Source organism: Falco punctatus, assembly GCF_963210335.1.
Source record: "Falco punctatus genome assembly, chromosome: 2".
Lineage (NCBI taxonomy): Eukaryota > Metazoa > Chordata > Aves > Falconiformes > Falconidae > Falco > Falco punctatus.
Window position 1 is genome coordinate 81644797 of NC_137581.1, and position 143499 is coordinate 81788295.

The 143499-nt window shown below is 42.7% G+C and overlaps 2 protein-coding genes across 6 annotated transcripts; both read left to right on the forward strand.

The window, feature by feature from the left end:
• Positions 1-12318: 12318 nt before the first annotated feature.
• On the forward strand, positions 12319-65200 carry NDP (norrin cystine knot growth factor NDP). Of its 2 annotated transcripts, XR_013925811.1 has the most exons (3): positions 12319-42176; positions 49946-56142; positions 57447-65200. XR_013925811.1 is itself a non-coding variant. In XM_080374282.1 (2 exons), exons 1-2 carry the CDS (start codon positions 41958-41960, stop codon positions 50171-50173), a joined length of 447 nt encoding a protein of 148 aa, XP_080230408.1. In that variant the 5' UTR covers positions 12319-41957; the 3' UTR covers positions 50174-65200. The 2 variants fall into 2 exon arrangements, 1 of the variants encoding a protein (XP_080230408.1); XM_080374282.1 differs by having other exon boundaries at positions 49946-65200.
• Positions 65201-79423: 14223 nt separating this feature from the next.
• LOC308058470 (amine oxidase [flavin-containing] B-like) lies at positions 79424-134797 on the forward strand. 4 transcript variants are annotated; one of them, XM_080374278.1, is made up of 16 exons: positions 79478-79693; positions 99593-99687; positions 100629-100766; positions 113063-113167; positions 113909-114000; positions 116783-116924; positions 118226-118375; positions 119023-119182; positions 120606-120702; positions 121479-121532; positions 125780-125837; positions 126807-126904; positions 128006-128117; positions 129736-129798; positions 130210-130370; positions 133294-134797. In XM_080374278.1, exons 1-15 carry the CDS (start codon positions 79648-79650, stop codon positions 130363-130365), a joined length of 1566 nt encoding a protein of 521 aa, XP_080230404.1. In that variant the 5' UTR covers positions 79478-79647; the 3' UTR covers positions 130366-130370; positions 133294-134797. The 4 variants fall into 4 exon arrangements, with proteins under 4 accessions (XP_080230407.1, XP_080230406.1, XP_080230404.1 ...); XM_080374279.1 differs by having other exon boundaries at positions 133333-134797; XM_080374281.1 differs by having other exon boundaries at positions 79424-79693; positions 130210-134797.
• Positions 134798-143499: the final 8702 nt, after the last annotated feature.

The following is a 143499-nucleotide window of genomic DNA, read 5'->3' on the forward strand; positions in this document are numbered from 1 at the left end:
GATGCGCAGTCCCAGAAGGATGTGCTATCAGTAAAATATGACGATTTACACAACTTAAGAAATGTAGCAGACGTGCAGTAAATCATGTTCATTGATGGGAAAGACATTTCTGCCCTGGGTAAGATGCCGTCTTTGGCTCTGCAGATTTACTGCTTGGCCGTGGGGGGCTCACGGAAAGTCCTAAGTATTCTGGTATGAGCTGTGTTGTGGGGGTGAGGAAGGTTTACACCTGCATTGTGCTGGACTGTTGTCAGAGAGCAGTGTAACCCTCTGGCATGATCCCGTTCTGGACTGTAGAGGACAGCTACTCAGAAACTGAATCTGGAAACAGCAAGCTGATGAAAAATCCAGAAGTTAATTAAAAAAAAAAAATCCTTTTCATTTCCAGAGAAGTCTAGGCTCCTGCAGGAGCTCAGTTCCTGTTGTTTATTTGCCTTGCGTTGCTGCCTGCAGGTTCTACTGAAATGCCAGCAGCCCAATCTGGCCAGCACATTATCAGTAGAACCAGTTGCAGTGACCTTGGGGTCAGCAGTCAAGCGGAGAGTACAGAGAACAGATGCAGAGGGTACCACTGACAGGGGGGCAGTTACTATTAGGGTAAGCTCTTGCTGTTTCACAATTGCTTGCTATAGTACAAAATTGCTTTGCTCAACATGCAATTTTGGCATGTCATCTTCCAGTCTTCACCCTGGTTGAGGAAGACTGTGCCTCAAAATATGATGTGTGAAGACTGTTTTTTTTCCATGGGTACCATTGTACAGAGTGAGGGCCTGAGTCTGTCACCGGCACCCTGAGGGTCCACACAGCCCTGATGGGCTTCCTATGGCACTGCAGTGGCTATGATGCAATCTCTGAGGTCTAGAGCCTTTCACCACTCAGGGTGGCTGGAGTCTTGAATCCTCTATCAAAAAACTTCTTTCAGAAGAAGAATAAGGGAAAGAAATATATGGGTGAGGGAAGAATGAAGGACAGTACAAAAGAAGACAAGGTGCAGTGCATGAGTAAGAACAATCACTGGACTTGCTGGTCTGTAGAGTGTGGCATTCAGCCAAACTGCATACCACGCGCTTTTTGTCATGAGCGACAAAGAACCTTCATGGTTGCTTTGCAGTTTTTCAAAAAAGACCCAGGCAGAGAGGCATGTCATGTGAAGCACAGAAAAAATAAGTGGGATTTTTGTTTTCCAAAGGCAAGCAAGCATGATTTTGGCAACTACCAGAGACACATCCTAACCCTGCCACTCCATAGTAAGTGGTATTTGGCAGAGACAAACCCAGCCAGTGATGCTGTGGGGAAGATACCCTGTCCTCACCCTCCAGACTGGCGTCTGAGCATAGGAAAAGAGACCTGAACAACAGCAATAACCCCCACCTCCCACCCCAACCTTTCTCAGCTGATTCACTCATTTCATGGAGCTAAACCATCCATAGACATCATTTGCTCTATAGCCAGAAATGATTTGCTGTTGTTTTTTTTTTTTGTTTTTTTTTTTTTTTTTGCTATAAAGTATGCTTGCTCCATGCCCCTCCAGACACCTTGGGGTGCTGTGTGGCAGGCAGACTGTCAGCTGGGTCCTAAACCATCCATAGACATCATTTGCTCTATAGCCAGAAATGATTTGCTGTTGTTTTTTTTTTTTTTTTTTTTTTTTTTTTTTTGCTATAAAGTATGCTTGCTCCATGCCCCTCCAGACACCTTGGGGTGCTGTGTGGCAGGCAGACTGTCAGCTGGGTCCTGTCCTTCCCACCCTGCATGCCCAAAGCCCATCACAGCACCCTTGGGGCTCAGCATTGCCTAAGAAAGTCATACGTTGCAACGTAAGGCACAGAACTCGGTCTTCTTTGCTCCTTTGACCAGCAATACAGGCTCAGAGCAGGGGTTTCATGGAAGCTGGCAACCCTGGTGGGTTTCAGTCTCAGTCAAGAAGCGGGTGGGACTGTGAAGCCATAGACAGGGAGGGCAGGCGGGTAGTCTGGGAGGTCAGTGGGGCTATCCCCTGCTCTGAAGCAAGCCCAGGTGTGTCTGCATTGCCCCTGGTAGCCTGCTCATTCCCAAGCATTTTGGACCATCTTCCCACTTCCGTGCCTGAAATCTCTTGGGGATCCCCAGCATAGCCCCCCCATGCCAGCAAGTCTGGGAATTTCAGCATTTAATATTGTTCTGAGCATTATTTAAGACAGAACCCTTTTTCTAGCCTAAACAAATTATTCCTTCATCTTTTCGCCATAAATCATGCTTTTCAGTCCCTTGCAGTGCCTCTCGCTCTCTTTCCTGTGCCCTCCCATCTGCCCGCATCCTCTGCAGAGCCTGGTGCCAAGGTCTGGGCACAGGGCTGCTGCTCAGGGCTGCTTAGCGTGGAGCAGAGCAAAGTAATTGTTTACAGCGCTTGCTGGCATGTCCCAGAATGGCATTTGCCTTTTTTCCAACAGTATCACATTGTCGATTCATGCTCACTCCCCGCTTCACTCTGACCCCAGACTGGTTTGTGCAGCAGCCCAGTCCATCTCACCAGCTTGTCCTTCTTCTGGGCACCCAAGTTTTCCTTCCTGAGTTCCGCTTTCCACATCTGTCTCGTGGAGTTTCACCTTGCTGATTTCAGTTGCATTTTATTTTATTTTGTCAGGACTGCTTTGAATTCCAGTTTTGTCTGTGCAAGTGTTGCTCAGGCCTCTCCAGCCTCACACTGTTGAAAATCTTGTTGGAGCCAAGATATATCACATCTACAGCATACCCTTACCCATCAGCGCTGTGACCCTGCCACAGAAGGAAATTCAGTTGGTTTGACATAATTTGCTCTTCACAAATTCTTGTAGTTTTTTCCCTTCCCCTTGTTATCCCCCTGAGAGTTACAGACTGATCATCTAATAATTTGGCTGAGTGTTTTTCAGGGTGTCAGACTCTGGTTGACTGCTCTATCATTCCCCAGGTGGTCTTTCTCTTCCTTTCTAAAGCCAGGCAACATTCTTTGCCCTCAGTTAGTGAATACTGAATCTCAAAAATCATTCACCCCTTGCTTATTGGGAGCACTCTCCCTGGGATAACCAGGAGCACCAGCAGTACGCAAGGAGTACACGGCCAGTCCTGCAGGTAGATGTACATGCACTTACCATCCAGCTTCCCATGAGCCATGTGTTCCCAAAAAGCAATTTGCTGCTTTCCAACACATAGCAAAAATGGTGTCACGGGAAGAAAGGCTGCTGCAACTAAGTCCAGTCAAAATCTGCTGTGTAATTCTGGGAGCTGAATTTGTCTCGTGAGAGGTGGGTCTCTGTGCATGAGCCTGGGGGAGTTGCCTGAGCTGACCAATGGAACTGCTGTCTTTTGTGGTTTTTTTGGATAGTGTCACAGGGAGTTAGCTCCTAAAAAAAACCCCACACCCCAATTAGAAAAAATAGTGCAACATCCTCATGTTCACCTCTTCTAAAAGGTCTTCTGCTGAAGTTCTCCCCGGCTCCCTTGAGATTCACTGCTGAGTTTTCTGAATTTAGGAATGATGTAATTTCCTTGATCTTAGCCTGTTCCCCCAGCCACCTAATCCTCCACTACTTGCACCTACCCACATGACTTAAATCCCTGTGCAATACCTTTTACAGATGCCTTCTTTAAAGATAAACACATGTTATAATAATAGTAAAGTAACGCATTACTCTCACAGGCCTTCACACTTGTTAACACTCATCTGGATCTATGCAACCTCATTTTTATGTCTATAATTTTATTTCCATAAATTTTAAATCCACACCTAAGCTATGGGATTTAATCACAGGTAACTCATGCCTTTCTTTATGAATCTTACTGCTGGTGCACTTAACCGTAGTGCAGAGTACAAAGCACAAGAGAAAATTTCTTTCCTGGGGACCATATGTTAAAAGAATGAAGTGCTTACTTAATGCCGTAGCCTTGCAGAGTAGCACAGTCAACAAACCATTATTAGATCACGGAATGAATATCGACAAGTTCCAGAGTATTGTTTAAGCCTGTTGCTATAGTAATTTGAAATTTTGTTCTATCAGCTACTTAAAAATGGGATGAAGCAACATGTTGGTATTTAATTCTTCCCAAATTTGCCGCATTGGCACCACTTATACCAGAATCATCTTCTTTTAAAAGAAAAGTGGAGAGCAAGCACCTCTAGGCCAAATTACTCTGCATAGGCTTCCACTCTGGACATTATTTTTTCATATTAACCTAGAAGAACGGTGTTTTCACTGCTTACTCAGCCAATGCTAAAGCATAAAGGTTCACAGCTCCAAACCAAATGACACTGCCTATTTTTGGAGCCACCTAAGTTTATAATTTCATGTGACGAATAAGTGTTTTAAAGGGTACTTGCAGAAGGGCACGGGGTCATGTAGCGAGCTTTCCTGAGCAGTGAATGCCGAGGCTCTTAAGCACAGTGCAGTAAGGCATGTATCATCCATAATGTATGGAGTACCCCTGAGCAGACTTTCTGCAGTGTGAAAAGATGATGTGAGTGCATCGGGGAACAGCAGAGATGAAGGTTAGGAGCCTGGGCAAGCCTGAGGGGACTAGGTTACTTGTAGGATGCAATAAGGGATCAAGCATTAAGTCTTATCCAGGTTACTTCTTCATAGCTGTTGCAACTGTGTGAATCTTGTGTTCCTCAGCAGGACCTAACAAACTGACCAGTAATAATTTTTCCTTGTTTCTTACGCATTTTCTTCCATACCCTTAGTAAAGCACAGTGCAATCTTCTGACATTACATCAGCCCCCTCCTGTCTGTACAAATTGCTTTGAAGTGTGTGCAATTGGAGAAAAAGTTTCTTTTGCATTTTCTTGGAAGCAGGCAATATTCTTTTGCCCCTCTGTTTTTTAGTGTTACTTTTATAACCAGCTAGAGATGTCCTGCTAGGTAGCTTCTTAGTATTTTGCAGTTGCTCTTTCTTAATATAAAGCTGTAATTTAACTCTTAGCATTTTGTAATACCAAGGCTGCGGAAAGGAAAGCGAAGTGCTTTTCAGTCTGTGGTACACACATTGTGCTGGTCTGTAAGGCAACAGACGGGTGGTCTGCGGATGGATAAAAGAAATAAGAAAATCAAAGCACACCCATACACATCCAAGAAACAAACATAGTAGGGGGGGGGGGAAACAGTCTTAAAAATTAATGTCTGAAGTTTAGCATCAATTGCATTTGGCTGCAGAGGAAAAGCAAATTGGCAGCACTACACAAGCTGGCTCTTGATTTTTTTTCAAAATGGTCCATAACTTTTAGAATAAGGAATTTTATAAAGCACTGTTGCGCAGTATTGCCCACACTGTTGCATAAGGGTTATGGAGACTGAAACATCACCATGTGAAATCTGGTAAGTGTCTTTGTCTAAATGTCTGGGGATAGCACAACTGCTGTTGTGTCTTTGATTTGGCACCATACTGCAAATTATTAAATAGATGTCTGTCTGCTCTGAAGTTATAGCATAAAGTCCTTTGATGGCAAAGACTGATAGAAGTGAGCTTCATCACCTCGTGCAAGCCAGGCTTTGGCACTCTGGTGAGTTTTGGTACCTGCTTGGGCGCATTCGCTTCCTCGTGACTCTCTGCAAGAGCAACCCTGGAAGAGTTAAATCTTTCCATCGCCAGTGACCCACTCACACCCCTGGGTCCAGCCTTTCTCAAAGGAGCAGCCTTTCCCTCTTCTCAGCGCTCAGAAATCAGGCTGCTGGCGCCCTGCCCATGGCTTGTTTGTTGGAAACTGGGACCTTTTCTTTTCTGAGAGTGTGGCCGAAGAGCGGTGAGCGCGCCTGGCCTGGCCCTGCCTGGCTGGGGCTGCAACATGTTTCTCACGGCTCTGGTGACTCACTGCTGGTGTGGTGACAGCTCTCAAGATCCACTGGATGACATTTTTTTTTTCCTTTTCTTTTCTTTTTTCCCTCCTTGCAGTCCTGGCAGGTACAAATCATCTGTTCAGGGCTCATTAAGCAAGCTTTTTCACAAGGAAAGGTTTTGTCCCCTCCTCTGCGCTGCTCTTGACATGCATCACCCAGAAATGAAGGCATCCTGGTGGAGGGAGTGGAAGGGGAGCAAACACTCTGCACCCACCCTAAGGACTACTCGCCCCCCACAACTGCCATGAACACCTCCGAGGGCTGTTCCCCCGGCTGAATTTCATGCAAGGCAGGAAAAGAGAAATTCAAACGGTCTTATTTGCACCTGCAACTCATTTGGAAAGTGCCACACTGCAAGTGCAACTGAAAGGTTTGGCACCAGTTTTTGAAAAAATCTATCCCAAAACACCATTGCTGGCTGCTAGACCTTATATTTGCAGGACTCCACACATAGCTGTCATCTGGATCCTGACATGCAGAGTTTATAAATATTCAAAAGGTGACAAACCAGTTATTCTCGCATGAGTAAGTTGTCTGCGCAGTAGTGAACTGTAACTGCAACTCCAGCCTGGAAACTGAGGTAGTCTGTGTCTCCTTGCCTCCTTTTTCCATGGGAAACAACAGCAGACAATTTCATTCAGTGTCACCTACAACGTCCTGCCCCTGCCCCAAGTGCTCTCGAACTCCTCCTGTGCAAAAAGCATCTGGGGAGCGTTCTCACAGCTACACACTGTGATGTGCAAATTTCTTTGCCTGTCTGCATGATGCAGCTGCCCTGAGGCTTCTAGTGGCTGCAGAGGAGCTGCCTCTGAACCTTTCTCAGAAATGCCCAAGGTACACAACCTATCCATAGCCATTTTTAAAAGCTGCCTGTGGTTTTTACAATAATGTACACTTTCTGGGCCAAACTCTCTGATGGCACAAACCAAGACATCATTAAGGACCCAGTTAACCAGAACCACTTGTGTGGGTGGAAGGATTATGCTACTGAGGACAGTTATGAGCTTGCTCTCGGCCAGCAAAAGTTGGACAGAGTTTAATTCTACTTTGTCCTACTGTATGCTGCTGTCCCATTCAGTCTTCAAGCTTGTCTTCACTCTTGGCTGTAAGGAGAAGTCTGTTGGGGGTAGTACTACCTGCTCAATGTGTTTTGCTGACAAGACTGAAAAGGAAGAGCCCTGATTTTGGAGCCATGAATGCCCCATGCTTCCTTCACAGCACACCAAAATGGGCTGGCAAGGAAGCCATTTGCAGGTCCCCATCTCTCCCAGTGCAAGAGCTGGTCTCTTCCCTTAAGGCCAACAGGAGTTTTCTTATATGCAGAAGCCCAGGAAATGTGATGGCTGCAAGTTTTGGGGTGGGGGAAGAACAATAACATAGTCCACTAAAAATCAGCACTGTTGGGCTCACTGGAGATTGCAGGTTGAACTCTGGGACAACACCTTTCTGCAGGTGCCACTGGCAGCATCAGTGAGGATTAGTGGAAAATTTGGACCAGTTTGTGAAGCAGTAGCTTGGAAATGAAACAAAAATGGCTCAAAAAAGCAATATTTAAAGAAGCTATACTATTATGACTGAGAAGAAAATATGCCCAAAGAAAATATGAATGAAGTGGCTAAGGGGACAGTTCACCCAAGTCCCACAGAAAAAATATTTGGACACCTTTAGTTCGGTAACACACCCAAGGAAGTCTTGCAGGAGTTATTATTCCTCAGATATGACTTCTTTTTACTAACATTACTTCTTTGCAATGCAAGGATGGTCTCTGAAGTGCCTCTGTAGGGAACTGTAACTCTATATATAGTATCCATGAGCTTAGGGAGGGAATGCAAGCAGGCAGATGTAGCCATCCTCTAAAGAAAAGGCTCTTGAAAAGTGAAGAATGACCCTGTAAAACTGAGATGCTCTTTAATAACTAGAAGCAGTTGCCAGGTCTAAGCATTGGACAGGGCTAGAGGCAGGTGTGCATATGCCAACATGAAAACAGATAGGAAACCAGGTAACATTTATTTCACTTAATCCTGGGTAGAGGCACATTCCTGAAAGCAACTAGAGCACTACATCTCACATGCATTTCAGGAAAGCTGTTTCTGCAGCCAAGGCCGTGCTGAAGGGGCACAGAAGCTCATCCAGGTGGGGCTGCCATGCTCCTGGCGCAGGCTCGGAGCCCAGCTGGCCCACTGAGGGGGCAGAGACCAGGCTGTGCAGGAGGCGTTGACAAGGGAATACGCACAGTGGGGAGAGCAACCACCGCTGTGGGTGCCACAAGGCACAGCCAGTGCAGCCAAGCCCCTGGAGGAGGGCACAGCTTCCCTGTGAGCCAAGGGGCAGGAGCAGCGACTTTGCCCCAGCTCTCTGAGTCACAGTTTGCTTTCCATCCCGAATTTTTTGGCAGGGTGTCTAGCCATTCCTATCTGATCTAAGGGTATTTTCCATTTCTCACTGCGTACAGGCCTGTGGGCGTGAGAAGAGCTGAGCTCCATTGCCTGTGGCCCAACAAAGCAGGTCTGTGGCACACGCACAGCACGTTCCTCCCACAGCAGCCTGCATACCCTCTTGGGGGGTGAAGGGCTCAGGTGTGTGCAAGGCTAGTGCAATAACATGTGTTTCACCAGGCTTACGGACAGACGTGACATCTTTCATTAGACCAGCTGATATCTGGAAAAAACCCGAACAGGGAACCTGGGGGACACACAGCTCTTTGCTCAGGACTCAGAAAGCTGCAGCAGCACCTTCCAGACAAAACACAGGTTTGAGACAATAATTCTTTGTTCAATGCAGTTGTGCTAGCTGACCAGTTAACTTGAGAGAAAAAGGGCTGTTGCAGCCTGTGGGGTCAAGACAGGGTTTTAGCAAGGAGAAAGTGATAACATGTTTGTTCCTGCAGAGCAAAGCAGGGGGAAACAGGCTGGCGGGCAGCCCATGTGGAATGAGCATCATTCAGCTAGACAGAAGGAAGATCAAAGTATGCCTTAGAGACATGGACTTTGTGGAGTCCATAACTTTTTTTTTTACTCTAGTAGACTTAAGCATCTTCCTTTTCAGGGTTGTCTTTTGGAGTCGTATCAGAAGCCATCCTTCAGAACAACCCTCCAAGAGGTCAGAGGGAAGATTTAGTGAAAAATATTCTCTACGTAGTAACTGGATGCTATGGTCCTTTATTAATTGTCCAGCAGAGCTCACTCCAGCACATATGTGTTGTCCAACTGCATTGTTTCCATAAGCCCTGTAGCGCATGGGTGTAGTGTGTGTCATGTTTCACCGTGAGCATGTGAAGGCTGCCTGGACTGCAGTGGGGCTGCTCAGAGGGCAGTCGTGGCAGTGGCTCCAGAGATGGGCTTACAGATTTTTCTTCTGCTTGTTGCTGTTCATTTGTCAAGAGCGGGTTCAGTTTGTTTCGCTTCTAATTGTGAGCTTGTTGAGGGTGGGGGATATTTAAACATTAGGAAATTAGATGCTAGAGGAAATTCCTTTCAAAACATATGGTCTTCTAATGCTGATTGTTGTTGCTTGCTGATTTTCCATGTGGATTCCATTAGGGTTTAGTATGTGAAAACCAAGGGGTAGAGTCGATCTTTTGGTTTGGGTTTCTGAATTGAAGAAGCTTCTGGTTCTTCATTCACTGTAAGGTAAGAAGTTTCTTTGATAAGCAAAACGCAGTCTTACACCAACGAAATAATCATTGCCATCATTGCTCTGCTCCAAGTGACTGGTGGTCCCTGACAGTCTGCTGTATGGCACAGCAACACAGCAACGTAATATGTTTTGAAAGGCTGCAAGCTCAGTGGAGATACATGTGTTGATCTGAAGGCATGCTTGTGCATGGAAGATTTAGTGTGTCACTTCTCTAATGATGGTGCCCACTAAGTTGATAGAGGTGTAAGAATATTTCAGAGACAGCTTGATGGCATTGCTGATTACTGAATATGCGATGGGAACTGAAAACTAAGTACAGGCTTCCAATCCAGATGGTGAACATGTGATTTCTGAATGTTGATTAAAACATAGGCTTGATGATATAGTTATTTAAAAATAAAAATCTGCTGTGAAGTGGGTTATAAAGAAGTTGGTGTGTTTTGGGGTAAACTGGGTGCCTATGGCCTGAATTTATTGAAAAAATATTGGTGGGATCAGGGATGAAGTGAGTGAGTTTGGTAGTGTGATTGGGTTGGGAATCTGTGACTAGTTCTGTTTTGTACGTTCTTAAGAGAGGCTGCAATGCTCTCACTAGGGATGCTATTTGTGCAGAGAGTGCTTGGCCATGGTAGCATGAACGGTGCTAATTTGGGGTTCTTTGTTTTACCCAGCCCATGGAAAAAATCCTCAGTTTTCTGTGCAAGAAAGGGCTAAGGATCTTTTCTCTGCCTTGAGATAATTCTTCAGGAAAGGTGGAAGCAGTTGATCTGCCAAAGTTGGGGGGATTTTTTGTGTGGTGTTGGCTCAGGAGAGCAAAAGCACTGAATTCAGAATTGTTGTCTCAGTGCAACCTTTGTGCGCCGCAGGGCTTCCCAAACTCTGCAGCCAGGCAGCTGACTGGGCTCCGCCAGCAGCCAGGCTCCCAGCTGCCAGTGCTACGTGTGCATGCATGCAAAGAGCTGCCTGCCCTGCCTGCTGCCTGACCTCCCACATCTCCCCCCCTTTTTTGCTCAAATCCTCCCACGGAGGAAGAAGTCGCTGCAAGGCTGATGGGGCGTTGCACAGGCAGGGAGCTAGGGGATATACTGGGATGTTCAGTCATGTTGTCCTGACTTGAGAAGCTGTTCGTCCTCCTTCAGTATTCCAGGCAGCCAGCCTGAAAAGAAGTCCTTATCTTGTGCTACAGGCCAGTTGTGTTCACAAAGGTCTCTTTGTTACGCCCATGTCTGTTGCATAGTTCCTCTTGAACGAAACTGCCCTGGCAAACCCAGACATACTTGGCTTTGAAAGTGCCAAGCTGGTAGTGCAAGGGGCAAATTCCTGCTCGTTGCTCCTGTCCTGCCTCCTGCATCCTCCCGCCCCATAGCTTTCCTCTCTCATGAATGATGCGAGAATGATGGGAAGATATGGTGGTGCATCCTTCATGCAGCCCATGTTTTTCACCGGCTTCAGATTATCAGGTGGGCAAGAGTCCTGCTGTCCAGACAGGTTTGGGTAGGTTTGCCAAGTGTCAGACCTAGCGTCTGGTCTCTGAACAGATGATGGTGAATGGGCTTTCAAAACCAGGACTGGCTGCTCAGCCTGTGGGGTGCTGCAGGGCTAAGCTCTTCCTCACACAGGAGGGTAGTTAATGGCCATGTAGAGGGCTCCTCGCTGGGTGTGCAAACTACACTGCCAGGCACCTGGGAGCTTTTGACAGCTTTTTAGTCTAATGCACCTGTTTCTGGCCCCTGGGGCAGAATACACAGTCAGGGCAATGTACTCTGCAATTCCAGAGCAGCCAAAGGCTTTACCTTGAGATCCTTTGCTGAAGGCTTTACCTGAATTGCCATACAATATTGTTAATGCTTTCTGTTTTTTCTAGTCAGCTTGCCCTGTACTCCCGTATGTAATCACTGCTGTATTTTTCACTACCTTAGAGGAAAATCGGGAGAGTTTTCCAACCAGTATTTCTGTTCAAGTTGACTTGTATTTCATAACAGGAGGCTTAATAGGGAGGTAACAAAGGTAGGGAACAGTAAAGACCTGCTCCTTTCCCTCCTTTCTGGCTCTGCATCTCAGTCCTGAAAGGTCCCTCTAAGGCATCCATCTGCCTCTGGCAAACACCAGTCCAACACCTGTGAGCCAGATGTAAACAGCTGCATGGTAGGTGTCATTTGTGATCCAGCCTTAATACAAACCATGCTTAGGAGTGGTTACAAATGGCTCCATAAAAAAGACCAAATGCATAGCACAGGTAAGTAGCACCTCTTTTCTTATTTCATCTTTCCTTTTATCGTATTTGCTTTCATATCTATGGTATGGAGGACACTTGTGTGTGGCAGGATGAATAGCAGCTGAAGTTCATTAAACTGACCTCAGTGTATTAAATTGCTTAAGAAAATGCTTAAGTAATGTGCTCAGACTAAACTTTTGTTCAACTGCCTACCTGAATAGGGCTATTTTTGTGCTGTTACTTACCTTCACTAACCCTAGTGGCTAGCCTGGCAGGCTGGCTAGTTCTCTCTTTGCTGTTTAACTTGGTGCATGTAAAATTACCTAATCAGAGAGTTTCTGATAGCAAATCCCTTTAAATATTGCAATCGCTAGGCAGCACAGACTATGCAAGGGCATTGCCTTGCAGCAAAGTACCTTCTGAAGCCCCCTCTGGATAAGGGTAACGTGCCTTTTGCCTTTGAGACATCATTGTTACAGGCTGCAGTTGCCTTTGTTCACTTCTCCAGGGCTGGCTTTTGACTATTTGCTTACCATTACTTTTCCATTTTTGAATACTTTGGATTGCTATCAGGACTCACCCCCCACACACACACACACACACCCACCCTGTTTTGTTTTGTTTTGCTTTGTTTTTATTTATTTTATTGTAAACTTACAAATTCTTGCCTTGTCCAAAGGCCGCTGCTATGAACTGTAGGGAATGCAGTGACAATTTTCCAATAGTCTGTGTGCCTTTGCTGAAAACTTCAACAAATATATTGAATTTCAATCTGGATCATGATATTTTATAATCTCACATTTTATAATCTCACATTCCAGGCAGTTACAGTTTGATACTTCTGTCATTGTGAGCTATTCGTATTTTTAGCAGGCTGCTGAATAGTTCATGCTGTGTCAGATCATGCTGGTTTCTCTGTAGTCGTTACATTATAAGCCCCCAAGGAAACATATTCCGTAAAACAGGTTTGGCACAGGCTGTGTGTTAAATCAAGGTTACAAAAAAGCTTGCACTTTCTTGTCTTAATTTTCTTTCTTTCCATTCCTCCCTTTCCTTCTTTTTCCTTCTTTCCTTCTCTTTCTTTTTTTCTTTGTCCCCCCATCCCTGCCTCCCTGCTGTTCCTCCCTCCCTCCATGTCTGGCATGTATCTGTTTTCATTTGCTACACAGGATGGGAATCCTCAGGAAAAAGAAAGCCTTGAGGTTGTTCTCAGCTACCATCAAGCACAGCTGCTGAAATGAACTTGTAGCCACAAGAAGCAGGATCAAAAGGTAAGTGATAAATAAAGGCAATGTCAATATGCTGCTTTTGCAAGCCAGTCTCGGATACATTTCAGAAACCTTTAGAAAGTGAAGTACCTTTAAGTAGACTTCTAGTGTTTTTCCAATCACACCTCAGTAAAGCACTACGGACTTGATACTTGGTCCATTGCTTCATGTTTACTTTATAAAGCAAACAGCAGCCATTAACTGGTATCCTTAATTGTATCCTTACTAAAATGTTAAGGGGCAAATAAAATACAACTCTAGAGATAACAAGCACATGTCTATCAGGTAGGTTTGCACATGCATGCAGATCTGGAGCAACTGCTCAAACCAGAAGGAAATCAGGGCTGGAGATTATGTCAATGCTCCCTTAAATCAGAAGATTAGTTAATAGCAGTGGTCTCCTGTACGGGCACATATTCCCTGCCATCTCAGCGATGCTGTTTCCATGGTATCACTTTGGCGACAAGTCCTGAAGAGGTGGGGAGAGAATGGAGTCAAGTGTCTGCTGGTACTATCGCACATAAACATGATGTACTTAATCTTCAAACGTCAAAAGAAAATGTAGAAATGTCGGGCTTGGCTGGCAATACCAGTTGTAGGTTGGATACCTGAAAGTTAGAGATTCAGTAAATACAAACCTTTTTTTCCCTTGTTTGCTCTTACTATCTCCCTGCCCTTTTCCCACCAATCGCTTTTCTCTCCAACCCTGCAATAAGTTGAATCATTTTTGTTCCCATTCCAGGAAGTTCTAACAACAAATTTCAAACGGTAATGGAAAGCAAGAAATAGGGGAGAAGGAAATACACCAGATTGGAATTTTTTTCTTGAGAGCAAATTTGCAGAACAGTATTTGGATAACTTATCAGGACATAACAGAAAATGGAAGATGATATTTAAACATGTTTAGTGTATGGACAAATTCTTAACATGAAAAAAATCACTTTAGCTTTCTTTGAATTCCTTGCATTAAGGCTGGGGTTCACTACTGAGGGGAGAAAAAAGTGAGAAAAGAGCAATAAATAGGTTGGTTTTCCCCATTAAAAAAGGGACCAAAACATAATCTTCATTTGTAAAACAAACAAGAAAAAAAGTAGACTTTTCAGAGTTGAGTAACCCTTGCTAACAATTACTGTACTTGAATCTAAATGAGAAGTGTACATTGATCTGTGTATACAGCCTCAGCCACTACACTGCAAAGGAAGAAAATAAAAGTTACTCCATCTCTGTATTTGATCTAAAGGCTCTAGCTTGTTTTGGGGGGAGTAACACGGTAGTACAAATGGACTAAGTTAAAAAGAAGTCATGCGATGATTCCTGAAAACTTCCAACCCTGGACCCGCCTTTCAAGACCTATGTATGTAAGTGATCTGCTTTTTCAAAATGGGAAGATCCCACAGCCCTGCAAAGGCAGTCACGTTCTGGTTCCTGGTGTTTGGTGCCCAGCAGGTGGCTGGACAGTGCAGGCATTCCATGGACACACTGGGAGGGGGCATAAGTGTTTTCTCACCTCCCTGCCTGGGCTGTGGGACAAGTGGCCTCCTGAGAAAGCCCACTGCTGTCTAACACAAGTCAGAGCTGCTCCAACCGTCTCCTTGAATTTTCCTTTCTCACACGTGGTTTCAGTTCCCAAATGCCAAAATTGCCCCATCGCTTTGTGGGTGGCAATGCCCCACTGTGTGTCCCTAGGGAGGGCACGGGGCACAAAGGCTGAAGCTGAGAGGTAAGTTTTGGGGGAGCAATACTCTCAGCTGACCCTGCCAGACCCCCACTTCTTCATATGGATGAAGCATGATGCCCGACCATGCTTCAGCCAGTCTTCCCTGCGCAAGGGCTGAAGGGGTTGTTCATTGTCCCACCTTTGCATGAGCTGAAGACAAGAGTGAAAACTTTCAAATGAGATTCACAAGCCCCTGATGTGTATTACCTTTGAGTGTTGCAGCGTGCATGATGCCCAGTAGGGATTTGTTATTTATCAGGGAACTTCACCCCCTAACCCTGGATATAAAACCAAAAAATTTGAAGGTCACAGCAGGGATGACAAGGGAATACCCCAAGTCATTACAATTAATATGTCTTTGATCTCTGCCTCAAAAGCACTGCCCTAAAGAAGTGCTGTGTTTATAAAGGAGTAGAAGTGTGGGATCCTGATGCTCTGGGTGCCATGAGGGGTTGTACCCAGGCCAATACAGTGCAGTGGCTGTGAAGCGGTGCTGGGACTGCGGCCCCAAAACCCAGGCCCATTTCACCAGCTTCCTCTGGCACCAATCACTTTTTTTACTCTGCCCCTTTTTTAAGATGACCCCTGCCCATCTATAAACTGCTAAAGAACAGGAGGATTTTGGTTTGCTTTTGGGACCCACCACCAGCTGGATGCCCATTCTGGAGCATTAGAGATTTGCACATGGTGATAGATGTTAGTGAGCAGTAGAGCTTGTCTCTCCAGGCGATGCTCTTGCCTGTTCCTGTGCATCTGGGAGGGTGGTAAAGTATTGCTGCTGCTGGAGTTCTACCAGCTGAAGATCTGCAAATGAATTAGCTGTTGTCTGATGGATTTAATTCTTATTTTTAGATTTCTGGTCCTTCTGTACACATCAGAATTACCAGATAGGTTTATCAGATCTTCTGGATCTTTGTATTTTTTATTTGGTTGCATTATGTTGACTTGTTGACTACAATCTTTTCATTTAAGACCATATAAATAAAGTCACTGCACAGCTCCTGGGAGGAATTGTTTATTTTGAAGATAAACTATCTTACTTGCTCACTGTCATAAATTAGAGATATATGTACCTACCACAAAAGTTACAATTTTTGTTTGCTTCTTGCTCTCTTCTGTGATGCTCCTGTGTCAGACAAGATGGTAATGTACATAAATTATTTTTTATACAGTCTTTCAAACTTCATAGCAAGTGGTGCTTTGTCTTACTATACCATAGATGGAATACTTTGAGATCAAAGCATGTCTCCCTGCACAGGAGGATGCCAACAAACTGTTTTTCATGGCAGGTGATAAATGATTTCTGTATTTTAGCAAGGTGGCTGCCTTCACCTGGAAAATTAGAATTGGCAATGGTAATTAAACTGTTTATATAGAGACATCAGTGCTTGGGTGTTATGAGCAGTATGAGACTGCTGTGCTGAACAAAGGTGTTCTTCAATTTATTACAAACTGGATAGACAGAGCTGGCCTCTCAGGCTTTATAGACTAGACCATTGAAATAAAAGGATTTGATTTACAACTACAGAGAATCTGAATGGTAATTTTAGTTTTATAAAACTCCAGAAGATATAATTTCTGTTTTCTAACAGCATCATTTTCTCCAGGAAAGTGCAGCATAAATGCAAATTGAGTGTTCTGTGAAGATGTAACAACCTCAGAAAAAACCCACAACCTGAATCCCCAGACAAACCAAATCAATAAATCATCATACTGCTTTTCTTTATCAGAAGGCTCAGATTGAATAATTTTGAGAAGTTCTGTTCTGAAGAAGCAAAACTGTTTTGTTTGCTCTTCATCATTTGGTTCATTTAAATCAGTAAACTATTGTGCCATGCTGTGTCGTGCTATAACATAGCTTACTACATTGATCGCGGAACCCTAAGCATGGCTGTGCTGCACCAGGGGAAGGTCCACCCAGCCAGCTCTGTGTCTCCAATAGGGGCCAGCGGGGGATGCTGGTTGTGAGGACCAGCCAGGCTTGTGGGGAGGACTGTTCCTGGGAGCAGCCTTGTGGTTCAGAGCCCTCCATATCCAGGGCTGGTATCTGTGCTGCCCTGCCATAGTGGCAAAGCCCTCCTGCCCAAGAACTGTGGCGTTACAATGCATTCTGAGTAGATTGTCACCATGACTTTTCAATCCTGTGGGAGATCTGGAAGCTGCAATTCACCCCCAGTGTCATCAAGGGGGAGATCCGGATGAAGAAAGGAGGGTGGGCATTTCTCCTGCCATGTAATCTAATAATGCTGTAAGCAGGTGTAGAAGACATAGTACCAAAAATGTGTCTTGTCTGCACTACAGCTCCTAGTCCTCCAGATAGCTGAATGGGCTTGACCTGCTTCCAGTGTGGCCCTACAGTGTTAGCTCACATCTTGGATACACCAGAAGGGTGAATTTGCATGACCATTTACAGATGACAAAACCATAGACAGGCAGCTCAGGCCCGCACAGGGAGTGCAACCGCGACGCAGAGGTGCGCTTTGTGCACATTCCACAGTGCCTTGATCATGCTAACAGTCTGCTCTGTGGCTGCTGCATCAATATTACATTGTGTTGCACACAGTTCAGCATCACTAAAATGATCAGTCTTGCTGGTTATGAGTGTATCTCTCTTTTTATAACTAATTTTGAAGGCCACCTGTTTTAAGCCAGAACAACAACAAAAGACAAAGTGACAACAATTCCTACAGACTGACCATCCCTTTTTCGTGTTGAACAACAGTACAATAAACTCCAAGTACCATGTCCCCAAACTCTGCAGGCTTTTTTAGAAAGCCTAGAGCACAGCCATGATTCCTTCCCAAACTTACCATGAGAAATCAGCATCCTACAGCACTATGCTTTAAGCATTGAAACAATCCAACTGCGCCATCCCATTCATTGGATTTGTTAGATACATAAGTTTTGAAAATACCAAATTAGATACTATCACTATATAACTGGAAGGGTAAATTTAGTGCTGGTGTAAATTTAGAAGTCTCAGTGATGGAAATAATGCAGGACTTCATATTTTGCAAATGAGAGCTACAGCCTTGCCACTTTACTTTCCAAAGTGGTCTTTTGAAATGGAAGGTGCGAGCTTAGCAGGATGAGGCATTCAAGTTTCAAAGCATCTCTTACAGTCATTGCAAACAGATGTTAAAGGCTGTTAGAAAATTGCAAGCTCAACCTAATCTCACAGACGTTATAGCTACCCAGGGTCTCAGTGTAGTCAAGGTAACTGTGAAGGCACAGTTGAGGAGCAAGTGGATAACTGGAGCTTGTACGAGCTTTAGACCAGTTCTAAACCAGTCAGTGCAGAGCTGTTGGCAGTCACAGGCAAGTCTGTGAAGCTCAGAAACCAGTGAACCTGACAAAGACCTGTGTAATTAATTTGCTCATTCATTCATTTATTCATTCATGCAGTGGCTGAGTTGTAAGTGGTTGGCATAGCCCAGAAAGGAAGCATGCAACTCACAACCATAATTCCAGCTAGATCTTGGAAAAGCATCCCAAACAAGTTTCCTATTTCTTTCCTACCAGGTTAAACAATAAATGTACCAAGGAGGAAGCAACAACACAGAAGTTAATACCATAGAATCATAGAATTGTTCAGGTTGGAAAACACCTTTAAAATCATCAAGTCCGACTGTCAACCCAGCACCGCCAAGTCCACCAATAAACCATGTCCCTAAGCACCACATCTACACTTCTAAATACCTCCAGGGATGGTGACTCAACCACTCCCCTGGGCAGCCTGTTCCAGTGCATGACAACCCTTTCAGTGAAGATATTTTTCCTAATATCCAATCTAAACATCTCCTGGTGCAGCTTGAGGCCATTTCTTCTTGTCCTGTCACTTGTTACTTGGGAGAAGAGACTGACATCCACTTTGTTACAACTTCCTTTCAGGCAGTTGTAGAGCGAGAAGCTGTCCCCCTGAGCCTCCTTTTCTCCAGGCTGAACAACCCCCGTTCCCTCAGATGCTCCTTGTAAGCCTTGTGCTCCAGACCCTTCACCGGCTGCATTGCCCTTCTCTGGACACGCTCCAGCACCTCCATGTCTTTCTTGCAGTGAGGGGCCCAAAACTGAACAATATTCGAGGTGCAGGTACAGGGGGACAATCACTCCCTTAGTCCTGCTGGACACACTATTTCTGGTACAAGCCAGGATGCTGTTGGCCTTCTTGGCCACCTGGGCACACTGCTGGCTCGTGTTCAGCCGCCTGTTGACCAACACCCCCAGGCCCTTTCCCACCAGGCAGCTTTCCAGCCGCTCTGCACCAAGCCTGTAGCGCTGCGTGGGGTTGTTGTGAGCCCAGTGCAGGACCCGGTGCTTCTCCTTGTTGAACCTCATATAACTGGCCTTGGCCCATCGATCCAGCCTGTCCAGATCCCTCTGCAGAGTCTTCCTACCCTCAAGCAGATCAATACTCCCCCAGCATCTTGTTGTGGTCTGCAAACTTACTGTGTGCACTTGATCCCCTTGTCCAGATCATTGATAAAGATATTAAACAGAACTGCCCCCAGTACTGAGCCCTGGAGAGCACCACTTGTGACCACCAACTGGTCTTAACTCCATTCCCTACCACACTTTGGGCTTGGCCAAAGCTTTTCACTCAGTGAACAGTAAGCCTGTCCAAGCCATGAGCAGCCAGTTTCTCCAGGAAAATGCTGTGGAAGACAGTGTCAAAGGCTTTACTAAGGTCTAGGTAGACAACATCCAGAGCCTTTCCCTCATCCGCTAGGCAGGTCATCTTTGTCATGAAAGGAGATCAAGTTCATCAAGCAGGACCTGCCTTTCATAAACCCACACTGGTGGGCCTGATCACCTGGTCATCCTGTACATGTCACATGATGGCATTCAAAGTGGTCTGCTCCATAACCTTCCACAGTACCAAGGTCAGACTGACAGGCCATATAGACAATGTAGTACTAATCAGTGGTGCCTGCTGAGCCTCTGAAGAACCTTTCATTGTTGAGTGAAGATGCTGGCTTTGCCTGAGATGTCTGACCTCAGTGCCATGGTGCTGTTAGGAAGCAGCAAGCCCACTGGCTGTCTTGAGCTCTGGAGCTCAGCCCCAGACTGCTGCAATGGGACAAACTGGGTAGGGGCTTACAAGGATGGCTGGTTGCATTTCCAAACTCATACCTCAGGGTCTGACTTGTCCCTATGAGTCTATGCCTTTGTCAGATATTCTTACATCAGGTACAATGTCTGTGGCAAACAACAAATCTTTCTACTTACTTTCCAAGGGTTTTCAATTAATGTTCCTGAGTCCCAGCCCCAAGGCCACAGGCTCATAGCAACATTGGTAAGTCCCATTTCCTTCTCTGGGGGGTCTGTCTTGGAGGCAGCCAGCTGGGGTGGCCTGCAAGAGAGCCAAGGAGTGGGCTAGAACTGTGTCCTTCAATCTTTAAAGATTTATTTTAGGACTGAAAATGTTCCCTTTAATGCTTGCTATGCAGTGGGGAAACCCGGTCCCTCCATCCTGGCCAACAGTTTGAAATGTGGGGTGAGAGCCTGGGCAGAGCCTTTGGCAGTCACAGTCCATGCTCTATGCGGTGGCATCCAGGTGTCCCTTTTCCTTTGCTCTCCGTGCTGTGGACTGGTGCTTTGTGCATGATGCACAAAATGATGATCTCCAGGCAGGGGACTCACTCATCCTCTGCTTGGAGGTGTCTATGAGAAATTTAGTTTTAAGCTTACCTTCACAGTGGTGCAGGGTCAAGGATCCTTTAAAAGTCTCTTCCTCTTTCACAGTCTTTATTGAAATATATACATGGGCGCTGGCTAGAGCTGCCCCTGAGCCTGGTCAGGTTGCTGGTGCTGCGAGTAGTTTCCCCATACAGGTCACCATCCCAAGGATACTTTGCATCCTTTCCTTGTCTGTTGGGATAGATGTATCAGTAACAATTTCAGCCCTACCAGGATCTGCCTGCACCCGCACTGTGCTATTCCCCCTGCCAGGCACCAGATTCCTCTTGCATGGAATTGGCAGTCATTGTTAGCTTGGCTGCAGCCCGGGGAGGCTGTGCCATTTCCTGAGCGCAGGTCTGTAGATTTCCTTCCCTTTAGACAGCAAGACGATGTATGGAGACCAGGAAGCTTTATGCAGTCAAAAGGTGGCTTTTCTTGAGAGGTTTCTTTTCCTCAGAAACACTCCCAGTTTGCCTCACCAGGCAGTGAGGCAAGGGCATCCCTGAAAGGAGGATGCTGAATGCACTCTGTGTTTCAGTACTGGCTCCTGGCTGAGAGCGCTGCCTGGTGTGTCAGGTGTAGTGTGTGGTCATCAACCATCTCCTAAAAGCATTCCCCTCTGGGAGGAGAGGGAAATGTGCTCTGTTCACATAGTGACTTCATTTTCCTTATTTGTTAAGGAAGCAATATTTCCTCCTGTGGATGGGTGTGGAGTGCCCCCAGGGCTGCGTTTCTCCCTGGACTGCTGATTCCCAGAGCAGTGTGCTGGCAGCCCTCACCCCAGGCGGCGGGTGAAAGGCTCCAGCCACCCGCCCTGGAGCAGAGATGGGGAGGATGAGGAGCTTTCCTGCTCTTCAGCACTTTGCAGAGGCCACCTCTACTCCCCGGAGTCCCTCAGCCTTTTCCACTATTGTTCTGACCCCAGTGCATTCACTCTGGGCGTGAGATCAAGGATGCGACATTTTAAAAATCCCTGACACTGTTATGAGCTCTCTCTTTCATTTGCATATGCCTTTATCTCCTTCAGCGGGGAATAACCCTTATAAGCCCTTTCTTCTCTTACCTTATGCTGCCTGTAGCATTTTTTTTCAGTGCTTGTAACCTTGTCAGACACCTTATCAGCTTGTGCAGCTCTGTCCAGCTGAAAATCGATTATTGCCATTTGCCTACAGGCTGGTTGTCCTCTTATCTTCTGCCACAGCATTTTTGATGGTTCCTGTGAATAAGCCCTTTCCCTGTAATGGTGTTGTCACCATCCTCCTCACCCATGCTGTGCACCCTAGGTTCAGATTGATTCTTTCTCGGACAACCTAATCTGTTGCAATTCTTGCATCTTCTCCCAAATGCTGGGTGTAGCCGCAGCTTGCCGAGGCACGTGCATCATATGTGCTCTTTCAGTGTCTCCCGGCACAGTAGACTCGACTCGTCCTGCCATTTCAGGGCTCTTTCAGAGTTTCTTCTCATCCTCACATCAGCCTCAATCTGTTCCGGTTGTCTTCCTGTGCTTGGCAAATCCCAATTCCTTTCTCCAGGGTTATTTCTGCTTCCTGCAGTAGTCTCCAGGCTCTGCCCCAGGCAGCAATTGCAAGGAAGGCTCTTGCCAGGGTGCACTCCTGAAGCTCCTGAAGATGTAGTGCTGGCCCTGCCACTTGAGGGCAAACTTTCCTTTTTGTACACTCTATTTGAAAACCTATTCAACTTTTTAGCTTTTTTAATACAGAACTTGCATTTCTACAATGGTTTCTTTACCCGGCAGAACTGAAGAGTATTTGGAAACACCAAGGAATGGCTTTTTCTCCTGCCTCTTCTGCCTTTTACTGGCAACTTCTCTTACCCTTGCTGTGCTCACTCTCAGCACACCACAGTTTATACCCTCTTCTGGTGTCCTCTTCAGCTCCAGTGTGTTTCAGCTCTGCCAGGTCTTTCACCACATCTGGTCTTACATAAAGAACGTTTTCTTATTTTTTTTGCTCCCAAGGTTGTGTGCTGCTGTCCTTGCTTCCCAAAAAGTCCCTCAAAGGTACTGCTTATCAAAGCCCAAACTGGGGCTAAGGAGGATGGTAAACCCCTTGGCTTTCTGTGACCTGTCACCCCTCTGTGCCCTGAGCATCCCCTGCATCAGCACAGCCCCAGGAGCCTGACCAGCTGTGGGAAGTGGTTGGCTTTTCTTAGGAGGTCCTTGGTCACACACAGTATCTGGCCTGCGGAGCTCCTCTCCTGGTATAGAGGAATCCAAATCACTCTTTTCTAAAGGTAATGCTGAGGCAGTGGTTTAAAGTGCTTTTCTCAAGTTCAGTGGTGCTTAAATTTATAACTGTATGAGTATTTACTCTCTTTCTGTATCTGAAGTCTGCCTCTGATTTACATCTGCAGTTTGAGGCATATTCTATAGCAGAAAGATGTTCTAGCTTTTATTTGGCTATGGGAAAAAGTCATAAAAAATTGTGTAAGATGCCAAAACTTCACTAACATCAAAATCCATAATAATATCTATTTACTTCTGTATTCTAGGCTTACAGTATGGTGGACTAATTAAGTTCATATGTTCATTTGAACTGAATAAACTGCAGTACTCTGAGGAAGTTCAGTGAACTTCACTTCTGCTGCGGAGACCAGAAGGCAAAGCATCCAGCTGCCAAGGACCAGGCAGTGGTAGCATCAAATTTGCACCTAGTGTGAGGTCACAGGTTACACCAAAAGCCACAGAACATTGCTGCTCTCACTAGGTGAGGATCCCATCCCTCGGCTGCCTCCTGGTGCAGTCTGAATTGCAGCAAGCTGCCTTCTGGGATTTTGGCACCTGCCAGTATATGTTGCATTGAAGCTGGGGTCTGCATGCAACTGTGCACGGACGTGTCCTTGTGGCTTTGCTCCCAACTGCTGGGGCTCCAAGAGTTCATCTGAGTTCAAAGGGACTTGTGTGTGTAAAACTGGAGACTATCACGGATTTCAGTGCAATTAGAAAGCAGCCCACAGGGAGTGCCAAAAAAGGATTTGTTTCTGGCCCTGTTTAGGAGGTGGGAGTTTTGACTGGGGATATTTGTGAAGCTGGGATTTCAGTGAATTGGTCAAAATGATCCTATGTCTGAAGAGCTACCTGCAAAGAGGTATTAAAATGCACAGGTTTTGCAGCTGAGGGTGCAGTCTGAGCATCCGACCATTCCACTGTAATGACTTTTGTCCTAATAATAACTTAAATGGTTTCCTAAACATTAACTTGAACTTGCTCAAGGGAATGGCCTTTCTTTGCTTATAATAATTTCACATGAAGTACAGCATGCACATTGGAGGGGAACTGGAGTTAATGTCAATTATGAATCACCAATTTCCTGCTCTAAATAGCATTTCTTCTCAGCAACTTCACATACGGCAAGCTGCCCTGCAGTTCTAACCCAAATTGTTTAGCTGGGGCTGAATTTCATTTTAAACATGAAGTTTTGCACAGGGAGTGTGCACACAAATCTGGGTGGTAGACAAATTTTTTGCTTTAATTTTTTATAGTAAATAACATAGAAAAATGTCTCCTCCACTTTGCATATTGCATTTTTACTGCAAGAAAATCACATCATGTGGGTATTGGCAGGAGACTGCAACAAAATAAGGTTGCCATTATTAGTATCTGGCTGTATCTTGCCAGGTCATTTTTGCAGCTCTAAGTGAATTTATGGGAATGTTTTTGTCATTATGGATATGTTCAAATCACAAACCTGATACTATACTGACGAAGGCAACGATGACCTTCTCAACTAAGTGGAAATACTCCTGCCACCTTAGTGTTTTCTCTCTCTTGTGCAAACCATCCTGAGGAAGCCCTCAGGATCTGACCCTTGCTGAGGGAAGCTACTTTAAACCACATTTAGAAACATTAACCCACAGTTTGTACTCTGGCAAAACTGCCAGTTGTGCCACTGAACGCTGTTTAGAACTTTCTGACAAACTCTGACCTCTTGAGGAACATGGGGGGCAAGAAACAGAAGAAATATTGTTTGTGGTTTGGGATGCTGGAGTAGAGAGACCCACTGTGGCGCCCAGTGTGCACCATGTATCACCCACAGGGGGAGGTGGAGAAGGAAATGATGGAGAAGCATGGGAGAAATTGCCAGAGACACCACATGTAAGCTGTATCCCAAGGTCCCAAGCTCCACATTGGAAACCTGGGAAGTGTGATCATAACTCCTTCCTATAAGAGACTGGAGTTAATACAGCCTGTTTTTATGATGTAGTTTGGGAGTCCTGTAGGACACATCATAACTGTTCTTTGACACTTGGATAAACGTTTGACCGACTACAAGTCATTACGGAGAGACTCTTTCTGTTTCTATCAGATAGAAGAAACACTGCAAATTGCACACTGCACATCAAGTGTCATTATCCCACGCTCTTTGACACAAAACTTTCCCTGTAGCCTTGACAAAAAGGCGAAATATTTAGCATCAACCTATGTACAGGTATATATATCTATCTGGTATGCCATGTATCTACCACATATTATAATTTGAAACATCCTTGAAGGTGGAATTCTTCTACCCTCACCAAGGCACCAAACAGCTGGATGACTAAACCTAAACTAGTCACTTTCAGCTCCCTTTGTTATTAATAGAGATAAATAGATATTGTCAAAAGGCAATTCCACCTCATCCTATCAACAGCAAGCAAACAGCCTTTTGGGCAGTACCTGTTTGTGGGTTCCACTGACAATAAGAGGAGCCTAGCTTGGGACAGAGATGTCTGACTTCAGGAAGGGTGGGTAAATCCCACAGGTGTCTACAGAACTGTTGATCGGTATTGCTGAGATTCAGAGAAACATGGTAGCTTTCTTCTTTCTCTATTAGATATAAAGTAGTGGCAAAGGACACCAGACAGCAGTCTGGAGGTAGAAAAAAAGACATCTTTACGCTCTTATGATTTTCTCATAGGATCAATTTGCCTTTTTGTCTGCCTGCTCTGACGTTAGTCTCTCCCATTGGCTTTTCAATCAGCTGTCCAATTTCAACCGATGTTAATAGCAAGGCAGAGAAAACTAAGTTTCGAGACAATTTCTTGGACATGTAAGGAGCTGTGGTGCTTAGGCATGGGTGTTGCATCCTGTTACTGTCCTGCAGAAAGAAGCTAAAGCATCCACCGTTTGGCAGCCTGAGGAGGTGAGAAGCCACAGATTGGTGGATGATGAGCATGTCTTTGGCAGCCAGTGAGGGCACACTGCCCCTTGCTCGGCCAGCAGTCTCGTAGGGGTTTAAAAGCAGTTGAAAATTTTGTTGGAGAGAGCAAAGGGCAAGGTGTGGCATTAGACATCATCAAGAGGTGCAGGGGTCAGGGAGCTGAAGGTAACGCAGAGGCAAAACCTGAGTGAGTAACCATGAGGGGCATAGGCTTAAAACTGTGTAGGAATCCAGGCTTCTTCACTTGTCCTACACAAACTGTTCGTCATGGCTCTGTGGTGAGCGCAGAGGAACTCAAGTGTGACAGACAGCAGGCAGCAGCTTTTGTTAGGCAGGCAGAGCAGCAGCTTTGTGCACTTGGATCACTCACACCAGCCTTCCCCCACCTGACTGCCACCCACCTCTCTCCCACAGATGTTCAAGCCACTGTTCATCCAAGATATCTCCTGGGTATATTGCTTTCCTTGTCAGGCCCTTCAGCTTGCTTTTTTTAAGCATTGATAGTCCAACACCATTTGTGCCTTGTAGGCAGCCCGCCGCGGGGGAGCCCTTCCTGACTGACTACTCCTTGCTGAAGGAACCAGGGGGACACCAACTTCTGATCCTGCTGCAAACAAGTTTTCAGGTCAATCTAAAGGCCAAGTATGGTCTACAGGTAATGCGTCTTTCTGACTTCTGTTGCAAAATGAATAAGAAGACAGTTCAGACCCAATTTTCGGTTTTCTCCGAGGCAGCCTTATGCCCTAGATGAAGGGAGCCTTGCTGTAATAATAGTGTATGTGTAAGGCACTGAATAAACATTTCCAGGTACTGTGTCTTAACAACACGTATTCATGGATACACAGAAACATTGAATGAAGAGGCCTGTTTAGGTTACAGAAGAATATATGTGTTTAGGTATTTTAATATCCTTGCGAAATAAATCTGAGATAATGCATAATGGGGAGAAGGAAGAGATGAAAAACACTGAGTGCCTGAACAGACTTCTGCGCCACCTGCTCCTGCATTGATAATTTTATTTAGTGACAATATTATTTTTCTAATACTTACTTTGATTATTAAAATGATAAAAAAATACTTCCTCTAAGAATTTTGGGTACCTCTTGTCTGCACAGAATATATATTAATTCTATAAGTAGTATGTGGCTTGTTACTGTAGACCACCATTACAATACTTTCAGTTGCTCCTACATTCTCACCTATGAAAAGAATACTGATAGCCAAGCCCCAAATATAAGCCACCCTTTATCAGTTCAATAATGGAACAAAGCAGCGTCCTTTTCTGAACCGTATTCCTATGCATCCTACTCCCTCTAACTGCTTGCAGCAATAGTGTGCATGTTTATGTCCATGTGTGAATATACATCTACACTTTAAAATATCCTTGCATGTGTGCTCCATTCATGGTCTTCGGAGACACAGCCAGCACAGATACCAAGTAGTGCCTGTTCTGACAGTACTTTTGACGATATGGAGGTCTGTTATCCACTGTCTCAGAATGTCAAAATTGCCTGGGAAGACTACAAAGTGGCAGCACTGGAAAATCCTTCAGAAGAAAATGAAAGATTGATTTTGCTGCAGAAGCCTGAATGCATTTTACAACACGAGCATGATGGAGAGGTGAAATCCTGCTCTTCTGAGGAAACAATGTGGTGCTTGATGATGCCAATGGGGCAAACAGTTCAGTTCCACTGAATTGCAGGTAATGGTAGTACAATGCTTTTCTGAGGCCAAAGATAAGTCTTGTAGGTCATACAGTGGTGGAATAAGGAAACTTGCAAATTAGGGTTGCAGGTCTGCAATGCATTTCATGGGGATGCAACCAGGGAGGTTGGTAGAACTCCATACAAATGCGGATCTCCATGTCTTCAAAACTACACTTGAGCCACTGAGGGGGGGAATTTATCTCACTGGTTTTATCTATTTAAACTCCCAGACATTTAGTCCAACTGAGTCAGCAGAATATCTTTGATTGTTCACAAAAAGAAAAACTGTTACAGATGCTGACCTGAATCTGTCCTGAACTGAAAATAATTCAGGGTGGAAACTCTCCATTTGCTGCTGGGAGAGCCTAAACTTAGTTTTCAGACAATTACTGTTAAGTGAGATAAACTTCCTCTGAAGGGAACTCAGATCAGAACTGATGGGAGCAGGATACCTTAGATCTTCTGGAAATCTTATCTCATATCTGGGGTCATCTCAAATGTCTAATCATCTTTGAAAACTGAGCTCTGAGCTCCTGTGCTTTCCACTTTTATTTGTTTCTTTCAAATGACTGGTTTTATGGGTGGGATTAAGTCACAGTGGTTGAGAGAGGCTGAAGATTTATGAACAGCTATGAAAAAGTTATGGCTCATAGTGTTCTTGAGGTGGGGGGAGGCTACATTTGATGCTTCTACTTTTGTGCTTGTGATCATGTGCAAGTTCACTCAGAAGGCCACAAATGAGACCATCAGTTTACAAGCCACAAGCCTGTGAGGTTGATTAACTGCCTATTACCTTCCACTTGCAGCCAAACAGAGTCTTGAAGATGAAGATAAAAAATTGAAAGCCACTTTTAGTTTTTAAAAAAATGTTTAGTCCAATATACGCAGAATTTCCTGTATTAGGAATCTGTAGCTGTGGCAGCAAACCGCTGAGCACTGCTCCTCAAAAATACCACTGATTGAGGTATTACTGATAATTGTTGAGTATTTAAAGTATGCTTAGCACCCAACAGACAATCAGTACAGCTACTGTCACCTGTAGATGATGCAAAGATAAGAAACCTAAGCTGCACCAGTAAAAAATGTAAGCATTATTTTCAGTAAGGACTTTAAGTAGGGTATCTACTGTCTCCTGGGGGATTTCATCCAGGAGCTACTTAGCCAGGCCTTTGTCTTGCAATGGCAGGTCCTTAGCGCAAGCAGCTGGAGTATGTAAGCCACTTTCTTGCCCATGGAAAAAGAAAGAAAACTCGGCAGCACAACGACCAAAGGGACAATAGCCTTAATTTTAAAAGAAGGTGTTGGCTAAACTAAAAAAAATATGTTATGTGCAGTATATCAACCAACAATGTAGTGCCAGAGCTTCAGCGATATTTCAGTCCCCAGTTACAGTGAGGCAAAGATGCCGGTGAGCTCTGCCACCCCCCTCATCCACCCTGGGTGACTGTGGTGGCATTTGCGAGGGAGGGAGTGAGCTGGTACATATATGGTCGGTGAGAGAAACCTGGGGTTGACTTAAGAGACAAAACAATGTAAACACTGAATGTGAGGGAAAAAATGTGCAGCAAAACTCACATCCTGAGGATCTCGGTCCTAAGCGGATCATTTGTTTATCCCACCAGCCAAACCTGGCTCTGCAGCAAAGCAAGCCAAAGAATGTCTCCTTTATTGTTTCCATGATGCTTACTCATCTACAAGCCATTCCCCTTTTAGATTATTCTATTTTTAAGGCATAATTTCCATCTGTTCTTTGATCTTATACCACATAAGACATTTAGCTAATAACATCATCCATCAAATACCAACTTTCTTTTAGAGTTCAAACACAATCGACACAGGACCCCGTCCATCTGCTGGCCAGTGCCTCTGAACAGATCCAGCTTGTCAATGGCCAGCTATGTCGCCTATTTTTTAATTAACCAGCTAAGGTCTGTGCTTCCCATAACACCGCAGGATGACTAGGGGGCATTCCAAAGGGAAGCGAGACATGGTCCTCTCTGGAAGCGGAAGGTAGGGTTTGGTGCATCCAGATCTGCGATGTGCATGATGTAAGTGGGATTTTCCAGTGGATGGAGTCTGCCTTCAGCCCCTCAGGGAATTTTTTTTTTTTTTTTTTTTTGCATAAAACCACAGTACTTACATAAAAGGTTTGAAGGATAGCTGTTTTCAAACTTGGCATTCTTCAGAGGAAGGTGGGTAAAGCAGAAAGACAATGTTTGCTTCTGTAAGCAAACTTCTGAGTTCTTTTGAGAGAAACTTCAGAATTTCGGGGCAGGTTATCTGCAGCACTGGAATTGCAAATTTGCAGACAAGTATTTATACAGAAAAGGCTTGTCTGCTTACCCAACTGGAGAGGCAGGGAATGTCAGATGATTTAGGTGACCAATTGTAGTGAAGCAGCACAGCTTGAATTAAGGATATCTAAGATCAATCACAGTTAAAAAAAATTTAAGAAAAACCTGTCAGAAAAAAGGACATTAATGAGTAATCCAGGGAAAAGGTAGGTTTTCTATGGATATTTTCCAAATGCAAACAGATATCAAATTTTTAAATCATTACTTTCAGATTCTTCAGTTAGCTCTGTTACCTTGCTTCTCAGTGGTTTGCTTTATGTTGCACGCAATGCATTTGTTTAGGAAGGAATTTGATTCAGAATTTATATTCCACTGGCTTACATATGCCACAGCGTATGTATCTTCAGATCCGAAACAATAACAACAACAAAAAAAGTGCCTACATTTCCTTCTATTTCCTGGCTTGCCAATAATAAGAAGTCCCTGCTGAGGGAGCTTGGCTGGTGGTGTTTTGTGATTTCTCAGATAACAAGAGCTTCACATTTCTGTGGAATTCCCATTTGCCAGCGAGCTGCTGCTGCCGCTGCCCTGATTGATATATGACTGCAATGGCACTTTTCCATTTGACATTCCCTCTCTCTCTCTCCCTCTCCCTCTTAAACAACAGCCCTAACTTTTGTGTGTTGCAAATATAAAAGGCAAGCCATGTGACAGAGGGACAGAAGAACAAAAGCATTTGGAAGTAACAGGACCTCTTTTTAGCTCTCCGAAGAGTTAGAGGGGAGGAAGGAGCAGTGCATTTTCCAAAGGTAAGCACACAAATAAGAGATTCCTTCAGATTTTGCATACTACATGGACTTAAACTGAGTGCTTGATCTCTCTATCTGACAAACACATGTTGTCCTTGTACCATTTTTAAAAATTAAAATATATTGATATGGAGTTGACACAGCTCTAGTACCTGTGTCTCCTTCTTACCCGTGCATATTTAACAACATGTCCTGCCTGAAGGATGCCTGTATGCAATCAGATAGGCAGCCCAGTGCGCTTCTGAGTGATTTGGTTAAACACCTATTCTTGTGCATGTGCTGGGCTCATGTCTGCAGCTCTGTGCTGGTCCTAGCGGTATGGCTTTGGAGTGAATGGGCATGCTGGACTCTGCCCTGAATTCACCGAGAGCGCGCCGGTATCGGCAGCACCCTCTTTGTCCCATTACAATAGGGCTGTATGAACACAGGCAAGCCTGCTAGTTTAAAGCTGGACTGTTTACTTTTATCACTACTTATGCATGCTGTTCTCTTGCCAGTCATCTGCCAGAGTGCTTAGAATAATTTGAAACAACAAGCAATATTTATTTCTAGCTTTCTGTGTCATGCTTTGCAGGAGCACTCTGAATTTGCACATTATTATTTATCCAAACTTCTGGAAAGCTTTCTTATGGATTGGGCAGCGCTGATTATGGATTAGGACAGATTTAACATACATTCTTGATTGGCTGAAACCTGTGAGGAAAGCCACGGTGTTTGCCTTTGCTGAAACGCCGAGCGGTATATTTAGTAGGTAGCCAACCCCGTCAGCACGACACGTAATGCAGCGTGGCTGTGCAGTCGGTAGCTGACACGGGAGGATGCTGCAGAACCCCAGACTGCCTGCCGAAGGAGAGGGGGAGGCTCTCCTTGTTTGCTGACAGATCATTCCACTGTGTATCAGCGTCAGAGGCACGAGCATAACTATTCTCTGTGTCTTTGGGACAAAAGAAGAGTTTCACTGTTATGAGCCCAGTGATAAAGCGTCGGTGTAGTGTAGCTGCAAGGCGCGGGAACGGACACTGCTCCGAGAGAGCCTGGCTGAGGAAGAAAGCCCCGTCCCCCTGCTAGGATTCAGGTGAGTAAATTAATCCTATAAAAGTTCACAGGAATGGGTCTGCAGCAAAAACCAGAGGAACAAAGGTGATCCATGTGAAGACCAATCTGCTGCTGTAGTGTCAGTAAAGCAGGCTCGCCCAGAGTTTGTGATGGGGGAGGGGGGTAATTTTCTTGTGGCAAATCTGAATTTGCAAGATGCTGTGTGTGGACCGACTTGTGGGACTGACAGGCAGATTTCTTATCCTACCCTTCAAGTTCATTTACATTTCTCCCATAACCTCCCCGTAAGACATCTTACTTGTTTCTGCCTGGGACAGATGGCATGACAAGTAACTTGTTAAGGTTTCTGCAGCTCTTTGAAGATGAAAAATTGTTTCCTATATGTCAAATGTTACTATCAGTTCCTAAAGCTTTGTAACTGTCCCAGTGGCTGAGAGGTGAGAACTCTGCACATTGGAAAAGGACAGGCAAATGACTATTTAAAACCAGCAGTGGGGACAAATTCATTTCAAATCAGTTCCTCATTGCAAAGTTAGTTTCTAATAGAAGCAGCTCAGCTGCCTGGTGGTGTCAATAAATGCGGATGTAATAATCACAGTGCTGTTATTTGTCCCTCAGCAAAAGAACATCTACATTTTAGGACTTCTGTGATTGTTTTTTTTTTCTTTTGAATTACTAATGATGCTCACTTTTGCTCAGGCTGTGCGTCCTTACTCATATCTGTGCACAGTTTTACATATCAATAATTCCCTTGACCTAAATACAACTATTTGGTGAGTAATTACCAACCTGAATCAGGGCGTTCCAATAAGACTCATATATACATCAACATGATTTTGTTGGAATAATGAAATCTTATTTGCAATATGGTATTAGAAGAAGATGCTTTCAGCTTTTCCAGTTAAAAGCAAATGTGGAAGGAATAGATGTTTTAAGCTTACAAAATAAAATGCAATTTGATTTACTGAAGGGGTATAATTAGGGGCTGATGCTGATTACTCTAGTTACATGCTCTGATCTCTACCTGAAAGTGTCCCATGTAGGTTTCCTGGGTTTGTACAGCACCTGGTTTTGATCAGATGTATGTACACTGATGATTCCTCGATGCAGAGCAGGATACTTGTTAAGGATAGTCTTGTGTACGGTTTGCAGTAGCAATACTCCAGGTAGCTACCTATGCATGGCTGATCTCCACAAAAGCCATCTACCCCACTGGAACAGTCACTCACATGTCACTGAGGCTTGTGATAACATCTGTATGCTCTTGCTTGCTTGAGTTGCCAGGATTGAAAACTCTTTTGCCCAGGTGGGAATGAAGCGAAACACCTCCTTGAGGGCTGGCATTGGTGCCCACTGTGACTCATTTGACAGGGAGTCCCCCTGGAGTTGTCTTCATTCCCCACTTCCCCTGGGGCTGATTGTGTCCTCTTTCTAGCTTGTCTGCTCTCAGATGCGCTAGGAAGTGCTCCAGGTTGCTTTTGGACCTTGAAGGGAGCTGACTCTATGAAAAGCTTGCATGAAACCAGGGAGACATTTGTTTTTGCATCAAGTCTGGCAGATTATTTCTTTAACTGAAAGAAGAAGAAAAAAAAAGCTCTCCCCCCCCCCCCCCCCCCTTGCTATCATTGTAATTACAATTATAAATATTAGATAGTCACATTACGAATACTGCAAATTCCTCTGCCTCTAATAACCTGCTGAGTATGAGGAAAGGCTTGTTTCTATGAGTTTTAGAAAAGTTTTGCTACACAAGACTGTGCTCCAGTCCCATGTTATTTGAGCAATCCACCTCTTCAGTGTGGCTGGAAGTGGCCACATCAAAGACAGGCTTACAGACCCCGTGGCAGGCAGCTACAGGGTAACTTGCTGTGGTGAAGGATTTTTCCCTAACCCCATCTACTGAACTCTCAGAGTCCTGAGAGTTTATAACCCTTCCAAAAACTCTTTAAAAATAAAACCCTTGCAACTGTAACCCTCCCATACAGAACAGGTCCTTTTGCTGAGCCCAGCTAAACTTTTGCCCTCTGTGATATCTGGTTCCACCGGATCATTGTCGGTTGTGTAAACATGTGTTTCTTTTCATCAGTGTTAAATCAGTGCAGCCTTTCAGCTCCCCTGCCCTTCTCCATGTCCTGGTATACTGGTATATCGGGATGGGGTGAGTAGCCGTGCCCAGATCACCGTTTTTTTCTGCTGTCTTGCTTTCCACTCAACAGCCCTTTCACTGAAACTTAGCTCAATGGCAGGAGAAAGGTTTAGCTGGGTCAGGTTAGCTGGAGTGCCTGAGTCTTCCTGGCCAAGAGCACCCCACTTTGCCCATGCTTCTGTGCATACATATGAAGAGATGCTGCAGCCTCCACTGCCTATGATCAGCTGTTATTTCCTTTTTATATGTGTCAGTGTGGAACATATTAAAATTTCTCAGTAGTGGTATGCCAGGAATCCCTCTGATGCCCCACCTCTAACTTAGCAGAACAATAAAAGCAAGGTTGTAGTAAGCCTTTGAGCAGCTGGCTGTCTATATATTCCTTCTTTTTTCACATAATCTAATTCAGACTATTATCTGGGTGGCAGTGGCACTACCACTTCCAGACACCATCAGTCCTTGTCCCGTTTGCTGGAATTCCATTGCGTGGCATGGAGATCCTTTCTACCACGGATGAGTGTAGCCTTTCTGCTGGTGTCAGGGTAGCAGGCTGCTGGTGCCATGGAGGCACTGGTCCTAGGAATTCCACCACGTTGCTATTTTTCGATTTCTCTTTTTTTATTTTTCTCTTTGCATCAATCATTGTTATGGCTTACACTTATCACATTTATGTGCTTATTATTACTGAGCTGCAAACTGCATCGGTCCAGCAGTGCAGAGGCAGCACAGGTTATGTTGCCCTTTAAGACATGTGAGTTGAGGATCTGAGTTAATGCCTCAGCTCTGGTTTGGCAAAGGTTAAGCATACCACGGCAGTGACAATCGCATTACTGTCATAGCAGCACTGCTCAGAGAGAGTGGGACCTAGGGGAACGCTGTTCCCCTTGTTAGAAGACAGAAAATTGCTACCATGAGCCAAGTATTTACGTTCTCCAATTATCAAAGGCTGAGGTATATGGATGGTGGTCTGAATTTTGCCCTTAGGGTCAGAAAAGAGGACACATCCCCTTCAATAATGTGCTGTCTCCAGCCTTCTTTGCTGGTCCCTGTGGCAGGGATGTCTTTGCTTAGTATTAAAGACTAAGAAACCCACTCCGACCCCTACATTTATTGATAACTGCCGTCCTTTGGGTTCTCTAGAAAATATATAAAAGACAGAATAAAACCTGCCCACCTGCTTGGAACACACTCCAACAGGTAGAGGACACATGCCCGAATGCCCTAGACCTCTTAGCAACTTGTAATCTGGCCAAGAGTCGTTTTGCCTTATGTTGGGTCATAAGACTACAGTAGAGGTAATTACTGAAGCAAATCCTATAGCTAATGCTTGGCTGGGATTATTTGCACTTTAGCCAGCAGCCACCCTTGCTGGTTTGCCTCCTGAGAGGGGTGGGCAGCCTTACCTAGACAGCTCAGCTCTGAGCCTCGTGCTTCACTGAGGAGTGATCCCATACAGCACCCTCTGGATGAGCAAGTGGAAAACTATATTCCTCTCAGTTCCTCTCCCAGACTCAAAACCATGACTACGCTGATATTCAGGGAGACACAAGAATAAAGAAAGAATCCAAGGCTGGCATCACCTCGCCATTAAATGGCTCTACTAGCTCATTAGAGAGAGATCCCATGCATGCCCCTAATCAATCTATTTAAAGTTTCCTGGAAGCAGGAAAAGGAAAGAATAAAAATACAAGTGCTCTTTTGTCCACCAGTAGTTATTCTTTGCGAGGGTATTAAAACCCTTTTCTCCGTGTTGGCCTGTGCCTGTCTGCTGGCAGGGCTCCAACTTGCAGTACCCACTAGTCTGTTATTTCAAGTGCCTAGCAGGAAGGCGATGCTAGCTCCCCCTCTCCTAGCTACCTGAAGGACTGGAAATATTCTTTGAAACTTCAAAAGGAAAGGGAAGCTCAGCCAGCTCAAGTGCTGTTCAGCTTAATTTGTTCCACCTCATGCACCGGGTCCCTGCCGCATGAACACTTATGGGGGCCTCACTCAAGCTGCCCCAGCAAAGCCGGGGGAGCCAGTCCCATGTGTGCTCATCCCGTGCGTGCCGATGCTCCCAGGGGTGCTTGCAGTGGTGCACTCTTCCCTTACATGTGCTGCAATTACTATGTTGTTTCTTATGCCTCAGATACCGCGGTCTTCCTACTTTTTTCACTCTATTTACAGTCACAGCATCTCCTGAAATATTAAAAGACTTAGTGAAGCCCCACAGCAGAAAATGATGTGCAGGAGTTTCTCTCAACTACCATCAGCATGTTTGACATTTCTGACTGCGCAGAGGTAGCGTCTGTTTTATCTTCTTGGGTTTTATGGGACAAAGCTCTGCAGCTGCTGGCTCGCAGGTGGTAGGACAGTGCAGCCTCATAGGACCAGAAGATGTGCTTCCCTCCTGTGGACACCCAGATGAAGAGGCTTAAGTCCCTTCTTTTGAGCCTGTTTTCCTTTCTACTGCCTTTTTCCTTCCCCTCTTCTCGCGTCCACCAGTTTCCACCAGCTCTGGCTGGGAGCGCAGGTTATTTGTGTACTCCCTTGCAGACACTGCCCTGCAACCTGCTGTGTGATGGGTGGATGGAGCTCCCGTAGGGTGCGTGAGAACATTCCCTTTGGTGTCAAAAGGGATACGCTTCAGCACAGCTGGATGTCAGCAGGGCAAACCCTCATTTGGCACAATGAGGCCTCGGGGAAGCATTTCACTTATTTAGACCTGTAAGGATCTCACTCAAAATATTTAGTTTGGTATTTGCCCTGTCTCGGGAGGGGAAGAAACCTGTTCAAATGCTGCATGGAGGCATTTCACAAACAACTGGTGTTGCCTGTGTTCACCTGCTGCTTCCCGGCTGCCACATGGCCGCTCGGTGACTTTGTCAGGTGTTTTGAAAGGCGGTTGCAGAGCTGAGCGAGGGTTTTGGTAGCATATACAGGAGGCCAGCTATTTCACTGCTGGCCACAGCAGAAATGGCCACAGTGAAAGAACTAGATGAGAAGATGACTACATTTATTTACAGAGCTAAGACATGCACTGGAGCTGATAAAGCCTCTGAGCTGATTCAAGAGAAAGCATGATCAGGCACAGCATCTTAGGTTGTCTCTCCTACTAGATAAACTGTTCTCTCCAAATTGCTAAGACAGTCACCAGTACAATTTTGTTGCATAGCACACAGTGCTTCCAAAGAGGATCCCGGGCATGCCGTGGGTGGTTGCATGGCTGGAAACCATCTGAGTGCTGTGGAGGCTGGAGGAGGTCTGGGAACAGACCACACCACGCCATGTGGCCACAGGGCTGGAGAGCCACTCCAGGGAGGGGTTTAATGTCTCAGCCGAGATGTGGCCTTGGAGCAAGACTTGAGCTGTGGACGTGCAGAACAATGCAGGGCTTTGGGAGAGGGATACCCCTTGACAAGGGTAGCCCTGGCCAAAGGACAGTCCAGCTGCTGCTGTCATCTGGGAGCTGTGGCCAAGCATAGGGCAGCTCTGCACACAGGGGCTCCCCAGCCGACCACCCAGCTGAGGTCTTGGCGACTCACTGCAGGAGCAGAAACAATGGCTCCCCAAGTTCCCTGAAAGCAGATCTGTTTTTCAGAAATCCTGGCAATGAGTTGCCATGGGTCACATCTGGCACGGTGGCCAGGCAGCAGCAGTGGGGATAGTGCTACACCATGCCCGAGGCTGAAGATATCTCCGGCACAGATTGCTCCTCCCTGCCTTCCCATGCCCAGTCCCTTTCATGACCCTTCTCATGGCGGTGGGGAGTTTAACCCTGCAGAACAAACCCTGGGGTAACCTGACAGTGTAGTTTACCCAACACAGGTATTTCCACTACACTCCAGATCCTGGAGCAGAACAACACACACACACACACCCCTACCCCCCAAACTGTCATCTTTCTGGCCTTGATAAAGTCCTTGAGAAATCTATTTTGGTCTCATGAAGACCTCTGTGGCTTTTTTGTTAGAATAGCAGTGGTGAAATACAGACACATACATACATACATACATACATATATATATATATATATATATACACACACACACATATATGGTTAGTAACACTTTTTTTAGGGCTGGAGTTTGGAGAAACTGAGTAGTCTTGCAACTCTTCTGTTTACATAACAAAATCAGAATGAGGGAACCACACGGTAGGATCCAAGTAATTGTGTTTACTAAATATGCACAGCATGCAAGGCCAGGCTTAGTTATATATACACACTGCTGCTCCAACGGGATTTTGGCAGCCTCCAAAACATAAAAGGCATTGAGTGGCTTGAATTGTACCCTCATCATCAAGCAGGAGTCTCGAACATAGAAAATGCATCAGCAAACGAAGGCCAAGCTGAACATACGTGCATGCCTAATTCCGGGGGCTCAGAAGCAGGGAACAGCTAAGTAGAAGTACACCATAAATGAGCTTTTCCATTGCTCCCTTCCTACCTTCCAGGGTAAAAGCGGTGCAGATCCAATAGACCTTTGGAGAATTGCTCAGCTCTTTATTTTTTCCAAGATACATAGCAAAAAGGGAATTTCTGTTTACGTTCTCACAAAGTGACTGGCTAAATAATTCCAGATGATGGAATTTTCTTCTGTCCTTAAAGCAAAACAAAATCTTAACCTTCACCACGCTCTAAATGATATTAAGACTATGATAAGAAATCTTTATTTCAGTATTCAAAAAGCAGTGAATGACAACATAAGGTTGGAAAAATAACCCTAACTCTGCCCCTATGTTCGTGTACAATACAGTCTTGGATTGCATGCTTATATGGCCTTTCTCTGGGACATCTTCTATTTTTTCCTGAAGTTTTTAGGTAACAGCTGTAGCAGTTTTAGATAACAGCTGTAACAGCTTTTAGCATGTTATGTCTCTATGAATTCCTGAAAACTAGTTATATGGAAAGGACACTATAAGTCTATTACTAAAACCATGTACTGACCACATCAGTGAATTCTGAAAAAATGGCCAGTAGTGATATTCATCCACTGTTAGGCCAAATATTTTTGTAGCAAATTTTCAGCCTGAGCATGTGAAGTTACCTTTGCATCTTTTTCTTTATAGGATGCTGTAAAAAGGAAGCATTTTAACTTCCTTTTTGCTAGCTTGGCAGATGAGCTGTTTACTGCAGGTTTTCACATGAAAATAAACTGAGGAAAAAACAGCTTAAATAAAAGAAAAAAAAATATGTCAAATTTTTAATTTTGATTTTAAAAAGTGCATTTTCCAAATGAAACAAAATGGCATCAGAAGTACAGCTATAATGATAAATCATTACAGGTGTACTTGCTTCTGGATATGGACAGAAGGATAGACTGGAAGCTACATATGTCACTCCTGATATCATGTACTTTCTAGGTTTTTATAATTTCAATTGGAATTTCAAAAGGAATACAACCTTAAAAAACAAAACAAAACTATGCGAGTGTAAAGTGAAATGCCATTGCACAATATCAGCTGGAAATAGAAAATGTCATGTCAACATATCTCATCATAGTGATGTACCTGAGATTTAGACTTTTTTTACATGATCAAAAATCTACACAGTAAGTTCTGTATGTTTAAATGTCCCTGTGAGATTTTTTCCACATATCTCAATTACATATGGTATATGTACTTAACTTATATACATAAATGTATATGTATACTCCACACATACGTATGTCAGGAGAAACTGGCATGTGCAACCAGTCCAGTGTTGCCTGCAGTCCTGCTTCCCATACCTACAGACTCGTTTTGCCTATCAACAACTGTACAGTTTTTTCCCAAAAGATGGGCCACATATACATCCATGGTCTCTCTTTTTACTAACAAATACATGATAACAGTACTTTCTTCTTCTTTCAAAGTTTTTTTTACCAAAGCTTGCTACATTTCTTTGCCACAGAAGTTTCAGGGTAGTTTTAAAAGTCTGTGAAAGTGTTAATACTTTTTGTATTGTGCTGTGCTTATCCTGAAGAAGGTACAGAAGTCTTTCTTTTCTCACATTTTTCCCTGCTTCTTTCCAGCTTTCTCAGAGTGTTTTCATGAGGCAGACTCTATGTCATCCAATTATTTCCTGAAGAAAGCTAAAGAGATAAGCCTTTGAAAACCGAGCCAGGACTCCAGATTTCTCTCCCTGTATTAAATCATACTGATCAAAACCATAGGAAGATATAGAAGCACAATATTAACAGTGGGACAGAGAGAGTGGGAAATGGGGATCCCTGGACGTAATATTTCATGAGATGAGACCGTCCAATATCAAATAAATTTATTTGGACAGAGAGGGAATTACTGGGTGTGTAATACTGATTAACTATGTTGGCGAAAGAGCTTGCCAAGCAGCATGTTTTGGTCAGCCTCTTTAAAAAGAATAAGAATGTAGGTAAAAGGTTAAATGTTTTTTAAAAAGTGCATCACTCCTCCTGTTAGCTAATCCTTGGGCATCATCTGTATGAACCAGAGCACTACAGTTCACTTCTGGGAAGGAGTCTGTCCCAGCCCCCATGACTGAGAGATTTCTCTCTCACCCTGATAAAATGTTTGGAGGGATATTTATTAACATGAATGAGACTGTGCCTAAATGTATCTGAGATCTTAAGTGTTTTGTGTTGTTTAAGCTTTTTATACTGCAAAGACATAGTATATTTTAATGCCATATCCACTGAAAAACATTGCTTCAGGCAAATATACCAGGTCATAAGTCAGATTCTGGGAAAAAAAATAAATATATTGTCTATTAAATCCACAGTCACATCATTTTTCCTTTCCTACTTAGACAATAGCTTGAAACCAAAAAAAGGCTTTAAAAAATGTCTAATACACAGAGCATCCCTAATTACATTTCTTCCCAGCGTGAGACTTTGTATGCCACTTCAGACCAACAAGTCCCGACTCCCAACTTGGAAGAACTGTGGAAACGTTTCTCACTGCTATGCACTCCTCTCACAAAAGTGTTTGAGCAAGCTATAAAGCAATGCACAAATCATCAAGCACTCTGGTGGGGAGGCCTCATAATGTCAGGCTGTTTGGGAGATGTGTTTCAGTCGGTTTAGAGGATCACCAGCAAAGCAGAAAACAGTTTTGAAGCGGCTTGTATAAGGCAATAAAGGCACACATCAGCTCTTTAGATAGGCGAAAGGCTGTGGGGGAGCGTTTCTGTGTGGCCGGGAAACTGTTCTATTCAGTTTCTTCAGAAAGTCCTTGCACTTTTAACTTTACTTGTGACTATCCTCTGCTTCATCAAGTTTCGTTTAGATGGCTAATTCACAGCTCTTTCAGGCCATAGCTGTTTGTAGTAAAAGCCAAATTAAATCACCCATTTGGGACTATGGGCTTTACGAGAAGGAACAAGGGGCTGTGATGAAGCAGCTGAGGGAGATGCCCTCCTTTCCCTGCTGGCGCAGAGCTCTGGGCAGCATTTCAGGGGCTGTCCTGTGCCTGTTGTCTGGGGTATCTCCTGATCTCCAACAAGCATCAGAAATCCAGATGCCTGGGTGGAGATCCCCATGACTCCAACTGCACCTATTTTTTTCCCAGTTGATAGCTGGGATGTACTTGGATATTGTGGAATATAACGTATATTTCAGATGCTGCTTTTTAATTAACAGGGAAGAGACAGACAAATGCAGCCTGACAAGTAAGAAAGTAAAGCGTGCCCACCTGTGTGCATGTGAGTTTGGTATTCAGGAGAAGGGCAGGACAGCCAGAGACCTATGCAGTCCTCCATGCAGTGCAGGTTGGTGTTCAGGCAAGCTCCCTGGGGGACCACTCTGCTTATACCTGGGCTTAGAACTTCAGCATCCCTCCGTCCTGGGGGGTACCTCTTGTGCCTGCACCAGAGCAGCTGCAGGAGACCGACATGTAGCCCCTAGAGGCAGGGCTCAACCTGTCCCTAGCCTTTCTGTGTGCTACCTAAGCCAGAAATGGCCATTTGTAATGCAGGAGGCAGCCTAGCTTTGCCTTCCTTTGACACCTCGAGTGGATACACAGTACTTTCAATTTGCAGAAATCTCTGATGTGTTACTAATGACCAGTGTTGAGCTGAACCCATTAGGGACATCACCAAATGAAAAAGATTGGCATTGCACAATTTATGATGTTAAAAGTCAAAAGGTTCTCCCCACCAAAATAATAAAGCAATGCTTAAAGTAACAAGGCCTTGACATCTCTTTCCTAATGCCGTATACTCTATCTACTGTGAGAATGATGCTTATTCAGAGCATATATTTGGCTAGCAAAAATCCTGTGTGCCTTAATATTATTCATGTCTGTATTTCTCCAGAGGTCCCTTAGGTCAGGCTCATGATTTATGTTGTTTTTATTCCAGCTACGCAGGAGATTCTTTGACGGATTACAATCTCAGCAAACTTCAACTTGAGAATGACAGCTAAGACACTTAAACCAGACTTTTCACCATCCTGGAAAGGAACTGGCTGCCAGTATTTGGAATTTTTTTAATGCTCTACCTCCCTCTGCTGTTATCGGCGAGAAGTTCCTTGACAATGGGAAATCATGTACTTGCAGCTTCGATTTCCGTGCTCTCGCTCCTGGCGATGATGGGAGATGCGGATAGTAAAACAGACAGTTCCTTCATGATCGACTCCGACCCCAGCCGCTGTATGAGGCACCACTACGTTGACTCCATCAGCCACCCACTCTACAAGTGTAGCTCAAAGGTAAGGGCTTCCCTCTCCCTCTTGCAGAAGGATGCTGCATTGGCAGAGTTATTAGAATGAGCCATTTTGTATTATTTGCTTTGCACAGATTCCTTACTACAAAATCTAGTTGCAAAGACGAACAGATGTAGAGACATCTGAGTGTGTGCATCAGAACTGGGACTGGAGAGAAAGGATCTTGACTCTCTTTTCACCTTTTCAAAAGGAGAAACACATCACGATGGTATAATTAACATGCAGTAAATGAAAGGAATCAAAGGACCACATTGGGGTCTCAACTGCCAAGGAGATGGGTTAGTCTGGAACTTTAGATCACCTCAGTCACCCCCTCCTTCAAGGCAGTCTTTAATCCAGTACGTAAACTTAAAACTTTTGGGGCGAAGTACTGAGATAAAGAATCAAGCTGTAAAACGGTAATGAAAAAAGCATGTGAAAAACATTGCTAATATCTTTTCTCCCTGTTTAGTTTCAAGGCCTTTGTTTTCATGCAGAATGACAATTTAATGTTTACGATAGGGCTTAGAAGCAGAAGGAAATACAAGATTGCCTTTCATTTGAGATTTCAAGCCTGAAAAATTTTGTGTCAAAATGGTTTAGCAGCCTGCACATGTAGCCTACAGTCATTTATTTCATTGCATGGAGAATAAGAACAGGGATAAACAATGGGGAAATACTTGCTGGTCCCTTTCGTCTTGTCCTAATTTATTCCAGCTGAGTTAACCCAGCGTACATTCAGATGTACAGTCTCTGCCTGGACCATCCCTCTGTCTTGCAGAAAGTGGCTTTGCCTTATGCACCCACATCCCTGGACTAACAAAAGGGAACAAATGCCAGTGTCAATGTTTTTGCCAGCCCGGCATTGGGTAGAAGAGTGTTGGGAGGCTGGTACATGCTGGGGTTTAGGACAAGAGGGCTGCCTGTGATGTTGCCTAATGGCAGACCCCAGCAGTGGTGATCCTGGGAGCATTTCCAAGGTGAGAGGATCCACACGGTTCAGATGGATGCAGCACTGGCTGTGGAGACCACCAGATGCCTTTGTGTGCAGGACGAGTTATTGGTTTCCCATGATCAGCACAGGGGTGGGGGTCATACCACAGGTAGAAGCAGGCCATAAAATTTAAAATAAAGCACAGAGAGAACCATCAACAGAAAATAAGACCCATTCGGTGCTCTGTGCATCCCCTGTGCACCAGGACATCTGATGTCCTGGCTGTATGCCTGTTGCAGGGCTTGCCCTGAGCCTGCTCACCAGAGCGGGGCTGGCGGCCTTGGAACTGGGCACAGGGGAAAGCCCCACTCTGGGCTGCCCTACATCAGTCTCACAGCAGTGCCATCTGCCCAGCTTGGCATGACCATGCCTGATCCACAGGAGTGGGGCATCAGAGACTTTTGCCCTACTGCTTCTGAGTTCAAACAGTAAATCATGCATTACTTATGATTCAGGAGAGATCTTTTAGTTTGCTTTTAGCCTAGACTAGACCCTTCTACCATCTGGGAAACATCTAGCATTAACATACCGAACTGCAGAGATGCATCTGTTTGTGCAAAATTGATTTTATTGCAGTTGACTCCAGTGAGAGGCAAAAGTGAAAAGTGTAGGGGTGTGTGTGGGTTTTACTTACTGGTATGGGGTGCTAGCAGCCCTCCCCTCTCAGGGTACTTCAGATCACCTACTAAACCTGAGAAGCATAGCTACCGTGAGGGTTTGGTCCAGGAGGGCAATGCTCCACCCAGCTGGCTCTCGCTCTCAGCTCGCTGCTTTGCCAGAGAGCAGGAGGAGCTACGGTACGTAGCATAGGCAAGATGGTAGGTAGCCTCCAGAAGCCCTTTGGTCTCCAGCTTTGGGTAGGATCCTCCTCTGGCCTTCTACACCCAGAAGAGCAAATGAGTAACAAGTGGCAACCTCACTAGGGCATTGAGAAATGCAGAGTATGACTGACCTGGGCACACTGCCTCAGACATAAGAGATTAAACACAACAGGTCCCATCTCAGCCCCTCAGGTCCTGTCCTGGAGCATGAAGGACAGGGATTCTCCATCCTAGGGCAGAGGACTGCCATATCCAGGGCTCTCCTCTCCCCAGGCCATCACCCACCTGCCCCTATTCCCCAGAGGTAGCAGGTACCCACAGAAGGATGTCTTTGCTTCTGCTTGGGCCCGCATTACCACCAGCTCGCCAGCAGCCACTGCCACGGCAAAGCTCTCCTGTCCCTGGGCCAGCTGGGCACTCGCTCTGAGGCTGCTGCCCCAGCGGGCATCCCCGTCCCGTAGCTCCGCACATTCCTGCCTGCAGTCAGTCTGTGCCTCACCTCTGGCCCTGATTTTCTTACATGCTTACGGCACTGCTTCCTATACAGCCCAAGGGATTTTGGTCCTCAGCTGGTTCTCCTGGTGGAGACTTTTAGGATAATTGTATTAGATGTGGGCTGCTCCCTGGTCCATGTGACCCGGAGCTGCAATTGCGCCTGCCCAGGGCTCTGTTGGTTTGTTGCCCAATGGCTGGGATGTGCTGCTGGGTCTGGCACACTTCTGCACACCCCAGCAAAGCCCTTTCACTGTGTGGATGTCTCTCTTGCTCCACCATCACCATCACCATCCTCTGGATTTTTCTTAAAACTCACCGCCACAGACATTGGATAGGGGGTTACTTTTCTGAAGAAAAGAGGAAGGAAGGGAGGAAGGGAGGGAGGGAGGGAGGGAGGGAGGGAGGAAGGAAGGAAGGAAGGAAGGAAGGAAGGAAGGAAGGAAGGAAGGAAGGAAGGAAACCCAGCAACAGCACAATTTCTTGACACCCCTAATGGCACAGAAAGGCAATCAGGCCTTTAGGAGAGTGGAACGGATTGAAATGAGAACACAGAATGCATTGTAATGAAAACCATATTATTTCAAAACTGAGCTTTGAGAAAAAAAGCTGTTGACATAAACATTTGTAACTGACTGCAAAAATGTCAGTGACTTTTTTTAAATCAAGCCTTTAATGGAAATCATGTTTGAAATTATTATCACGTCTCTTGGCTTTCCAAATTCCACAATGGTTTCAAGAACAGTTTTTTAACAATACCGCGAGTTGTATGGACTTCCTCATGAACTGGAAAATGAAAACAGTTTCCATACAAACCAAAGCAATTTTGACATTTCCTAGAAAACTTCTCTCTGATGGTTAAATCAAGCTCTTTTTTTTTTTAGGTCTCAGAGTTCTGAATCATCCTGGTAGACATATGGCTTCTGTTCTGGATCTAGCATATAAACACAGAACAATATTAGACTTGCTAATGAAAATTAGATGCAATGTCTGTTCCTATATATATTGTGTTAAAATATAAACAAGTCAAAAAAAAGAAGGTTCTGCGGGAGTAGCTGTGGGAATTGTGGTACCTCTTGTTTCCACTGAGTTTCCATTGTGAAGCTTGGACTGACAATTGATGTCAAGCAGAAACTCTGCCCTTTTTTGGCGTGATATATTGGTTCCACTGAGCCATCCTTTTTCACGCTGTATGTTTTCTCTTTTAGTGCAGCATAGAATTACAGAAGTTAAAAATGGCTTCAGAAATCGCAAGACATATTATGTTTGCTGTCAGTCTTGGTTAAAAAAGGATTATGTCCACCATGCTTCTCTGTGGAGGCTGCCAATTGTACCCACATGGGAAGTAGTTTTGTTACGTTTGGAAACATCCACCCAGTGTAATTTAATCATTAAAATCCCTCTTGCTTGTGACCTCACACAGATGTTGAAAACAGGTTTCCAAAACCTTTGGAAATGTAGTCTGTTATAGTAAAAGAATGTATGAAAGAGACACAAAAGAGGGATGGAAGGAGGTCATTTTTTCCTGGAAAATAGTGTTTGACTTCAAGGAAATGTCTGTATCAGCTCATGAGGTATTGCCTTTCCTGACCATATTGGATTCTGCCTGACCTGGTCCTCATCGATGTGCTGGATTGCCTCGCTGCTGCAACCAGTGTCTCCTAAATACCGGCTGTCACAAGTGTTTCCTCTAGATGTGCCAGAAATGTGCTACCACTGACAGCCTCACACTAAAGAATCCATCCCAGAGAGACAGTGACCAGGTAAAGAAAGATTTAGCAAATGTTTGAAGATATTTACTCATGAAGTTGCTCAGGAGATCTTCAGTAATGCCTGTTTGCAGCCAGGCCATGGATACTGTGTGAAAGTCTGTTCTCATGCATCTCAGCCCATCTGCTTTTGGGCCTCAGATTGTTGCTGAAGTGCAGAAAAAGAGGACTACAAACACCATTGCTAACAAACCAGTTTACAACTTCTGAATTTCCAGAATATAGCTTGAATGATCAGAGTCAAATACTGCCTCATACTCAGGTTACCCTCTTTCATGCCCTTCCAGATACCTATGAGACAGTGGACTCTAAGTAAGAAAACCTGTTCTTCCCCAGCTGCTCCCACACTCAAGCCCCCTGTGGTTCCCACGTTGTAGCACTCCGTGCTTCTGACCCCAGCATCGCAAGGTGACACACACAAGCTCACATGTGCAGGGGGCGAGGGGAGCCAAGAGGCACACGTATCAGATTATAAAATACCCACACGTTTTTACTATATATACACACCCTGTATTACTGTGCTATGCCATCATAGCATTACTAATTATTTAGGCGATAATCTCTATTGTGCTATAGTATACGATGCAATAAGCAGCTGGTGCTATTGATTAAATGGCAAAGCAAAGCTTTTAAAGTACAAGCTATTTCCAGCTCATTTGCACACCTGCCAGAATCCACTGGTGCTGTTCCAGCTTTATGAGGAGGAGGAGGTTAAATTTTGCTGAGGACTACAGGTTAGCCCAGAAGTTTAGAGAGCTATCAAAATGGGAAGTCTGAAAATTTTTTATCCTGCAAATGTAACTTGATACCCATGGTGCTGTGCCATTTGTAAAAGTTTACACTGTCATCCAAAAACAGGGCATAAAATCAACACTGTGTAGTTTTACTTGATATGAATACTGACCATACTCTTATGAAAGCCTATATAGCCTGCAAAATTTGAAATTAAAAGGATTCTCCACGGACTAAAACATGTTTTTAAAGACAAGGTTTGCTAAGCAATTATAAATGCAGTTGCACACTGAAGAAATACTGACTGGTTTTGCATTAGAAAGCTTGCTATTCATAAGAAATGTATTGAGACACAGATATTGGCACATCAGATAATTCTACCCTATAATTACACTGCCGCAACTCTTGTGTAGTCCTTAATCCTGTTCCTTGGATGTTTGGGGTTTTTTTTCCTGGCATTTCTGAAAGTACCTGCAAATACAGGAGCAGATGTGTGCCATAAAACGTGCTTAGGGTAACAGTACCAGAACTGTTCCAGCTCCAGAAGGAACAGAAATTATTAGAAATCATATGCAATCATGAATCACTAGAAATCACCTCCACCATACAGTAGTGTGTGCTGTCATATTTGGGCTGAAATCACAGAATCAATGAAATGGTGGTTGAAGAGACTCTGGAGGTCTCTGAACCTCCCAAAAAGCAACTTGTGGTTGTTGGACAGCCCCCTTTTGCTACCCCTGAGGAGAGTTTAGCTCCGTTGTCTTTGCAACCTTCAAGCAGTTGCCACTTGCTGTTGGATTGCTCTTCACCCTCCCCTTCAGCTTGGGAATAGCCTGTGACAAAGTTTGGTGAACTGGTCAACGTGGGGGACCTAACAAGAGCTGTTGAGATGCTGGGAAGGAAACTAACTGTTTTAAATGTCCCAGTCTGCTGTCTTTCCTTTGCAATACATGCAGGATATGATACCTGTGTAGCCCTTCACCAGCTGCCTGCCTGTCACTGTGGGAAGTGTTTTTCCAAGGGGAAAAAAATGGATCTTTATTTGTCAGTGATGGAGTGCTAACTCTGTAACGACTGTTCCTTTCCCTGTGCTCGTATACACTAAAGACACTGGTATTAAGGAGCTTGATGTAGCTGATATGTCTAAAGCCAGGGTGTGGCTCAACAGTACACAGAAATTTCCTTCCCACCATATTAGTACTAACAGCTGATGTGAATTTGCTTATGAATCTGCTGCATCACAGGAAGGGGACCATAAATTTATGCTACAGATCATGAAGGATGGCAGATTTGTCGGAAAGTAACATAAACCAAGAAACAAGATGGTACCAACCCCAGATCATCAGCTCATGAAGACATCTTCCTTGTGATCTTGATCTGTCTGTGTTGAATGGAAGTGTAGTTGTTAATGTATTAATACAATATATTAATGCATTTGCAAGCAAACTATTTAGCATGCAAGTACTCCTGGAAGAGTGATTTTTAAGCACTGTACAATGCATGATCCATGCCTTTCCCATGGGCAAAGGCAGTGCTGGTATTTCCTACTTGATACCAGGAATACTCTCTCTCTTTCTCGTCTTTCCTCATGACTGACTAGAGAAAATTAAACATTTGACATGTCTGCTTGCAAGACATGGAGATTTGCAGCTGGTTGAACATTTGTAGCCAAAGAAGCTCAAAAAGGTTTAATGTAAAATATTTGCTGTCACATCTGTAGTTATCCTTTGAGATTGTCTGGAAAAAAACATAAGATATGTGCAGCATGGTTAAAAGGTACTTTTCTTCCTTGGTTATAGGATAGTCTTAGGACTGTTTTACTGCCTTCTTTCTCACCTCTGCCACATTTTGCACTTGTTTGGATGATACAATAAGTTGGGTTTGAAATTTGTGTTGGCTCAGCAGAATTAGCTGATACGGACTTAATATTTCATTCTCCATGGAGGTATAAGAGTTTGTCCAAACTTGTCCAACACTCACCTGTTATCAAGGTGGTAACAGCTATTTCTAACCACATAATTTCCTGAGCTTTAAAAGATCCTTTCCATGCTTTATATAGAGCTTAGGAGATTCTGCCCAGCTCCTTTGCTCAAAAAGGGGTTGTTGGGGAGGGGATTAGGTGACTTCCCATGGGCTTTCCTTTCATAGTGCCTCCTGTTGTGCAAGTTACCTTGTTTTTGTCACAGCTTAAACAGTGAACTCAGGAGGAGAACAACCATGGAGCCTGCATTGCTTTTGGAAAATCTTACTAGTGAACCCTCATGTTTAGCAATGAGTTCATCTTCTTCACATTTTCACTGCCTTATGCTATGCAGTGCATTTTATACAGATATAACTGATGCAATTATATATATACACACGCATGTATATAAATGTAAATACAAATTCAAGGCGATCTTTGTAAAAGGAGGGAGCTAAGGACTTAGTTCTTTAGAAACAATAAACTAAGCATCATCTTTATATTTCTGCTTTATATGTTTATGTATCTAAACATTTGAGACATTCAGGACCAGTTCTGCTGATCACTAGTATATACAGTCAAAACACTGGAAAATATCCAACCGAAATATCAGTGTAGCTGATGATTTAAGGGTCCAGCTGCCACAAATCTGGGGTCAGCAAATCAGAGTTGTATTCACCATGCCTGGAAAGCAGGGCTTGCTGGGATCATTTGGAGCCCCGAGGTCAGCATTCAGAATACCAGGCCCTGTAGTCCCTGCTGGTGTTGGTGCTTGGGACTCCAGGAGAAGCCTTGCTTTTCCTCCTGCCCATATCACCTTCTCTGCTCTCTCATACACAGCTCAGGGGCAATGCACTGTGTGGGGCTGGGTGCCCTTGCCAAGGTGGGGAGATGTAGCAAGTGAAGAAAGACCAGCCAGACTGGAAGGAGGTACCCATCTGCTGGTGTTAGCTGCGTGCCGGCAGCCATGGGAGCGTGTTTCCTAATCCATCTCTTTTCCCTCGCAGATGGTGCTGCTGGCTCGCTGTGAAGGGCGCTGCAGCCAGACGTCGCGCTCAGAGCCAATGGTCTCTTTCAGCACCGTCCTGAAGCAGCCTTTCCGCTCCACCTGCCACTGCTGCCGGCCCCAGACCTCCAAGCTGAAGGCCATGCGGTTGCGATGCTCGGGGGGCATGCGGCTCACTGCCACCTACCGCTACATCCTCTCCTGCCACTGTGAGGAGTGCAACTCCTAGGGATGTACCTACCACAGCTGAGAGGGGACTGGGGTGCTGGTGTTGGGGAAGGCTCCCAAGAAGTAATCCAAGGTGAGGCCGATTCTCCCAGCGTACGATTGCAGCGAGGACAGGACTAAGCAGGCTGGATTGGATCTGAGAGCTAGTGTAAAGTATCCCAGGGCCCTGGATGGTGCCAGTACCAAAGTGTGGGCTGCGACAAAGGCAAAAGCACGAGGACTTGTTTTTAAGAAGCCTTTCTTTTTTTCTGAAAGGGTATTTTTGTCAGTTTCTTCTTTTTCAGGCTCAGCTCCGACTACAGAGAGGTGCTTTTACTTTAGGCCACAGGCAGCAGGGGAAACGAGAGGAAGGCCAGAGGGACGACAGCACTGTGCTCTGGAAGCTGACGTTCGGACAGAGGATGGGCATCAGTTCCCACATACAACCTCTTAACCTATCAACTTATACTCAGTCTCCTAGTTATATTGGCCTTCAAAACAAACTGTGTTGTTGGCAAGGGTTATCTGTTACTGATCTAGCAGCCAAGTGCTGGATAACTTTAACTGTGGTTTAGCAGAAATTACAAATAAATCATTAAAAAGTGAACTGGATATAAAATGTCATGCTGGGATTACCCAGCCCTAGCCAGCTGAAATTATTATTTGCAGCGTGCGGCATCAGAGTTCAGTGGCTGAGCAACTCTTGAGAAGTGAAAGGTCATGAAACTCATTATTCCCCTCTAAAGGCCTGGAAATGGGACACATCACATCTGTCACAAAAGTCATTATTCAAATGATAAAGACTAATCAAAGATTAAAGTGACACGTACTAAATGGAGTCTTTTCTTAACTTGAGTAGACCTGTTGATGTACAGAGCCAGAGCCACCAAAATAACGACCAAGCCTAGGACTTATTTTCATCTACACCTCTTAGGCCATGGAGTGAGTACCACTTTGGCTTTTAAAGACAGGCAATCCCAAAACCAGGGGAATCACGCTGAGGTGCCCATAGGAAGTTTAAGGCAGAGCCTTAGTCCCAGCATCACTCAGTCAATCACAAAGACTGTATCTTGATTTACCTAGTGACCTGCTACCTGGAGTCCTGGTGGACTCGCCATCCAGTTTGGCAGCTGCTCAGGAAATGGCACAGCTCTTGGCTGGTCCATACACCCATGCATCCTTTGTGCATACACAAGGATGTCGGAGGCTGTGGTGGGGTTAGTGCAAGCCCAGACCACCTGTAGGTGAAGGTGTCCCACAGTCAGGGCATGTGTCCCACAGTCAGGGCATCAGAGCTATGGAGTCCTGCAGAAGAGAGTAGCCAGCACTTCTCTGTAAGAAGCAAGCAAGGCCATGAACTGCTTTCATGTGTAGGATCATTGCAGAAATAAATGCCTTGAGGAGCTGAATGAATTATAGTTATTGATAGGGTGAAAGGATCTCAAAATAATAAAGGATCCCAAGTTTTGGAATGATATTTGGTATTTGCAGAGAAAATCTGTCCCTCCTCCATTAACATGAGGTTTTAGGAAAGTTCAGTCATAGTCTCTTTTGACTGCAAGAAAACAACCTGACAGTTTTTATATTACAGTTCTTGTCTCTTTAAATGGCAGTATACCCAGTCAGTCAGAAATATGTCTGTGATGTTCATAAGCCATTTTTTTGATAGAAGTCATCTTCATGGCTTCATATGCTCAGCAGCACCCACATGCATAGCCCCATGGTTATTCTCTGGGACAGGCTGGAGATGCTCCCCTGCACACCGATGTCTGCTAGGGCTCCATAGCAAAGAGGGGAAGTTCTATCCAAGCGCAGTGTTCGGTCCATCTGTTCAGCACCATCCAGTCTGTCTGCAGCAAATGCCATGCACAGCAGCTCGAGGCAGGGGATCCTCAGGGTCTGCCAGGGACAGCAGTCGTGCTGTGGTCTGTGCAGTGGCTACTGTGGCTGCTTGGGCCAAGCCAAATTCCTTTGCCACTGCCTCCTCATGACGAGTACGTATGGGATGTGAAGGTGGGCAGGTGACAGACACTGGCCTTGCAAGCCAAGTTCTGGAGCAGGACGGCAGTCAGTAGTAGAAAGCAATGGGGGACAGGTATACCCACAGACACCAGTTAGAGAGGTTTGTGATACACGGGAAGGACTGTCTGTCTTTCGGAGACGACTTGGAGGTGGCCAGTTTTTAACAACACAGAGCAGTGGGCAAACAAAAGGGTAAATTAAACTGTTAGAAACTGAGGGATTTAGACTAAAATGTCAAAACTGGGAGTAATGAGCCCCAGTGAGCTCATTAGATACCACACACTGTTTCAGCACTGTCAGTCATTCTTCTCACATTTGATGCATGGTCTGAACATCAAAAGGTAAGTGAAGGGAGGGTGAGCCAGGCATTATCACCAGACTACTTTATAAGAAAGTTCATATGTGCATCTCTTTTCCACTCTCTTTCAACCTCCAGCATCTAAAAACCCCAGTATCCAAAAAAGCACCACTCCCTACTGTTAATTATATATGGAAAATTCCAGTCCTTACCCAAAACACCAACAATACCTATGATAACCAAATAACTATACTGCGAAATATGCGTGACCTGTAAGTGTGAGTATAGAGACTGCTGCGCACAAACAATGCTATGCAGTTATCTAAGGAATGGGGAATGTTTGAAGGGTAATTGCTATATCCAGTATCACATCCCCCCCCAGTCGTGCTACTATCCTCCTTTGCTGGTGAAAAATGGGATGATGGGGGCTGTGATGTGAAATTCAGGTGACGATTGGTGGCACTTCTGTATGGCTGCAAGCGGCTCTGCTGGCTGGACAGAATGTGGCAGAGCAGCATGGCCCCAGTCACAGTCCTCTGGTAAGGAGAGAGGAGGGGTTTAAGCAGAGACCATGCCTGAGCTGAATTAGCAAAAAAGAAAATATTTATAGCAAGACAAGAGCTTGGCTGGTATTTATTCCCACATCCCCTTGCTATCACGGTGCCAGAGCTATAATTGCTCAAATCAGTCTCACAGGAGATATTTGTGTTTCAACAAAACCTTTTTTTCCCCTCTCACACCCCACATTCCTTCCACATTTGCTTGGTTCCTCTAATGAAATCATCGCCTTGTGACCGCAAAGGCTGTTGCCAGGCATAAATGTTGAGGTGAATTCAACATTAATTTAACTGTTGAGTTGAATAAATGCATGGAAGGAATATAACAGAAATTATGAATGACAAGACAAAACATACTTGTAAACAGCTAGAACTGGATATTAAGCAATGAATCACTTTAAAATTCTCATTTTGGCTTTGTTAGGCAATCTTCATATTAACATTTAAGAAAAGGAGGAGCTATTCTTCAAAACCAAATGCCCCGACTTGGTTATAAATCCATATTTTGAAACTTTTTTATCAGTATATTAGGCAACTAAGTGCTGAATGAAGAACAACACAAGTGCCACCCTTGTTAAAATTCAGGCAGTGTATTGAAGCAAAAGAAAATGAGGCTTCAGGTGAAAACTACATGGTATGCCTCATGCTGAGAGAGTCTAAATGGTGTTCAGAGATGAAATGCTTCCTGATTTCTTAGCTTGACACCACTCTGGATACTTAAGCTCTGTTTTTCAAGTCAGACTACTGTGTAAGGCTTTCTTGAACTAAACAACAGTGAAGGCAATGTCTAGTTGTCCAGATAATGTTGTGGGGCTTATTTTTTTCCTAAAGTATTCTCTCGCTGGGACTTGAATAAGAAAGCTTTGTCCTTTTCTCCTGTCAGCGCATCTCACCCTTGATGCACCATCTTCCCTCGCAGAAAGGTTGGTTCAGCTGTGATCATCCTGTGGTTTGCTGAGACTTTCGGCTGTCACTACCCTATGCCCTCTTTTCTTTTGATTAACTATCTGAGTCCAGCTTGGCTTACTTCTGAAAGCCAGCCGTCCCTGCAGTGGTGGTGTTCTGTGTCAGGTGGATTGACTGTACTCAGAGACCAGAGGGAAACACTAAACCTTTGCTGGTACCTTTTGATTGTAAGAAAAGCCTTATAATGCTACTGCATTTTGTGCCTATCAGAAATAATCAGTGTTTTTCCGGAATAAAAGAGCCCATGACCTAGCAAATTTTAGTTATTCTGCTCCCAGCTTCAGTGGGTCTGTTAAGCACTTAAAGCTGTAGAGATACAAAACCAGTTTGCTGGTTCAAGCTTTATATGAATCTTAAACTGAAGAACTCGCTGCTTTCTTGGGTATGTCCCCACTGACCTCCCCTATACTTCATCTTGCCATCTGAGCTTGGAGGACTTCTACCATACCAGAGATCCCAAGCCTGGCTGTCTCTCAGTGGCCTTTGTCAGGGCTTTTGTAAGCTGCTGACAAAATGCTTATGGCAATGATGGAGAAGTGAAGCTTGCTGATGTCCACGGTACACGACAGCCTGTGCTGGGCCTTCACATGAGCCTTAGCTGAGACCTGTTCATCAAGTCCTTGCAGACCTACCATGAAGCCCTGAAACTCAGGCAGGACTGCATAGCTTTCAAACAGAGTATCTTTGTGAAAGAGAAGAGAAATAAAAGGGGAGAGGTTACTGTCTCATAGGAACAGTCTGATGCTCTGCTGCTCTGTGTGTCCAGCCTCGGTTCTTAGCACCTCATGTGAGAAAAGAGATGCCTCTGAGCTCCCTTCTGTGGGTGAGTGGTTTTCCAGTGCATAGTCCTACATGTCTAAAGACAGTGGTTTCTTACCAAATTTGTCTGAAACAGGATTAAACCCTCTAGGAAACACAGTTCTGTTTAGCAAGGAATTTTTCCTCTAACTTGGGCCATAAGTATTTTTTAAAAATCCAAATGCCATTAAAAAGATCATCATAAGGGGTTGGAGATTGAGAGTGTGTGTATTATTTTCTTTGACTCTGTAGTTTCAAATATAAGGGCTTTAGAAAAAATAAAAAAGGTTATATCCAGGGTAAAAGTGGCTGACAGCCTTCTGAGATAGATTGCATTATTGCTAACAGGTATTGAGACAGATACTCTTACAAAAGTGCAGCAGTGTTGGAAAGTAGCAACCCAGTTAAGTTTGCTGTGTTGCAGGTATACAAAGAAGCTAGTTGGGAATCCAGATAGTGAGTCTATCCCTTTTAATTTGCAAGCAAGGGGTCACCATCTTTATTTATGGTTCAAAAGAGAGAGGACACGTAATCCCTAGTCTGCAAACTATGTCTGTAAGCAGGCTAATGCACAGAAAATGGTTCTTGGTGGTTCTATGATACGAAGAAGATGCTTTATGTACATCAAGATACAAAATATCAGAGTTCACTAATGAGATTAAGTAATCTTGTTTGGCCTGCACCAAGAATGCATATTTCAAAATTGTTTGTTTTGCCTTTTTAATTTTTTTTTTAATATACCATTTGGGAGCAGTCTAGGAATCAAAAATATGTATGAAAAGACAAAATAACATCATTTATCTCAGTCAGAATTAATACTTCCTCTAGATGCTAACCAATGGTACATCCCATGAAAATGAAATAATAAAATCAGGTAATCACATTCCCAAGTAACCTACATATATTAATCTGATCTTCTTTCTAGGAAGAATTAAAGAGCAAATCCTGAGTTAGAGCTGTTTTCATTTGGATGCACAACTGCTATTCCAAGCTCTACAAGAATCACAAGACCTCATAATTTTCTGTTCCTTTGCGTCTTTCCAGGCACAAAAACTAATGAAAGTTAGCACTGATGTTGTGTAGTGCAGACAATCACCATGTAAAAAAGAGGATTAATCTGGGCAGCAGCAGGGAGTGATGTGCCAGGATTCATCTTTCCCAGCTCCCTACCCTAAGCACTAGAGACTCTGCTTTGTTGGGTCTGGTTCTGCCTCCAGAATGATTGATACTCTGCAAGAGAGGTGGAAGGTCCTCTCCCCTGAAAGCATCAGTCCCCAGTTCTGTAACCGGTGGGGATCAAACCGCCTGTTCCAGTGAAAAAAGGCCTGGAATCAGTCTCCACTGTCTTGGGTGAGCATGTTTTCTTGTGGGAGCTGTGCAAAAATGGGATGGTAAAAACACCAAAGCAGTTGTCCGTAAATGCAGTGGAGTTTGATTGAGCTGAGCATGTTCTCAGCATTGGCAGAAAAATGAAGCTCCTCTTTGGACTTGAGTTTTCTGTATGCCAAATGGTTTTATGAAGACACAAGTTTCCAGGTAGCCCCTGTAGGAAAGGCAGAGTCTCTGCTGGTCAGAGACTTCTGTTTGAAATTCTGAGGCCAAAAATGTTCCAGGTAGGTATCTGAGTGTATTGGAAATTAGATTTGCAGAATTCACACAAACAGTATTGAAAATGCACTGAAACTATTTCAAGTATTGAAATGATGTACTTGAAAATGACATAAACATGCTTTTGCAGAAGTCAAACATTCACAACAGCAATCAGCCACATAGCTTTAGTAAGAAGCAGTTTGGTACTATTAGAAATAACTTTTCATCTTTTTGTTATACTCCTGTGTACATGTATATGTACATATGTGCACAAAACAAGGCTCTGTTTCACAGGCATGTCTCTTCAGTTTCCCAGCCTTCTACCACTCCCTGAGAGCCTGGTAGCTGCAGAGGAGCAAAGACCTCTCCTAGACCCTCTCTGCTGCTCTTGGAAAGCAGCTGTCTTTCACCACTGTTTGCAAGAGGGACAAAATTTATCAAGTAGGTGGCCTGCATCACTCATCATTCTCCTGATCACAGCAGGCACCCAAATCCACCTAAGTCCCTCAGCTGACTGCTCAGATACAGCTCTCTGTAGTCACACCAGCGGTCACTTGTTGGAGCCAAATAAATATTCCAGACATAAAGTTCTGTTGCTCCTTGTATAAAAGGGATCAGGGTGACTCCATATGAAGCTGCATGTCTACATTTACTCCTTTCATCTGTGCTTGTTATGGCTCTCATTTTTTAAATAGCAGGCCTTCCCAACCCTTGTTTTGATACTTTTAGAGTACTGATAAAGAGATTATTGGCACTTTCACAAAATTCTTGTATGGTGTTTAGAAATTGTGCCATTCTTAATCTCTGGAACTATATTTGAAAATGTAGTTCTTTTCTACAGGCTGTAACTGTAGGAAAAATACATCAGAAGATGAACTACAGCAGACAATGCTTGGGGGAACTAAGACACCATATTCTAAACTTTGCTGAAATAACAGTAAGGGATCTTCTTCTTCTAAAGAGATCCCATAATTAATACTTAATTGAATAAACACTAAATTAATTCTGAGTGGGATTTTTCAAAGGTGCTCGGTATTGGCTTAACTCCACTTTCATTCACACAGAACTCAATCTAACTTCAGTAAGAACAAACCCCGGCCAGCGCCACAAAGCCTCCTGCCTGAGAGTGATGGAGGAGGGAAGAGAAGGGGAAGAATCCAGTTCTGCGGTACACCTGGTCAGGATATTGGCAGTCCTCAGCATCAGATCACAAGTCTGCTGCCCTTAACTGAGGAAAATTCAGAATTACACTCATTTAAGTTTTCTTCATGCCTTTCACCTGCCCTAGTCCTCTTCACCTACTCCACGCCTCTAACTTGTGCTGCTGGGATGCCACTGCTAATGTCAGATATATCTCCACATTGTCACATACAGAGCTTGTCCAAACGTTCACTGTAACTGGGAATGGGATGCTGGAAGAAGAAACCTGTGACCTGCTGCAGCAAGACTGTGCAGACTTAAAAGCAATTCTAATTTTATATGAGCTAGATATGTTCAAATATTACCACTTCAGGGACTAGAGTTACTACTGCCTCACATATCTCATTCCCTTTGAAGTACAAGAGAGTCCCTGCACTCATCCCCGTGCTTCCTAATTTCTCCCATGTTGTTTCTTTGTTTGTATTTGCTGTTGCCTTTAAGGCCTTGGTTAATGAGGAGCCAGTAGTCCCCCTCCCTTCCTCTGTACTCTACAATTTGGAAACAGCATCGGGGGGGAAATATATGCATCCTCCTCCTCTATAACTGAAGACTTCTCTCCTCTCTTGCATCTTGTTTCAAAGACTGAATGATGTGCTAATTGTGGCTTTTCATCTGCAGGCACCATAAACTCCAGAACACTGGGACTATTTTGTGACCTGGTGCTGGAAACTCACTACTGACTACTTTGTGATTTTTTCCCCTTAAACTGTAATAGTAGATACAGGTGTATGTTTATGTGCACATAGACATACACACAGAGACGGAGAGATAAAGAGGGTGAGACTGTGCTTATTACAGGATGGGAAAAGCTATGGTTTCTAGACTTGGATAATCACAGCTTTGTGGGACATTATATTATAGTCTTTCAATGAGATATAAAGAAGAAACAGAGAGAGACACACATAAATCTACTTTTTTATATTCACAAATATATTTTTATGCATTTGAACCCAAACAGTGACATTGCTGTCAGACAAAATAGCTGCATGAATGACCTTGAACACAATAAAATAAAAGGTGGTAAATGATGCTAGGTCAGCAGCACACCTGGCTGCAATGGAGGCAAAGGGCATTAATGGCTGCTTCTACATTTGTCCCTGGAGCTTGAGCACAGCGTGAGGATCATATATGATGAAATACCTGCAGGTCCCTCTTCCCTTCCTGGGAGAGAGCTGGGGCTGAACCTTTAGGTGACACTTACTACTGCTCCTGGGAAGAGCAGCACTGCAGCTTCTGCTGACCTGGCTCAGCCCTGCAAGGAGAAAACCAGGAAAGCAGAGCCACTCTCTTGATTTTTCATAGCTCAGGTTAATAGACAGGTTCCTCACAAGCTGAAAAATGATGTATTTCAAAAGCTGTTTGAAGGTGACTTTTGTCCTGCGGAGACAGTGTTGACTAGTGCATACAGGACATAAAGCTGTTGGTGGATCCACCTTGTCTAGGCTATGTTACTGAGGCTGGAGGTTATGTGTGCACCTGGCTACCACCATTGCAGGATGAGTATGGTCTCAAAGACTCTTTGTGTAGATCCACACAGCCAGGGAAGCTCCCTTCAGGTCTACCTTGCATCCCAATCTAAAAGGATCCCATTGACCTTCAGCTCCAGAACGGGACATAGTATCACCCAGGAGCAAAGGGCAGTGGACGCATCTGGCACATTTTGCTGCATGGCCGCAGAAGGCTGTGTTGGGTTGTGGGAAAGTAGTGCAGAGGCTGTGTGACTGGGAGGAGGGCTGTTGCAGAAGCAGTGGGAAACACGAAGAAGCAGGCTTCTGTGCAAGTTTTGTGCTCAGCAAGGGCAATTTGGAAGGCCTGCATCAACAGCAAAGTGTGTGGTTCCCAGTCCTTGCCATACCTTCTGTGAGATCTGGCAGGCTGGAGAACAGGCAGAAAAAAGTGGAAGAAAGCTTTGTGCTAGCAGCAAACCCCAAACCAATTAAGTCACATGTGAGGGCTTACAATTTTGTCTAACAAAGCCAGACTTGTAACGTAGAGGAATTATAGAGGGATGAAGCTGGGTTAATTAACATTGATAATATACAGCTGTGGGCTGGCTTCAGGGGCAATGGGTTGGCTGACTTGGATAAGGTGCAGCTGTGGCTGGTTCTGTTAAGTAGTTAAATAGCATTAAGGGGTATGAGAAGGATGGACTGTATGAAGAGGGACCTGGAAGAAGCAGAGGGAGGAGAGAGAGTGTACCCCAGATACAGGAGAGGCCCCAGGAGAAAAAGGGGGTCCAGATGTGGAGAGGCTGGCTGGAAAAGGAGCCTGAAGAGGGAAGATTTCAGATGCAGTGGAGGCAAGAAGCAGGGTGGACTGGCCTGAAGAGGATGAAGAAACAGCACAGATGGTAAATGGGTTTTTTGAAACCTTGTGGGGGATTGGTGGCTGTGCAGGGGCAAGGTGTGTGAACTATTTATTGATGTTAACCTGGTATGTGATGGTAAAGACCTTGTTGAAGCCAGCTAGTTTTGATAGTGCTATGACATTGTAAAAGCTGTGTTCGTTTCACACTGTGAAATTGATACCAGGCATCACAAGCAGGGCCTGTGTCAGTTCAGGAGGATGAAGAATGAAAACAGCACTGGAGGATAGCTCTAAACAGCAGAAGGGGACGGGAATGGTCCTTAAACCTGCATACATGAAGCTGCCAACAATATCACACCACAATTGCAAAAGAGCCTGACATAACCCTAAACATTTCCCATCATGTTTTTACATTCCCAAGCCTCCTGGGATGAACAAATGTTTGGGATGGCAAACTTTTACAAAAGCAACTTTACACTGAGGGTGCCAGCTGTGGGGTGGTGAGAGTCTTGCATGGATATCAAAGATAGATCAGGAGGTATCAAATGCCCCATTGAAGCCCTGGCAGTGAATAGAAGAGTTAGATTAATAACAACTGCCCCTAATTTGCTGTTGAACTAAAAAGCTTGGTGGTTAGAGAAAGCCTGGGCTGTGGGGTTAATGTGCAGGTGGCCTCTCCCAACCCTGCTGCTAGAGTGGTGACATGTTAACAACAGAATTGCTCTAATGCTCTTGTCATTTCATGACATATCATGAAATACCATGACTATCCTTCCCCACCCCACCCCCCCCCAGGATAAAGCCAGATTACTATAAATGCAAGCAACATTAGTAATTTAAGATGATCTCATAGGTTAGGGCTAGGAAGACTCACTTTCTCTTTCACATGACAGACCTACTACCCAGTAGTAGTTACTGAGATCAGCAATAACAAATTCCAGCGTCACAGCATTACACCTGTTTGCATGGTAAATACTACCCTTCTTGTTTTCTTCTGCAATGTAAAAATGTGTACCAAAACCATGACTAGAATATACTAAATACATATCATCCTGTGTGTTATACAGAACTTAACAGGCAGGATTTGGCTCGTAGATCAAGGCACCCAGAATCAGGCCTATGTCCAACATCCTGCTGCAGTCAGTAGAGATTCAGTTGACACAACTGAGTCTAGATTCAGTTCACCTGACTAGGCATTAGTGTATATGTCTAGGTGAGCTGAGTAGCCTTCTAGACTGAACTGTCTGTCCAGACTAGATGCCTGTGGCTTATAACAGGAGGTTAAACACCTGTTGCACAGGTAGACATATCCTCAATCTCGATTTGTCACAGGTAGACATAGTCTCAATCTGCAAGCTGAATCAACTTGCTACTTCTTTCCTCCAAAAAAAAAAAAAAAAGAGCAATTCCTTTACTAAACTTATTACATTTACTGTCATTCTTACTGCAGCAAGTCACAGATACAGATCAATATAATGTACACACAAAAAAAGAAGGACAATTTTAACTTTAAGAACCACACAGCAGCTGTGGAGATCAATAGGAGTCACAGGAATATTCTTAACTTAGTCTCCCTAGTGATATCCTCACAAATAAAATGAGGAAACATGGTCTGGATAGAAATTCTGAAAGGTGAGTATGCAACTACTCTCAGAGAGTAGCTACTACTAAATGCTATCAAAATGGGGGGTTACATCATTTGGGGGCCTTCAAATTTTCCCTGATGACCAAAGTGATGGAATAGAGAGGATGCTTACTAATTAGCATGTGGCATTAAGCAGGAGGGATTGCAATTATAAATTAGTATTCAAATCAATCGTGACAAATTGAAGCTACTACTTAAACAGAGGTGAAACCTGAAAAAACACAGTGGACAAGAAAGAATAATCAGCTGTACAAATATAAACCTTCACTAGAAGAAGATGGGGGGGTATGGTGGGTCACAGCGGTGCATAAGCCAATAACATCATGTTGTTATGAGAAAAATAGATGCAATACTGGCTGGCATCATAAGGTATCTGAAGCAATCCTTCCACTTTATTCAGTATTAGTGAAGCCTCAGCTGGAACAGTGTGATTAGTTTTGAGCTCAAGAAAGAAGTTCACTAACCAAAGAAAGTATAGAGGAGAGAAATTCAAATAATCAAAGGGCATGAAAACACAGCCTGTTAAGAAAGAATTGAAGGAAGTGGGTTTTATAACCTTGAGAAGAGAAGGCTGAGGGAAAATCTGCTGAAAATACTAAAATATGCAAAAAAAAAAAAACCCCAGCTGCAGGGATTAAATTTCTAGTATCCGTAATGGAAAAAAAACCCAAAAAACCATTCTTACACAGAAGACTATGAAGGACTGGAAATAATTTAAATAGGTGGCTGTTAAGACGTATCCTTAGGTGCCTTTAAGAGCAGTTCAGATAAATGTTTAGGTATAGCCAATCCTACCTCTGGATGGTGCAAGGAATTAGATGGTTTCCTCAGGTCTCCTTCCATGCCCCTGTGTGTAACAGCGTGTCACAACCGTTTAGGTATAGTATCTTTCACTTGGGTAAGTTAATGATGCTTGACCCCTGAGGAAAGAGGTAAAAAATTTGTGCCACTAAACTAACCAGAGGAGGTCAAGGCATGCATCCTCATTGCAGGGTCTGCTGCAGAAAAATTATATCAAAGTGATTCTCTGATTGGGAAGCAGAAAAGGAAAGTCACTTGCAAGCTGCCATTGAAACTGAGCTAAAAAGGCAGCAGAGCTGCAACACTTGGAGAAAGTAAATACACCATGAATTTGTTTCACATAACAGGGCAGCCTGCACAGGCCTCTCAACATTTGGCTCGTTAATGTGTAGGTTAAAGTAGCCTAGTTGTTCCAACTGTTCTTTGGCAAGAGGAGATCTAGCTTTAGCTTGCAGCTGTGCCCATGAGCTCTCACTACAGATGCCTGTAGAGCTGAGGCAGATTTAACCCAGTCTTGAACATACCTCTCTCTGCATCTGCTTTTACCCTTTTTTTCCCCCCCACTTTCTCTCTCCAAAAGTGACTTCATCCTTTTCTTCTTGTTTTACATTTTGTACTCCTGTGCTGGTTTATACTCAGTACTTTCCAAAGACCTTAAAATGCTTGTCATGTAGCCAGGAGGCTTAGAAATCTCTTGAGGCTTGAAGTCAGGTCCTTGACACAGCTGGTATCAATGTTAATCCTTCCTTACTATAAAGCTCCAGCAATAAACAGATATGCTGCTGGTCTAAAGCATAGTGTCAAGACTAAGAAATAAAATACCTTGGTTTTGAATAAAGGAACAGGAAGGCTTAGGCTTCATAATCATGAAGGCATATGGGAAAGGGGATGGCCAAAAGGCAGGGAAAAAGATGTTTCGAAGCCTCAGAATGCAGCTCAAGAGAAAATATTTTGAGGAGAAGGTAGTAGTAGTGAGGCACAGAGATATGACTTGTAACTACAGTGAAAAAAAAAATAAATAATGCTGGTACCATAGAGAATAGGCACATGGAGTTACACTGTAAGGGCAGTCATCTCCTGGGAGACTGCTGTTGGCCAGGAGCAAAGGTTAAGTGAGGATGTGTGAGGAACCTCAGCCTTTCCCTGAGTGACTTTTGCTGTGTGTATGCCTCTGCTAAAGAACTATAGCTCTGAGATCCCAGTTCAGGAGGTTCCTGGGCAGTTTCACTGACTCCTTGTAACGCAGTATCACCTTCTACCAACCCTGTTTTTCACTAGAACTGATCAAAGCAAATACTTCCACTTTGAAAAAGAGCTGATTATTCTTTCCTCTCCACCTCTTTTTGTTGTCCACCTCCCCATGCCCACAGTCCCAGCTGAAGAGGGAGTTCTGTTTGTCTTCCCTGTTTTTCTACCTACTTTTCTGTGCTCCTGGAACAACTGACTTTCAAGAAAAGCAGCATTAAAATGCCCTCTCCTGAACTCAAGGTAGTAGGGGAAAAAAAAACAGCACAAAAACCACCAGGAAGGAGTGAGGCCCGATTCTTCATCCTCTGGATTCAGCAGAGTACTTCATCATACAATATAAAGGTGTGTCACACTGTGCTTTGTCTGGTTTTAAGGTTTGTGATGTTTCTTTCCCCTGTCTGCACTGACAGACAGCAGCAAGAGCCTGCTGGGCACTGGCTCCTCTGCTACCTTTTGACATCTGAGGCAATGAGCATCTTCATGTTGCCTGGTGTTTAGTACCACCCAGCTGTATTATACAAGTTGGTTGGAGCGTGAGAGGCAGCAAGGCAACAGGATGATTGTGGGGAGTTCTCTTTTTTTGTATCAAGTGTAAATCCTTTGGTCACAAAGAGACCTCAGTTACATACTCTGCTGGGGAACACAAATGCCCCTTACAGCTTATGAATATGTATGAGCTATGGACAGACTATTTTGGACAATAACTATGATCTGGAACATGACCAATGTTGAAAGGTGACATTATCATGGTTTATTTGAAGGTTACATCATCTGTAATTTGTCTTGAAATCAGTAAGGTTATGAACCTTTTGGAGAAGTACACACCAGCCAGCAGAATGTTTTGCTTCTATCTCATTTAATTGCCATGGCCTTTTCAAATGCCACCTCTGAAAATTTTTCTGTACGAAGATCTAAGTACAGGACATGTGTTCAGGCTCTGAGGCTTCATAGGGCTACAGTAATAACCAGAACATAATTTTTAATTGTATTCTGAGATGGTGTTCTGATTTTGCTGGATTATGAATCATTGTTGAGTATCGGACAAATTGACCAAAGCTAGACTCGTAGAGGAAAAAATAACTTCATTGCTGATAAAACTTGAGATTTTCCATTTTGCTGCTTCATACATTTAAACCAGGTTATTCTATCACTTTCATTATAAATAAAACCAGCTTCTCTGTCTCCTGGCGGGCAACATCTGTACTTCTCCCCTCCTGCCTTCTCCCTTAGGGACTGATACTTTGATGGGAGCATGATTAGATATTGGAAAAAGAAAAGGAATCTTGCTAGAACAGAAGCAATGCCAAAAGAATGCAATAAAAGACCACACTGTTCACGTGAAAAACAGGTACTTCATAACACAGCTGAGACATATCACCTTTTTGCTTGCCTGTTCAAAAGCAAGTAGTGACAATACAGTTTGTTTTACACTGAACACAGGTAAGAATGCTAACAAGATTAAATAACTATCAAATGATGAGGTCTGTGATACAAACTGTTAATCTTATGATATTTCTTTTCAGTATTTATTTGTTACCAGTATTTACCAAGAATTCCTCTTGCAGAGCACCAATAATGTTGAAATTAAACTAAAGTTGCTACAGTCTGTGACTAATACTAGTGAATATATGCAGTGACAGCTCTTTTGAAACGAACTATATGATGCTGTGTGCGACATATAAAATTTTAAGCTCTATCTTGCATATAGAAGTGCTGGAAGTATTTCTTCACAGTAAGACACTCAAGTTCTATGCTATTTCTGTTGGATAAAACTGAGATATGACCTTCACATCAGCCAAAGACAGACATACATTTATGAACAGAAAAGCCTTCTTTTTTTAAACATTTCTAATCATAATCAGAACAATTCTCCTCAAAGAATGTTGTTCCTTACTTAGGAATTAATGACATAATCTAAATCTTATGCTGTATCATTAAGCTGTCCCCAGACATTAATATTCATTTATATTTTGTCTTCACCCCTCCATAACACTCAGAGGTTATAGTGTCTGGCTTGGTGATTTCCCCATTTTATATCCCTCAGGCCCATGTCACCACTTAGAACTTTTGTAGGCAACCATGCATCTTCAGCTCTGTTTTAATTGGAAATACTATGAAGGTGATGTTAGCTCCACGATCATCTGTACATCACTTGCCACAGTCTCACAGAACACTAGGCTTTGAAGACAAACAGTTCCTCCAGTTTCACTTACAAGATATGAAGAATAATTGCCTTTAAAATTCAGGATTACATTATTTGGTGGCTCATATGCAACACCACTATCTCTGGAACAGGTCCTTGTAAAATGCACCCTGAACAGTTGGTGGAATGAAGACCAGCAGGCTATGAATGTAGGAAAATGCTTTAAAGGAATTATGCAGTTACTGCCCATCACATCATATTTAAGCTTGGTAATTTGGGAAAAGATTATTCTGAATGCACAGTGTCATCTTAAGATCTAAATCTCAGAGCCACGTTCTGAAATCTCCAAGTTTAAAAAGGTCCTCAAATCCAACAGTGAGTAACCCGGCCACATAAGGCTTACTGTATGCCTATAAGATTAGCCACAGAGGAACTGTGCTCTGGGTCTGCAGAATCCCTGTGCTTACTTTTATTAGAGCATGTCTTATTCACAGGTGCCATACTTGCTTCTGTGGTCATTGGTCAACATGCATCTGGAACTCAGGACACCTTGCACAGGCTGTTATCATGAATACTCTTCAGAGGATAGTGAAAACAAATTACAGCTATTCCCAGTGAAGAAATCAATCAACATCAGACAGCTGTCATGACAATATTTCATGTCTGGTTCAGCTAAATGTCATTACATGCACTCCTCTAGAGTACCTGTGCCAATATTTGTGCTATCTTCACCTCTTATCATGGTAATGTCATTCATCTAAGCTTTACCTGTACTTTCCCATGTACTGTTCATTGCCAAAGTCTTGTATATCTGCAACCCCTTTTCCAAGCATAGCAAACCACTGTGAAAGTAGGTATAGCAACACTGCCATATCGCAAGATGAGAAGTAGACACAAAATTTCACAACTCAGTTTAAAAAGCTTGAACACTGTTTACTTTACAAAGGCTTATGCAAAGGAAAACATGACATGGAAAATTCTAGGTATGATCTTGGGAGAGATAAATCAAACTTTTAGAAAGAGCAGAGTTCTCTGGAAGGAGTCTATTGCGGTTTAAGGCATGACTGCCGCCTCCCTTCCCATTCAGAGTGGCCAGAAAGACAGTTCAAGTGAACAAAGCACTGATTATTTTGCTGAGTTCCTCTACACCTTCTTAGGCCAATGTCTCACTATTTCCTCACATGGATTACCAATGTGTTCAGTATCAGCACTGCATGAAACAGTGCGTATGCAGCTGCCATCCTGGCTTCAGGAGACCTCCCCAGCCCTCCCTCAATGCAGGGCTCAGGTGAAACCTGCAAGCCTACCTCTCACCTTTTGATCAACCAGGGTAAACATAGGCACTACTGGCCAGACAAGCTCTGCAACACAGTTTGCAATAGCACTGAACCTAGAAGACAATTTTATCTCCTAGGGGCATGAAAATGGTGCTGGCTTTCCTGAAGAGGCAGATCAAGGGCAGAACAGAGGGTTTTAAGAGTTTGAATCCCAGGTATATAATTCAGTGGCTGCTGGCTAGCTTCTGCAAGATCTTTTGCCACTCACCATAGGACTGAGCCTACGGAGCCCAGACCCCAGCAGTTGTGCAACAGAGTGCTAATGCATGCTGTGCAACACCTTCTTCAGAGGAAAACATATACCTGGTTCTCAAGGGAATGCTATTTTATAATGCAGTAAAAGCCAGTGTTCAAGGAGATACGACTACTGTGTGCCAGTTTAAGAGATACAGGTACGTGAAAGAATCTCACTTCAGAATACATTCCTTCATTAAACGAGCCTCATGGTTATATGGTGTTTCCAACCCCAGAGTCTCCTATGAAAATGTCAGGATTTTTTCCAGAAATACCACACAGATTTGCTAATTAATCATAGTGTGTTTACTTTGCTTCTCTCTACTATTTTTATTCATCAATCAGTGCCAGACAAAATGCTGACTATTCTAATGAACTCGGGGTATTTGAAATCACTAACTAATATTCAAAAGGCCATTTCTTTCTGGTATTGTCAATACATATTCTCCAAGTATGAAAGTATGTTAATATACTTGGTTTATTAAATTTTTACATCAGTACTAAGGCATTTATGACTGTGAATTCATAAGATCTGACTGACAGAATTGCTTCACTTGCTTCACTTGACTGACATGACTTAAAAGTCACGTTTGTTTGCCAGAAGAATTACAAGATGAGATATTTATTGTACCTTTGTCCAAGTATCTCTGGACAAGTATCAGTTCCAGAAACCTGTGTGGCTTAGACAACAGTCTGTCTAACTTCAGTGAACTGCTTGCACATGCTGATGTTCTTTCCATCTAAAATCATGCATGAAAAGCAAACCACTTTTTTCAAACCCAGGAATTCTAGAACAGCAATAAAAAACATAACACAGGCTCTCAAAAATCAGTCCCTGACACCAGTATGAATCTCTCCACTGACTCCAATAGTCAGCAGAACACGATCACAAAATACCTTGGTGATTAGCAATAGGCCAAGCAAAAAAAAAGTAGCAGAAGTTGCAGATGGCTCTAAACAAGCCCCTCACATCACAGTCTGCAATATTAAAAAAATCCAAACAATGAAACTTACTTTGTGACCTGTCTCCAAACTGGTGGAGAGACATAGAGGATGAACAAGCCCACAACTGAACTAGCCACATGCACAACATAAGCAAGAGCAATAAGCAACACTACTGTATTCAGAAAGACATCATAGCAGTTTCCTTGACCACTATGCTTATATTGCAGACACATCCAGGTAATGCCAATGAAGACGATCAGGCCCACTCAGCAATGGTAGAGAATGCCAACAATGGTGAATCAGAAGAAAATAATGCAAAAAAAAGATAGACTGAAAGGATGTTAGGGAAGCAGGCAAGACTTCAAAGAGCACAGACTCAAATCCCTGTGTGGATGATTCCAGGGCATCATTTGAACTTCTAATAGAACATTTAAAACAAAAGGATGTCGGTCTGAACAAGCAAAGCAGATGAAAATAGCCTTGCACAGTACTCTACTGCAAGTGCTTGCGTATAATGAGTTACAAAGGTCTACACATCACCATAAGGTATCAATCGTTCCCCAGAAGGACATGAGAGAAAGCAATGGCCACTGAATACAGAAAGGAAGCAGTCAGTCAAATTCATGTGATGGTTCAGAACCCAGATTTTAATCCCAAAAGAGCAGAAGGCTCACCTTGCTTTTTCTGCCATCTGCTGTGCGATGATAATTGCCAGAAGATGATCACTGCTGTTCTTCTCCCAAGCATGCAGACAGTAGGGCCAGGTATTTGAACATGGTGGGTTTCTGTTTTCACACCGCAACCTGGAAGGTTGTTGATAGCCTAGATTCTGAATGATATTCTGATTCAAGGGTCTAGTTCATGAAGATGGAACCAGAAGCAGGCGAGGTCTTTGGGTAAAATAGTTAAAGTTGCTCTCAGCCCTGACAATTCCATTCAATGCAGTCACCAGCAACAAGAAACGAGATCTCCTTGAGCTGAAAAATGGGAGATGAGATCTCTTGGTGCTTTCCAGCTGGTTGCTCATCACTGTAAAGTTACAGCATTTTAAAAAACCCTGTCTAGTACTGACCTCTTCTAAAATCTACCCTTTGTGAAATACACCCACTGTAACACCAACTACATGCTGGCTACCTCATGAAACTATAATACTGATCATGAGAAATGTGAGAGGAGATCAAATAATATTTTTATCTGAAAACTATTGTTCAGCATCTGTATGTGACAATAGTTAAAATTCTGATGTACCTAAACTCAAAATATTTTAATTTCATTGAAACTGTAACATTAGTTTCTGTAGGAGATCTATAAACATAAAGTGAATGCAGCAGGCTCATTTTGCAGAAAACAAAGAGACTTATGACTGATCCTAGCGGCACTGTAGAGAAGTGCTAATATAAACAACACACCTTTGCAAGTCAGGCTTATTAAAATAGCCCAGCATTTCAAAAGGAGCAGGGTATAAAATGAAAGACCATAGGTAAAGACAGACCTAAATACTTAGACAGAAAACAGCATGAAGACAGTATGAAAACATCCAGATCTGAAAGAAAAAAGATACAGATTCTACTGAATTTAAACTATTGTGCATGTAGTCAGTGCATATATATGTATTTTTTTAATTCTCTGGAAGAGGTTTGTCTTTTATGGAAATGAGTTAAAGGAAGCATACAAAGAAAAGTTGATGAGGAGCTGGCCTTGGGAATTTATAGGATAATTAAAGATTTCAGAGAAAGTTTAGGTCTGAAAAGAATGGAAATTGTGTATACAATAGAAAGGAAAAATAACGTAAGTACGGAAAATCTACCTCAAGCCTCAAAGAACAGGATCAAGTCCTGACCCCAGAGGATTTAGCACAGAAAGATTTGGATTAAACTCAGCGATTTGCAATGCTGGGATTTTGAATGTTTAGAAAACCAAAGGTGCAAGGGGCAATTATACGATAAAACCTTGATTCTGGTCCAGCCTACAGCTAATGCTGTCTGTGGGTGCTTAAAATCTGTGCTATGACATTAATAATTAGCAAGGCTTCAGTCTTCCCATGTAAAGGGATTCTCCATGCCCATTCAGGAAGCTGTATCAGCTTTGCTTTAGGGCACTGGGGGGCACTAATGAAAGGCATGGAGAATGAGCAGGACAACACACGCCGTTGCAGAGGTAGTTCTAGCCTTCATGGAAGAGCAAGGAGACAATTCATCTTGAAGTCACAACCTTCTGCTGCTTTTTAGATACAAAGACAAGATCCTATGGTATATAAAATAACCTGAGTGGTTAAGTTTCCAGGGAAGATTTGTATTGATTTCTCCTTTTCATCTAGGTTAGAAGTATTAGTTAGCACTTCTGTCATCTTCACTGAGAACTCTTTGGGTAGCTCTTTGCTTACTAAGTACATACCTGGAATGGGACTTAGTACACTAGTTCTAATAATCTGAAAGTTTATCTAGTCTAAGTAGATTGGCTAATTGTCCTCCTCTTTAAATTTAGTTTTTTTCACTTGCAAGCATATTTCCCAATCTGCTAACTACTTTCAGGGCTCCTCACTGGAGCCACTTCAGTTTCTGCAGAGCCATCTTGGACTGTGGAAGTATGCACAGAAGTATAAACAACATCTCTCTAGTAGTCACAGCAGCATTACCATATACATGCATAACACATGCATAATGACCTCCATATCAATAAATGATAGCCTGTTCATTATTTCAATTCTTTCCCAAGTTTGAATTGTAGGAACTTCCAGAGTATCTTCCTGTATGCTTTTTCCTGCAGAACATGAGTTTTGCTACTGATGCTGGTTTATTTCACCACAGCCAATAATTAGTGAATGAGGCATTAGAAAAAATACAGTAGAAAAGACGTAATTAGAGAATGAAAAACCAGAGGAATGCAAACCTAGGAACTCCTTTTGACTCCTGTTCAGATTAAATAGGTTAGCAGCGAATTAATGAAGACTGGCAGTGGCCAGGCTGAAAGGGAGCTGTCTTTTAAGTGACAGGTAGAAACAGTGTGCTATGACTTCAATAGATGTGAAGCAGCAGGACCAGCACGATTAAGAAAAAATAAAAGGTCACCTGCCATTATTCACCGAGAAAACATTTGACATAAGTGAGAGGCATAACCTGTCTCTTCAGGAATTCTTCAGATTAGGTTACCAGCAAAGGACATGGCAGTCATTTTTGTTAAAAGGACCAAAGTGTTTTACTTCCTTATGTATTCTGAGGTATGCTAATGCATATTGCATAGGGCACTGCCTGTTTAGAGGTATAAGAAGGAATTTCGCTGCTGTCACCAATAGGCAACATAACTGCAAACCTGATAGTGGATTTCTTTTGGAGAACAATTTTGCAAATGAGAAAAGCAATAGGAAATTGGACCAGCCTGAACTGTAGGTAATGGTCAGGAAGAGATTAGCACAGTGGAAGGATGAGCTTGACATTGGGAAAATAATTTATGGTAGTTTAAGGGGTTTTTCCTGCCTGTTCTTTGTTATCTGTATTAGTAAGTATCCACATACTTTTATAATTACCATAACTGTTATTAATTCTTGCATCAGAACGGTGCTTACATCAGTCACAGATTTTTAAAAGCAGGCTCATTAGGACAAGGAATGGGAAAGGAAACTAGAGACTATGAAGTAGGACTGTCTGGAATGGTTTGAGACATCACATCAACTTTCCTCCACTCCTTCTTGGAGACAAGAAGTCTTGAAGAATGGGTTCTCCATGAGATCTAACGAAGGGACATGTGATGAACTCCTCCTTGTGTTAGACCCTATATGGCCTCTCTCCACTGAAGGGGAGGCTGCCTTTATACCCATTATGGGTGCTTTTGAGTAGGAGGATCCTTAAGTCTAAATAGACAAGGCTAATACGAAACAAGCCAAAATTATTTAGAGTTTTAATGCTGTGGCTTAGAAACCTGTGCACCTGTATTTAATGATAATGGTATCAGTAGGGACCTAATTTTGCTGGTCCTTCTGTCTAACCCGAAAATATGCAATGCAGTTTTCACTCAGCTTCAAGGCCCTGCGGGCACCACCAGCCCTGACTGGCTCTTGGCAGCCGCCCAGGGCCCCCCACCTGCCCGCAGCCCAGGGCATCATGTCACCCCCCTGGAGGCATTGCCCCCTGCCCCAGAGATGCCACAGCTGGGCCGGTCTGCAGCTCCCCACAGCCCTCCCTGCCCGGCCATGGGCCCCACTGAGCCAGGCCCACCCATGGGCCTATGGCCTCTCCCAGCCTCAGCCCATCTCCATCCCCAGGGATGTGCCTGATGCCCATGGCTGGGGCTGCCCCAGTGCCCCCCGCTGCTCTGGGTTGCGGGTGGGATGGGCCTGGGCTGCCAGGGCCTGCCCCTGGTGCCCTCCCACGGGGAGCCTCCATGATCCTGGCCCCCAGCCCTGGGCAGCTGCCAGTCTGGCTGCGCCATGGAACTCAGACCCTTGTTCTGTTCTTCTGCTATGGCTCTGCTTGCTCAGGAGTAAAGTGTTCACATTCACTCATCACTTTTACTAATGGGCTTACTCTTGTAGGTTTTACATTTTATGATCAGTCCTACTTTGAATGGCATCTGACTGATAAAATACTAAAATTTTGCTTATCAGCTCTAGATTAATGTCAGACTGTTGCATATTGAATTAAAAATCTTTGCAATTAGCATTTAGCCTTTCCAGTTAACATTCACTGCTAATCAAGATACATTTTGGTCATAGCTGATGCCGCTGTAGGGCAAAGGGTCAGACTAGAAAACCTCTTGAGACTCCTTGCAGCAGTTTTCCTTTATTGGAAAGTGTGGCATGGAGCTTACGCTTATGCAATTGTACAGTATTTCAAAAGCACTGACATGTGTTTTCACAATTTCTGCACCGATTGCTTTAGAAACATCTGAAATTATGTAAAATATATGTGTAAAAATATATTTAAGCCTCTCTGTCTTTGGTAACATCAGTATCCAGCCTACACAAAGGTACTCACCAGAAGAATAGCATGACCTGATTACAGATTAGAGAGGTAGCAAGCCGCGTTCGAGATTCTGCACCATAAACTAGTAATGACGTACAAGCAGCAAATTCACTAGGTGCCTGAAACACCAAGTCCCAGTGTATGCTCACTGCTGATGAAAGACGCAATCCTGCTCTTCACAACCAATCCCTTTATTACCTTTCTCTTTGCAGTATCTCTGTATGTGATGGCAATGCCCTAAGGTTGTGCCTAGACTTACCTGTGCTCCTGAGCCTGAACATTAAACAGTCCAAAACCTGTCAGGTCCTTGTGTCCTGACCCCAGTTACGAAGGTCTGGGACTTCCTGTGGTGTGCCATGGACTCCACCTTGCCTGTGTCCCGGGCTTCCTCCCTGTGCTGTATATAGGGCACAGTGGCCGTGGTGGGGAAGGGTGGGATGAATGCCCTGGGCTCACTGACATGGATCTGGTGCACTGGGAGTTTGCATCCAGGAATTCAGAAGAAATCTTGGCTCTGTTCATATCGCTGTTGCTGAAGCACCCTTGTGATGCAGGTGCTAATATAGTTGCAGGTAATGGAGGAATCCATTCTGACGCCTAGATTGAAGGTTGTATCAACATGTATTACCTGCCCACAGGAAATTTCAACAGTGAAATTCCTGAAGTAGAGACTTTTCTGCTGTGTATGACGAGGACAGACTGAAATACATAACAAACAATGAAAAGCTAGCTTATTAAATGCACTGCTGTTTAAGGAGCAGAAGCTGAGAGAATGTGTAACCTAAAATGCCGCACTGTGTTTTTACCAGCTGCAGTCATGAATCATGTGCCTAAATTCTACCTCTAAGTCATGGTAAATGTGGAGATCTTTGGCTTTGACCCCTACTCCATCAGTTTTCTACTAGTTTATCAAAATTTAGTCCAGGGCTGTCAGTACATTTTCTGTCAGACAATATAGCTATTTACGCCATCTCATTGCCACAGCATCTAAGTGCCTAACAAAATTTATGTAAACAATATAATTTGTCTCAGATGAGGTGTCTTCCAAGGTGAGAAAATGTGGAGGCTCTCAGTTGCTCTGTTTTCTCAGAAAGTTTGCTTTGCTTTTAACATTATGCATTCAAAGAATAATGCACCAAAATCCAGGCAGAAAACTATCTGTTTAATTAATTAGAACCACATGGGATGACAAAAATAATAAAACCCAGAAACAGAATCCCAATATGACTATAAAAGATGGTTCCAGACAAAACAAATCTTTATCATAGAATGGTTTGGGTTGGAAGGGACCTTAAAGATCATCTAGTTCCAACCCCACCTGCCATAGGCAGGGACACTTTCCACTTGATCAGGTTGCTGAAAGCCCCATCCAACCTGACCTTGAACACTTCCAGTGATGGGGCCTCCACAACTTCTCTGGGCAACCTGTTCCAGTGTTTCACCATCCTCATCATAAAAAAATTCTTCCAAATTTCTAATCTAAATCTATCCTCTTTCATCTTAAAACCATTTGCCCTATCACTACATGCCCTTGTAAAAAGTCCCTCTCCAGCTTTCCTGTAGGTCCCTTTCTGCCATTAAAGAGGCTTTATTAGGATTATGTATAGCATTCTGGTCATATATGTTGAAGATAGATACTTCTGGACTGAGACAGGTGTATAAAAGAGCTATTAGGATCAGCAAATGAGGGTACTAAAGTGCCTGATAAGCATCAACACTGTAAACAGAACAGCAGAAAGGGGAATATGTTATCTGTTTAAATGCATCATGGTGTAAACATTTTGGAAGGAGAAGCTACTGAGATTAAAAAATGAACCTTTGAAACAGACTTACTGTGGGAGAGAGGAAGGAAAAAGTACCAACCTGGCTTTGGGAGAGTTTTAGCCTGCTCTAGAGAGCGCTAGATTTATTCATTAGAAGGATTACATAATGTGCCCATGATGACAGAAAACCAGACTTAATGACACAGATGCTTGCTCTGTTGTATTGCAGCAGCAGCCCTTTGAGGGCTTTGTGCCTTCAAACACTCCCATGGACCTTCATGTGACTCTAGGGCATGCACCACATAACCTTAATTGCAGGCAATACAGCCCTCTGTTTCACTCACATTAAAAAAAAATAAAATATATATTTCTTAGAGGCACAGAAGGACAACAGGAACCAGAAGAATCCCAGGAATAAGTATTACATATTGTGGACATCAGGAATCTGCAGCACTTGGCATTTAAGTACACAGACGTAGCCATAGCTACCCTTGACAAAAGCCCAAATAAAATTACAGACTTCTGCTTTCAGAATAGCCTCCCCTACCTTTCAGTGTTTCATATAGGGTTTGAAATAATCTCTACAACTATTATTTCTGACAGCCACTTGATAACTGCATGTCTCACAGTAGGAAGAGATCTTGGAGTTTGATTTAACCATCCTTGAATCAGAGATTCTTTTAATCAGAGTAAGAATATGTATTTCTGAGCAGAAACTAAAAAATGTCATCTTCTATTAATTCAGCCTCATCAGCCTCCCAATAAATTTTTATTCAGATTATTTGGAAAGACTTCTTTCTCTCTTCTCCATTAACCACTTATCTCAAATATACGGAATTTCTCCCTGTAAATGATCAATCATGTACCATTGCTTCAAGCAGGGCAAGAACCACTCAGAAAACCTGTTCTAAGAGGGAAATATTTATGACTCTTTTAATGAGGCAAAGGTTTTTTGTCTTCACATATCTTCGAGGTACAAATGCAATAATCAAAGTAAAAATGTAGATGGTCTCATTAGACTGCTTTCTTTTCTAAGAAGCTGATAAATATATGACCTTAACAATGAAGACATCACATCTATAAGTACACAAAAAGGGTAAGCAGGCAGCTAGGCAAGGACCTTGAACAGACCTCAGATAAGGAAAAAGAGAAATAGAGAAAAATAAGGTATGGGGCAATAAATTTTTTTCCACAAATTTTCATAATTTTTAAAGCAAAATATTAGTTTTATCAAAACAGATTTCACCAGCACAAAATAGAACTGAATGCCTAAAACTATCTGGAACTGCAGTCATGATATTCATAACTACAGTGATGAAATGAGACTGAAATCTTGTCTACAATAGAGTATCCTAGACTTTAAACACATTACGTATGGCAGTGCAGCTTATTGCTTACCTCATCAAAAGGATTATGTGTACTAGCTAACTACTTCTTAGGACCAGCATCGTCGGAAAGAAATTCAGTTCAAGTTCTGAAGTATATTGGTTGATTTGTCACATTCAGAAAATTGAAAGTGAATGAAAAAAATGTGCACAAAGAGGCAAATTAATCAGGGCCACTGCCCTCTCCCCTTCCTCTTTTACTCCTTTTTCTTCTCTCCTTATCTACCCTGATCTCTCCTTTTACCAGCAACCAGCCTGAACCTCAGAAATATTAATGTAGCATTCTGCTAAGCATATAAAAATCAGCAGTGCCCTTCATTTGTAATGGATTTCCTTGTATATTCCAAGAAGTGACCTGGTTTCCTCCCGACCCCCAGATGATGGCTCAGTCCCTAGCACTCTGACATCCCTTGCCCCTCTGGCATGCCTTCTTCCAGCCAAAACAGAAAATACTCATGATCATGGAGGAATCGCATCCCCGTAAAAGGTAAGTGCTGCACATGTTTTCTGGGTATCACTGCTGCAATTATTAATCTAATAGTCACAAAGTAATAAAGATATCAGGTAAATCAAATGCAAATTTCATACTTCAGATATTGAAACAGTGATAAACTATTTTCAGCTAAATATTGCTCTTCCTCTAGGACTTTTTTTTAAATTAATCCTTATTTTAACCTTCCCCTTACGGTGAAATCATGGGGTTTAGTTCACTAGTTCTTCAGATTTTGAGGGGCTTTCATCCTAAAGGCTGGACTTCATCTGTCTATTAGCACACACCCTGGAGAAAGAGTGGGTAAGATACGAGGAGAGGAGATATTCAGGTGAAGAGGGCTGGAAAAGGGATTAAACACAGGGCAGGAGAAGTATGGAGAACACATCTTTAGGGAATAAGAGATGAAGAAGAAATAGGGAGGAAAGTGCAGTGGAAGCATATGGAAATTATTTTTTTGGGAAGAATTTTTTTATGGTGAGGGTGCTGAAACACTGGAACAGGTTGCCCAGCGAAGTTGTTCATTGAAAATGTTCACGGTCAGGTTGGATGGGGCTTTGAGCAACCTGATCTAGTGAAAGATGTCCCTGCCTATGGCAGGTGGGGTTGGACTAGATGATTTTTAAAAGTCTCTTCCATCCCAAACCATTCCAGAATTCTGTGGAAAATATAATGTAACCAATAGACAGTATAGTTTTAAGGTAATGGGTATTTCATCCTGGGGTGTCAAGAAGATGCTAAAGCATTAGCACTGGACATCAAATTTAGTGCCCACAAAGTATCATCCACTGTGCATGAGACTGAGGATGGAGGTGTCCTAGCAAACTAAGCATGTCCAGGACACAAGCTCAGGTAGTGCCCTTTGATCATAGAATTGTTTGGGTTGGAAAAGACCTTTAAGATCATTGAGTCCAACTGTAAACACAGCACTGCCAAGTCCACCACCAAACCATGTCCCTAAATGACACACCTACACGTTTTTAAAAAAACTCCAGGAATGCTGACTCTACCACTTCCCTGGGCAGCCTGTTCTAGTGCATGACAACCCTTTCAGTGAAGAATTTTTTCCTAATATCCAATCTAAACCTCTCCTGGTGCAGCTTGAGGCCGTTTCTTCTTGTCCTGTCACTTGTTACTTGGGAAAAGAGACCAACACACACCTCGCTACAACCTCCTTAAAGGTAATTTTAGGGAGTAAGAAGGTCTCCCCTCAGTCTCCTTTTCATCAGGCTAAACCTCTGTTCCCTCAGTTGCTCCTCACAAGCCTTGTTCTCTAAACTATCAGCTCCATTGCCCTTCTCTGGACAAGCTCCAGCACCTCAATGTCTTTCATGTAGTGAGGGGCCCAAAACTGAACACAGTATTTGAGGTGTGGTCTCACCAGTGCCGAGTAGAGGGGCACAATTCTGTTTGCTAGCACACCTCCTGGCACTGTTTGGTCCATGTCCGCCAGCACAGTGCCACACAATGCCTAGGCAGGACACAAGGAACCGCACAGAGAAAGAACTGTTCACAGAAGTAAAAGGATGGGTTCATGAATGATCATTAGCTTTCCAAACAGTTGATCTAGACCTATTTTTATTCTGCTTCCTGACCCCTACATTTTCTTCCCTCCCATTCTCCCCCAAAAGGCAGGACTGCACCTACTGTCATCAATATTTGTGACTACCATCACAGCTGCCCCTGTGTCTGTACACCATAAACTACCACTTTAGGTATTATGGAAGAGCGACAGGGAATCCCGTCCAGACTCTCATGGCCTGCTTCTTTCAATGTGTGGCTCCAGGAACTGGAGAATGACACAGACTGAACAAGTGTCTTTGGCTCGGAGGAGTCTTGGAGCTGGGTGCCTTCTGCCTTGAGCCTGCTGAGTGTGGAAGTTCAGGTGTGATTGACATGACTCCTGGTGTGATCTGTACAGATAGGCCTGACAGAACGTTTGCATGCTTTGACCATCCCCAAAGCCAGTTATCCTGGAGACAACCCCATGGTAAAGCAGAAACCGAAGCAACAGAAAACACCGGCTAGGTGTGTAGGGGACCAGCCTAAAGGCTCCGGGTGAATTTGATGACACTGTTGCTTCTGGATGAGCCAGTCCTTTTCCCTATGTGTGTGTCTCTTGGCGCTCACAGCAGACCACTCTGTGCGGAGGCCGACCTGGAGGAGCACTGATGCATGCCACCATGGAGCATCATGAACTGTGTTGGCACAAGGCGCAGCTCATTTTGAGCGACATGCAAGAAAAGCACTAACTGGTCTTCCAAAGTCCGTACCACCAGTCCTGGCAGCAAAAGGTCCCCTCTGGGTGGCTGCAGAGGGTGCAGAAACAGACTCCAACATTCCCATGGCTTTTGGGGAGCGGAGGATGGTGAGCCCGTGGCTGCAGCACCTCGGGGACTGCGCTCCTCAGCCAGGGCCATGCTGCCCCTCCAGACCCTCCGGGAGGCAGGAGTGAAAACAGCAACGCCTGTGGCTCTCGCCTGGGTGAGTGAGGCCGGTGCGAGGGGTCACCCATGGCCGGAGTGTCAGCGGTCCCTCAGCAGGAGCCCTTCGCTCCACGCCCCGGGCGCCCCCCCCCACCCCGGCGGGTCCCCCCACCCCGGCGGGTCCCCCCACCCCGGCGGGCCCGGCGCAGCCCCCGGTGCGCGGCGGGACGCGACGCCGCCAGCCCTCGGCCTCGCATGACGCGGCGGGAAGTGGCGTCCATCGGCGAGGCGGGGCGGGGCGAGGTGGGGTCCGCCTGGGCGACGCCGGAGCCAGCCCAGAGCCGCCGCGGGAGGCAGCGAGTGGCCGGTGCGGGGGCAGAGCCATGACCGAGAGCTACGATGTGGTCGTGGTCGGGGGTGGCATCTCAGGTGGGTCCGGCGGCCCGGGGCGGGGGGGTCCTGTCAGCCCCTGAGGCGCCGAGCCTGGGGCGACCCATCGCCGGGCGGGTGGCGGCACCCGGGGCGCAGCCTGCTTGGGCGCCGTCGCCGCGGGTGCCCCGCAGAGCGGCCGGTCGGGCCGGCCGGGGGAGGGCGGCGGTCCCGGCGTGGCGGACGGAGCATCGCGGCGGCGGCGGGGCCGGTGCTCGCCTCCTCCCCGGCCGGGGCGGCCGTTCTCCGGGAAGCCCGAGGTGCGAGCGCGTCCCGACCCGCTCGGCGGAGCTGGCCGAGTCCGGTCCCCATAATTCAGGCTGAATGCCGCATGGTGCAGGCAGCATTTTCTTAATCTTTATTTTATTAATTTTATTTTTTTCATTTCGATAATTTTTATTTTATTCATTTATTATTTTTTTAGTTTTCTGGTTCTTCCACTGTCCAGCCCCAGCATCCCCTGAGCCTGTGTAATCCTTACTGGAGACCCTGGAAGTTTTGGGCAGGTGAAGCTGTACATGCTGTGGCTGCGCTGACCCACAGCTGTTGTGCAGAGGCCCTTGGTCACAGTCACATACGACTAATTTAAATCTTGGGGTGTCGTCTGTTTAGAGCAGGTAGACACTTAAAGGAAAAATGCCTGAAATGAGTTGTGTTGTTCAGTAAGTTTCTAGATCCTCACTCAGACAGGTGCGGATTTGAGAGCATGATCAGTCCAGCAGGAATGGACAGCAGCCTGTAAGCCATCCTGCATGGAGTGGCCATCTGGTCTTTTAACCTAATCCTGGCTAGAAGACCTCTGTGCCTGCCCAGAGTGAATCTCTCTCTCTCTCATGCATTTTTTTCAGACACACATGCCAAATAAATTGTGTATGGCCAGTAGATAATTTTTTTCCTGTGTCTTTGACATTGACATATCAAAACAGTTGCTTTTTAGCCTGTTAGCATTGGGAGTTATGCAGTGTGATAGCTCCTGTGCTGTATGTTAATCTCCTCAGTGCGTAATAAGTATGCATACATCCACAGATCCAAGTAATATCTTTGGCCAAGCTGCAAACAAATTACTCGAGATGTGTTACAAAACATGAATTTATTCATCCTTTTTTTACATGGCTTTTAATTTCAACTATTTTTTATATATAATTCTAGATGTCTGCTTAACCATTATATTAAGGTGTGCAATTTGAATGATATACAAAATGCAGTGAACAAAATCATTGGCATTATTTCCTAAGGATGATTCTCTGATAAACTGCCGAATAATTGAATGTTTCAAGTATGTTTATGAGATTAGCAAAAATTAACCATTGCTTTTCTATACTGCACAGTTGATTCTGAACCCAGTGGTATGGCTAGTTTTTGACTTAGACCATGTCTCACAGTGGAAGTCAATTACAGAAGGTTAACCAGTGGTAACTATTCATGCCTTCTAAACCGAAACATTTCCAGTGTGGTATTTTTGTATGGCCATAGTGCTATATTTCCTCTGTTGAATGAGTTAGTGTAACAGCTTTTAATATACCCTTGTTTTTCATGGTTGCCATGGGAATATTTTCATGGCAGGCCTGCACAGCCCACACAGGTTTTTTTGAAAGAGCAGTCGGAACAGAGAAGCAGTGCTGTACCATATGGTATGCTTCACTCTTTGCTACCTGCAGACAGCAGCAAGTGGCAGGGGGTGTGAGGAACCATTTTTCTATTTACTTCTTTTTACACCAGATCTTCACTAAAGCACTTTGGTTTCATGCTGTAGCAACTTTTCTCCTGCCCTCACACAGAGGCTGGAAAAATACACGTGCACAAAAATTATTAATGAGTAAGCACATTTCTTCAGTCACTTCTGTTTAGCTACTAGTTACCACTCCAGATCCACCTCTGTCTTCTGCCTGCACACTTCTCTGTAAATCATTGACCTTGCAGTCAGGTGGTGAAACTATGGTTTTCTATCTCCCTGCTCTGATTGAAAACTGCTTAAATGCCAAACTGCTACAGAGACGTCTTCTGTCCACTGGAGAATGAACCATGTGATTTTTAAAATGGGTCGCTCCTTGGAGGTTTGTTATTGCTCCAGATTTGATGTGCGTTCCTTCAGAAAGTCACTGTTTTTGAGCCACCTGAGACTGTACTGTTACTGCCTTTAGGTGAGGAAGGCATCAGCTGGTGCACAGCTGTGCGCCAGTGGAAATCTCTGGTAATGTTCAGGTGTGCTCAAGTTAGCTGCTACAGTGTAAGCAAAGCAGAAAAAAAAAAGTTGTTGGGCTGATGTGAGAATGTGAACAAACAGGTTGCAGAGATGCCACTCAGCTTTCTCTTTTCTATTTATTTAGGTTAACGCAAGCTGTCCCTTTGCAGTATTCTGAGCCTCTTTGGCAGCAGTTCTGCCTGTCATTTTATACAGATTTGATTAGTAGGGTCTAAAATTTAAAGAGTAAAAAAACCTGATAATGGAATAGCAGTGCAGAGTCCTTCACAACCCTGGAAGTCACTGTTCTCCTCTGAAGGGGCTGTTGTTTTATCTAAAGTTAATTACTTTGCTGAATCATTTTCAGTGTCCTTTATTGCAGGTTTGCTGAAAAGCAAAGAATAAACCTAAAGAACTGGCTAATTTAAGTGTTATGTAATGAAAATCTACTCAAATTTAGTCTTCATTAATTTATTTCAAGTCTACAAGAAAAGTCTGTGGCTTCTCTGAAGATTTCAGATCATCTCAATACAGTTGATGCTAATTGAAGACCTTTGAGGAACAGGAGGATTTACTAAGGAGTAGATTCTGTTTTATGGGTGAAACTTCTGCTGAAGTCACAGAATCACGGAAAGGCCAGAGTTGGAAGGGACCTCTGGATAACCCCCTGCTGAAGCGGGTTCTCCTAGAACAGGTTCACAGAATCATGTCCAGAAGGGTTTGGAATGTCCCCAGAGAAGGAGACTCTACAACCTCTCAGGGCAGTCTGTTCCAGTGCTCTGCCACCCTCAAGGTAAAGAAGTTTTTCCACATATTCAGATGGAACTTCTTGTGTTTCAGTTTGTGCCCATTGTCCCTTGTGCTGTCACTGGGTACTGCTGAAAGAGCCTGACTCCATCCTCTTGACACTTGGCCTTAAAATATTTGTAGACATTGATAAGATCCCCTCTCAGTCCTCGCTTCTGCAGGCTAAACAGGTCCAGCTCTCTCAGCCTTTCCTTGTAAGGGAGATGCTCCATTTCCCTAATCATCTTTGTAGCCCTCCACCGGACCCTCTCCAGTAGTTCCCTGTCTCTCCTGAACTGGAGAGGACAGAACTGGACACAGCACTCCAGATGTGGCCTCACCAGGGCAGAGTAGAGGGTGGGGATAACCTCCCTCGACCTGCTGGCCTTCAAATTTTTGTGAATGGTATAGATTAAAAAGGAATATTTTAGAAGAAAATTTCCCAACTTAAAAATGTGTATATGAAAACACGTAGCCACACACAGTGTGTAGTATGCCTGGTATGAAAGAATATTTAGATCAGAAACATAACAGGTCCTCATAGAGCTGGAACTTGCATCATGACAGGTTCTTCTGTTTGCTCAGAGCTGTCTCTTTCTCTTTGAAGGGCTCCTTAATCATGAGGACGGAAAAGACTATGAGAAAACTATGAGGTTGTGTCATCAAGCTTGCTTATCTTCTTGATAGAGACACCAATGATGAAATTTTCTTAAAATCAAATCTTGGAATCTGTTTGGAGGTTTAGTTTTAAAACTCTCCATGTGTTTTCAAAAGTGCCTTCCTGTCCCTGCTTTTGCCATGAGGACCTCTTCCCTTTTTTTGTTTTCAAAGAAGTTATCAGATTTTATCTTAATGTTATGCCAGTCCTACTTAAGAAAATGTTTCTCTTAAATTTCTGTTGCACAGATTTTAAAATCAAATTCAGATATTTTTTTTTTCCCTGAAAGGTGAAGCTTTTTCTTAATTAGGGTGAATGTTATTTAAGTTTACTTAGTGGCCTACTGTAAGATAAAATATTTCTATTCAGACATTAGGTTCTTAAAATATTTAGATACCTATTCTTCTGTTATTGAGATGCCACTGTGCTCTGTACTTTTTTTCTTAAGCCTTGCTTTGTATTTGTATGAAATGATCTAATATGCTGTATAATTACAGTAGTGCTCACTGCATCTGTGAGCCAGTTTCAAATTACTTTAAAACCAAAATAAAACAGAACAAACAAAACCAAGTTAGGTATTTTGGGGGCTATTATCTGCAGATGTTCAATCTGTTTTAAAATAGACTGAAGCAGAGGGCAAAATTATTTTTCAAAACAAAACTGGGATATGATGTAAGAAAAGTATACATGAGGTGCGTAATCTTCACGAGTAACTTGTTTGGTTTTGCTCTGTGGTAGTAATATACAATGTCATAATAGTCCTCCTTTGAAAAGATAGTTTACCAAATGAGACGCTATTTTTGGAGAACGTTACTAGCCTAGGATTCCTATACTAGATGCCCATTTGGAGAGGTAAAAACCCAGATCAAAACAAAATGAGGGCATGGATTAAATAGTTGTGAATGTGTGAAATGGAGTGGATGTGTCTGTGGAAGGACTGTGACCCTTTCCGAGGGATACCACCCTCTCTGAGATGCACTGCAGCAAAGGTAATCCAGGGCACTTCCCTGTCAGTTGACATGATGAAGCTCCTAGCTCACATTTTCAGTCATATGTCTCTGTATCTGCCATCAGGAGGTTCTTCCTTTTGTGTTCAACTATTCTCATGGCTACTGTGAAGGAGTATGAGGCAGTTAGGTGGAGCCTCCCATTTGATTTCTAGATATTTTTTTCAGAAAAAAAAAAAAAGGCAATATACAGTAAACACGACAGAAAGCAACTGCATAATGTTGTGAAATAGTTTGGTAGCCTAGGCAGCAGGGACAGCACTTTTAATTTACTGACTGATGCCTCCTGATTGGTCTGAAAGTTGATTTGATAAGAAGCTTTCCAGTCTACCTGCAGGAGCTATCTCATCTGCCAAGGTTCAGAGCTTTTCCATTAGCTTAATTGATCATTATGAAAGGGTGCTATTAGGGAAAGTTCATTCAGTCTGTTCAGAAAAATGTGAAAACCACCCTGGAAAGAGCAAAAAGGGTCAGTTAGGATAGCAAAAATTTGGGCAAGGGATTCCTGGGTAGCTATTATGGAAATAACTGGTGGAGACCCCAAGTTTTTGTGTAGCAGTTTATGTAAGTCCACAGGATCTTCTTATTTTTACTGCTGAATTGCATCTTCTTTTGACAGCAACAGTAGAGACAGGAGAGGCTGAAAGTACTATGTAAGAAAGTTCAGTGCATTGTTTACTTGGACAATGAGCCTCAGTGGTGCTTTTAGTTGGGTAGATTTGTCAGTCTAGTCTAGCACTTGACTAGAACCTAATCACACTGCTGGTGGTGGTACGTATTCATCTGCATTAATGTATTGGTCAGATCAAGTGTGTACCTTGAGCAAATCTGATTGATGCTACTTACTGCTTTATAGTGTGCACCACAGAGCAGGCTTAGAGCATGCTCGTTGGATTCCTTTTTGCATAAAACCAAATGGGAAGACATGCTCTATGAGCTCACCTTTTGAGCTTCAATCCCTAATGGGGATTCAGCCTGTAGGGTCATACAAGAGCTACTCTGAAATAAAGCCCCTTTAATGTATATAGTATGGATACTGGGTATTCAGAATACAACTGTTTTACTCTGAAGATTTGCTATTCTGCACTATTTATTAACATAGACACTGCAAACTTCCTGTCTTGGGATATTTTTGGCTTTGCAGTTCAAAGGTAGTAACATGGAAGGAGTAAGCGTTTCAATTTTGTGCTCTTCTTCCATGATGACACAGTTAAAAATAGTTTACTTGGTCATCCTCACAGCGGATGTACACCTGCATCCTCTGTCTTGTGTACTTTTTTCTTTCTTTAATTTTCTTGTAGCATCAAGAGATTACCAAAAGATCACATTCTGTGTACTTTTGAATTTTGATTTCCTCATTTTACTCCTTGGTGCCGTTAAGGACAGGAGTAATTTTGAAGACACATAATTCAGCATGCTTCCTCCCCTGTAGCGAGTAACCTCAGGGTCAGTCTCCAGCAAACAGTAAGATGTCAAATGACACTGTGATGCGAGTCCAGGTCAAATAGCAGTGCCTGCAGTTGCAGGGGCTGTGAGGAGCAGCCTGCTGCCCTGGCTCCATCCTGGGAGTGCTTGGGCTGTCTAACATGATCTCAGGAGGATGTAAGGATTTAAGCACAGCTGGTGAGTGGGGGTGGTATTATCAAAAGGTGGAGAACTGTGGCAAAAAGTGAAGTAGGCATGTTTGTACTGCCTAAGCAGGCAGCCTGAGCAATGTGAGCTGATAGTCCCACAGGTAAACTTCCAGTGCTGCTTGTAGTATCATAAACCAAGTTTGCTCTGTACTTACATGTCTTACACCACAGTTAATGACAATGAATTAGGCCTTATTCATAATTTAGTCAGTTGAGAAGGCTTTTATTCTTCAGAAGTTACTATTCTGTATGTAAACAATCTGGATAATTTTGGCACGTTTCCCACTGGCGCAGTTTCCTTCTCTGTAGCAGAACTGACAACTGTAGTTAAGTAGTTCTGTCACTTAAAGATAAAATGCCATATTGTCTCACTGCCCCTTCCCAGAACAGGACTCGCTTGCCTTTGTGTTTTGTGTCAGTTCTATAGCAGCTACTTCGCAGAGTGCACTGATACAATGGTGAAGTTTACCATAGTTACAAAAGTTTGCTGAGCAATGCCATAGCGGATTGAGGACCTTCTTTTGGTTTTCCTTTACAGAGACTGTCTTGATGCACTTACAAAGCTCTCAGTTACGTTTCTGAAATCAGTCATCATTCATAGAGTCATAGAATGGTTTTGGTTGGAAGAGACCCTTAAAGGTCATCAAGTCCAACCTTCCTGCAATAAGCAGGGACATCTTCACCTAGATCAGGTCGCTCAGAGCCCCATCCAACCTGGCCTGGAGTGTTTCCAGGCATGGGGCGTCTACCACCTCTTTGGGCAGCCTGCTCCAGTGTTTCAGCACCTTCATCATAAAAAATTTCTTCCTTATAGCTAATCTGAATCTGCCCTCCTTTAGTTTAAAACCATTACCCCTTGTCCTGTTGTGACAGGCCCTGCTTAAAAGTTTGTCTTCATCTTTCTTACAGGCCCTCTTTAAGTATTGAAAGGCTGCAGTAAGATCTCCCCAGAGTCTTCTATTCTTCAGGCTGAACAACCACAGCCCTCTCAGCTTCTCCTCACAGGAGAGGTGCTCCAGCCCTCTGGTCATATTTGTGGCCTCCTCTGGAGTTGCTCTAACAGTTCTATGTCTTTCCTGTACTGAGGACTCCAGAGCTTCAGCCAGCGCCTTCAATTTCTTGAGGAAATTCCACTCCTCTCATTACAGTTTCAATAATTTAATTTTTACACAGCCATTTTTGAACTTAACGTGATTTTCTTTCTGGGCTGATAACCTCTTTCATCCTTGTAAACTTATGTCAGGTATTAAGGTTCTTGCTGCCTTGTGAGATGGTTTGTCAAAATGTGATCGTTCATGTAATTCACTAGCTTTATTTCCTTATGGACTGATTCGTATCTAAGATTTATATTTTGTTACATTGTATGATCCTTGTTTAAAGGTTGGTTTTGCTGATTTCACTGGTCAGTGTTGGTATTTTAACCATGAATGTCTGGCATTCTTTTAAATAACCCACCTATGCACTTGTATTTTTGCACAGCCTTTTCTGTCTTGTTAGTCTTCTGTTCAAACAACTTGCTTAAAAGTAATGTCACTGTGAAGTCCCTTAGAAACTTCATTTATTCCACAAACCATTATTATGACCAATATTTGGGGCTGGAGTTCTGTAAGGGAATAGAAAGAGGAATGGTCTTCATCGTTGTGGAGACCCTGAGTTCTGGATAAGTCAGCAAAAAAGAAGATGCTGGAAAGTGCCTGTCAAGCCACAGAGGAATTTCATTGACGTAAGAAATGGTGATAATATTATTTATGGGAAGACCAGGCTTCCAAAGAGAGAGTGAAATATTTTCAGGGACAAAGCTGCCCAAGGGAATTCAACACTTTTTTTTCTTGTCCCGCATCTCTTCTCTCCAATGTCCTTCTTCATGCTGCCCCTATTGCCAGACTGATGTTCCCACCTCACTAGCAAGCATGTGGGGCTGCTGTCCCCATGCCATTCACAGCCCCATGGGACTCGGCTGGATGGACTCAGTTAAAGGTGGAATGGGTTCTTGATGGCATCAGGAGCAGTAGCAACTATGGATGGAGAGCAAGGAGCTGCTCAAGGAAATGACGGGCATCAGGATTTTCATAGGGGGTCTATGTGTGCTTGTGAAGAAGAAAGGAGAGCAGGGGACAGGACGGGGGAACACAAAGCGCAGACCATTCCCAGAAGAAAGGGTTGTCCGTCTAGAAAGTGTGAGACCTCCTGCACTACTTCTGGTAACTGGTGTGTATGGCAAAATATATCATAGATGCGCTAATTCTTAACACTGGCTTAACACTGAAGAGCCTGGCTGTGGTTCATTACGGCCTCTGGCATCTTGCAGTTACAAGAATTAGGTTATGGTGGCAACCAGTGTTCAGCATGTTTCAGGTGGTTGAAGAGTTCCATGAAGTTTTAATTCATTTGAAACTTGTTCATCTTACTTTGTACTATTCAGCTTCATGGTTTTCAGTTTCCGCGATATAACTCAGCTGGGAGTGAAGGGGGTGGGGCAGAGAGATGCCTGTATAGCCTCCTGCCTCCCAGCCAGCTGGTCTTTATCTTGATGATATAATTCATATATAAAACATTGAATGCTGTCTGGCTGACTGCACACAGCAACAGCCGACTGAACAACCGGTTCATACTATGCGTCATGATTCCTGGGTAGCTTGCATATAAACTTGCACCCTGTTTGCTTAAGTGATAGATCTGTGTTTGAATGCATTAAATATTGGAGCAAGACACCTCTTTTTTTCCAATATAAGTTAATTTTTTTTGAGGCTAGCTTGGCCAGCGGTTGAATCAGTGAGTTAAGCTAAATAGTGAGCACAAATGAGGAAAGGAAAGAGTGTAGATTCTTTTATTTTACATCTTAGGTACTTCTCTCTTCCTTTATGCTTCCTTTGCCTTTTTTTCCCCCACACATATCAGAACAGTATAAATCTAATGGTAGAATTTTTTTCTTTCATAATGCTGATGTTTTTATGAGCTGTTTGGCTCAAGCTTTCTCCTGCCTGCACTTAGAGATGGAGGGAAGATAGTCACTTGTAGTCACTTGAAAATCTTATTCAGTAGCTCCCTTTTGGCCTTCTCTGAATCACATCTATGTTCTCAGCCTTTGGTATCTCAGCCAGGGAATGGCTTATTCTGAGCTGGCCATCAAGAAATGAAGTGGTCTCTTTGGGCTATCAGCAAAGAGCTGGCTGGCATGTAAAGTGATTATACAGGATGCTGGGAAATGCTGGGTTTCATCTTTGTTTTTCAGTTACTCAAATAGATAAAATGTTCACAAATCCCTGTACACTTTTCAAGCTAGTGGTGTCTAGCCTGTGTGTGCATGTGTGTGCTTACCTACTTGTGTATGTGTGCCATGATGATGATAGGAATTTCCAGAGGGTCACTGGTGCATGGCTTGGTGGATATTTGAGTGACACTGAGATATGTCCAATATAAATCCATAATTATTAGGTGCAGCTGGGTTAGCTGTTAAAAATTGTTAGCTGAAGATCAAGGAAAACATGAAACAAAATGGATAGCCATGGAATGAAGGCATGGTGGCTCTGCTGAGGGCTTTGCTAGCTGCCATGAGAAATTACCTTCTCTAGGTGAACTCTAGTAGATACTGAGAAATCTGGAAAATCATGTTACTTTTTAACATCAAGCTATGAGAATTATAGTGTGTTTATTTTTTGAGTTCACATCTTCTATCTAATTATGTATTTTGAGCATTTACTTTTCTTGGGCAACTGAAAAATGAATTCCTTGCTGGAGAACATGCAAGACAGCAAAACAAATAAGCAATTCTCTTCTGAGGCAACTGTTGCATAATTTTGCAAAATTTTCCAGACCTAGCTTTGTCTTTTTTCCCCCACATTGCTGTATATGGAAGGCAAAACTTTTTCAGAATGAATCTGACTGGTATTTTATTTGCTTGTATATGTCTTCATAATAGTAATGCCTAAAAGGATGCTTTTAGTAAATTACCCATACAGTGCCTCAGCCAGTTCATTGTGCTAAGCTTTGTTCAGTGCTATGGTATGTTTGTTGTACCGCTGCCTCCTCAGTCCTCTTTATCTCCTTAGTTTCTTCCCTCTGTCTGTTGTGGTTTTAGGCAGCTGGGTTACGAACTAGCAGAAAGGGATGACCTAAGCCAAGGGAGGCCCCGCGATTGAAATTGTGAGATAATACTGCAGTACAGATGATAACAAAAGGATATGCAGAATGCGGGGTGGTGGTGGTGGTGTTTGATTGGGGGATTTTTGTTTATTTTGTTTGGGTTTTTTTACCTGATTGAAGCCTAGAAACAGGCTCCTGACTCTTGCTTTCGAAGTGTGAGGTGGGCACTGAATGGGTGTACTGCTCCATGTGTAAGACCTGACAAGTCCATAAAATGAACAGAATGCTGAGTAAATTATTGATATTAGAAATTCTCATCCTTTGAAATGCTGGAGTGCCCAGTTTTGTCAATCTCAAGTTTCACTGGGAATGTCAAATGTAAAAATGCAATGGAAACTAAAGGGAAGCCCTGGGCAAGGACAGAGCAACTGTGGCTTCAGCACTTGAGCCTGGGCACCACTGCACTGAAGGTGCTGGGTTTCCACTCAAACACAAAAAGCTGTCTTCATGCCATGCTTGGCAGGGCTTGAGCTTAAGGCACCACCACTTTGCTTGTTTTGCTTATAGCTGGCCAGGCTCTGTATCACTTAACCAGGTACAATGCCTGGGGCAAATGTAGACTGAATGTTTTTAATGTTGGTTTTAAGAACTCTGCTTAATAAATACTGCTCCCTGCACCATGGATGAATCATCTAAGAGCACTGCCAGGGTGAAGAGATCACAGAAAGTTGGGACTAGAGTTTATGCTTACATAAAGTCACATTAACTCATGGGGACGCTCATACTGACCTCAGTGACAAGGTTACGGAACCAGTGCTCAGACAGCAAAACTCATTGCCTTGGCTAGACAATGAAAGGCTAACCGAAATAAATTATATTTGATCATAGAGCACTGTATCCTAGGCAGAAATGTTATGTCCTTTGTACAAATATTTTACGTAAATGTACGTTTTAAGCAGATAGGCAGATTGATAATGTCTTTTTTTTGTTCCTGGGGGTTTGTGAAATGGTAATTGTATTGTTTTATTATTTTTTAAGTTCTTGAATGTTGTAGGTGAGTGATATTAATTTTAATCACACTCATTGCTGCACAGTGAAACAGCTTAAGAACGGAGAGTATTTCCCCCCATGGTCAAAATACTTGTATCAAAAAAGAGTTGCTTTGATACCTTGCACTGTACTATTCAGCACGTGAAGGTAAGACATTGAGAATATCCAAGAGTGACAATGTACAGACACCCAGCTCTACCATGTTTTTAGATTCTGAATGATATTTTTTGTACTTTCTTCCATGAAATTGAGTCAGATATCTAAAGTACCTGTGTAAAGGTGGCCCAAATTAGAGAAGTTAAAAGGTTACCTTCACCCTGAAAGCATATGGATGTAGGTGTGGGGCCAAGTTAACAAGAGGTACTGTCAGGTTGCGGTATCTCAGGTTTGTAGCCCTGTGCTTCTCAGAAGTATTGTCACCTAGACAACTCTTGGAGCAGTCTGCATGCTGTGTACCTTGTCTTGCAGAGGACTAAGGAATCAGTGAAGCAGGAAAACTGACCACTGTTCATGCTCACCGTTTTTGATAGCAATGTGCCAGCCTGATGTGAACTGAGTTTCAGGCAGTGTGCTTTTAGCTGTCTCTGTTGTGGTGCTCCCATTACAATTCTGTATCATGCTCGCGAATTTATAAAGGGATAGTATTCTTCACAAGAGCAAAATCCCTTGACCTTTCTATAACATGATGAAAATTACAAAAAATATCTGTATCACCTTAAGTCACCCAGACCCTGGGCCAGTGTTGGTTTTGCTTTTTCATTTGTTGCTTTGTTTTTTTTATTTTGCTTACAATCCTTATCTGTAATGCCTTACAAGCATTATTGTCTCAAGCCATTATTTCAATTAAAACATTTTAGCTGGCTAATGATGAGTGACAGAAGTAAAGGTAACCAGCGCCAGATTCAATCTCTCAGTGGCAAAGCAGTAATTGGATTGTGTTCATTAGAGCAGCCAACACAAACAAAAGCAATGCTATTAAACTGCAGTTTCTAACACAGTAATGCAATAGAGAAACTTTAGAAGACTTGAAGGAGAAAACCCACTGGTGCAAAATGGCTGCCTAGCTGCAGATAAGAACATGCCTCTTCTCTGTTCTGCCCTCCATCCCTTCAGTGTCGCAGTGGCATACAAACAGTATTACACCAGTGGCACCGAACATGGTGGTTTTGGGACATCTCTTAAAAGGAAGTCAGAGAACCCCGAGTATAAACAAAGAGGGGTTTTATTTGAATTTTAGCGTAATTAGGTCTAAGCAACAGCAAACAGGATTCTTCCACTGGATCTTAACTGATCCGATTTTTAGATGCTAGGAACTTACCCAGAAAGTATTCCTGGTCAAAGGAGTGTTTTTTTTGCTTCCCCCACAATTTCTCTTAACTGCTTGGGGCATATTCCTCTATTTCTTCCTGTTGCCCTAGGTCAAATGCTGCAGCTGTGTTGATCAGTAACAAAGGGGTTGATGGATTTTGTTTCACTGGGTACAGTGCATCAGTTTTGGCCAAACTTAATTTATTTGCTGTATGCATTTTGTATGTATTTCTGAGCATCAGAGATGGTAGGTAAGGCTGCCATATAAAGAAATCTAATAGTGAGGGAAATTGTATTTCCCATGTGATCCCACAGGAATACAAGCTTCTGTAACTTTTTATAGTTTTTTTTACAGGTTTGCTGGTTTTTTTTAACATTTCAGCTAGTTCAGGTTTTGTGATTTTTGTGAGACGCACCACTTTCATTAAGAAAAGAAATTAAATTCCTGGCCCCTCTGGTCAAAATGAGACTTAGTCTCCCGATCAAGAATAATAATAATATAAATCCTGACATTTCTAAAATAACAGCTTCAAAATATTAAATGTCCATGGACAAAGGTGGTCTGACTAATATTTTTTAATAATTATGTTAAGAAATACTTGAGTTCATTTACTTTAGTGACCCTGAACTCAGCTCTTATTTGTTTTATATGGTATGTTTCCTTTTCTTGCTATCAGTCTTGTGAAACATTTTTACATGCCACAGTTTGTCCATTGACCTCAAGGCTGTGCTTGTTCTGCGGCAAAGTATGATGCCATTTCCAAGGTACATTTTGTCACAGATCCCTCCTGTTGAGCCTCATGCTGTGTTTGTTTACTGCCCTGGATCCCATCAGGGTGCTCAGGCTCAGGTGCTGCGGGCTGCTCTGCCCACTGGCTCTGGGTGAAGAAGCAGCTGTTACTTGACATCTCGGCAGACAGTTATTTAGATGTAGCTGAACAGTTGAAAGCCAGGAAAAAGTCCTCAAGAAACTCGTCAGTTTTGCCTTTATTTACAAGGTATGTTATGGCAGCCCTTTCTCATGCAGACTTGCTTGAGCCTTCAGCTGACTGACTGCCTGGAGGATGACTTGTAGTGCAGCTGTTGTACCTGCAAATACACTGGGAAAACCAGGTGTTAGCCACTGCTCAAACACATGATGTCAAGGGGGATGCTGTCAGCAGTTAACCGAGCCAGTGTAGAGCTTGTTCACACATGTAGATCCAAATTGTGGAAGCACAACAAAGGTATAAAGGTATATAAGCTTCTTGCCTATTTAAGTGTTGGATGTTTCTAATCTACACATACAGCCCATACTTGTGTGCAGAGCCCAAGTGTCTGACATCTGTTATAAATGTTAAAACTCCCCTGGGCAGTACTTTGTAAACATACATTTGGTGTCAAAATAAAAAAATACAAAGGAGGAGAGAGAAAAATCAGCAAATTTTACAGATCTGAGAAAATACAGGTATGATACATGGAAGTTCTACAGTAAGACCTGCAAGCTAGTACAATACGATGGCAGCCTTTATTTCTGCTCAACTTACAATTTTAGTTTCAGAGAGAAATTTTTAAGGTGATAAAGTAAACAATTTTTTTGACAGCCCTGTTAGACACTAGTAAATGAATGGCAGTGGCTTAGAGGCTCTTTCTTTGCTCCCTACATGAATTAGAGTTTAGAATTTGTAGATTATTTTTATAATTACATATGTAGAGAAGAGATATTTTTTTTCTGAGGAAGGAGATAATAAATATAGGGGGAACATGATATAGTAGTGAATATTGCAGAGAAAGTACTTCAAGAACTGCAGGAACGCCTTCAGAAATAAACTTTATTTACAGCTTTATAACCTAAACCCCTCCAAGCTACCTGCCCTGTCCCTCATATGCTGTAAGGGAATTGGGTGTAGCCCAAGGAAGAAATAAAAATCTTGTTGGTGGCCTTGCTGTTGTGTATTGGCTGCCTAGCTGTCCAGAGAATGACAGAAGTGTTCTACGGAAAAAAAAAAAACAAAACCCAACACCCAAAACCTAAATGGAAAAAGACACAAGTGTCATTTGGACATGTATCAGAGGTACAACTTCCAATCATATCCTTTCTGGTGAAAATTTTGCGGAAATGCTAAGGTAAAAGGGGTATTTCAGTAAATTTGATGATTCCAGGCAAAATCAAGAGTGGTGTTACAAAATTTAAATCAGATTTTAAAAAAATTACTTTAAAATGTTTTTTTAGATAGTCAGATGTGTTTGATTGTAGGGCTTCATTGTAGTCCATAATATGTGGGGGTCAGATGAAAAACATGACTTGTCACATTTCTCAGTCCAAATGCGTGTTTGGATTCTGCCCTTACATTCCAAATGTGTGCTTAGATTCTGCCCTCGCACAGAAATTTAAGATTTTACCGTTTTAAAAAATATATATTCTTAATTAGCTGTTCTCTTAATATAAGAAAGCTGTTAATGTTAGGAAGTGAGGTTATAATGAAGCTGTTTAATCAGATGGTGCGATTTAAGATGTTTAGCAGGTACAGAGGAAAGAAGCTGGAACTGAAGATGAAATAATAAACTGAAGGTGAAGTGTAATAATTAGTGTGATTATTACATTTGAGTAATATCTGTGTGAATGCAGTGCTGCACGATGGAGAAATGTTTTTTGTGGTTTGAAGTTGCATTGTGAAATTCTGGGGGAGGCAATCTCTCACCAGTATCTCCGAGTGGCAGTGCTTGGGTACCAGGTTGCTATGGTGACGGATGAAGTCTTGCCGGCTTTCCTCTAAGCACAATGGTATTTTCAGTCAGGGGATTCAAATAAGACCTATCATCTTTGCTTCTTTGTTTGCATTAATTATCTGCCTATCAATTCTCTGAGCAGAACTGCAGTTGAGGCTGCTTAACCATATGTTTTCTGCCATATATATTTGGCGCTCTGTTGCTCCTTGAAGAAAGCTGACCTGCAGTGGAAACTGGACCCAATTACTGTCCTCTGTGAAGTGGTGGCAAAAGTGGTTGAGCCCTTATATTGCAATTCAGATCTAATTCTGTTGAAATGCTTCTTGGGAGGAGGGGAAGGTGCCACTGGGTGGCAAAATATCGTGCACAAAGTGGGAGCACTAACAGCATCAGTCACATTTTTGGATGAACTTTGTATTTGAATGTGCCCGTTTGCCTCTCTTGTGAGGAATGGGGGCAATATTAAAGATCTGCCTTTTGTTAGTCACGTGCAAGGGATCAAAGAGGTAAACCGTAGGCAGTGCTGAAATGTGAAACTTGTGAAGGGTTACACTTCTCAAGAAGAGATCTTATATCATGTATGATAGATTTTTCCAGGTTTTGCTTCACAGGTTTTGTGCCTGCTCTGCTTGCAGCAATTGGAGTATTAAGCACAGAGAGGCTGCTGTGACTCTTGCCTAGAAAAGCAGCTGTGGTTTGTAGAAGTTTCCTGCAACAATTTTTGGTTTTTGAAAAGCAAACCTCGACCTTGTGCCCCAATATTCATGTGCTAGTATTCATTCCCTTTTCAATATGTTTTTGTTGCTGTTCCTGGCACCTTATCTGTCTTTGTATCACTTTGGCTCAGAGCTCTCCTTGTGCAGCATCGAGTCCTCTTGCTGTTATTATAGTAACAGTTCAAGAGCCCATTTGGGGTCTTGAGTCCAGCTCCAGGGAACAGTTATGGGGTGATGTGGCAGTACTGTGATGCCAGATTTGTGAGATACCAAAAATAGCATCATTCTCACCTGTCAATACTGCACTGTAATGTGGTATCTGTGACAGCAGTCTTGCCTTATCCTGTACTGTGTGTGCTGTAAGACTTAATCTGGTTCTTCACTGTGCCATCTGACCCTCCTGAGACTCTGCCTTTGCTTCTTCCACCTTTTTCACCAGTTACACATTTGTGGTGAGGAAGGGGAGGAGCTAGAGGTTGACTGTGTTTCCTGCCTTTGTCAGCAATTATCTGCATAATTTCTCCAACAAACTTTGGACCAGAACAGAGCTGTCATGTAGGTGAAAGAAGGGGGTGGACCACTAGCTCTTGAAAAGAAGTGGTCAATAAGTGCTTAGCTTGGGAGCCCTGTGGACTGCACAGTTTCCACTATAGAGTCAAACCCCAAGGACACATCCCTCCCTCTGCAGAGATCTGAGCTGCTGGAGGATGGCAGCGAGATAGTAATGAGCCTGATCCTCCCCTCAACACTGTTTGGATTTTTTTTATTTGCATCAGGAAATGGTAAACTGTTACCCGTCTTTAACAGGTACATCTTGAATGTTTGGGTGAAAAAATAGTGGCACCTGCTCCAAAACAAACAGTAGGGAGTAAATAGTACGTAGGTGCAATAGGGTGGATGAAAGGTGCATAAGGAAACAAGGAGGTGGTATCTGGGCTGATCGCTGTGAATCAGCTGCATTTCATCTGAGTCTAGAGAGCTATCCTTTCACAAGCTTCTCTGTCTGTTCAGCTCTTGGGAATTAAACTGCCTTTGTTCCCAGCTGTACTGAAATGTTTATTCATTAGATTTTAATAAAGCAAGTCAAATTTCATATTCCTTAATCAGTGTTGGTAACTGAGTATTATTAATTGATTAGTCAGTACCTGTTAGCATAAGACAACAGAAGCCTGCAGTGACAACATCCTTCAGATTATGCATTCATTCTCTAAATTATTAATAACTACTGTTGATCCAATCCCAAGTACTGAAACATTTATCTTTTTTGAAGAGCAACTTTTTTTAAAAAGAAACAAACTGGTAAGCTATATTTATTTAGGAGTTTTGTGGACTCTTTTTCCTTCAGGACCCAACCTCTTTTGGCAAGTTTTTTGAAGGACTGGTTTGTGTTTGCATACCATAACTGTTTTCTGTATTTTGTTCTTCCTTGGTATCTTCAAATATTTGTGAGTGTAGTTGAGGCCACTGATCCAGCCAGATGTTTTTGCAATATAATTTCCTCAATAAGGAAGTATGGAAAGACATTTATCAGTGTCATTACTGGTTTTCTCACTAACACTCATGTGAAAACCCAAGATAAATAAGCCCATGAAACTAGAAATAAAAGCAGGACAGTATGATCTTTTAATGGAAACATCTTCTGCTTTTCTTCAGACAATGTCAGATCCTTTAGACAGATAGGTCTATATCGTTGTTTCTTTTTTTTTACAGATGAGGAAACAAAAAGCTTAAGTGATTTAACCAGCATAGTGCAGCAGGTCCACTGCACTGCTGGGAACAGGACCTGGTTCTCCTACTCCCAAGCCACTAGTTGATGACCAGGATGTTCTGTAGCACCTTTAGTAGCTCTCATTAATATTCTTTCCCTATCCGGGGTGCTGTATTTTCTTCATTATCATTATATTCAGTCCTGCCATGCTAGCTCTGGCCATCTGTTTTTCCTGCCAGCACTTTTGCCATTTCTTCCATGGCTGCCTTATGCTTGGAACAGTCTGCTTGGACAAATCCTTCTCAAAAACTGCATGTACTAGGGCACCGAGAAGAAACTGATTACTTTCTGATGGCAACAAGGCAGAGAGGCAGAAAGGATAGCTGAACTATGATGTGTATATGGCTTTGTAATGGCCCTGGCTGAGCCCCACAGCAGCCCTCACGGTGCTGTGCTTGTGTTGGTAGCCAGGAGGGTGGTGATAACACACCAGTGGTTTGGCTGCTGCTGAGCGGTGCCAGCACAGCGTCAGGGCTGGCTCTCCAGCATTCCCCGTGACTCACCAGTAGGCCGGGGGTGGGCAAGTTCTTGGGAGGCAACATAGCCAGGACAGCTGACCCAAACGGACCAACAGGATATTCCCATGCCATATGACATCTGCTCAGATATAAAAGCTAAGAGAAAGGAGGAAGGGGGAGGGGGGCATTTGTTATTTATGACATTTGTCTTCTGGAGCAACCGCTATGTGTGCTGAAGCCCTGTGTCCTGGGAAGCGGCTGAAAGTCACCTGCTGATGGGAAGTAGAGAATAACTTCTTTTGTTTTCTTTTGCTACTGTGTGCACCATTTTTGCTGCTGCTGCTTTCATTAAAGTGTCTTTATCTTGTCCCACAAGCTTTGGGTTTTTTGGGTTTTTTTTCTTCATCTTATTTTCTCCCTCGCCGTTCTGCTGAGGAGAGGAGTGATAGAGTGGATTGGTGGGCACCTGGTGTCCAGCCAAGGTCATCCCACCACAGGCTTCTTGCTTGGCCTGTGCTGAACTTTATCCAACACATCCTAGCAGTTCAAGAAGATGACACAACCCTCTAGAATATTTGTCCCACTAGAAATTCACTCACACGTGGCCAAAGTAAGAACCCCAGTTTATACAAATCTCAGTTCGTGTGCTGAAGTAAAAGGTAGAGGTGATCTTAAGTTGAGAGGTTGTGGGCTGTATTCCCTTTGTGTTGTGCACCCTTTCTTGTTCTCTTCATTCCTATAGCAGCTTGACACACTTGCTGCAGGGCCTGATGTTAATATTTTTCCCTGCAATCAAGGATTTAGGGCATCGGAACTAAAATGGTATGTTCCCTTCTGTATTCTCATTGTTCCCTCTCTTGGTGTCTCATCTTAAAAGAATTGCAAGATGGAAATAAAAGTATTATGAATAAAATAGCTGAGGGATGAAACAATTTTTTGGGGTAGACTTAGCCATATTTTTCTCTTCTTGTTGCCACACACAAGCACACATTTGTCTCTTCTGAGTCAGACCATATGTTCTTCAGAAGAAACCTGTGACCTGGCTTTGTGGGAACTTTGCTAATGTGCTTCAAAATATTCAAACTGGAAAGCAGACACATACAACAAGCTACAGGAAAACTTTTGAAATTTAGGACAGTCCTAATAAAACTTCACTTCTCTTTTTTTTTTTTTTTTTTTTTGGGGGGGGGGGTTTACAAAAGAAGACACGCTGATGCTAGAAAACAGAAAGCCCAAGTTCTCTGCCTTACTCAATGACTATCATTACAAGTGCTGGCTTATGCATCAGAGGAGCTGAGCATGGAGTGCAAAAGATGCTCAGTACATATAAAATTTGACCACAAACTGTTTTAATATGTGGCTTCAGTTCCATTTCATGATTACTGTGTTTTTTGTAATTCTGCCTTACCCCCCTGGCAAAGTATTTCAATGAAAAATTCAGGATTTGGATGGATACCTACGTAAGTGTTTACACGTCAAGTCACAAAAGCCATGCAGCGCATATACAGAAATATTCCTTGTTTTTCTTGTTATCTTTTAGGTCTCTCTGCAGCCAAACTGCTGACTGAGTCAGGCTTGAATGTGGTGTTGCTGGAAGCCAATGACAGGGTTGGTGGAAGAACTTTCACTGTAAGGGTAATTATCTCCAAACCCATTTATACTACCTATACGTACATACAGTATATACTATACATATGTATAATTATACACGTGTATGGTGTATAGTATACACATACTATATGATGTATATATGTATGTTTATTTATCTTTCCTGCTAGAGGACCCACTTCTGGGAAAATTTCTAGAGCGCTAGCAGGTGGGAAGTTTCCTGATATTGTAACCAGCAAGAGTAGGGAAAGACTGGCATGATGGTGGGGAGAGAATATTTCTGTGTTATCTGCAGGCTCTGGACTCATCAGTCCTTTCCTCTGGGAAGGAGAACATGATTAGTTAAGTTTCCAAATAATTTCCTTGGGAGAGACACAGGAGAAATGTCTATGACAAAACAGCCATAAGGCCAACCATAGCCTTGAGCTGAACCGTAACAAGCCCTGTGAGGAGTGACACAGGCTAGAGGAATGGCAGGGAGGGCTGGGAACTAGAACCAGCATGTCTCCTTTCAATCTGTTACCTTCTGCCCTGCCTGGACCTGGGAGACCCCCTCCCAGTTTGTCCATCAGAAAACCTTACCTGTGCTACTTTCTAGTACAGTCTGTTTTGAACTAGTCATTGGTGAGATGCTCGACTGAGCAAGAACTGCACGGATGTCTCTGGCCTTCTCTCTGTGCCTGTCAGGCTCTCTCCTTTTGTGTTACAGGCTGTAATGTAACAACAGGCCAGCTAAGATAGTTATGAATTCCTTATCTGAGATTTTCAGTAACTGCCGAGAACTTTGCCAAAGAACTGAAATTTTCCATGGGGGAAGGAATCTTGGCCAAAATGTTCTGGTAGTGTTTCATTTAAAGAATTAATCTGAATTGCTCTTTTAACTTGTGTGCTATTTACATAAGGCTTATATTTTTTTAATCCTTCTCCCCACCCCCCCACCCCCTTGTGTGTTGTTTGTGATAAACTAGAATAATCAAGTTAAGTATGTGGATCTTGGAGGAGCGTATGTGGGGCCAACACAAAATCGTCTCCTGCGGTTATCTAAAGAGTTAGGAATAGAGACGTATAAAGTGAATGAAGACGAGCACCTGATACATCATGTCAAGGTAAGATGCTCTCAAGTGTGCTGCTATAGACAGGCAAGTTGTAGTGATCTACTTTCTCATTGTTTTCCATTCATGCTACAGTGGAGTGTGCCTGTTTAAATATGCATCATTTGAGTTTCTGGGAGGAAAATATGTATGTTGGTAATGAAGAACTCCTACAGATTACTGTATGCATGCACATCTACATGTGTACCCTGTAGGTGCCTTCTGTTAGCTGATGCCTTGGTTCAGGTCTGAGCTCTTATTTAAAAGCTCTCAAAAAGCTTCATTGTTTACAAACAATGTAAACGCTTTGGTACAGGTCAGCTCTCATATACACTGCCCAAAGTGTCTAAAACTCCCTTTCAGAAGTCCTAGAAGTATCTTCTATCAGGCTGAAATTTTTTTCGTGAAGGACTTCCTAACCAGTGACAATTATTATCCTAACTGGAAGAACATGAGAGTTAAGTCTGGTTTTGCTGATGAGAAAGCTAACATGCAGAGTAGCAAAAGGCATTGTAATAGTCGTTGTGAAAGGCTCTGGGAGTCATTCTGGTGGAGGCAGATCTAAACTATCTGTTCGCAATCTGAAACAGGACAGCTATGGCAAAGCTGTTAAAAAGCTCGCATATTCTTAGTATTCGTAATATGTTTTCTGCAAAAGAGCATCCTTTCTCCTTTTCTGATATAGAGCAGTGTTGCACTCCCACAGAAGGGAAAATTTTTATATTAGTCCTGAGGAAAATAACATTGAGTTTCATTATATGCTTACGAAAAGCCATTGTGCAATGACTGGCAAAATACTAGTGAGACAGTAGTTTGTGCTTGATCAAAGGTTAAAGAAAACATTGACAGATTTAAAAACAGCAATAGAGAAAAGGTGTTCTGTCATATATTTTCCATTATTTTTTCCACTCATTTTTAGAACACAATTGTTCTAAGAAAGTATGTTCTCAAAGGGATTTGCTGTGGTGACTGTCCACAGTTACTTCTGCTGTGGCAGAACTGGTGGGTACATCCACACTGTTCTCTTTCATGTGCCTCTGTCGTCGTCCTCAAAGCAAAATGTTCTGCTTGTTCACACTATTTAGCCTTCAGAGTCTCCTCAACAGCAATAGGAGGTCATGCCATGAGGGGAAACCTTAATGTTAGAAGACAAGTGATGTGTCCATTCAGGATGACCAGCTCTCAGGACAACCTTGCTGGCCTAGCATGGTGGCATTCCAGAATGCTGCCAGAAGTCACTGAAACCAAAGCTGAAGCTGACATGTTGGCCTGATCTATTGTTAGCTTATTAACCACAAATAAGTGGCTGCTTATTTGGTGAGCTAGACCCTATTTTCTTTTAGGATCTCTAGGAATCAAGCTTGTGAGGAGATATTGGTAAGACTATGCAGGTTGAAATAGCCTATTGTTTTACAATAGGCTTTTAGAGCGAGGAAAACAAATGGCACAAAAGTAAAAGTTTGGGCTTTTGTCAAGGACAGTCTGTCTTTCTCTTGACCACAAGTGTCTTACTGCATGAAGTGTCAGAGGTTGCACATAGTTTTTTGCCATCATCTGTGGATACTTTTTGGCCCAGGATGGGGAGTGCTGGTATTAGTCAAGGTTCTAAGCTTTCCTTCCTACCCAGGGAGGAAACTTGCTGGCATTCAGGGCTGTAACCCAGGCTGCTGGAGAGGGGCATGCCTTGGCTTTGTCTGTATGTTGGGTGTAGAAAGGGCCTTGAATTGGGACACTAAGGCGTTAGGACACAAGTCCCGGGAATCTATACAGTAGTGTGACTTGTATCCAGAAATCCAGAGGTGGGTGAAGCCACTCTGCTCCTGGAGTCATTCAAGCCATCCAAGCCTGGAGATACAGGGTGCTTGCTACTTTGGTTAACGCCAGCATCTGTGCAAACAGATCCTGGGGGAGCTGTGAGGGAGGCTGAGGGCCTGGGATTGCTCCAGCACTCATGTGCCTGTGCTAAGACCTACAGAGATGCTCACAGATGACAGGTTATGCACTTACATACGCTGGGGGATGAAGCATCCGTGGCAATTTGATGCGAGCAGGTGTCTTGGTCTGAGTGCTGACAGGCATGTGTGAGATTGGCTCTGTGTAAGGCATAGTGCCATGGCAAAAGTGGCTCTGGCAGGGACCCTTGGAGGCTCCTACTCTGCTGTGGGCTTGGAGAAGAGTTTACCTCATAGTTAGGTCAGGTTGCTTGGGACCCTTCCCAGTCAATGGGATGTCTCCAAGCAGAGAGATTCCACCTGCTGGCTGAGTTGCTCCCAAGGCAGGCTAGGAGCCTGCAGGTTGGATTTAGACAGTTTGTGGTCTCAGGCTCCCAATGTGACTGCCTGTAGGAGAGCTCCTGAGGAGATGAGGGAGAGAAGTGTGTGCCAGGACTCCCTGGTAGCCAAGCAGGAGGTAAAGAGACGAGATGTTCCACAGTCAGTGGCACCTCCTTTGAATCTCCTAGTTTCATTTGTTTTAAATCTTTCATTTCTTTTTTGGTTTTGTGTTTATACAACTGTGAAAAAGTATTAACATTGTTGAAGAATTACTCACAGTTAAATAATTGCAGCATGGGCACTATGTAGTAGACATATGCAATGTTGTGTGGCCAAACCAGCGTAATAATCTTCAGCCTTCTACATTTCATCTATCTGTAATACATTCCTTACAGGTCTCAAACTTTCAGCCATGTGGCTTGCCCATGCTTTCCCTGCAAATGGACAATGCTCTCGTGTGCTCCCTACAATCTAAGTGGTGCTCTCAAGTCATAGTGTGCAAACTAGATTCCAAAATATACAAAAGTCTGTCACCCCTGTGTGAATTTGAATTCACATGCTGACTGAAGCTTTGTGACTGTGGCCAAATGCAATTAAATTCTGGACCACACAATTATCTGAACCCAGAGAGGCAATGAAACCTAAAGGTTTTAATTCTGCTCTCACTACACAAGTAGGCATCACAGTGCATCTTGTAAAATCAGCTGCTGTTTTTACATATTTCCAAAGGCAAAATCAAGCCTTTCATAGTTAATTAAATTCATTTTAGAGGCTTTTTAATACAAATAATATATGCAGCTTCTTTGTACTACAAAATGAAAAGAATGCATTTTGTTGATCTCTGGGTGGGTCTCTGCTAATTAGGCTTTACCAGCGTGATTGGGTTGTGTGTTTTTTTCCCTTTTAATCTTTTTTAATGTCAGGTTCTATTGTGAGATTATTCTTGGTCTCACTTATATTGTGTGTGATATTTTCACAGAGAGTCAAAATTATATTTCTTGCCCTACATCTTGCCCTACATTTTTTTTTCTTTCCTTCCACTTGTTAAGCACCCTTTTTCATGGTCTTTGAAAGGACATCAATATGTTCTTTTCACTTGTGTAAATACTTGTTCATCAGCTTTAGCTGAAAAATTAGTCTAGCTATGCAAGTAGTATTTGGTAGGCAAACTGCTGCTTCAAACACCACTGCTTTTCAATAGCATAACTGAAGTTAGGTTCATAAATCCAAATTTAAGAAGCAAAAGCAGAACTATCTGAGAAGTCATCATCTAACAGTCTTCCCATTGGACTGGTAGGCAGATGTAAAACACTTTTAAAATAAGACTTTTCCTTAGCTGCCCAAGAGAGGATTCAGGACCTTGCCTTAGATAGGTAAATTTGCAGTATGTTTATTTTCCTCACCAAAATGACAGCTTTTGTTTTAGAAAAGAAACCAAAGTACATAAAGTCCAGGTAATGTTTACCTTTGCCATCTAACAGTCCCTGGAAACAAGTCTTGAAATATGAAAACATGTCAGTTATTGTGAAGGTTTAATTATCAACATATTTTCTTCATTAATTCAGTTTGCGCTTCACTTTTGTGCAGTCCCAATAGCTGTGCAAACTTCCTGCATTGTAAAACACAAATCTACCAATGTTATCAAGTGTAACACAGGCTCCTTTGCCAAGTAAGATAACTGTGGAATTGGTTTACTCTGCTACCCTAAACCTGTGTGAAGAAACATTTCTTTGTATGACTGGTTTGCCAAATTAATATTTTCAGAACTTGATTCCTTCATATACAGTAAGGATGATCTACTCTTTGTCCTGCTGTGGTACCATCTGAACATCCTCTGATCCCATTTTTGTTGATGCAGAGCTTGCATGAAAACCTGGCAACACAGAATGGCAACAAGACTCCTTACTGGCTACGTTAGACCAACAAAGCTTGTTTGTCAAAATAGCATCATTAGTCTTTGGTAGATGTCCCCCCACTGCCATTATTGCTCCTTGTAATTTTTTCTGGATGTTTTTTCCACCACAACTTGCTATGGGATAATACTGTGATCCTTCCTGGAGTTCCCCAGATTATAGCATAGTTGCTAGAAAGTGGTAGTAACACTTACTGCTCTTAATCTCTGTGTTGTCTCTGTAGCCAGCGGATAACGCTAACAGCTGGCTTAAGTAGCTGGCTATTTTGACAGTGTGTTACACCTGAAACAATCCTCATGTGGCTATAATTGAATTAAGTCCTGCTAGTTGTTTCCTTAGTACCAAAAGGAACATTTGGCATTGCACATACCTGGAGGGGTCTGTCTTTTGCGCGCATCCAGAGGATAAAATGCTGGGTGACACATGAAGCAACCCCTCCCAAGTTGCTGGACAGGTTCTTGACAGCAACTTGCCAATATCTCTTTGCCTCAATTAAGTTCCCTGTAAGAGAGTGGAGTTTCCTCATACTCATCTGCCAGCAGCTCTTGCTAGAGGTGTCTGAATGCGTGTCCTGCCCTCTTCAAGTTTAGCATCACTTTCATATAAGTATGTACATTTGACATCTTTGGGAAGAACACCAATGTGAACCCTGTCTGCAACAGGGTGAATATTTAGTGTTATATATGCAGTACTTTTGACTAGGACCATAAACCTGTGCTAATGTCACCAGGTTACATACTGATCTACAACAGATCTGCAGAAAAAAAAAATTCTTCAGCCCTCTTGGGTGTCATTAATTTTCAGCACTATTGTGCTTATTAAAATGCGGTTAGATGTGGTCTTGTTCATGAATAAAAAATGTGATGGTCATGTTGTATTGGGATTTAATTAGCAGCTGGATAAGTGACTGCTGTATCTAAAGTTATAGAACTGAGTGGTGTTTCTTCTGTAATATCAGTGATATGTGTGCTGAAGCTAAACAATGTGCCTTATTTAAGCTTTTGTCCTGTTCTCTGGAAATCCAAGGACAGTATCTCCTGTCATAGTCTGCAGTATAGAGCCTATGAGCTTTAAAGGGATCTTTGGAAAACTAGGTAAAAATGCTTTCATTTTTCATTGTGTATCTTAATTAGAGTGCAGTCAGAGAATGAAAAGTCTGTGAGACTCTCAGTTGCCATCAGTTTAAGCAAGGCAAAATGACATCACATCTTTTGTTTTTTCCCCTTTTTGCTGACAATTTGTAAGCAAGACCTTGGGGAACTGAGAATACTTCTGAATCTTTTAGAAGCTGGGCATCTGGTGTCTTGAAAAGGAAGCCAAGTAAATTCAAAGATGTTAAGTTACTACAGGGCCTTGGTAGGTGTTATTACTGGAATGCACATCTGTGTTATTTTAACTCTTTACTAGATTTGAGGATGTGGGCATTCCTGTCACAAGATGCTGCATCATTAATCACATTTGCTGGTAGCCTCAAAAGCGAGTCTGAGGATTGGATAGGCTGAGGCTGGTGATGGCACCTTCCAGACTCCCACAAAGGATGTCCTCGCTGTGAATGAAGAGCAGTCATTGGCAGGAGTGTAGGAAAGGCTGGTCATGATTCAGTCTCATTGAACCTGCCCTGTAAATAAATGGGCATCTTTCCTTTTTTGTGCTAGCTGCCTGGCAGTAATTGCAAGAAGGAAGTTCATAATTAGGCCTTTTTAATTAAAAAAAAAGATAGATAATATTTATATTACAGCAGCCTAAAAGAAGCAAGATTATATACAGCAAATCTGCAAAGTGATCTCTGTCAAAGGAGACTGTAAAGCAAGATCTTCCAAGGTATGTTTATGGATCAAGCAGATTGACTGGAAGACTGGCAGCTGTGACCTAATGGTAGCACGAGGATGAAAGTGGTAAGAGAAATGAACTGGAAATAAAGTATGCATTTCTTAATTAAATCCGAATGGAAAGAAACTTCCTCAGTCTTAACTCTCCCAGACTCCAGGTCTGTTCCCTTGGAGATAAGGAAAAGGAGCTATGCTCCCACCTAGCTTCTTTAATTCAGGCTGCTGGGAGACAAGCAATTGTATCTGATTGTAAGAACCAGTTTTGGTTTCCCTTGAGAAGTTGATTGAGGTCTACAGAAAAACAATTAAAGAAATGTGTATTTCATACAGGAACATCTGGCTGAGCATACTGGGTTTCACACGTCTGTAAAATTTTATGTGAGGTTTCACTGGTTTTAGGTAAGAAATTTAATAACCTGGAGTATCTCAGAAACAAAACTAGTGAGGCCAGTGTTACTCTTGCTTTAAAGGCAGTAGTTTAGTTGTGAGAGAGCATGTGTGCTGAGCATATGTTCAGAAATGTTAGGAGCACATGCTCATTTAATGTCTTTCTCCCAAATGAAACTCCTCTTTTCTCCTGTTCCCATTAATTTTTGCCCATTTACCTGCTTTTAGGAGTGGAAGGAAGGTTTTTTTAAGACTAATTCTAGAAGTACTGATAAGTTTTCTCTTGATTTTATCTGCTTTGTTGGTAGGTTTAATTTAGGTGTTGAATGCCACATGCAGGCCTGGTTTCAAAGAGTGTTTAGAAACAAAATCCCTATAAATCTGTGTTTCACAAGACACCAAAATGCCTTTTGGAAAGATGGGTTTAGTGTCCAAACCAAAAAAAAATCCCATTCTAGTAGGAAGGAGACTCAGTTAACTTTTCTCAGCTGATTGGAACAAATAGTTATATTCACTTTTAAATTCAGAACAGATCCTCAATTTCCCTTTCTAAATCGCTTCAGTGTTGGCTTTTTTCTTCTCATTCTGCCTTTTTTTTTTTCAGGAAAGACAAGTATTCAAGGGATTGCATGGCTGATATGGCAGAGTGAAGATGGACATCATTCCTATAATATTGTTCCCAATTAGCTTCTTTCCTTTTCAGGATGCATGTTTCAAGCCAATATGTCTAGATGTGCTACACTTAAAAGGGAATTACTTTTGCTGACCAAATTTCACAAAACACTCTGGCATCCGTGGCTGATAATCTCAAATTAGATATTGAAAGGTATTTGGAGGATATTTTGGTGTGACTTAATATTGTAGCTTTGCACCATTAATTATCCAGGGTTTCTTGTGCTGCATTTATATATTCTAAGCTGTATATCTTTTTACCTGTAGGATATCTGGCAGTATTGTAAACAGCTGAGCATGTGAGCTCCTGAACAGTTCTCAAAGAAGGGAACTTTAATGAAGTTCAACACTGTTAACAGTTTTCCAAGTAGTCCTGTATACCTCTCATCTTGGTCCAGCTAGTTGCTGTGTTTTATTAAGAACTATGATTACACAAGAGGCTTAGCCCCAAAGACACATATTGTTAGATGCTATGGGTTAAAACAAAACCAAAAACCACTCCCACAAACCAAACTGAAAGGATAGTTTCCTACAGGGCAGCAGATGAAAAACTGAGTGTCAGAGACAGGTACAGAGTTACAGCCTGAAGTGATGCTTTTCTGTTTCTTATTTTCATTCTCACATCTTTGTATCTTAACATTTCTGTGCTTTACATGAATGACACTAGGTTTTTAAGTTGAGAGACCAAGGCATGCGTGAGGTACCAGTGCTGTGATTCAGCAGAGGGCACTATGTGCCTATAAACCTATGTAACTGTGAATTAACATGCAGAGTGACATCTTGGTGAAGTTAGCATCAGTTACTCCAAGGTTTAGACGATTTCGCTGAGGGAGTATCTGTGCTTATGCAGTGATGCAGAGAATGCACCATACCATCTTGTTTCTTCCAATGAAAGCTGACTGTATTTATAAGATGTTTATACTGTGCTATAAAAAATGCATGGATCATTGGCACCAGGGGCTTCAATTCACAGTATTGCATCCCACTCAGGCACTGCCTTGGTACGTAGTGTTTAGGGGAGCATGAAGTTGCCTTGTGCCTGCAAAAGCAGACTTTCTCCTGAGATCCTACTCTGCATTGAGGTACTGGTGGTATTTCCTGGCAAAGTGTGTCCTTTCTCAGCTAATCATCTACTCACTCTGACAGGAGAAAGTGTGTGGGATCCAGTCCCTATGCCCTCCCGGATGCTGGGGCTGATGTTCAAGGGGCTACTGATACTCAGTTGCCATGCTATGAGGTTTTTTCTCCCTGTAATAACCCACTTCTAATGTCAACTATTTGACCTGAAACAGAGCTGATGTATGCAGAAAGTTTATTTCTGTACTACTTATATTACATGGGTCCAGTATAACTGAGCCAAACATTGGTTGACGTGAAACAGATGGATGAGAAAATCTACTGGGAATTGTAATATTTGTGAGAAACACTGGATTTCTCATTTCCCTGTTTGTTTATTCCTGAGACAGCTGGCTTGCATGAATTTCCTCCTTATAGTTTCAGCTTCTTCAGTATGCTGTAGCCCATACTGTGGCAACAGCCTTTGTAAGCAGCAAGTGACCCATACAATAGCAGGTAGACCTCTAACTGCTGATGCTGGTGTTCTGTCTTTGGAAGCATTGCAAGTGGCATCATGAAATGGTTTCTAAAAAATGTATGTATCTGTATTAAGTACAGTTAAGCCCTTAAAAAGAAAAAAAGGTAAGAAATACTTCTGAGCCTTATATACTAGTGTTGAAAATATGTCACATGATCAGCAGAGATGGTTATTATTGCTGCTTTTATACTACTCTGATTTTGGTATTAAAATATTTGAAAAGGAAATATTTTGAGCATCTTGGGGCATATTTTTCATCTGTGTTGTGTTCTTCTTTAGAGATTTTAAAGAACCAGGAAGTAATGGAGAATGCTATTCCCAACAGTATGATGGAAATAGGCAAATTTTGCCTAAACATCAAAAAGGTGGTTGTATTTGCAAAAGTGCAAATTCATCAGAAGTAGAGCTGAAACGTTTAATTTTGTTGGAAACTGCTCAGAGCTATGTGTAGTCTTTCTGTAGCACTGCTATTTTTGTTTCTGTGTAAAGCCTAGTCTTGCAGTCTCTTCTCAAACAAAACGCTGACAGTTCCTGGAGTTTTGTCTATGTAGGAAGTAAGGATCAGGCCTTAGGTAAAGTCTTAGGAGCTCTTGAAAGTAACTTTCAGAGGAGACTCCTAACTTTTGATGATTGTTTTGATTTTTCCAGGTTGAAGTTTGTTCTTATGCTTTATGGGACTTGTCATCCCAGATTTCTGCACAAGAGACATACCTAAGAGTTCCCTTTCAGCTGTTCAAATGCAGTGAAATAGAAGAATACTGAAACAAAGACATGTTTTCTGTGTCTCTTAGCTGTGCACTCATGAGGAAGCACTACAGGGAATTCATAAGACTTGAGTTAACTCAGAGGGGATAACTCAGGACTGCCTCTGGCAGAGCAGGAAGCTCAGAACAAAATCAATTATTGGAATAACCAAGTCTGATACTGTCCTGTTTTTTTGAGCACAGCAGTATATGTGTTTTTGTAAACCTAAATCTGGGAAATGCGAGGTAATTAAACCCAAACTGATATGCTTGGTCATTGGAATACCGACATGGTGTTCAGAGTATTGAAGGGTGGCTCCAGTGTTCAGAAGGCGGCACAGTAGAACTGACTTCTTGCTGTCATTGGAGTTCATTACAAAATTTTAATGTGCCCAAAAAGGCTAAGAGGTAATTACCAACATGGTTCGGATGTTACTAGCTGGGGTAGGAAGGTACTGAGTCTGAGAGCATTTGCTTTTCATTCATAGCCCTTTGGCAGCAGAGTATGAAGGTATGCCCCAGTTCAAATTAATTTCATATTGAGAGACTCCCTGATAGTACCCAAACGTCTGTGTCAGGACCAATGTTTCTAATGGAGCTTGCTGAGTTAATCTCCATCTACAGGGGTATGTGTTTTCCTGATTCCAGTTTAATGTATTTAGTATGGTTGAGCACAAGAGCTGTAGAAATGCACTTTTGTTCCATGCTGAATGAAAACAAAACAAAACCAAACAGACAAAAACCCAAAACCAAAACCAATCCTCTATTTTCTGGAGTATTTGTGAACGTGTGCTGTGATGTCCGTTCTTAAACTGAAGACGCTAGGTTTTCAGCCTTGGTGCCTCTGGTTCATGGAGTGACTGGAGATCTACTCTGGCTCTGACAAAACTGCTGTTTGAAAACTTCTTAAAATTTGATGTTTGGCATTTTACAAACCATAATCTATCCTCAAAAGCACTGCAAAATGAAATTGTTGTTTTGCAGCTACTTCTTCATATGTCCATGTACCAAAGAATGAAATCCTTTCCTCCCACACTTTACTTTCTAACTTTCATTACCTTGTTGTTTCTGACAAGGTTTCTATTAGAGTTCTGCATTTGTACAAATACTAGCTGAAAAAGCAGTTGTTTCTTCACTTTCTCTAACCTGCTGGGATTTTTTTTGTAAACTAATTTTCTCTTATTCTTTTCCTTATGTTTGATTTTTGGTCTTACTGCTTTTGAAGTATTTCTCTCTCTGAATTAGAATTCCTCAAAGTTGTTAGCCAGCATTTTCCTAGGTTATATCTCATTATGTTTTTTCTGGACCGAGTTTTTACTCTTTCAGGACCCCTTTGTGCCCTTTTACTGTCTCTTCTGGTGCTTGTAAACAGCTGTGTATTTGAATAATACAATCTCTGTCCCTTCCTTCACATTATTAATAAAGGGGCTAAATCAGATCAAGCCTGCCACTCCTTTCTGTAAGTGGTATTTGCATACTTCTCCTCAGCAAGACACAATGTTGTTGTTATATCTGGTTCAATAATTAAATCTTGATGCAGTATTTCTTTTTAAGCTAGTGTAAATATTTTTTTAGTGATGAATCGGTGTGGCGTTGAGTCAAATATCTATTAGAATTTAGTACTTCCACCAACTGACAGTCATGCTGATGCACTGCCTGCTTAAATACGTAATTTAATGTAAGTTTTGAAAAATCAGATGTGGCACACAATATGGCCTGTATTGTTTATCTATTTTATGGAGTCCAGAATACACTGTGAAAAAATGAGTAACCACATAATGCTAATGAGCATTTTTCCCTGAATTTTAAAAACTATTATGCTGCCATCCATATAGTCAGCCAGAAAGATCCCATGTGAATAAAATAGCTCTAAAATTACCTGTTGGCTTGTACTCATAATTAAGCTAGACTTTCTGAATATCTAGTAGTGGAGATAGAGATATGTAACATTTAAGTATTAAGTATGTAACAATGTAATTATAACATTTGTATTGGTCACACTATTGGTTTCTGGAATTTATGGCTAAGGTGTTGGATAGGAAGAATGAGTCATTAATAGTAAATGCTACATTTTCTGTAGGGCTGGGGATTTTTATGTTATTAGAAACCTTTTTTTTTTTTTTCCAGGAAGGTCTCTGAGCTATGATTTTAGTGTGTAGTAAAGCTCATCACAGCTGCTTTTGTCTGATTTTGAAAGAAAAAAAAGCCCACTAAATAAAATTAACAGTTCAGTCTTTTCATGAACATTTAGGAGAAAAAAATGTAACATATGGGGTGGTTTTTTTTCAGTAACAAATAGCAAGTTTTTCATCTCAGTTGTGCGGTGCTGTTCCATCTCACTTTTTTGGTCTGATCTTAGTGACTCTACTGCAGAAGTGCCCAGTATAAAGCTTTGAAGATACAAAGCAGTATCAGTTCTGCACACAACTGACTTAAATCAACTGTGCATCACGCTTCAGTTGCACATACGGAATAACAGGATTACAGAATGGTTGAGGCTGGATGGGACCTCTGGAGGTCATCATGTTCAAACACCGTGCTCAAGCAGGGTCACCTAGAGCTGGTTGCCCAGGACCGTGTCCAGGCAGCTTTTGAGTATCTCCAAGGGTGGAGACTCTACAAACTCCCTGAGCAACCTGTGCCAGTGCTTGGTCACCCTCATAGTGAAAAAGTATATCTTGATGTTCAGAAAGAACCTCCCATGTTTCAGTTTGTGCCCACTGCCTCTCATTCTGCGTGTGCACACAGACACAATCTGTCAGAGGCTGTTAACATGTATTGATTAAATTTGTACTTCCTTCCAGTGAACGCTTAACTATTTGGTGCAGCTTCCCATGCATAGAAGCCATGATTTATGGGTGAGTTTAGTTTTGATTATGTTTTTGTTTCTCATCTTGTAGGGTAAGTCTTATCCCTTTAAAGGTCCATTTCCTCCTATGTGGAATCCGTTGGCCTACCTGGACTACAACAACTTATGGAGGACCATGGATGAAATGGGAAAGGAGGTATGGCATGAGCAATTGTAGCTGACTGTCTCAGCTCAGCTTTACCTCCATGAGGGGCAGAGTGAAGATGGGGCTAAAATGCAGACAAAGCTACTGTAGTTTGAACAAACCTGGTACTGGCAAGAGCAGCATCGTGCCATGCATTTTGGTGTGCGCTGGTGGTCAGAGTGTGTGTATAAGTGGCATCCTTGCAGGCTCTACTGAAGGCCATGCTGCTGAGGCTGCCTGCAGTCATACCTTTGCTTTTCTGAATATATGAACATTAGGATCTATGCATGTGATTTTTAGCACTTTGCCTGACGATTGGGTAAGTAATAGTTTAAAAGGCTTGTAGACCTCAAATGTATGCCCATTTCTGCCCTCATCTTCAACTTGCCCATTTTACTTTGTTACCAGTAGTGTATGTTTTCATTGACTGAGCTACCGGGCTTTGGGAAGAGGTTGCCGTTACTTGCATAGACGAATGGGAGAGACATTCCCCAGTGCTGTAGTTTGCCTTTCTAGGCAAAGTTCGTAACTCTAAAATTATTCTCTAAATCTCCTAACAAAAAATAAATAAATAAATCTTAAAACAAGCAAACAAACAACAAAAACCCCTAAAAGCATCCTCTGTTAAGTTCACTATATTACCTGCCAGGAATTTGCAGGCTGAATTACCATGTAAAGATGAGATTGTGTTTGTTGTCTCTTTCTTATGCTACTCATTCATTTGATGATGAATACTCTTTTATGTCTCCTTAGATTCCCAGTGAAGCTCCATGGAAGGCTCCGCATGCAGAAGAATGGGACAAAATGACTATGCAAGATTTCATAGATAAAACTTGCTGGACAAAGTAAGAAACTCTTTGATAGAAAATATAATAGCTTATATTTCATATACCTTAGAGCTCCAAGTAAGTGTTACTGCTGTGTAAACAGATATAACTACCACTAGAATACAGCCTTTTTAAAGAAATGGGGTGATAAAATCTTGTAATAATGGACCACAACACATGTCAGCACACACAGTAGATTCTGTTTTATTTCCCTAAATTTTTAGACTAGAATAAAGGTAAAAGGAAAATGTATTTGGGGAGGGATATGGGTAGTACCTTCATCTGTAACATGCACTTTTTTTCTCTTTACTGTGTGGCTAACCTTTAAGAGAGGAATGCTCTGGCTACAGCAGGTTTTTGAATCGAACTTGATGGAACAACACACATTTATTCTGTGCTGGACCAGCTGATTTTACCAAACTGCTATAAAAATAACGTTTGTCTTGAAATAGCACTAAATCACTTTAACACCTATCATTCTATTGTTTAACTGCTGTACCATACCAACTAGGGAAACTGAAAATGCTTCCTGTTTTTATGTATATATCAAAGAAGTTTTTCTTTACTTGCCATTCAACGGCGGTTTGATTGGTTTTCTTCGCACTGAAGAAAAAAATCATTAATTCTGCCTCGCTGTAAATCAATTCAATTTCTACAGCAACCTCTTCAGAATTGCTAAGCACCTGACACACGGCTGCCGTGAGCCTGCACGAGCTTGGTGCAGAAGCCTGCTAGCACCCACTCAAGCTGACACTGTCCTCAACAGAGGCATTTTTACAGCTTCAGCCAGCCTCTAGAGAGAAACATCATCATTGTTAATGGACAGTAGGCTCTTGTCCAAAAACTTTTAATCTTCTGGTTGTTTTGCTTTAACAAGAGTGACAATTGCATAAAAGCATATAGAAAGCCTTTGTCATTTGTATCACTGTCCATATTTAGTAAAACCACATAGAAATGTATGCTTTTAGTTTTGCTGGCCATCTGAACCTCTGATTTGGTAAGGAACTATACAAGTTAGCAAAACGCCACACATCAGTAGTCATTCAGGGTCTGATAGCTCATGGACTACAGCGATTTTTTCAAACTCTGATGGAATAAGACTTGACATTTTACCTGAATATTGGCGTAACTGTCAGCCTCCCTTAATTCCAAGATGCTTTTCAGATTTTGTATGTGCATCTCAGCTTCATTTGCTCAGTTTGTTCAAGATGTAGGTAACATGCCATAGAAACTTCCCAGCCTGGAAGGTAATGATCCAGAAGGGTAATCTTCTACTATTTCCTGCCATCTAACAGACTGTACCAATTTGCTTTTGGCTAGAGTTGCAGGCTGGAAATACCCCAAGTGCTCTTGGTTGAAATCATACTGCCATTTCTAGGTAAAATCCCAGGAAAAACTGGGGAACAGAAATGCTGAAAAGCAATGAGAGGTGGCAGAAACTAGGAGAATTTAACCACCATCTAATAGCTTCTGCTTATGAAATATTAATAAATGCATGCAGTAATTCTCCCATTAGACAAAATATCTTTCAGAGCTGATCATGTTTTACAGTATGTGTTTATACAGACAAAAAATGATACATATTTTCTGTATTATTTTTGTCTGTCAAGAATGAAGCCAGAATGCACCCATATTTCAGAAAATGGGTCAGCTTTTTACTTCAGTGGGACTTTGCATTTTTAGAAATGACAGAAGATGCCTTTTTTCTATATAGAACTACAGCTGTTTGAAATCGTATTTCTGAGGGGGTGGGGTGGGTGTTTTGGGTTTTTTGGGGGGGTATTGTTTTTTGGAAAGTTCAAAGGCTGCAGAAGGAAAGAAGCAACTAAGTCAATTCTGCACTGGCTTTGGAAGTTATTGATTGCCTGATGCCTTGCATATGAAATGCCTATAGAATCTCAGACCCTGTCAATCACAATGCAGTTAAGCAGAGCATCTCCTGGTCCTGTCTATGTCCCTTTAAATTCCTCCTCAGAGTGAGGGCAGAGGAAGTATTTACTTCTAACAGGAGGAATGTTTCCCTGAGCCTTAATTAACTCTGTCCTAGTGCACCCCAGAATCTTGTATAGGTTTATACAGTGATTTTCAGTAGAACTGTTGTGAAAGCACCGACCAGAGTTCATAAAGCAATGATCCTTTTTCAGACACAGGCCACTTTTCCAGTTCTGTGTTCATCACCATTGGCTGCCAGAACACTATTTAAAATACTGAGTTGAGGAACCAAAAGTATCCTTTCCCCTTTCTTGCCAGACTTTTGCATGAATGTGTATATGCTGTTTCTTTGCTTCTGGCTTCCTACTTAGATTTCTTTCCTTTTTGTGTTCCATCTGCAGCACCCTCCCTGAGCAAAGCAGAGGAACAGGCAGTGAGAGAATGCTGACTAACCCAGAGAGCTTAGATAATTAGCTTAGAAAAGTTCACTAACTTTTTTTATGACAACTGTTGAATAGTCTTTGTGCTGTGTGCTTGAGGGACAGGCATTTAGCAGGTGCTCTGAATCTAGGGTGACAAGCAAATTGTATTAGTAACATAGAATGACAAAAGCCTTCATGGGCTCTTGTGTCTCCTGAAGCCCTAATTCAGTTGGAATACAGTAGTGCTTGATTAGCAGTTTTTTGTAGGGTTACTTCAAAAATGTTGCATAAAAGGAATTGATAGTTTCCTACTTCAACTGAAATTAAGAAATCCTTTGTCCACAGTGAAAGAAGAGGTTGCCAAAGACAGTCTCTCCCCTACTCAAAACAATCTTGTCACCCTTCTTCAGTTTTTAAATTAACTCACTTTCTTGTCTTTGTTGCAGTGCTGCCAAGAGTTTTGCAACTCTGTTTGTGAATGTGGATGTCACTTCTGAACCCCACGAGGTCTCTGCCCTTTGGTTTTTGTGGTATGTGAAGCAGTGTGGTGGGACAGCAAGGATATTCTCAACGACCAATGGAGGACAGGTACTGTCAGCCATCACCTTCTGCGGCTCGTGACAGGCCTTGTCTTGATTTCATTCTTTTGCTTGTTTATTTTAGTTCAGAGGGCAAACTGAGCCGTCCATGATTTTGAGCCAGTAGCACATTGATAACTAGTTCTATTCATTTACACATTAATCTGGATGTTGCAAAATAGTGTTGAAGGCTGTTCCTGTGCTGAAGGCATTGGCCCTGGGATCAGCAGATTTGTATCCTGACTCTGGCTTCCTTTTGGGCTCTGTTTAGAACATGTACTTTGCCTATCCATGCTGACAAAATAAGGTTTTACTTATGCTTATTTCTGTCATGAGGCTGAAGCAAGCCTTACCACTTTGGAAGCACTTAATGGAGATGTCAATATTAGCTGCACAAATCTGTAGAGTGCTCCACATTAATACTGAAAATATAGCCCAGAGCTGGGTTCCTAAAGATGCAAGCTTCCAAGGATTACAATTCTTAAGATTTTAAAATAATTCTGAAGAAATTGAACACCCCTGCTTAAATAGGATACTCCTTTGAAAAGTTTGAAATGTGGTGCATTAGTGCTGCTTTTGCATTTCAAGGAAGTAAAGACACTGCTAATGATCTTCTACTTGAGAAATGCAAAATTTACTAATTGTATGAGAAACAATTGTATTTTTGGAAATGCAAATTATTTAATAATAAATAATTACAATTACAAATTCATTAAAACATGTTAAAATGCATAAATATTCATATATAATCAACAATGATAGATAATGTAACTGCAAATATGTTTAATAAAATATTGTTTGAGTTCTGTATTACGTTAGAGGTAATTTGAGTTTAAGTTAAGTCAGATTATATACTGCAGGAGACATTTTTGGAGTGAGCTACGTCATTATACCTTGTTATTTATTGTGAGGATCACGGGTCCTACCTCTGATACACAGACCTCCACAGGGGTAAGAGTGAACTCAGAGAAGGGCTGAAAAGTTTAAGCACTTTTCAGAAGTCTTGCTGATTCACACAGGCCTGTCAAATCCATTTGGAGACCATGTGAGAAGGGATTTTCTCATGGAGTTGCTGATACTTCTAGTTTTGGCTGGTGGTCAAAAATGGGAAGTACCTGAGGAGCTCACCGAAAGAGAAAATTACATGGAAGTGTTTTCCTGGTGAGATTGCCAAACTTCCCAAAAATGTTTTGATAACAATGGGAAGAATGGGGTTTGTTTTCAATGCCAAGCAAAATGTTTTTCATGATGCACCCTTCACAAGCGCCAGTCTGCTGAATCTGCTTTGCTGAGCTGTTTTCTGTGTTTCAGGAGAGGAAGTTTGTTGGGGGCTCTGGCCAGATAAGTGAGAAAATAATGGAGCGCCTGGGAAGCCGAGTGAAGCTGAGGAAGCCAGTTGTCCACATCGACCAGCTGGGTGAAAGTGTCATAGTGGAAACATTAGATCATGAATTATATGAGGTACTGAAACCTTTAACATTTAAGCAACTGTTAGTGCTGGGATAGCTAGAAAAACTTTAGCTTTTCCTTTTCAACATCTCCAAAATCCTGTACAAAAATGCAGCAGATTTAACTGACTGAGAGGAAGTCACACTTCCTGATTGTGTCAAAGAAATAGCAATGATAGAGCTTTAAAGTGATGCCTGAAAAGCAAAGTGTAAATTCAAACTCTTCCTTTGCTAGTGTCTCATCTTTGTGTTCAGTTACCTTCCAAATTAGAGGGTAACTGTAAGGTAAACAAAAAATGCAGCTTAGTAATAGAAATAGAAATAGAAAAACATTGCAGGCTTTGCTTCCAAGTTGTAACAAAGGAGTCCAGATGGAAGGGAGACCAATGGACTCTTAAAACATAGTGCTTTTTTTTTAACCATTGGAGAAAGAGCAGCTGCCCATCATTCAAACAGATGGCTGTTTATATAATGTTTGTTTGTTGTTTAACAAGCAAGATTTTGTGAGGGTTCAGTTTTGCAATTCTTATGCTAAATGCCAAAATTGCTTCAGAAGATACGCCTTGCAGCCTGCCCAGGTGTCTGCCAAGATCATTAGAGCAGTATGTTTAGAATGAAGTAGTGGATAATATATTGGCTTATGTATAATTTCTTTTCCAGGGCAAATATGTGATCAGTGCCATTCCCCCAGCTCTTGGTTTGAAGATTCATTTCAACCCACCTTTGCCCCCAATGAGAAACCAGCTCATCAACCGAATTCCCATGGGTTCGGTCATCAAGTGCATTGTGTACTATAAGGAAACTTTCTGGAGGAAGAAGGGTATTACATTTTTTTTTAAAGAAATAGTAGTGACAGAGAGAGGAAAGAGGGTACATGGTAACGGAGCAGACTTTGAGTTTAGAGTATGGAGTATGGAGGACCTTAGAAGGACCTTCATACACTTCTATGCCATTTTTGCCATCCCTTGTTTGAGAAACTTGAGAGATCGATCGGGAAGAGAGGGTGGATGGAGGAATAAAAAGAAGGAGGTTGGCATGAAGGGATAACTCATTCCTGTTGCTTATTGCCTTGGTTGTTCTTTGTTATCCTTTCCTTTTCTTTTAGTGGCACCTGGGTATGAGATGAGTCTCTCCCACTTGTACAGTAATGTAAAGGTACAAGTGATGTGTGATGGAAAGAGGTTTTATACCATCAGTTATCAGCCTGTAGAAATTCTGCCTTCTGCATGCACTGGGCAGGATTAATTTAAGGTGTCCTCACATAGAGATCCCCATCTGAGCTAGTCATCCTGAACTCTCTTTACATGCTGAATACTTCCATCATGATTCCTCAGCTCTCTTTTAGAACGTACCAAATCTAAGACAAAATGCAGTGTAATAGCACCCATTTCTCATCACTGGTTTATGAGTCCACATCTGCATTTGTGTACAAATGTCATCCATCCTTCATCTTTGTGAACGATTTTAAGACTTTTGTATCTTGACATATTCTGGCTATTTGGTTTGTGATGGGTTGGCAAGAGGTGACTCCCATTTCCTGATAGAACCACTAGTATGCATACTGTGCTTTGCTAACACCATTGTTCTTCTTTTAAGAACAATTTATTTTCTCCAAACCCTTCTTGTAAGAATAACTGTGTTTTCAAAACAATGTATGAACATAAATGTCATATATGGAAACAACTGTGGTAGTGGCGCTTGAACATCTTCAGAATCTGAGAGCAAACTGTTTCAGTGCGATTAATAATTACCTTGCTAACTGGGTTACAGAATAATTTATTTTTCTATCATGAATTCAACAATAGGAGATTCCTTTACTGACTTTCTGTTTTAAAGATGCTTGAAAAGTATTGTTGATTTTCAGCACATCTCAGATCTAAACTTTCCCTTCTAGAGATCATCTAGCACTTCTTTGACTCAAGGCAACACCACACTACACCGCCTTGCAGATCAGCAAGGGAGCTGTGTGCTAATCTTTGTTACTTGATGTGGGTCACTTGGTTATTTTGTTTTCCTTTGTTTTCATTTCTCCCTGTATTAGAATCAGAATCAGAGAATGACAGAGATTGGGAGGGACCTCCGGACATCATCTAGTCCCATGCCTTGCTCAAAGCAAGGCGAATTTAGGTCGGGTTGTTTAGGGCTTTTCCATTCAAGTTCTGAGTATTTCACAACTCCTTGGAAGCTTGTTCCGGCGTTTGGTTACCTGGATCCTAACTTCTTTTACACTTTGTGCTTAACAGGGTATTGTGGTACCATGATCATTGAAGATGAGGATGCTGCAATTGGTTTAACACTTGATGATACTAAGCCTGATGGCAGCTTTCCTGCCATAATAGGGTAAGAGACAAAGAAAGTGTCTAGTTAATGCCTTTTTATTTTGTTTTAGAGGCAACAATTGAACCTGCTACTTTTGAAGGGAGACACTTTAAAATAGTAATTTTTTAATACTTTAAAAGGGTTGAGTTTCTCAGTGTGTGGTGAATATATTCTATGATTTTTTCTTTCAAAAAAGTTATCTCTATGATTTAATCACTAGTTAAAAAATTAAATTCTGTTTTTCTTCTTTTTCTAACTGTCACCTTTGGCCTTTTTCTGTGGCAAAGTACAAAACTGGAGAAGAGGAAAGGAAGGAGAAGAAAAAAAGGGGTTGTTGCAGAATGTAAAATTTTCTCCAAATATTTTACCTCCCCCAAATCTTTCAGTTCTTTAAGTGAAAAATTGTTTTCTAGTATTATAGTTTGTTTGGTTCTGTTTCTTTAAACAGCCAGAAAGCATGATCAGTCTTAGAAAGTTTATTAAATGATAATTTCCAGTTCAATCCCAGGCTTCACCTCTTGTTGCTATATGCCTGCACCCACTGCTGTGTAAAATTAAGGTCATTGGGAAACAGCTCATACAAATATTCTAACCTGAATCTTAGAGTAATTCCTTCCACAGTGAGTCCTTCAAGCAGCCGGCAAAGCACATAACATTGTACAGCGAGGTGAAATGGGTATTTTGGATGGAGACCCAAAAGCTAATTATTATGAATTGCAGCATCCCATCATAGGGTACTGGCATTTTAAATAATGTAGTAACATAATGGAAGTAAATTGTTTGTGGTCTTCCTACAGCTTCATTCTTGCTCGGAAATGTAGAAGGCTGACAGGTCTCACAAAAGAAGAAAGGTAAGCACAAACACTGGAGATCTGCATGGAATCTGCATCAAAATCTTGTTACAAATGACCAGAGCAGGAAAAAAATGCCCCGATTTGAAGGAATGTGTCTGTAACCTTGTGACAGTTTGCAGACATGTCACTTTAAGGAAGAAGGTATTGCTTGGTTTTGGATGAAGGCCCCACAGGGTTCCCACAAACCAGCAGCAGATGTGGCAGGTAGCCCCTGCCCTTGGGAAACTCTGTGGTCCTGGTTCTCATTTTCCAGCAGGGCTGCTCTGCTTATATGGCTCTAGCAAAAGAACTGCTTTAAGCTGCTGAATACGAAAATAGTGTAGATATTCTGCTGCCCTCAGTGGGAAGGGTCCAGTGCTAGCCTCACCCCTGACACCACCACCACTGCCCTGCCCTGCTATTTCTCTGGCTTCCTGCAACTGCACTGAGCTCTTTGAAAGCTTGTTGGAAAAGACAAGTTTGGCCACTGTGCTTGATTTTTTTTTTCTTTTTCTAATCACCCTGGAGGATCCTTTCAGTATTTGTAACTTAGCGGAACCTTGAGGCTGCTGTAGCTGCCATGAACAAGACCCCAGCATCATGAAGGGGTCAAAAAGCTGCCTGCAGCTCTCCACCTTTAGTTATGGGGGGGAAAAAATGTCCTTCAGGCACAGATGAAAGTCTTTTTTACTGTCTTCTTGAAACAAATCTCTGCATACAGTACAGTTCTTTGGTTTATTACTAAAATAGAATTTACAAAGTAATGAGTTTTTTCCATCACACTGATTCACAGTATCTGATCAAATTAAAGCTACAAGTAAAGAGTGTGGGTATGAGAGCCTAATTTTGACATGGAGAAAATGCATTTGTTTTTAAAACATGCCACAAGAAATACGGTGTCCAAGTAAACATTTTTCCAGTACTAGCTAGTCTAACTAGAGAAGATGTAGCCATCTCGGATTAGGTTTGCAGGTAGTCTAGCAGTCTGTGGATAATGGGTGTAAGTGGGGCTGTCAATGTCCCAGTCTTTTGAAATGACAGCCTGGTACTGCAGAATACTTTTAATTTTGGCAGGAATGGACAAGGCAGCCTTCTCCTCAGCACTCAGGCTTTGAGATAGACCCCAAGCAGGTGACTGACAATAGTGGTAGTGTAGGTATTCTGAAATCCAGTGTGCCCAGTATTTTAAACCATCGATTTAATATCATTAAACACCAGATGATGTCTTACACTGTGTGTCAATACACTGGATACAACTAAGCGTTTGCAGTTTTGAGAACAGTTGCTGCTTCTGTGAAATGAAGGGCTGTCCTGGCTGCTTGCAAAGTACCATGAAGGAAAGGTTGCTTTCCTGTGTGCTTCAGAAGCATTAGCACAATTATCTAACCTTGCTGCTGCTTACAGCCAAGTTTTAAACAAAAGGATTTTGAACTCTTGTCTTTCAGGGAACAAACCTTAGACTAGGAGGACTTTGCTTTAGTAAAGAATGGTTATGAAATATACTTACATGGGTACCTAGCAGAGGTACCCTGTTGCAGGGGTAGCTTTCTGGCTTCTGTAGTCCTGGCTACAGACAGCTGAGGCAGGAACCCACTGGGCTGCGCTGCAACTCATCTGCTGTACGTGAGCACAAGTCTCCTTCCAGTAGAAATTGGAGTTCAGAAGGCAGAGTGCAAACCTGGACCTTCTCCCGGTGTACCCTCAGGGTGCAACCAGTTTGTGTTGTTTAGATGGGGACTATGCAGGGAGGGATCTCTTCTGCGGACAGGCTTCTTGTGGCACCCTACAGAGAGTGCATCTCGCTGAGGTGCTGTGCTTGCCTGTCAACACAAGCTGGACTCTCCCTTTATTGCGTTGATGACAGGGTAAGGTTTTCGGTAATCCTTGCGTATGAAGAACAGGATGTAGAGTCCATGGCAGCTGTCCTAAATCATGGCTGGGAACAGCAGTTGTGGGAGGGGATGGAAACCATTTTACAGCCTAAGCCAGACTGAAGAGAATAAAACTCACTGCTGCCGTCCAGCTCATTGTCACTGCTGCCATCCACGTCGTCAAGGTGCCAATGAGTAATTCCAGTGGTTAGATTGTGCCCTACCTTTCACAGCTGTGCAATGAAGGTGATGGCATCACACAGTGCCATGGAATAAGAAACCAGGGAAAAGGGTTGAGTGTCTGCATGTGCACTTCTTCCACTCAGGGCACAGTGCAACTCTTAACAGGACCTTACCTAGGTAGCTCCAGACATCACATTCCTTTTATCTAGTGCTGGTGGCAATTTCACAGCTGACTCCAAAGACAAGAAATAAGGATTTTACTTGCTGTGTGCTTCATATGTTCAATGCTAGCGTTAACCATCAATCCATAAATATGTATGTATTTAAACTATTCAAGGACAAAAAGTGCAGATGTTGCAGAGAGACCAGCACATCTGCAAGGGTTGCTCTTACTGTGGGAATATCCTCAGTGATAAATTACTGTTGGTACAATTCAATCCTTTAGAAACTGCTTTTCTGTGATTTTTTTTCCTGACAAATAATACCTTATTATTGATAAACAATTCCTTCCAAGGTTGAAATTTCTGAAGAGTCTGAAGATGCCCTTGACTTGAAGCTTAATATTTTCTTCTGCATGGTTATATTAAACTAACTTTTATCTGTTTGCAATGTAGTTAGCAAACAGCAGTGAACTTGCACCTCCTTGGAGCCCTGCAGTTGGCCGTACATGAGAATTCCTACCAGCCTCTGGTATGCCATTTCCAGGCTCCCTGGAGGGTCTGCAAGTCACATGTGAAGAAAAGGCAGGGCACAGGCACCTCTAGAGGGGTCCTTCTCATCCCTGTCGTGGTGCTGGGAGGAGCAAAAGCAGATAGGTCCCAAGGTGATAACCCACTTCCCTGTGGAGCTCTGTGGTGCTGACCTGCCCTGAAATCAGGAGCCGGTGGGCATTTGTGAGAGGTGGTGGGCAGACCTCAGCAGAGGCTTTGCTGGATCATGCTTTGAAAATTGCTTTATTCTGTTCAGATACTGGGTAGGTGCTGGTGGTCTGCGGGGCACAGTGGTCACCTCACTTAGGGAGAGACAGAGAGAGAGAAATGGAAGGAATGTTCCCTTTTGTTATGGCTGTGGCTGGATTCTGACTGCAGAGAGGATGTTCGTAGATAGATCCTGCAGTCCTCCTCTGAGTCACTGTGTCACCATGCATTTCTGCTTCTCAAGCAGGCTGACCCTTGTCCTCTGCCCCAGGGCACAAGGAAGGGGCTGCTTCTGTCCTCTCTGCTGCTTCTGGGCTCGGTATGTGCCAGCAGCAAAATCACCCCATGGCTCTTCCTGAACTGTAGCAGCCTTCACTTTCTTGCTCAAGCCTCAACCTGCACAGGAGGGCACCTTCTTCAAGGCCCTTCAGGTCTTCCTTATTATTATTTTTTTTTTTTGTCCCCATCCCCTTTCCGTAGCATTCTTTGAGTCCAGCTGCTCATGGGTATAGCTGGGCTCCTGTATAGTTGGGTTGCTTCATACAGCAGCACGGGTACGGTTTCCTTGTGTACTTACATAGCTGCAAGTGTAGCCCATACAGTTACAGAGCTGGGACTGTTTTATTTCTGTGCCCAGCATGGCTTTCTGTGAAGCACAGGATTTGCTTCTGGAAGTAAACACCTTTCCAGTGTTGTGTTTGGATGTTTGTTTTTCACAATTGTTAATTATTATTTCATTTTGATCTTGTGTTTGGGAATTGGTGTGCAGCTAACAGTAAACAGTAAGACTCGTAGGAAGAAACTTACTTGCACTTGGGGTTTGCTACAGAATGAGGTATATTCATGGATTTATAGACTCATAAACTGAAACAGGAGGAAATTTTATAGATACAGAAATAAAGTACCGATTCCCTGAGAGCCTCAGTCTATCAACACCTGCATCTTTGTAGGAACAAACCGTAAGTTAGTCTATGTGACAAGACAAAAAATTGCTATGACTTACTACTTTTCTTTCCTGACAGTCTGGAGAACCTTCAGATAATGTATGGATTTGGGCTGCTAGAGGTATCTTCAGGGAACAACTTGCATAAATGCTGGTAAAACCAGCACTTACACAGCACAGGAGTTTATTTCTAGTGACCCAGAGGCTGACTAATTAAGATAGATCTCAAAAAGCTGGAACCTGAAGTTCAAGCAGATACTGCTCCTTGTTCTCTTGGAACTAGGACATACTAGAGGTGGCTTGTTTTCTCCTTTCCTCACACAGAAATCTTCTGTTGCTCTTCTCTTGCAGGAAGACGAGGCTGTGTGAGCTCTACGCAAAGGTTCTGGGATCAGAGGAAGCTTTACATGTAAGCACAAAATCAAAACCATTGCATCTCTTGTCAGACTTGCTGAGCTTGGGAAGGGCAGAATGAAACTGGAATTCAGCAGTGCTGTGCCACAGCACTGTGTAGTGTTTTTGGAAAAGGTACCTCTATGGGAGCACTTGCTGCCCTTTCTAGAGGAGTGGAGAGAATTATGGTAAGTCTTGGGCTGTGCTTGACAGTGAGGATAAGAATGAGCTTCCGAAACATTTAAAAGGCAGGCATGTTCTTGTACAGCTTCATGGGTAGCATTCACAGTGCTTACCACCATAAACCTCAGCTGTTTTCAAATGTGACAGGCTTGCCTTTCCCCCTCAGGCTATGTTGATCATGATGTTTCTTCTCTCTTACTAGTTGCTAAGATCCATTGCTGAATGTGTTGGGGTGTTTTTGCATTTTCCTTGCCGCCTTTTCCCTGTAATGGTAAATACCTGATAGGATTTGTGTGATCTCACACTTAGTGTATGTGATCAATGCCATTTACCCTTTAACGGCAATTTTACATGGTTTAAATGTTGTAGACACCAGTCTTGAGATTGCATCATTTTAAACATGATATTGTAGACAGAACCATGCAAGTGCCATGCTTTGCATTTTGAACAGTATATATTTGTATCCAATGTATATATTACAAGCATTATACATGTGTATACCAGAGGTTAACATTGCTTTACATGGCTCAGAGCATAAATTTACATTGATAGATTAAGAGGATTATGTTCTACAGTGGCCAGATTAGCTAGGTCTTTTTGAGAATAGCTAGCAGCATCTAAAACTAAAGGCTTATTGTGCCAGATCCATGTTGCATTAAGAGACTTGTTAAATGTGCTCATTTTGTCAGGTGTTGACATGCAACAAATCATAAGCTGTTCTTCTCTGCTGTCTCCTTAGTTCTTTTATTAGCTTCTTCAGGACTTTGTCCTTTCCTTGAGTGGATTAATATCTGTTTTACAGCCAGTGCATTATGAAGAGAAGAACTGGTGTGAAGAGCAGTATTCTGGGGGCTGCTACACAGCCTACTTCCCACCAGGCATAATGACTCAGTATGGAAGGTACAATGTCTATTTATAGTGGGCTTCGAAGTGGTAAGATAAGACCAAGTTAATAAATATTCTCAGAAAGGTTCATAAATCCTCTGTCACTGTTTTCTTTATACCTTTAAGATCACTGGGGAACATTTTAAGCCAGTATCATAACCTTCCACTTGTCTCGGTTGGGTTTTTTGATGGATGAGTACAGTATCATTAGGGGGTTTTATTCACGTTTGTTATTTGGTGAATACAGCTGAGCAGGTTCTCGGAAGGGAGCTGGGGAAGCTTTCACAATCTGTTTACAAAACTAGCTTTGGGTATTTGAGATTGGCGTTACCGTTTCCAGCACATCTTTAGTTGGTATTTTATGAATACTGGCAGTGAATTAATTCTTGCCAACATTGACAGTGATGAGTGATTTCTTTGGACTGTTCCTTTCTGTTTAGCAGTCAAGGCTTAATATAGTAATCAGTGTGCCATTGTACACAGTCGTCTCTGACATAATTATTTTTGCATGAAAACAAGATTTACCAAAGAGAAAAAGGCTTACTGGTCCAACTGGTGATTGGATTCAGATACATAGTTCTTAATGTGGTGGCATAGCCTTACTTTTAAAGTATAAGTTTTCACAATTTAAAAAGAACTTAGAGCAATAAAGCAGTTGTACTGAAGAGCATATGGAAGCCTTAGTATTTAAAGTAATTTTAATGGTAATTATTGCAAATTCTGGCAAAAATAGAGTAAAACAACTTTTTTTTTTTTATTATTTGCTTGTTACTTTAGATATCGTGGGGATGTACTTCAGAATGCTACACTGTGCCAGTAATGTCTAGCATGGGTATTTATGGCACTAACTGAAATCATGAGACAGAATAAATCTCATCTCAAATGAATTGTCTTTTACACCTGTGAGCAGTGTAAATGTTTAGTAAATATGAACACTGTTGTGTTTACTGTAAGAAATGAAATGCAATGCAGACTACCTTTCCAGCTGAACTTACCAGGAATTACTATCTTTATGTGCTCACTGTTATTTAAAATTTTTTATTCTACTATTAACCCAAGGATTTCAGTTCTCTTTGCTGATATGGCTGATGTGACTTAGTGCTTGTCCCCCTCCAGGATCATTCGGCAGCCCATTGGCAGAATCTATTTTGCTGGCACAGAGACAGCCACAGAGTGGAGTGGATACATGGAGGGGGCTGTACAGGCTGGAGAAAGAGCAGCCAGAGAGGTATGGATTCAAGCCCAAAACAGGTGGCACTGTCAAATATCCTATGGAAAATGAAAGATGTTCTGGTTGGAGGTGAAATGGGAACTGAGTGTTGATAGCTTCAGGCATTCTGAAATCTGGATGCAAATCCCTGCAAAGGGAACAGACTTCAAAAAGGATGATGGTTTTGCACTTAGATTTGGAATGCTTAGTAAGGGCTCTCTATTTCGTCGAACTCTTCTCTGTTTCCAGGATCTAAATCCTTTCTTCTTTAACAGAAATCCCACATTCTCACCTAGTATTTTTTTTCCCCCCAAATGGGTGCTTTGTTAGTCATCATACTGAGAGATCACGGCCATTAGCCTCACTAGGAACAGCTCAGTTCTGCAGCTCTACACACCAAGCTAGTCTCTTCCTCAACTCTTTCCAACAATACCATTGACACAGTGATATGCCATTGAGACAGCCTTATGTAAAGTCATTAAACAATGACTTAAAATATTTTCCTTCTGAAAAAATGCCAGTTCCTCAGGTATTTCCAGGAATATTGCAGTTTATGAAGCAGCAAAAGAAATTCCATCTGTTTTATGAGCTGGAGGGAACCTAGTGGCTAAAATCTACAGTAATTGAACAGAAATTGGCCTGGAAGGGATCTGGAGAGTTTGTGTAGCCCATACACCTGCCCCAAAAGACAGAGATCAACTGTCCCATTTTTGGAGGTTATACGTAACCTGTTCCAGAAAACCTGCAGAGCCTCTCTAATGCAGAGACATTGCAGCAGAACCTTCATAGGCCTCAGCAGGGAAGTTGGCAAGGGAGGTTGACCGGTAAAAATTTTGATGCTTTCCTTTCCTCGTTTACTTGTGAAAGGAAAATATGTTTAAAATCTAGTGCAAGGGTGTTTCTCACGTTCCTGTATTGAAAAGTTGGTGGGGTCCCGGAATCTTGTCTAGAATAAAAGCTCATTGTAAAAGACAGAAAATCTTAAATCTGCAAGTGCCTGGAACAGGAAAAACAATATCAGCACCTCAATTTTATTTTACTGTAGAAGTTAATCTTACTGTCTTTCATGACTCTTTTCAGATAATTTTTGCTATCCTACTGATCTCAAGTATCTTTGATACTTTGAACAGTTACTTTTCCATTGTGACGGTTTTCTTTTTAGTCTTGCTTTTCTCTGGTTGAAAGTGGTGGTCTGTCATCACTTACAGGATTCTGTTCCTCTTCCGACATCACGGTAAAATTAGCAAAACCAGCTACTTGTGGCTATATGGCTCGCCTATGCAGTAGCTGGTTTACGCACACCTCACTTTGCCGTGAGTGTATACGTAACTCTGTCATACTCATATTACCAGGTTCCCATGGGACCAGTTAAGTTCCAATATCTTGCATGGACTAACTAGGCATAGAGAGGTTTTCCTGTTACTATTTTCCACTAGGAGCAGTGTCTTATTAAATACCAGGCCTCCCCAAAAATAAGTTGTATAACCATTGAGTTTTCTTTTAACATTTGAATACACAGCAATTTATGTGTTTGGTTGTTACCTTCATCATGCCATTTTAAAACAAATTGAAGCTAGCTTTTTTTTCCCTTTCAAAGAATGAATGGTACTTACTAGAGAACGTTATTTATTTTCAGATACTGTTTGCTATGAGGAAGATCCCAGACAGTGAAATTTGGAAGCCAGAACCTGAATCTGTTGTAAGTCTTTCTGTAGATTAAATGGATATTTTTTTCCTATGGTTTTGCTGGTGAGATAAAATTTTGTTGGCTGTTTTTATTTAAGTTTGCTTAATAAAAGCCACAATAAACTTTCAAACTTTCCTTTACTCCCCAAAACTGCCCTTCCATGAACAGGAACGGATCAAAACTCAGAGGGGGCACCCATCTGACAACTCTGTAACATGGGATTAGAAAGGATTGCACTTTTTAGCTGGGCTATGAATCCTTTCCGTGTCTCTTCTTCCCTTTAACTGAGAAGAAAATTTTGATACACTGTCCTTCCTGATAACGTGAACTGTTTCAACTCGGTTCCATTTCTGCTGCAAAACTCTCTTGATTTACATCCTGCTTCTCACGGTGTTATGTTGATAATGTACGCTCTTCCTGCAGGATGTTCCACCTTTGCCCATCACTACAACCTTCTGGGAGAGGAATTTGCCATCTGTGCCGGGACTGCTAAAGCTGATTGGATTTTCCACATTCTTCACCTCTGTGGCTGTGGCTGGGTTATTTGCTTACAAAAAGGGACTTCTAGTTCGAAACTGAAAAAGGTGCCAATGCAAAGCCTCACATTTGAGTGGTTTTCTTTCCTTTTTTTTTAGTTTTTTTTTTTTAGGTTTTTTTTTGGCATGCACTTCTCTGTTTCCAAATTCAGATCAGGGCTGGGGAAGAGAGAAAATAATAGAGAGGAGAGGCTGGAGGGGAGGGATGAAGGAAGGGGATCCATATTGAAAAAGAACCCCTTGCATCCAGGCCTACTTCTAGCAGTAACTTTTTGGTTGGTGAATTTCTAGGATACCCTGCCAAGTGTTATTACCTTGAGGTTTTTATCCAGGTCTCAGACCAGAAATGACAAAATACCAAGCCTGTTCTGGTGAGATTTGCAGTTGTTTTTACACTATCTGAACCAGACCCTGAACTCCCAAGTCTTCACAGGCACTTCCATCTCTAGTTATAAACAAAGAATTTCTGTCTTCCTGTGTAGTAGACTGAGAGAAGAAATCAATAGTGTAAAAAAATAATTAAATAGTTCATGCAAATTACTGGTAAGGATCTTTTTAGTGTTTTTATTTTTCACCCAAATGTCCAGAGCCCAGGTGACACTTAAGGGACAAGTCAGGCTAGATTTATCCATACTACTATGCAAGTGTGGCTATAGGTAGCTGATATTTCCAGTGGTATATTTGTCCTACGGTGAGTTAAAGGACAATGTTTTTACTGCCTTTGGCAATGTGGTTGAGCTTCAGGCTCCCCAGCTGTGTTCACACTTGCCTGGAGCAGCAGAGCTCGCACGTCCCAGTCGCATCAGTCCCTGTGTGGGATCAGATCTCCCCTGCCTAGAAATGTGGCAGGCTCCAGACTATAGCTGATAGGTACAGCAGTGTGGCAGCTCAGGCTGTTGGACCTGAGTGTGAACAGGGAACCTTGTGCTAATGTACAGATAGAGCCTTTCACACCTTTTACACCCAGTCGGATATTTCTTTGCCTCCAAGGTCCTCTTTTAACTCCTTAAGTTACTGCAAGATAGCAAGAGAACAAATTAACCTCTGCCTACCCCAGGAAGTTGTAAAGCTGTCCATAAAAAAACTCTTACATATTTTTTTTTTCTTATCTCCTTCCTTTCTTTCATTTACTTAAATTTATACTTTGAACACCTTGAAACTGTCACTTGCTTGGCAGGGCACAGTGGGCTCAAAAACGTAGCGATAGCGTTAAACTGAGAAGAAAACTCAACTTAACTGCTCCCCAACCACTTCATGCTGAATGCAGCTTAGCTGATTCAGAGCTGCAGTCTGTCCTAGAAACCATATTGATGGGATTAGCACTTCCACTTCTTCCTGCTGTGCTGTGTTGTACTGACTGTGCACTTTTGGTAACGAATCAAGGATCTAAATGATAGAGAAATGAAAGAGAACCATGGATAGTATAGTCACATGCAAATGCTTCTGCCCTCCCTAGCTTGGTAGCTTTCAAAGAATGTATTAAAAAAAAAAAAGAAAAAAAAAAAAAGAGAGAGATAGAGAAGAAAATAAAATTAAAAAAAAGACACACACCCCCTACCACCAAAACGTTAGGTGCCTACCTGTCAACATGATGGTACCTTGTCCAGGTAGTTCTGCTGGTTTACATCTGCGCAGCACCAGACAGGAAGACAAGGGTATAACTGAGAACGTGAAGTTTGAGATGTCTGGAATTATTCTGAGCCTGTTTGCTGCACTTCTCTCTTCAACCAGCCAATGTATATGTAAAAAAATTATATTGCAGTAAAAGGCCATGGAGAGAAGTATAATAATATATTCAGCAACTAGTGTGAGCAGACGGTAGAGGAACTGTATCACCAGTCTCAGGCAGACGTTTTTGGGCTAGCATCTGATCTTGCTTGTGTGGAGTAGTACTTCATTCTCCAAATAGTCCCATGGAAATCCACTGAACTACTTACAAAGCCGTTATATTTATGAGCAGTGCATCCATTTCTGACCCTTAGGTTTCATTCTTTTTAGCTCAATGTGCCAGTTAAAAATCTTGTAGCAGCAGCAGCTTGGATTTTATCACAAATGCATATCCTTATAACAGCTTTTTAAAATGCATAGGGGAACTTTTCAGACATAAAGATCTTTTAAGTCAGAAGAACAGTGCAACAGTGTACATATGGCCTTTCTCATTGTATCACATAGAGCACTAATTGGCTGGGACATTTGCCTGCCACAGAGTGTTTCTGTGTGGCTTTCTCTCTGTGTGATTTATTTACTAAATGAATTAGGAACCGAAAGCTGAATGGGAACTATGTAAGTTCAGAGCTTTTGCAACTCAGACAATTCTCAGGCCACAAATAAACAGTCACACCTAAATTTGGGGAGACATTTTTAAAGTCTTGGCCCAATATTTGTAAGTGCTAGATGGTGAATACATACTTAACATAAAAGAACTGCTGCATTTGCAGATGATTTCTCTGCCAAAACTGTTGGAATTCAAGTCCTGCTTCTGCCCTAGAAATATTCTCCAGGTCTAAAGGGGAGCAGATCCATGAGACTAATGAGGATAAATTGGTTTTATTCATGTCAAAAATGTGTGTAGTTCTTTGCTCCTGAATCTGGAAGAGGTTTTTCCCAGTCTAACAAGAATATGTTGTGTGCCACAGGGGCAGAAAATCCAAGGCAAAACAGAAGTTGGATGTAGTTAGAACTGAACTGAATCATATCCAAAGCTTTTCATGAGATGAAGCAATTGGAAAAAAAAAAAAAGAAGTCTTTATAAATTTTTTTTGGTTTCAGAATGAAACAAAAACAGGAAAAAAAAACCCAAATGCACAAAGCATTTCTCATGTTATTCTGCCGTAACTATAAGTAAGTGCAACTTGAAATCTCAAATTAAATTTGGATCCCCTGAGATTTCTAGCCAAATCTGATGGAGCTGGGAGTTTTGAATTGCAACATCTGTATTAGCACTCAAAAGTCTCTGTCTTCTTCCTTCCAGACTGCCAAAGCATTAGGAATGCTCTCTTTGTCTTTACAGCCGTGTCTTGCTATGATTATGCTGTGGAGTTTATCACCACTACGGGACTAAAAAGAAGGATTTGCTGCTGTTTTCTTGACATCTTCCACATAAATGGAATATGTGGCACTTTGTGTATGTGGATGCCAGTGTGGTAGAAAAATTGATGTAGGTAGAGAATCAAGTTGCTTCCCATGGGTAAAGGGAACTGTTAGCAGTGGCTTACATTTTTAAAATTCCTTCGTGCCAGCCCTTCAAATAGAGGAATGAAGTCTGGTTTAACGGGTAACCCATTGTGCTATAGTCTTAATAAATCAACAAGTTTTGATGAGAAATCTGCTATCATGGAAGTTCCAGCAGTTTAACAGCTTCGTAAAATGTATTATAGGAACAACCATGGAAATAATTGTCTCTTATGAACTGATCTGTGTTATCATGCATATTTTGTAAGGCTCTTCAGACTTTGCAAAATAAAGAGGTCTACTTGCTTGTATACTGTGGTGATAGCAACTGTGTATTGCAAAGGATGTTGGGTCATGGCATGAAAATCTGTGTTAACCAAAGTACTTGAAAGCTAATTGTATAAACTACTTAACGATTACAAGGAAGTGAGCAACCTGAGGCAGCCCCTTGTCTTTCCTTTAACTTGTGCATTTTTTCCTCAGTGCAGATCTTGATTCCAAACAGTACATCTGCTGTCAATACAACAAAAACATTAATCACAATTGAATATATGTCTTAGCATTGCCCATCACTGGAACCTAAGGTGTGGAGGAGAAGCTAAAGGCCTCTATTAAAATTATCTTCCTGTATCCTCAGTGGGACTGTTCTTTCACTGAGGTAGACAGAAGTGCAGAAATGTTAATTTTTTTTTATTTTTTGAGACGTGAAAATATTTTTGAGGAAGAAGTATGTCCTCTAAACCACTTGGATGCAAAAGGGAGCCAGGATTAAATGACAACAGATCAGCCACTGCTCTCTGACAAGAAGCAAACCCACTTAAATCACAGATTACAAATGCTCACAAATAAACCTGACCTGTGTTTAAATGGACTAACATTCCCTCTCCCATCTCTGCAACCTTAAGATCATCTTGATCTTACAGTCTAATCTTCAATAGAGATAACAATGGGATGACCAAAGCAGTCTTGCTTTCAAAGTATCTCTACAGTCAAATCGTTTAAAGTTGTCATAGACGGCTGCTTATAGCGTGTCTACTGTGGTCATGTACAGGTCAGTGTTCAGTGATGCCTGCCTCTGTGTTTTGGAAAAAAAGAGTGACCTCACTTTGCAGGAATATATATGCTGTGTATGTGATGATTTTGTGCCTTTTATAACTGTAGCATTTTCTCAAGTGCCTCTGTGGTGACTGTCTCCCTTGGTTTCCTTCTTAAGCTCCCTTTTCAATAGGCTCTGCAGATATTTTTATCTGACAGCTGTGAACTTTTTTTAACCTTAATTAGAATCAATAAATATTGTCATGTCACATTTACTGTTTGAGGCGTTTCTTTTGTGGAAGCCCCTTTTGACTTGGTTGTGATGGTGAGTATTACTTAGTAACACAACATTTTGCATTTCATACTGAAGCCAGTGAGGTATGTTCAGCTTTTCTCAGTAAAGAAAGCTCTGTAAAGAAGGAGAGAAGGATACAAAAACCAAGCAATCCCCCAAAAAAGCCCCAAAGCACCAAAAAAAACCCCAACCAAAACCAAAAAACAAACACCAAAAAAAATCAAACCACATTTGGTAATAATTCTTCCTAACATATTGTTTTGCCCATAGATGGGGTCAGCACAAAGGAAACAGATGCCTAGTTAAAGAAGTGTATTTATCTTTACTTACATTTAAAGCAATAGAATAGTAAGTGAAATAAATATTAAGTGAAATAATACAGCAAGAATAAAACAAGGCAAGGTAATGTGCCTAATCAGTGCTACATATGACAGACTATAGTGGTTAAGAAAGATACATCACCAATTGCCTTAATACTTTACCGTGTCCAGGTCTGCAGCGGCTGGGGAGCCCCGGTCACAGCGGGGATCTGGAGAGCCTTTCCCGGCAGCTGGAGGCCCTGTGCGGTACGTCTACTCGTAGGTGAGGTTTCCAAAGTCGCTGTAAGAAGGTCCAGCTTTTATACTGTTGAATAAACAAGCTCACCTAATTTCAAACACGGGCACATCTGGTTTCACACTCCGCTTAGATCCCACTGAAGCCTGGCCACGGCTCAGGGAGGAACCAAGGGAATCTTCCTTATCTACTTCATTTTATCTACCAGTTTGCAAACAAGGCCACGTGCCTGGTTTCATAGCCTTGACTACCTGCCTCTAAGCAAGGAAGGATGCACTGCGTCTTTGCTAATGATTAAATTCTATCTAAGCTACATCTTTCACTAATGATCATGCATATTTGGTAATGATTGGATTATATATATATCTATATAAAAAAAATGTTTGGTTGGCAGGTTCATCTAGAGGTCAGCTTTGGCTTAGGACCTGTTGCTCAGACCTCAGTACTTCACATACAGATAGCGAACTGCCTTACACTTAAGACTTATTTTTTATTGTTTTAGATTTGGAGTGCCCCCATCATAAACATACCTCTTACAGCATCTTGTTTACCAGAATACGTATGGGCAGGGACGTGTTTTATAGCTGCTCATGAGAGCCAAGGGCAGGTGGCATGCGGCTGTAACTGAACATGGCAAGAAACAGATTTTATACCAAATAATATGTGGTGTAAACATTAAAAAAAATGAAAGAAAAGAGGCAAAAATCACTGGCTTAATTTCATCTGGCAGCTCGGTGTTAGTGCTAGAGAGAGAATATAACCAAAGAACAAATTTAGCCTTGGGAAGGGACCTGTGTTTCACAAAACCGTAGTCTATGAATACTTGGAAAAGCATAACCATCCATGTGAAAAACACGTCAAAAGCATGCAGTGCTCTTTGTATAAGCTTAACTTTCAGTATTACTTACAAGTTATAAAAGAGCATAAATACCATGAAAGCAAATACCCTCAACTAATCCTTTCCATGCTCTATAAAGCATCCGTCCCCTAAGAAACGTATCAGAAGCAGCAATGCATTTCACAGGCCCCCAAAGCAGCTCACAAATGGTTATGACTCTTAAACATCACTGCCTTGGGTCAGATTTGAACTTCCTCTTTAACCCTTTGTTCATACATATCCTGTGGCATCTCAGAGGAGGTACTGAAATAGTGGTATTTTTATTTATCTATTTATTTATTTATTTGCAAAGCTTTCAGCGTGCATGTCAAAGAGACTACGTCAGCCAGGGGCACTTCATTATTTCCAGCAGTCCAGTGTACAGAAAATTAATTTGGACAGGTTAATACAGGAGAAATGCATATTTTGTATAGAAAACATTAATATGATCTCCTGAGGAAAAAATTAGAAGTCCCACTCATTGTTTAGCAGAGGGTAGGATATACTTGCACATTATATGACTAAATCATACAAAACTCACTTCCAGTATGAGAACTGAGGATCATTTTTTCCTCTCACCTTGTATAATCATACTGATCTACTCATCTGAAGCAAAGCCCAAAATGCTTGAGGGACTGACGAGTTTTCCTTCTGGCTCAAGGCAGGATAAATTCCCCTTGGGCCTGTAGCATTGCCTCAGAAAAAGAAAAAAAAAAGCACAGAATCATAGAATCATTTAGGCTGGAAAAGACCTTTAAGATCATGAAGTCCAACCGTTAACCCAGGACTGCCAAGCATCTGAGAATGAAAGGCAAAACTGGCCTCAGATTTTGCAGAACCAAGGTACAGTTTGGTAGCTACTGGAAGGAAGCAAGGGGGGGCTTTCTGCTTAATTTAGACCAACGCATTAAGGCCCAAGTTTTTGCCACCTCATTTGAGGTGCTTCTGTCAACAGGGCTGCCCAGACACAGTTTTTGTCAGGCTGGTCCTTCTCTGCATGGTGAGCGGGGAGAGAGGGGCTCCTCGCCTAGTGGTTCTGTCCGTGCAGGACTGGAAGGAGCCCCACAGACGCGTCCTCTCTCGCTGTCTGCGTGGGAGGACACCTAAACTGACGCAGCTTCTAACTTCAGTACCTCAGTTGTATGTTTCATATACATGGGATTAACTCATATCTAATGCATGTGTTTCAGTTGTTCTGCAAAGACATTAATAGCCAGGTTAGGTGTTTTCAAAGGGCGTGTGATATTTACCCACCTAGAGAGCAATTCAGGAGCCAAAGCATAGTTGGTTGCCTTGTGCCTTTCAGGTGTCTGAGGGCACCTTGTCCAGCATCCAGCTGCTGTTTCAAAAGGTGGCAGCTCTTCCAGAGGCCATGTGTCCTAAACCAGCCCTGCACAGGTGGCACAGGCACTCTTTGGGTACCGAACTGGGCAGCTTCTCCCTCCCACCCACTGCTGATGGCAATTAGGTACTTAAATGCTTCCTTGGGGTATTTAGCTCTGGAGAAGTGCAAACAGGGATAATGCAGGCCCTGTGAATCTAATGTGATGCAAGTTAATAAATTGCATGTTAATAGGCAGCTGCACATGCAATATATTAATAGATAGCTGTCCTTTATGCAGGCAGGCTATAGTGGTTTTGTTGGTCATTGGAAGGAAAACCAAAGTCACGATATGCTAGTCAGAATATTAGCGGTGTCTGCTAGAAAAGCCTTCAGTTAGCAGCTGAGTGCCAAGTTAAGCTGTAAAAAAACAAAACCTGAGTAAGAGGGTTTCTGAGCTGACTTTAGCCTGCATGATTTGTACAGTCAGTAGCAACAAGCTATTCTGAAGTTAGGCTAGAAAAAGCTCAAAAATGAATTTTGAATAGCTGTGATAAGCTGTGAAACGCACACTAAGGGTCTTGTCCACTGCGTCTTTACCCAGTGCCATGCTGGTTCATCCCAGTTTCCCACTCTTCCTGGTCTTGCTGAAAGAGGCAAAGAAAGTTTTTGAGTTTTTACATCCATTGTAGGTCAAAGACAGCCTCACTCTGTGTTTTGACAGAATGTAAGAGATACTTTTTCTAATTTAGAAGCAAAAGATTATTAGCTTTCACCCAGGGCTGGTTTTATTTATGTGCACAGGGTATTTTCTGTTAGCCATTTTTACAGTCCCTCCTTAGCAGAACAGCTCTAACAAAATCATCAGTATCCATCCAGATCCATTTACTCTGGCATCTACAGGCTCTGTAGACTCCATCCACCCAATCCCAAAACTTGGGGGTGGGGGAGTGGGGATGGGAAACCTCATCCAAATCTAAGTGATCCATTCATCTGACCTGCAGCAGAACGGGTACGAGCCAACACAGACTTGCCCAAGCGCATAACGTCGTTGAACCCCAGTAGTAAACTTGGGGGGGGGTGTCATTGAGTGCCATTTCCCTGTGGCAGCAAAGACTTGTTGATGAAGTGCTCGAGGAAGCAGTACCCAGCAGAAACACCAGCCTTTGGCTAATTGGGTTTGTCAAATGACTCAGTGTGCTCCTGAATGATCGTCTAATGGGACTGAACACTGCACTCGACTATGCTCTGATGCTTGGATGGGAAGGAGGGAAGAAAAGGAAGTGTATTAATAATGCACTGAGGCATCCGTGTCAGCTCTCAGGCTGTTCACTCCCAATTTGCATATGCTCCAAGTTGTAAGAAAACACTTTGCACAGCAGTGTTGCATTTAGCAGAAATTACATTATAATTTCAGATGTGGAAACTTCTATTCCAGGTTTGAGGCAGTGATATATCCCATTGGGCTGTGCAGTCATTATCTTAAAACAATTGAAATGCATGCTTGCACTTAATCAAAATCAAGGGGAGATGTTACTCCAGCCTCCACTTGCCAATTCAGCCTGAAGTGGAACAAAAATATTAAACTAAATTAGAAACTATGTTATTTCCCAATAATTCCTTTACGAGCTGGCATTTGGCTGAAGTGCTTTTTCAGAGTTTTTTGGTTTGTTTGGTTTTTTTTCATATTTGAGCCATCACCTCTATTTATCTCTGTAAAGCAAACTGCCTCCAAAGAAAGCCCCTTCTCAGAGGAGGCGAGTGTTCAGGTGCATTTAGGACCTGTACTCATAGGTTTCCAGCTCCTTCATGCTGCCCTTCGGAAGAAGTCTTGGAGTGCCAGTAGAGGGGTGGTGCAGCAGCCATTTCATTGCCCTGATTTCTGCCAGGGACTGGCTACAGAGGCTGCAGGGATGGAAGCTGCAGGGATGGAGCGTGCCTTTGCTTCTTCCAGCATGACACATCTGAGCTTGGAGATGGGTGAGAACGGGGGCTTGAAGCTGGGGACTTGCATCCCTTTCTTTTAGTGTATTTCCATTCCAGAGTTTGATATTTTGGGTACCCAACAGGACTGGTAAGCACCAGTGCAGAAATACCCACTGAGACCTTTCTGCAAATCAAAATGTTAAGCTTCTGCCACATTTTTGTTTGTGAGGTGATGAAATACTGCTGTTACATAGCCGGAAGATGGCAGCCTTTATCTCAGCCTTGAGCCCGCTGTGCCATGCTGCTGTGCAAACAGGCAGCCGGCCATGCTCCAGCACAGCTGTCTGCAGCTGGTGTCTGCCCACAGTAGTAGCCCCGCAAGTGGCTCTGGCTTTTGTACTTGGGTCAGACATCTGCGATTTAACTGATGTTTTGATGAAAATGGTCCAAGGAGTTTTCAAGTGAATGGTCTGATCATGAAAGTTCAAATGCCAGCACAAGCAGTAATAACGTCCTTTGCTTCATTTTCAACTCCATCTTGGGTGGAAGCTGTCTTCTCGTTGCCTGAGAGGCGGTGGAGCTAGCAGTTACATTGCATGGAGAAAGAGTAATAGTGGGAAGATGGAGATGGCAAAGGACATGTGCCTTATATTGTCTTATGCTTGTTAAGGTCATAGGCAGCACAAGCTCACAGCCCTGTCTGATCCATTCGGGGTTATAGGTCGGGGCACATCACATCTCCTGGAACCCCTGGAAGAGGAGATGGGCAGCTGGGAGGCACTGCTGACCTCTGGCAAGCTGCCAGCACCGCTCTGCTAAAGCTTCCCTTTCCTCTTGTAAGGAATGTGCTTTTGCTTGGGCAACTTTTTTCCCTGCTCCTTCGATGTGTCCTGCGTTGTTCTGTCTCTGCTGTGTAAGATGAGGCCAAAAAAACCCCCAAAGAGAGCAAGAAACAGGGAACAGAAACTGGGAAGCCAAGCACTACAAATAAAGAGCAGAACAGGAGTTGCAGCTGGAGCCTGAAGCATGTATTACCAAGTGCAGGAGCTGAGTGGGAAAAGAAAAAGTTACAGTTCACAGACAAAGAGCACGTTTAATTTCTCCTTCTGGATTTTCACCAGGATGAAATTTGCTTTCTCTATGTGTGTGTGGAAAGCAACTGTTGCAGGGAACATCTGCAAAACAAAACTGTTTCCAACTGCTCCATGGAAGAGAAACGACCTAAAAGAAAAAGAACAGACTAAAATCATGTTTCCACAGAAGAAGACTCTCTGGATTTGTCCATTTTTCTATTTCTTGATGCTGCTGTCAGGAACTGGGAGCTGAGCTCTGTGCAGAGAACGTAAGACCAGTCCCCAGCTTGTTCCCTGCATGGTTTCTGGCTGGGGAAAGCCCTTGCTGCCAGGCAGCAGAACCTGGTCAATGGAATGAAGGAACTGCCTGGTGGTAAACCTGCAGTTTACAGCCCATCAGACTGTTGGCACATCCCCCTGGGTGGTATTTTATTCAGATACGTAATGCTAATTTGTGCCAGTGGTTTGGGGGTATCTTTGATCCTGGGAAAAGAGATCAAGTGTGAAACAGGGGGCTGGATCAAATGTGAACTGCAACGTATTGCTGGTGAATGACTGTTGAAGAGCCCAAGCACAGGCTGCAGCCACTTGCTTGCCCCGAGTGGATTTTGAGGCTGGGTACACCTTTAGCACCCCACATGAACGCGGTCAGAGCTGTCCCCCTTGCCCTGAGCAAGGAGCACGGCTGGAGAGATGCTGCCTGACCTAGGGGATGTTCACGTGCTCTGGTGTCAAAGCGTGCAGCCCCTGCAACCCAGCTCTTCACCCTTGTGACGGTGGCCCTTTCTCAGCACTCTCATATGGTGGGTTTCCAGCCAGAGAGGTTTGGGTTGTCAGTTCCCATGCTGGGTGTTTTGGAGGTTGCGTGCTGGGCATTTTGGAGATTGCATGGCAGGAGGTGATGAGGGAAAGAAAGCCTTGTTGGGGTGATGCAGCAAAGAAGCCAGTCAGCAGCATTCCTCTTGCACCTTCTGCCCATCCAGCTCCTGGTGGCCCAACAGCCTGTCCTGTTTCAGGGTGACTGTCCCCATGGGACTGGTTGTTGACATCCAGGGTGGGGGCTGCCGTGCCACGCTGCACACGCAGCAGCTGCAGGTGAAGGGAATGGGGCAGAAAGGTGGTGGGAAGCATGAGATTCTTACAGGTGCTTTCCCATCCCCAATGCCGATTTCTGTGGCTCTCAAAGGTGTTAAAAGGCTGATTATGTGACATGCTGAGGGGCTGGGCACAGCTGCTGTGGTATCTGTAAGCAAAACCAGCAACTTAATTTAAAAAGAAGCAGGTTCTCTCACAGGCATCATCTCCACTTGCTTATTTCAGACCACCTGATCTATCTGCTCCGTGGTGCATCTTATTTTGCTGCTAGTATGGAGGATTAGTCTTGATTTTTTTTCTCTCCTTCCCCTCCACTACTCCTTCTGCCAGTGTTTGCTCTGGTCTTCGCTTTATTTCCACACATCAAACAGCATCCTTTCCACCTGAGGCTTTCCCATTTCACAGGCATGCCAATGCAATTCAGTTCCCACCTGGTGCTGATGGACTTGGTGTGGACCTTGGCCTTTCCCTTCTCATCCCTTGCTTTGAGAGGGCAGAGCATCTCCCACCTCCCCCAAGGGAGTGCAGGGCTCTTCCTTCAAAAACTGGGGCACCGAGCACCCCTGGTTAGGGAAGTCACAGCAGGCTTTCCCACCCCACAGCCTGGCTGAGGACTCCACTTGGTCCCCAGCAGAAAGAGGTGTTTCCACAGGGTTTGAGCCTCACGGTTTTAACAACAGCAGCAGCTCACTCGAAGAGTTGTCAGCGGTGATAAACTCAGTCCCATTCTGTTTCAAAATTGGTTTAAGAAAGATGCCTGGCTGTTTAATATTTAAGCTAAATGTTTAATGTTTAAACAGGGAAATTGTTCTGATTGTCAGAAAGGGCATTAAAGCAGGATGGAAACTGGTCTATAATCTCCGACAAACGCTGCCCTTTCTCGGCAGCAGTGTGGTGCCAGGGAGCTGCAGGAGTTTCAGAAATGCTGATTTCAACCAACCTCTTTCATTTCATTTGTGCTTACCAATCCCACAGCAGCGAGATGTGCTTTTTCTCTCAAAACAGGGAACATTGTACCTGGCCCTGTTTGGGACTGGTTCAGCTGAAACAAACTTGCAGTTCAAAACCCAAACAAATTACAGTAGAAGTGTGTGGGTAAGGTGAAGAGCGAAGCTGGATGGTGTTGGCTCACAGGTGTATTCCAGATGATTTGGGGTCTCTTTTGCATGCACACACAAAAGCTGTGAAATTCAGATGTCAAGTTTAAAGTCAGCACAAAAATGAATGGTTCCAATAGCCACAAATACGTGGATAAATATTTTTGAGTAGATATGGACAGTGTTTTTCAGGCAGAGAAAATATCCCCGGGGGGAAGCACGTAACAGAACCATTTCACACCACAAAAGACTTCTCAGGAGCAAGCCCGTGCTCCCTCCCCAAGCCCTCAGGCAGGCATTGGGGCTCTGCCAGGCTGCATGCAAGGGGTAGTCCTGGTGCACAGGAATCCCAGCTTGGTAACGGCTGGAGCTGGGGGGAACATATTCAGCAGGGAGCCCTCAAGTCAAACAGCAATTCATGTCAGTCCCTTTTCTCCCTCTTAAAATGTTCCTAAGTTGGAAGCTAAACCAACTTGTCAAACGATGTGTCAAAAATCCTTTAAACAAGCATATAACACTACAGTTCAACGTATTTAAAACCCAGCATTGCTGTTTCCTACAGAGACTATTCTCTCCTTTCTAGTGAGGGTAATTTGAAGTGCATGTGTAAGTTGAAGGTAGATGGGAAAGTTGAAGCTGAAAATGTAGATGGTCACCTTATAAATAATCTCTCCAGGCTTTTTTTCTGCCAGAGAAACTGCTAGTGGCTGGCTGATCCCCACACAGAATGGG

Bases quoted from the DNA above. Each gene is read 5' to 3' on its own strand.
- NDP (XM_080374282.1), top strand. From the start codon at position 41,958: ATGCTCTACCTCCCTCTGCTGTTATCGGCGAGAAGTTCCTTGACAATG. The intron at 42,177-49,945 runs GTAAGGGCTTCC...TTTCCCTCGCAG, and splicing joins TCTACAAGTGTAGCTCAAAG to ATGGTGCTGCTGGCTCGCTG.
- LOC308058470 (XM_080374281.1), top strand. From the start codon at position 79,648: ATGACCGAGAGCTACGATGTGGTCGTGGTCGGGGGTGGCATCTCAG. The intron at 99,688-100,628 runs GTAATTATCTCC...GTGATAAACTAG, and splicing joins GAAGAACTTTCACTGTAAGG to AATAATCAAGTTAAGTATGT. The intron at 118,376-119,022 runs GTACTGAAACCT...TTTCTTTTCCAG, and splicing joins TAGATCATGAATTATATGAG to GGCAAATATGTGATCAGTGC.